The sequence below is a fragment of the Dama dama genome, chromosome 18, assembly GCF_033118175.1.
Source record: "Dama dama isolate Ldn47 chromosome 18, ASM3311817v1, whole genome shotgun sequence".
Lineage (NCBI taxonomy): Eukaryota > Metazoa > Chordata > Mammalia > Artiodactyla > Cervidae > Dama > Dama dama.
This window is the reverse complement of record NC_083698.1, coordinates 96,031,975-96,176,153: the sequence shown is the minus strand read 5'-3', so window position 1 is coordinate 96,176,153 and position 144,179 is coordinate 96,031,975. Positions and strand designations below refer to the sequence as shown.

The 144,179-nt window shown below is 40.3% G+C and overlaps 1 protein-coding gene across 2 annotated transcripts; it reads left to right on the top strand.

Moving 5' to 3' along the window:
• Window positions 1–28,622: 28,622 nt before the first annotated feature.
• On the top strand, window positions 28,623–129,131 carry PTN (pleiotrophin). Of its 2 annotated transcripts, none has more exons than XM_061165881.1 (5): window positions 28,623–28,958; window positions 102,427–102,542; window positions 103,951–104,124; window positions 106,516–106,677; window positions 128,380–129,131. In XM_061165881.1, the coding sequence occupies exons 2-5, from the start codon at window positions 102,428–102,430 to the stop codon at window positions 128,430–128,432; spliced, it is 504 nt and encodes a 167-aa protein (XP_061021864.1). In that variant the 5' UTR covers window positions 28,623–28,958; window position 102,427; the 3' UTR covers window positions 128,433–129,131. The 2 variants fall into 2 exon arrangements, with proteins under 2 accessions (XP_061021864.1, XP_061021863.1); XM_061165880.1 differs by having other exon boundaries at window positions 28,653–28,958; window positions 128,377–128,893.
• The last annotated feature ends 15,048 nt before the right edge of the window (window positions 129,132–144,179 follow it).

Genomic DNA, 144,179 nt, shown 5'->3' with positions numbered 1-144,179 from the left:
AAAAAATTACAAGCCAGTATCCCTCACAAACACAGACACAAAAATCAACAGAATACTAGCAAATCAAACCCAGTAGTATATTAAAAGGATCATACACCATGTTCAAGTAGGATTTAGCTCAGTGATGCAAGGATTTTCCAATATCCACAAATCACTGTGATATACCACACTGAATGAAGAATAAAAAACATGATCATGTTAATAGATGCAGAAAAAGGTTTTGACAAAATGCAACACCAACTTACAATAAAAAATTCTCCAGGAAGTGGGCACAGAGGGAACATGCCTCAACATAATAAAGGCCATACGTGACAAACTCATAGCACATCAGAGTCAATGGAGAAGAGCTGAAAGCATTTTTTGTAAGATCAGGAAAAAGACAAGGATGTCCATTCCTACCACTTTTATTCAACATAGTTTTGAAAGTGCTAACCACAGCAATTAGACAAGAAAGAAAAAAGGAATCCAAATAGGAAAGGAAGTAAAAAAGTCACTGTTTGAAGATGGCATGACACTATACATAGAAAATCCTAAAAACACTACCAGAAAATGACAAGAGCTTATCAGTGAATTCACTAAAGTTGCAGGATACAAATATATATAAATTTGTTTCATTTCTATTCACTAACAAAAGATAAGAAAGAGAAATTAAGAAAGCAATCCCATTTACCATCACATCAGAAAGAGTAATATATCTAGGAATAAACATACCTAAGAAAGGAAAATACCTGCAGTCTGAAAACTATAAGACACTGATGAAAGAAAGGTGACACAAATAGATGGAAAGATATACTGTGTTCTGGGATTGAAAAATCAATATTATCAAATTGTCTATACTGCCCAAAGCACTCTACCAATTCAGTGAAATCTCTATCAAATTACCAATGGCATTTTCCACAGAAATAGAACAAAAATTTTAAAAACTTGATGGAAGCACAAAAGGTCCTCAATAGCTAAAGCAATCTTGAGAAGCAACAGAGCCGGAGGAATCAGGCTCCCTGACTTCACACTATACTACAAAGCTACAATCATCAAAAGAGTATGGTACTAGCACAGAACAGGCAAAGAGATCAATGGAACAGGATAGAGAGCCTAGAAATAAACCCACGTACCTAAAGTCAATTTATCTATGACAAAGGAGGCAAGAATATACAATGGAGAAAAGACAGTCTCTTCCGTAAGTAGTGCTGGGCTGTTTACAATAGCTAGGACACAGAAGCCACCTAGATGTCCACTGACAGATGAATGGATAAGGAAATTGTAGTAGATATACACAGTGTAGTACATATACACATAAAAAGGAATGCATTTGAACCAGTTCTAATGAGGTAGACAAACCTAGAGTGACGAACCTATGATACAGAGTGAAGTAAGCCAGAAAGAGAAAGACAAATATCATATATTAACTCATCCATATGGAATCTAGAATGATAGTTTTACTGATGATCCTATGTGCAAGGCAACAAAGGAGACACAGACAGAGAACAGACTTTGGACTCAGTGGGGGAAGGAGAGGGTGGGATGATTTGAGAAAACAGCATTGAAACTTCATGCACATTATCATAAAAAATAGATAGCCAGGGGGAGTTTGCTGTGTGATGCAGGGAACCCAAAGTTGACGCTCCATAACAACTTAGAGGGGGGAGGAAAGTGGGGGAGAATACAAGAGAGAGGGGACATGTGTATACCTGTGGCTGATTCATGTTGATATATGGCAAAAACGAGTATGATATTGTAAAATAATTATCCTACAATTAAAAATAAATATAAATAAAAAATAAGCAGGGTTGGGAAAACTGGATAACTACCTGTAAAAGAATGAAATTAGAACATTTTCTATCATCATACAGAAAAATAAATTCAAAATGGATTAAAGACCTAAATGTAAGACTAGATACTATAAAACTACTAGAGGAAAACATAGAATACTCTTTGTCATAAATCACAGCAATATCTTTTTTGATTCATCTCCTAGAGTAATAGAAATACAAACAAAAATAAACAAATGGGACCTAATTAAAACATAAATCTTCCACACAGCAAAAGAAGCCATAAACAAAACGAAAAGATAACCTTCAGAAATGGAGAAAATATTTGCAAATGATACAACTGACAAAGGATTAATTTCCAAAATATACAAACAGCTCACATAGCTCAAGATCAAAAACACAAACAACCTAACCAAGAAATGGGCAGGAGAACTAGACATTTCTCTAAAGAAGCATGTGTTTGCATGCTAAGTCACTTCAGTCTTGTCCAACTTTTTGTGACCCCCTGTACTGTAGCCTGCCGGTCTCCTCTTCTACAGGATTTTCCAGGCAAGAATTCTGGAGTGGTTGTCATGCCCTCCTCCAGGGGATCTTCCTGACCCAGGGACTGAACCTGCACCTCCTACATCTCCTGCATTGGAAGACAAGTTCTTTACCACTAGTGCCGCCTGAAAAGCCCAAAGAAGACATACACATGGCCAAAAGTCACATGAAAAAATGCTCAACATCATTCATTATTAGGGAAATGCAGATCACCTCAAACTGGTCAGAATAGCCACCATCAAAAAGTCTAAAAGCAATAAATGCTTGAGAAAGTGTGGAGAAAAGAGAACTCTCCTACATTGTTGGTGGGAATGTAAGATGGTATTGTCATTATGGAGAACAGTATGGAGGTTCCTTAAAAACTGAACAGAGAGGTACCATGTGATCCTGCAACCCCACTCCTGGGCGTATATCCAGAGAAATTATAATTGGAAAAGATCCATCACCCCAATATTCATTGCTGCACTATTTACAATAGCCAAGACAGGAAAGCAACCTAAATGTCCATCAACAGATAAATGGATAAAGAAGATGTGGTATACATATACATATACATATATATATATATATATATATATATATATAAATGACAGAATATTACTCAGCCATATAAAACAATAAAATAATGCTATTTGCAGCAATATAGATGGACCTAGAGATTATCATACTAGGTGAGGTAAACAACACAGAGAAAGACAAATATCATAGGTGGAATCTAAAAATATGATACAAATAAACTTATATACAAAGTAGAAATAGATGTATAGACTTAAAAACAAATTTATGGTTACCAAATGGGAAAGGTGGGGGGGATAAATCAGGAGTTTGGAATTAACACACACACACTACTAGGGCTTCCCTGATGGCTGAGCGGGTAAAGAATCTGCCTTCAATTGCAGGAGACACGGATTCGATCCCTGGGTCCAGAAGACCCCCTGGAGAAGGAAATGGCGACCCACTCCAATATTCTTGCCTAGAAAATCCCATGGACAGAGGGGCCTGATGGGATACAGTCCATGGGGTTGCAAAGAGCCGGACATGACTGAGTGACTAAGCATATATAAAATGATAACCAACAAGGACCTCTTGTATAGCACAGGGAACTGTACTCAGTATTTTGCAATAAGCTATAAGGGAAAAGCATCTGATAAAGAACAATTATATATATATGTTGGTCTGGTGATTCAGTGTTAAAAAATCCACCTGCCAATGCAGGAGAAGCAGGTTCGATCCCTGGGTTGGGAAGATCCCCTGGAGAAGGAAATAGCAATCCACCCCAATATTCTTGCCTGGAGAAGCTCATGGACAGAGGAGCCTGGCAGGCAAAAGTCCATGGGGTCGCAAAAGAGTCAGACACGACTTTTTGACTAAACAACCACAAATAACTGAATCACTTTGCTGTTAAACTGAAACAATATCTTAAATCAACTATACTTCAGTTTTTTTAAAAAGTCACTCTAAAGCCTAAATACTAACTGACCATCTTAAACACTAAAAGCATGTCTATTTGCTATGGCATTAACCAACCAGGATTACTATACAATTTAAAAAAAAACTTGGTTACTGCTATGACATACAAAAATTTAAGATAACTACTAAAATTATGATTGATATCACTAACCAGAATATGCTAGACTTTTAGGAGTTTCATATAATTTCTAGAATGTATATATTAATAATGTTTACCCATATGATACAGCCTAAGAAGTTTTACCACCACTTATTTGACAATCAGTTCAGTTCACTTACCACTCATGTCCAACTCTTTGCAACCCCATGAACCACAGCACGCCAGGCCTCCCTGTCCATCACCAACTCCTGGAGTCCACCCAAACCCATGTCCATTGAGTCGGTGATGCCATCCAACCATCTCATCCTCTATCGTCTCCTTCTCCTTTTGCCCTCAATCTTTCCCAGCATCAGGGTCTTTTCAAATGAGTCAGCTCTTCACATCAGGTGGCCAAATATTGGAGTTTCAGTTTCAATATCATTCCTTCCAATGAACACCCAGGACTGATCTCCTTTAGGATGGACTGGATCTCCTTGCAGTCCAAGGGACTCTCGAGAGTCTTCTCCAACACCACAGTTCAAAAGCATCAATTCTTCAGTGCTCAGCTTTATTTATAATCCAACTCTCACATCCATACATGACTACTGGAAAAACCATAGCTTTGACTAGATGGACCTTTGTTGGTAAAGTAATGTCACTGCTTTTTAAGATGCTGTCTAGGTTGGTCATAGCTTTTCTTCCAAGGAGCAAGCACCTTTTAACTTCATGGCTACAGTCACCATCTGCAGTGATTTTGGAACCCAAGAAAATTAAGTCTGTCACTGTTTCCCCTGTTTCCCCATCTATTTTCCATGAAGTGATGGGACCAGATGCCATGATCTTAGTTTTCTGAATGTTGAATTTTAAGCCAGCTTTTTCACTCTCCTCTTTCACTTTCATCAAGAGGCTCCTCAGTTCCTCTTCACTTTCTGCCATAAGGGTGGTGTCATCTGCGTATCTGAGGTTATCGATATTTGACAAGGCTTCCTATGTAATTTACAATATCAAATAAGCCTAATTAGTTTAATATCCTTCTGTGAGATAAAGAGAAAACAAATAACTTGGGTGTTTCAGGGACCCTATGATGGCTTCCCTGATGGCTCAAATCTTAAAGAATCTGCCTGCAATGCAGGGAACCTGGGTTTCATCCCTGGGTGGGGAAGATGTCCTGGAGCAAGAAATGACAACCCACTCCAGTATTCTTGCCTGGAGAATCCCATCAACAGAGGAGCCTGGTGGGCTACAGTCCATGGGGTCACAAAGAGTTGGACATGACTAAGTGACTAACATTAGAGACCCTTTGAGAAAACTCAAAGTCAGCCAGAAGTCAAATGAACTTCATTTAAAATTTGATCTTTGGAAAGTCTGTCAAAAATATCAGTGATATAAAAGCAAATGGCAATACAGATTACTTAAATTCACAATCTATTACCAAAAGGAATACAATATTTTAAGAAAACTTTGTCCTCTTAGAGAGCCAAATTCAGGTTTTATACCACTTTGCCTTTAAAATTCATTTTCTTAAGTTCAATTTCATCTTAGCCAAGCCAAACCATGCATAAAACTCAGCTTTCCTCCTCCACAAACTTTTATCTTTCTGTATGCATATTAATCTGTCCCTTACTTTCTCTTACATTCAGAAATGAGTGCTAAGACAAAACCACCTTTTCCCCTCTAACAAAATGCACTTCCATTCCTCAAATTCTCTTTGCTGAAAACACACATCCTGCATCTTTGCATACTGAAATGCTTCCCTTATAATTCTTAACCTTAAAACCTTGATCTCTAATGAAAACCTAGAGGCAAGTCATTGTAAATGGTCATTCTAACATTTCCCAATTGAAAAACTTTATGCCTTAATCTTCCTCTCCTAAGAAAGCAAAGGTAGATAAACTTAGACCAGCCCAGCAACTAATGTTCTAATATTTTATCCTATTAAAATGACCCAGGTAGTCAATGGAGTCTATTTAATTAGTTAAGTTGCAAGTTATGAAAATCAAGAGAGACTATTTTAGATAGACATTCCCAAAACATAATTATACCTATAGCATTTACCTAAAACTCTTACTACATTTACCTGTATTTACTGAAAAGCTTTGTCATATTGTTATTTTTCTTGTTTAACAAACTTTATAATGGGAATAATAAGGTCTTATATGATTTCCAGTAAACTTAGGTATAGTAAAAGCATTATTCTTAATGCTAAAGACACATCTGCACTAATTAAACCAACAAGCTTAATCTAACTTTAATACTAGATATTAATATTGAATATTTCCTAGGTCATGTGAACCCCAAATTCCTTCTGATTAGCATTTTATACTTGAGTATTTATACAAGTGTTTACTTTCCTTTAAGCCAATTAAATAAAGCTCTTTTAAAAATTAATTATGGCAATGCCATACACTTATAACACATGTATAAACAATGAACAAACATAGGGATCTCAGGGTTTCCATTCCAAACCTTTAGCCATGAATCAGGTATTAAGTGTTAGTGGCTCAGTCATGTCTAACTCCTTGTGACCCCATGGACTGTAGTCAGCCAGGCTCCTCTGTTCATGGAATTCTTCAGGCAAGAATACAGGAGTGGGTAGCCATTTCCTTCTCCAGGGGATCTTCCTGACCCAGGGACTGAACCCGGGTTTCCTGCATTGCAGGCAGATTCTTTACCATCTGAGCCACTAGGGAATCATATAAGCTCATCAAGACTTGTGATCAGCTCCCAAAATCAATTGCGGCCATGCACATAATGGCACCCCAACATGCTTGGATATTGACTCAGTTAGTAGAACAGACTTTTTGATGGTTTAAAAATTATGTGGTTGAGGCACTGGAAAATATAAGTTGTTCAATAAGGTAAAATTCAGACTAAGCTACAAATTCATGCAGATACCTCTGTTTGAATATGAGACAACTTAAAAACTTTTGTTTGTAAAAAGGCCTTCATCCTCTAGCTATACTTTTCCAAAAAAAAATTGCTGAGGGAGAAGGAAAATACAAGGTTCACAGCATATCACTGTTCAGTTCAGTTTAGTCACTCAGTCGTGTCCGATTCTTTGCGACCCCATGGACTGCAGCACGCCAGGCTTCCCTGTCCATCACCAACTCCCAGAGCTTACTCAAACTCATGTCCATCAAGTCAGTGATGCCATCCAACCATCTCATCCTCTGTTGTTCCCTTCTCCTCCTGCCTTCAATCTTTCCCAGCATCAGGATCTTTTCCAATGAGTCAGTTCTTCACATCAGGTGGCCAAAGTATTGGAGTTTCAGCTTCAGCATCAGTCCTTCCAGTGAATATTCAGGACTGATTTCCTTTAGGATGGACTGGTTGGATCTCCTTGCAGTCAAAGGGACCCTCAGGAGTCTTCTCCAATACCGCAGTTCAAAAAGCATCAATTCTTTGGCGCTCAGCTTTCTTTATAGTCTAACTCTCACATCCATATATGACTACTGGAAAAACCATAGCTTTGACTAGACGAACCTTTGTTGGCAAAGTAATGTCTCTGCTTTTTAATATGCTCTCTAGGTTGGTCATAACTTTTATCCAAGGAGCAAGTGTCTTTTAATTTCATGGCTGCAGTCACCATCTTCTGTGATTTTGGAGCCCAAAAAAATAAAGTCTGTCAGTGTTTCCATTATTTCCCCATCTAGTGATGGGACTATGAAATAATGGAACCAGATGCCATATCTTAGTTTTCTGAATGTTGAGTTTTAAGCCAACTTTTTCACTCTCCTCTTTCACTTTCATCAAGAGGCTCTTTAGTTTTTCTTTGCCTTCTGCCATAAGGGTGGTGTCATCTGCATATCTGAGGTTATTGATGTTTCTCCTGGCAATCTTGATTACAGCTTGTGCTTCATCCAGCCCAGCATTTCTCATGATGTACTCTGCGTATAAGTTAAATAAGCAGGTGATGATATAGCCTTGACGTACTCATTTCCTGATTTGGAATCAGTCTGTTGCTGCAAGTCCAGTTCTAACTTTTGCTTCTTGACATGCATACAGATTTCTCAGGAGGCAGGTAGGGTGTCTGATATTCCCATCTTTTTAAGAATTTTCAACACAGTCAAAGGCTTTGGCGTAGTCAGTAAAGCAAAAGTAGATGTTCTTCTCAAACTCTCTTGCTTTTTTGATGATCCAGCGGATGTTGGCAATTTGATCTCTGGTTCTTCTACCTTTTCTAAATCCAGCTTGCACATTTGGAAGTTCTCAGTTCATGTACTGTTGAAGACTGGGTTGGTGAATTTTGAGCATTACTTTGCAGGCATGTGAGATGAGTGCAACTGTGCGGTAGTTTGAACATTATTTGGCATTTGCCTTTCTTTGGGATTGGAATGAAAACTGACATTTTCCAGTCCTGTGGCCACTGCTGAGTTTTCCAGATTTGTTGACATATGAGTGCAGCACTTTCACAGCATTATCGTTTAGGATTTGAAATAGCTCAACTGGAATTCCATCACCTCCACTAGTTTTGTTCGTAGTGATGCTTCCTAAGGCCCATTTGACTTTGCATTCCAGGATGTCTGGCTCTATGTGAGTGATCACACCATCATGGTTATCTGGGTCATGAAGATCTTTTTTGTACAGTTCTTCTGTGTATTCTTGCAACCTCTTCTTAATATCTTCTGGTTCTGTTAGGTCCATACCATTTCTGTCCATTATTGAGCCCATCTCTGCATGAAATGTTCCTTTGGAATCTCTAGAGCTCTCTAGTCTTTCCCATTCTATTGTTTTCCTCTATTTCTTTGCATGGATAGCTGAGGAAGGCTTTCTTATCTCTCCTTGCTATTCTTTGGAACTCTGCATTCAAATGGGTATATCTTTCCTTATCTCCATTGCCTTTTGCGTCTTTTCTTCTCTCAGCTATTTGTAAGGCATCCTCAGACAGCCATTTTGCCTTTTTGCATTTCTTTTTCTTGGGGATGGTCTTGATCCCTGCCTCCTGTACAATGTCATGACCTCTGCCCATAGTTCTTCGGGCATTTTATCAGATCTAATCCCTTGAATCTATTTGTCACTTCTACTATATAATCGTAAGGGATTCAATTTAGGTTATACCTGAATGGGCTAGTGGTTTTCCCTACTTTATTCAATTTAAGTGTGAATTTGGCAATAAGGAGTTCATGATCTGAGCCACAGTCATCTCCCAGTTTTGTTTTTGCTGACTGTATAGAGCTTCTCCATCTTTGGCTGCAAAGAATATAATCAATCTGATTTTGGTATCTACCATCTATGATGTCCACATCTGCAGAGTAGAATATGCGCTCATCCTCTCTTGCTAGAACTCCAAAATTACAACTCGCTGCTGAAAAACCGTCAACAGGAGAATGCTGGATCCCACCAAAAAAAGATACCCCACATCCAAGGGTAAAGGAGAAGCCCCAGCAAGACGGTAGGAGGGATGAAATCAACAGTGAGTAACAATGCAGTGTGTCTATATGCCTCCATGTATATCCTGTCATTTGTGCTGTAACTGTAAAATCTAAAGTTCTGCAGTCAAGCCTCAGAGCTGCCAGTTATTTAGGAGTTTGATTTTGGACAAGTCATTTAACTTGTCTGAGCTTTGTGTCTGTATCTACAAAATGAGGATGATTGTATCTGTTCAGGTTGCCTTACTCGCATGTGAGACTATGAAGGCAATTGATAAACTTTACTATTTTTGACAGTTGCATTTGGTTTTTGCTTTATGTTTTTTGTTTTTAAATTCTACGTTTATTGCTACCAACCCATCTCCCTCTACCTTCATGCATGCGTGCTCTGTCATGTAACTGTCTGTCTGTCATGGACTGCAGCCCACCAGGCTCCTCTGTCCATGGACTTTTCCAGGCAAGAATACTGGAGTGGGTTTCCATTTCCTTCTCCTGCTTTAGGTGTTTAAGAAAATGTTCATATGCAAAGGTAGTAAAACTAAGAGAAGAGTAAATTATGGAAAGAGATATTGAGGAACTCGAACGTTTTCAGAATTTAGAAAGTTGAATTACATTTACCTAAAGATCTTTAAAACTCATGATATTTTCAGGTGTCTTTTTATTGCGGGAAGAGTAGTGATAAAGCCAGTTTGAAGATGAATGGTAACATTTCTGTATGTGAGTGACTTATGTTCATCTTACCATTCTCTGTAAAGAAATTTTAAATATTTAACCAATTTTGCATAATTATATGGAAATCCTCTTAGATTTAAGAATAGTTGAGCCAAAACTTGATGATTGGGAAACTTTTAAAATATGAAACATGGTATGATTAACACTGTGGAGAGTAACTGAAAAATATTTCAGGAAGCATCATGTGTAAAGATAAAGGATGATTGAATATCTTTCTGAAGGCCTTATTGCTGATTATGAAGCAGAAGCCAAGGTGATCCAGTGCTAAATTGTTGAATTGATAACCTGTATCACTTGCCTTTGGCATTCCTGCTGAGGTTCTCTTGCAACTCGGTGTCTATTTAAGTAGTGAGCAAGCTGTCATGTAGAAAGAAAAGAATTCTCAATACAATGGGTCATTTGAATAAGAAAGACTGCAAGAATCTTTTGGTAGCAGTAAGGCTAAGTTTAACTGTAAATGCTGTCTGCCAGAGAGCTTCACATTCCCACTAAAAAATGAAAATTAAAAAGTTTTTAAAAAACCAAAAACTGAATCAGGTAAAACAACATAAAACCCATCAGTAAAAAAAGAGGTTGGATTCAAATTGGGCTTCTGGCAGATAAGACAGATCAACGTCACCTGTCTAGGTGGCTAACCCGTTTTTACTAGCATTTATGGAAAACACACTTCTATTTCTATTTGTAGCTTTTGTAAATTCTAGGGACCAAATGCAGCCTGTCTCTTCTTCCCTAGGAAAGTCCCACTCTTGGACTGATCCTTTCTTCCTTTTGACATCAGTAAAGGTTTAAAATATCACAAAACTGAATTGGCTGTAAACTGGAGCAACGTTACCAAACAAACTGAAACAAAAATCAAAGGACAAACAGAAAATCCTAAATAAGCCCTTAAGTTTGCTCTTGGGGTTTGACATACATGGATGCAGGAGACCATAAATGACATGCTTAACACAGGAAGGGGGAGCAGTCCATGGTACATGGGGTCCCGAGATATCCCTGCCCAAACCCCAAGCGGAGATCCTAACAGGTGCTGTGGTTACACATTGTTACAATGAAGTATCATCTACCCCTCAGCCAAAAGGCTCCCAGCTGTAATCAGATCACTTCCCTAAAATGCGGCTCAGAGGACTTTCTTTAGGAATAGTTGGAACACTACCCATTTTTAAAGAGAAATTCAAGAAAAGACAAGACACAACCTGCACACACAGATGCTAGCATCCAAAGAAACAAATGAACCAGTTCACAAACTGGGTCAAAGTCCAAAAACAGTTTCCTCTCTCCACAGGGTACCCCCAGCTCACTCAACTGCAAAACAAATCCGCTTATTTCAGAGAAAAAGCCCCAAACACAGAGGAAATACAACTCCTTCCTCTCTCCAACAGGGTACCCCACTCAAACAGAAAACAAACTGGCTTATTCCAGAGAAAAAGCCTGCAAAGGAAAGAAAATAAGGTTCCTGGCTGTGCACACCGGAGTGACATCTTATTGCTGTACCGCTGACGCTGGGACAGCCGTTGTTTTGGGGAATTTGAAACAGCAGGTCCTCGGACAAGACGAGGTCCTGAGGGCTAGCAGTCGGGTCAGCTGCTACGACCATTGCTGCAAGCCTCCTGCCTGGTTGCGCTAAAATTTGTTTACTGAGTCCAAGGTCCTGCTATTCTCCCAAGGACAGGCCAATAAATGGAGAGATGACTTGTTGGGGCAAGAAATAGCAACTTGATTCAGAAAACCAGCAGACCAAGAAGATTGGCGGACTTGACTGCTGAGGAATCATCTTGCCTGAGTCAGAATCCAGGCTCCTCTTTACTGAAAGTGGAAAGAGCAAAGCCAGACCTTTCCTATTTCCCATCAGCCTCCTGGGGAGAGGTGTTCATTTCCTCCTCCCTGCAGTCATTCACTGGTGGACCTGTGGGCTACACTAAGGTATTTCAGCGTAATGCTCATTACCTAGGAGGCAGGGTTCCCAGAGATGGAGCATTATGTATACTTTAAGCTTAACAGGCAACAACCCTTTAGTGATAAACCCTATATGAGGGAAGAATACAAGGTTCTTCCTTATAACAACACAGCAATAGATAGTTGAATCAGAACCTTGCTATAAAGAAAGCTGAGCACCGAAGAATTAATGCTTTTGAACTGTGGTGTTGGAGAAGACTCTTGAGAGTCCCTTGGATGGCAAGGAGATCCAACCAGTGAATCCTCAAGGAAATCAGTCCTGAATATTCATTGGAAGGACTGATGCTGAAGCTGAAACTTCAATACTTTGGCCACCTGATGTGAAGAACTGCCTCATTTGAAAAGACCCTGATGCTGGGAAGGCGGGAGGAGAAGGGGATGACAGAGGATGAGATGGTTGGATGGCATCACCGACTCAGTGGACATGAGTTTGAGTCAACTCTGGGAGTTAGTGATGGACAGGGAGGCCTGGCGTGCTGCAGTCCATGGGGCTGCAGAGTCAGAGAGGATTGGACGACTGAACTGAACTTGCTATCTAAAAAAGGAGACAACCCAGTTGGCTTGACCATTTGTGATCCATTCCCTTATGTGAATGGGGACACAGGAGGGATTGTTACATGATTTTTTTTTTTTTTTTTTTTTGCCCAAATCAGTAATTGAATTGGTGGTGTCAAAGTGGCCTGAAATAGTATAGAATCACAAAATTAGGGAGTTGGAGAGTCCTCACAAAGCATATTTTTTAAAGTTAAAAAAAAAAAAAAAAAATGGAGTTCAGGAAAGTTTAAGCTGGGAATAGAATCCCAGACTTCAGATTCTTTCAGTATCTGTACCATTGACTCCAGTGATCGTCAACACTTCCATGGAAGTGGACCACTATTAACATGTGGAACACAGTAAATGCTATGTTAATGTGGATTAATTTTTTTTCATTATTACACTTTTACTGCTAATGTTAATCTAAAGCCTCCAGAGCTTTATTATGTCCTTTGATAAAGTGTCATCTATATGATATATATACATATTAGAGGGCAGCAGTGAAGGGGTTATATACAGTCAGATAGCTATTGAGTGAAAGAGAAGGATTTATGTTTGTAAGTGGTTTATTGATGAGTCTCAAGAAGGACCCAGTAAATAATACACCACCATTACAGCTGAAGTTCAAAGCCAACCCAGAAAAATAAATAAAAACACAATGGGACAAAGCAAATGAGAGCCCTAAATCTTGCCTTTATTACTGATAAATCTGATATTGGATGTGTGGCTCATATTGGAAGACAAGTGGGCTTCCTATTACTGGCTTTTAGAGAGACACAGCCACAGGATGGCATCACATGTGGTTCTCTCAAAGCTCCTCACTCTTTAAGTGGAAAAGAAATACAAACTGAAACCACTGGGGTTTAGAAAATTCAACAGGAAATAAATAAATGACTAATTAGGAGGAATTAACCTTCTTTAACACATATCCCTCCTTTAATAACATTTGGACACATTATGCATTTTTTGTGTCAGTTACAGATGAAATATTTGGTTGAATAAGGAATTAGTGTGACTTATTGAAGATATATCTTATACTCTTAGTATTTTCTGATTCTAAACAATATGATAGAAATATTGTTTGAAGCAGTAATTTCTCAGTTATTAACTTGACCTTTTCCTCTTTGATCCAGAGAAACAAAATGTTAATATTGAAAATACATAGTCAATTTCAATGTACACAAATTAGTTATCGATAGAACTTGCTAAGGAATCCTGAGTTTACAAGGTGAGAACAACCAAAATCTCTTCTACAGGAAGAGGCTGAAACAGAAAATGGAAGGTAGTGACTTCCTTGGTGGTCCAGTGGTTAAGAATCCACCTTCCAATTCAGGAGACGTGTTTCGATCGATCCCTGGTCAAGGAACTAAGATCCCACATGCCACAGGGCAAGTAAGCTGCCGGAGGGCTGCAAACTACTGAGCCCACGCCTGCACACCACAACTAGAGAAAAGCTCGTGGGCCCTAATGAAGAACCCACCTGCCACAGCTAAGACCCAAAGCAGTGAAAAATAAAATAAATAAATGAATAAAAAGAAAATGAATAAAAATAAATAAAAGAAAAAGAAAAAGAAAATGAAAGGTATAAGGGAAAGGACAGAACTGTTTAAAGAATATTGGCACAGGCAGAAGTGATTTGATGGAAATTAAGTGTAATAACTATTTTTCCATTGCAACGGCTCTTTATTAATAAAGTGAGGTAGTTAAAGGAAATTAAAGAACGTTGCCAAAACTCAGTACAGATGCTGAAATTCAGCATCAAAAATCCAAAAACCAAAACCCAGGTAGGTGCAAGTCCCTATGTTTGGTATTTGAAGAGATTATGTAATTACAACACACTCATCAAATTAAAGGGGAACAATATATGCACACCAAGTCATAGTTGTTGTAGATGTATTTGCTGGCTACCCTACGACCTTCTGCCACCTCTATTTATTCCCTTTGACTGCCTCCCATATAGAGGCTGAAAAAAATCAAATCTTCAGCTTACTAGGTCTTCCTTGCATGTTGATCACTTATGACCCTGTCATGGCTAATAATGTATAAGGGGTCTTCTGGGGCCTTTGGAAGGATTTATCCTTTCCCTACAAGAAAGAGGTGCTCAAGGAGAAATCTTCTGTCCAGCACCACCCCGAGACATAGCCATCTTGTAGACACAAGTGCAGGACAGCAGTGTGGCAGAGACTCCACACTGAATCCAAGTCTTTGAGACACTGAATCAATGCCAGCAGCCACCTATTTCTAGACATCTCATTATGCAAGATACTGTTAGTCAGGTTTTCTGTTATTTGAAGCTGCAAGCATTCTGAATTAGCCCTATAGATGAAGGCCACACATTAGATAGTAATCTATCTACACATCTGAATGCCATCATGATTTTTCTCTAGCAGTTTGCAACTTCAAAACGTGAGCAATCATTATAATTCATTTCCCACAGATCAAAATGTTACAGAATGTGGCAAAAATGTAATGAAAAATTGGGGAAGATGATGATTGAAAAAGACCAGAGTCTACTCTGGGTCAGGACTAGCTCAGACCTCAACTTGACCCCATCTAATTGTGTGATCTCATCCAAAAAATAGGATAATGAGTCATTTACCTCATAGAGTTTTTGTGAGAATTACATGTGATATTTGTAAATTGCTTACCCCAATGCCTGGAAGATGAAGGGGATTATAGCCTTTTTTTACTATAACCTCCTGAATTAATTTGCAAAATAAATGTTCAATTTTATAGTCAGTTTTTTAATATTCACTTGCACTCTTCCAGCTTTTAAGGAAATCTTTATTTACTTCTCAAATATACTCGTTTTTCCTTTTTGACAGAATTCCTATTGGTGTGTAAGCTTTTCTTCAATTGTTATTCCAATTCTTTAGCTATTACTGCAGGAACCAAATATTGGACTCCTCCCACCATCTCTCTCTCTCACCTAACTAGGATGAGACCAAAATTAGTGTACTGCTAAGGAAGATGGGGGAAGGGAAGAGCATGGGAATGTCAAATTAACTGGAGACAGGTACTCAGCTCATGTGTCAAATCAGTGTCAGAGAAATTTCATCTAGCTGGGGCAAGGGAATAGCACAGACCTCAAGGTTGCACTGACGCTCTCATGCATGCACAGTTCAGTTCAGTTCAGTCACATGGAAAGCCAAAATGAAACAAAATGACCAAACAAAGAAGACTGACGCTTCCTTTGGTGACTCAGTGGTAAAGAATCTGCCTGCCAATGCAGGAGACATAGGTTCCATCCCTGGTCTGGGAAGATCCCACATGCTGCGGAGCAACTAAATCTGTGAGCCACAACTATTGAGACTGGGCTCTAGAGCTTACACTTCACAACAAGAGAAGCAACTGCAATGAGAAGGCTGCGCAAGTCAACTGGAAAGTAAAGGAAATTAAAGAACATTGCCAAAACTCAGTACAGATGCTGAAATTCAGCATCAAAAATCCAAAAACCAAAACCCAGGTAGGTGCAAGTCCCTATGTTTGGTATTTGAAGAGATTATGTAATTACAACATACTCATCAAATTTAAGACACTGAGATTATAAGCCTTGGATAACAGCAAAAATCTGCTTGCAAGTTAGAATTCATTAGAATGTTTAAATGGATAAGAGAAGGGATGAGGCTTGGGATGGGGCTTGGGATGGGGTGGGAAACAAAAGTGAGTTAAGCTACCGAGTTTGTCACTTAAGTAGTAGATAACCAGATTTTTCTTTAAAAAGCATGAGTTCCCTTTTCTCCAGCCACTTTGATGCGGGGAGCTACCAAAATATGGTTACCTTGAAGTCGGAGAGAAATCAAAGAATTAGTCACTAGCTAAGTTTCTCCTTTTCTATTCTGGACATGCAAGCATCAGAAAGATAAATTAAACACCCCTTTTAAAAGGGCAAACTCTAGCTTGAAAAGATTTTTATAATAGGGTTGAGAGCTTCTTGCACAAATTGATTTAGGGAGGCATTATAAATGAACTAATTAAAGCAAGTGGCCCGTAGTTTTGGACCATTCTTTGAAAATACATGAAAGAGGAATTTTAAATTGTCAGTTTGTACCATGGTATATACTTCTGAATTTTGCTTAAATAATGCACTCTACTGAATCTCACATAAATCACAGAACTCAACATTTCCAAAGGTGAGCTCATCTCTAGTTGTCCAATCCTGTCTCACATCTCAAAGACTGGCATCATCAACCACAGAGGCGGAATCCTAGGAGTTATTTTTGATCATTTTTCCTTTCACCATACATAGCTGATCCACTGCTGCTGCTGCTTTTTTTTTTTTTTTCTCTTTTTGTGGCTCGCATTATCTTTGATCTTTGTGGTGGCCTGCAGGATCTTTAACCATGGCATGTGAATTCTTAGTTGCAGCAAGTGGGATCCAGTTCTCTAACCAGGGTTCAAACCCAGGCCCCCTGCATTGGGAGTGTGGAGTCTTAGCCACTGGGCCACCAGGGATGTCCCCATCCACTGCTCCTTGACAGTGATTTTTTTTTCCCTCAAATCTCCTGTTCCCCCCATCAGTTCAGTTAGTTCAGTCACTCAGTTGTGTCCGACTCTTTGTGACCCCATGGACAGTAGCACGCCAGGCTTCCCCATCCATCACCAACTCCTGGAGCTTACTCAAACTCATGTTGCTGATTTACTTATTCAAGTATGTGATTACCCAGCTAGGTCATCTCAGCTGGTACCCATGCTTCATTTTCACGCTTTCTCTTCTACCAACTCAATGCAGTAAGACCTTTCAAGTGAAAATCTGATAGATGGCACTCTGCAGCTTAAAACGGATTAAGGAATGCCTATGGAGAAGGAAATTGTAACCCACTCCAGTACTCTTGCCTGGAAAACCCCATGGAGGGAGGAGCCTGGTGGGCTACAGCCCACGGGGTCGCAAAGAGTCGGACACGACTGAGTGACTTCACTTCACTTCATAACAATAAAATGGGCTTCCCTTGTGGCTAAATTGGTTAAAAAAAATCTGCCTACAATGCGGGAGACTTGGATTCAATCCCTGAGTTGGGAAGATCCCCTGGAGAAGGGAAAGCTACCCACTCCAGTATTCTGGCCTGGAGAATTCCATGGACTGTATAGTCCATGGGGTCGCAAAGAGTCAGACCCGAATGAGCGGCTTCACTTCCACTTTCATAGCAATAAAATAAATTCTAACTTCCTTAAGAATATGGGCAATGTTATCCATAAATCTGACCCATGTTCATCTCTTTATATCAATCTCCTGTATAATCCCTTTCTAAGCATACTGTATAATGAAAAAAATGACAAATCTAGAATAAGTGGTCAGTCGTATTGTTTTAGTTTTCATGACTTTTTCACAGGTACACAGAGATAGAAAGCGATATATATGTATCTGCACATTGGCTTCCTTCAACCCAAACTTTTATTTTCTTGTCTAGATTTCCACTGAAATCTCCATTAGTGTCAATCAAAAATGTCAATCCACTAAATATATACCAGTTAGCCAGCAGGATAATGAGCTCTAGGAATTTAACTTCTTACAGCAATTACCATCAATTTGCAGTTTGAAAGAATGAAAAATCTGAGAACTGTATGGCGGAATACATTATGATAAGAGACTGAAGTGACAACAGGTTGTGATTAAATGAGGTCCTCAGTTCTGTTAATTTTCAGTATACTAGGGCTTACTTTGCATACTAGATATATTTTATACCCGATTTAATTATCGGAAAGTAAGTTTGTCCCCCACCATTCTAAATAAAAATGAACAAGTTTCAAATTGTGCACGCTCTGTGTTCAAGAGAAGAAGACCTCAGGGCACACAGACTTGTGCCCAGAGGCAACCACTCAGAAAGCAACTGATTAGGGCACTCAATTCCCACTAAATTATTCAGAATCTCTAATGGAAATCAGATCCAACGTTTCCTGGTGTGGAGCAGCCCTTCTTGGTTACCCAATATTCAGCTAGCTACTCAAGAGCTTTTGAGAACAATAAAGTAAAAGGTAAAATATATTTTAATGGTGTTCACAGTCTCTTGGGTGATTTCTTGGCATGACGTTCCTCACTTCCTGACAGCTGCTGCTGTTGAGAAGAGACAGAGAAAGTGAAAGAAAGAAATCAATATTTAAATCTGAAACCGCCAGAAATTTCCACCAGGGGTGCCAGTACTAACTGGTTTGCGTATGTGTTTGGCCTTTCAAAAGCCCCCAGTCTTAAGAAGAGAGAAGACATTCTAAGTAAACAACTCATTAGGAATTACACAGCAAGTATGCATTAGCTCAGGACACTCATTTAATTTAAGGAAGAATATTCATGTGAGATTTTGTCTAGAAATCTCAATAACAGAAGGAACTGTTGCATAAAGTAATGTGCCTATTTCTCTCTCTCTCTTTCTTTCTCTCTCTCTCTTTCTCTCTCTCCCTCTCTCTCTCTCTACTGGAAGAGAATATTGATTTCCCAGTCTTGGCCACCAGCCCCACCTCTTCTCACTATAAGCATTGAGATGAATGAGTTTGTGTCTCTAAAAGCACTAAGCAATCTTCAAGAAAGTACCGCTTTATAAATTAAAAAAAAAAAAAAAAAAGCTGTATTATTATTGGGTAGAAATGTTAGAGAGAAAGTTGGAGCTCTTATCAAAGGCTGTTGGTGCCCCGACATTTGCTGTCAGCTCTGAAAAGGTGGCTGTGAAACTCATTGTATCCAACCCTGGTTGGCTTAGGGCCCAGCCTACAGTGGGATTTCTGGCCAATGGCCCCGTACAGTGGGATGGCTGGCGCCTGGCCCAGGGATTAGAGAGCTTTCATTTCTTTGTCTCATTGATATTAGTCACAGAATCTCCCTTTTCATGCACAACCCAAACCCGTGCAGGGGTGGGGGGAGACGGCAGAAGCAGAAATTGCTGCAAATTCTGAGCTCTGGTACCCCAGGAGGAAGAAGAACATTTCCAATCCCAGCTCCGTTATCCAACATCTGCATCTACTTCGTTATGCACTTATAGCAGGAAATGGACAGTTCAGTATATCTTTGAAAGAAAAATTGCTTTATAGATATAAGATACTGCCAATTCAGTTCAGTTCAGTCGTTCAGTCATGTCCAACTCTTTGCAACCCCTTGAACCGCAGTACGCCAGGCCTCCCTGTCTATCACCAACTCCCAGAGTTTACTCAAATTCATGTCTATTGAGTCGGTGATGCCATCCAACCACCTCATCCTCTGTCATCCCCTTCTCCTCCTGCCTTCAATCTTTCCCAGCATCAGGGTCTTTTCAAATGAATCAGTTCTACACATCAAGTGGCCAAAGGATTGGAGTTTCAGCTTCAGCATCAGTCCTTCCAATGAATATTCAGGACTGATATCCTTGAGGATGGACTGGTTGGATCTCCTTCCTGTCCAAGGGACTCTCAAGAGTCTTCTCCAACACCACAGTTCAAAAGCATCAGTTCTTCAGCGCTATTCTTTATATAGTCCAACTCTCACATCCATACATGACTATGAACAGTACTGCCAGTTAGCCCTGGACAAACAAGGATTTCAGATTCTCCAGGTTTCTTCTGCTTCTGCCTCTCCCTTCCTTTCTCCTTCTCTTTCTCTCTGATGAACTAATGACTATTCTGAAATTTCATCTCAAGGAGCAATTTTGGTAAACATAATTTGTGGCCACATTTTCTTTCATTTCTAGATGTGTGTGTGTGAGTGTGTGTGTGTGTGTGTACCCTTTGCCAAAAGACCACATGTGATATGTCATTTGTGGACAGGTTTCCTTTGATTCCTTCTTGGCATGTGTGTGTGATTATGTATTCGTGTGTAGGTGTGTGGTAGGTGCTCTGCAGAGCATCTGTACTAATATGTCCTGGAGTCACATTCTCCTTGAGTCTTGGAAAATGTTCCACTGAGTTCCTCAGGCTAAACTTTAGTCTCAAATAATAATAATCATGGCTTCAGTATTCATGCCCAATGGAAGCTGAAAGTCATTTCCAAAATAAGACAAGGGCTGAACCTTACTAAATAGCAACTGATCTTAAACCACAGAGCCCGACATATCAGAACAGGATGGCTCAGGCTCACATCCCTTTGCCTGACTCTCCTAAAAAAATCTTCTGATAAAAGAAAAGAAATACTAATGTCTGAAGGACAGTCTATGCTGAGTTCATGGACATAATCTTGCTCTTTTTCCATATACTGCAGAAATGCCATGAGGGAGCAATTAGTTCATCTCAAATACAAAATATGTATGTTTTCTGGAACCAGTTCAGTGGCAGAGGGAATCAGTGAGTGAGACAGTGAGAAAGAGAGGAAGGGAAGGAGGCATAGAGGGAGGAGAGAACCTTAGATAAGATAGAAATGCCTCTGAAAATTTGTCACCATCCTCATTAGAGGATTAAACTTCTGCTTCCTCATCTCTGACAGAGTAATAATGACATCTATCCTTATGTGTTCCTGATATATATCAAGTGAGAAAACATATGTGAAATACTTTGTAAAACTTATATTACTTACAGAAAGTGGTGTTGCTGTATGTAATACTTGAAGGTGACAATTTTAAGAGGGAAAAGGAAAAGAAAGGTGGATTTTGTTCAGATGAACACATATTAATTATAGACTTCCAAATCCCTAAAATTATATCAAAATGTCCAATCTCATACTCAGGAATCAGGAGTTTAGATCACTTGTTCTACTATATTTTAGAGAGAAGAAGATAAAGGTCAAACGTCATGGGTGATTTATCCAAAGTCAGAAAATGAACCAGCAGCAGGTCAAGGGGATCTGACGAGACTCGCTTTTAACCTGATATTCTTGGGTCTGCATTCCTTACAAATGACAATTCACTGTTTTGTTTTTGAAACAAAGAGTTCTGAGAGAGGTGCTGGAGGTGATGGGCCAGCTCATTGCTACTGTATCATCCTGGAAAGTCTTCATGGTGCAGGAGGAACTTGACTGGAGAACAGGGTTTGGGTAAATGCATTAGAGCAGGGAAGACCTTATGGGTCCAGAAAAATAGCAGGAACTCAGGAGGCATAAAGAAGCATGTTATGTACAGAGGCTACTGACACAGCTGCCTGACTACAATAGAAATGGATACTGGAGATGATGAGAAATGAAGCACATTATTAAGGATCAAATTTTAGATGGCGTCATTCAAAAACATCTTACCTGCACTGGAAAAATTTGGATTCTTGAACAAAGACTGACAAGATGACAAGTTCTTAAAAGATTTTCTTTCTCTCAGTCTTTCTCCATGCTTTATACATCTGTCAAATTAAGCTTCCTAAATACTGCATGCACTGTGTCAATCTTTTTCAGAAATCTCCACGTCTCTGCAGGGTCTATTAATACAATAAAGGCAGACTCAAGAGCTGCCCCAAAGTGACTCTCATACCAACTCAGGTTTGCTCCCAGACCTGGTCTCTGCTTTGGCCAAAACTGCCCACAAATCATAGCTAGCATTCTTACTGGACTTTGCGGGCTTTCTTAGCTGGAATAATCGCTGTCTCTGACTCTACTCATCACATTAAAAAAAAAAAAAATTTCTTCAAAATCCAGTATAAATCTTTCCATTTCTATTAAGTGTTCTCTCATTTTTCCTGACTTTGGCTGTGGGTGATTTTTCTTCTGAACTAAGGAAAAAACCCTTCATTATAAACCCATGCACATTTACCAGTCATGCCATATGTGTAACTTCCTTGAGGACAGGGCACGTGTCTTTCATTGTGGCTTTGTCTTTGCATGCCCCCAGCATAAGTTCTGCCCTGGTCTTGAAGCAGAATCTGAAGGTTGACTACTCAGGCACCTATACACTGCAGACATCTTTCTTGGTTGACTATCAACCAAACACCTATTAATAATAGGGGTAAGCAATCTAATTGGGAAATGAGCAAAGAAAAAAAAATGATTTCTTAAAATTAAGTGGTCTACTTTTGAAAGTCTTAGGATACAGCTTTTATTTAAGGGATATATATATATTTAAAGGACTTGTTATTTCATGACATATTTCCTTCACATGGATCTAGAGCCAATTTAATGCAGTGTCTGACCCAGATTTTAACACAGTGATTTTAAAGATTCTTTATCAATTTAGTGAATGGTGATATAGTGTTTGTTAATAACCAAGCAGTGTTCTAGACATATTAAAAGCTTAATTTTCTTTGCAAACTTGCGTGGCAGGCACTGTTATTATCCTTACTTTTCAAATGGTAAACCAAGGTGTGCGTGCATGCTCAGTGGCTAAGTCATGTATGATTCTTTGTGACTCCATGGACTGTAGCCTGCCAGGTCCTCTGTCCATGGGATTTCCAAGACAAGAATACTGAAGTGGGTTGCCATTTCCTTCTCTAGGGGATCTTCCTGACCCAGGGATCAAACCAGTCTACTGAATTGGCAGGTGGATTCTTTACCACTGAGCCACCTGGAAAGCCCAAACCAAGGCACAGAGGGCTTAAGTAAGTTACTAAGGGTCACACAGTCAATAAGTGAAAGTCCTAGGTTTGAAACCAGTTACTCTGATTACAGTCAATGTTATTAACCTCTATACCTAATGACCTTATTATTTGATTTTGTAAAGAATTTTCTTGAGATCCACTTAAGAATTTTAATTATATACAATAAAGTGTACCCATGCTAAGTGTATAGTTTGAAGATTTTTAATAAATGTGTATTTTCATGTAACCACATCAATAGATTATTTGGTGGTTCTTCTATCAACCTCTCCCACCCTGTATTGCAGTCACAGGCAACACTGATCTGCTTTTTGTCAATGCAGATTAGATTTAGTTTTTCTAGAATTTTATATAATATAATCATACCTTATGTGCTCACAACTGTCTGGCTTGTTTTGCACTGTGTAATGTTTTTGAAGTTAATCCACATTATTGTATGTATCAGCAGTTTATTCTTTTATTGCTGAGTAACATCTCATTGAATGGACCTACTACATTTTATTAACACATTCAACAACTGATGGATTTCCAATTTGGGTCTGTCGAGAATAAAAGTGCATTTATGTAAAAACTTTTGTGTGGGGTACAGATTTTTATTTAACTCGAGTAAATACCTAAGAGTGAAAAGTCCAGATCATGTTTAATTTATTAAATTTATTAACAGGTGTTGAACTGTTTTCCAAACTGGTTGTATCATTTTATATTGTCACCAATGCTTAGGATTGTCAGTCTTTTTAATTTTAGCTCTTTGGGTAGGTAGGTAGTGGTATCTCACTGAGGTTTGAGTTTGCATTTCCTTGAGGAGCAAATGCTAAGCTTATTAGCATTTACATATCTTCTTTTGTGATGTGTCTGGTGAGAGCTTTTGGCAATTTTTTATTGGGATGGCTGACTTCTGGTTATTGAGTTATGTGGAATCTTTAATATCCTGGGTCACAATCTCTGTCAGACACATATTTTGAGAAAACAGCTGGCCTCTGCTGTATCTGAGGCTGTGAAACCCAGGATACAGAAGGTCAACTGCATTATGCTGTTTTATATAAGGGACTTGAGCATGATTAGGTTTTAGTATCATGGGAGTCCTAGAACCAACCTCCCTGGCAAATACTGAGGGACGACTGTATATATATTCATTGTCAGGATTGCCTCATTATTTTTAGGATGGCTTTCAAAGAGTGAGATTTCATCTTAGATAAAGTGCAATTTGTCAATGTTTTAATAATAATTTGTGCTTTCATGTCTAACCTATGAAATCTTCACCTAACTTCAGAGTAACAACGGTTTTCTCCAACTCTTTATCTAGAAATTCTATATTATTTGCTTTTACATTTAGGTCTATGGGCCGTTTGGAGTCAACTTTTCTCTATGGTATCAAAGTTTGCTCCTTTCCATGTGGTTATTCAGTTCTTTCAGGATCATTTGTTAGAAAGACCATCTTGTCTCCACTGAAATATGTTGGAGTCCATTTGTGAATTGATGATTTTGTTCTTTATTACCCATGAGTCTCTATTAAACAATAATTTTGATTATTTTTATTTTATAGCAGGACTTGATACCAAGCAATGTGTCTTCCAAATTTTTCCTTTTCTTCTAAAAATAAAGTCTATTTGATAGACATTTGTTCCAAAGAAGATATACAGATGGCTCTGAGGCACATGAAAGAAAAAAAAAAAGCTCAATATTGCTAATCATCAGATAAATGCAAATCAAAACCACAATGAGATATCACCTCACACTTGTCAAAATGGCTATCATGAAAAAGTCTACAAATAACAAATGTTGGTGAGGATATGGAGAAAAGGGTTGGGGACCTTCTTTACTTTAAGCCACATGTGTCTGAAGCTCCTTGACCCCATACTGAAGAGACTTGGTTCACAAATTAAAGATGCAGAGTCGAAAGATGGGAAGACCTGGGTCCTTGAAGACTTTAAAATACTGACTTGATCAAACTATGTTGTTCATGAGATAAATTCTCGAACTACTTAAGCCCTTCTTAGCTGAGTTTTCTGTTTTCTTATCCAGTAAAACTGCAGTCATTTTTAAAAATTACCTTAAGTTGAAGTAAGTTTTGTAATTTAGTCACAAAGATAAAAAAATAAAAGTTTTTTTAAAAATTACCTTTGAACTATTCCAGAGAGAGGAAGGGAAATGTATTAATGAGACTTCCATCATACTGAGGGTGTGATGAATTATCCTTTTGCATTCTAGGCATATTGAAGAACTCAGGGTGGTAATCAAGAATCTAAACGTCCTGCCAAGTAGGCAATCCAGGAGACACAGTGGCCAATTTTTCAGCAGGTTGCTTCACATTTTTTAACTTCATGCTGATCACATTTCTCCTTGTATTTGTCACTGCAGAATCAGCCGCCTCATTTTCAAAACACCCTTAGGATATGTTATAATTTCTATGATTTCAAATCATCTTGCATGTAGTTATATTTTAGCCTGGTAACACCCATGCAGAGGGCTCACTAATTACACTGGAGAGGCTGGGAGCTGACATGAGCAAGTCAAGGTGACTGCTGACAGGCACTTTCGGGGGCAGAGAACGTATGAAAGAGTAAGTTTGGAGTTAGTTATTCTTCACAAGAAACAGGGACAAGCAGAAGAAGTCTGGTCAGTGAGAAACTGCTGTAGCCTCCTAACTGGAATCTCTGCTTCTACCCTTGTCTTTGTGTGGTCTTTTCAACACAGCAGAGAGACCCTGTTAAACCAGAGACTTAATTGCCTTTCACCTCATTCAGAATAAAAGTGGAATTCCTGATGGAGGACACAGACCTTGCACAATCTGGCCCACTACCTTCCTCACCTCCATCCCCACCTCCACCCATTCTGTTCCTGCCCCCGTGACCTCCCCAGTGGTCCTCTACCACATCCAGCAGCCAGGCCTCAGGGCCTTTGCATTTGCTGAACTTTGCCTGGAGGTCCTTCTCCCAGATAATTTCTTAGCTAGTTCCCTCACCTCTTTTAAGTCTTCACTCGGGAAGTCTTTCCTCCACCAAACTGATGCTTTGATCTTCCTTCATAGGCCTATATCTTTAAAAAATTTTACTAATTTGTTAATTAATTTCATTTGCTAGTTTATATCAATAGAAGTGCAACCTATATGAGAGTGGGGATTTTCATCTATTTTTGTTCATGGCTCCATTCACTCAAAAACTTAAGTGTTCAAAGAAAGTCAGCTAAATAAATGAAATGGCTTGAAATCTTAAATCAACAGACAGACCCATGTCCGTGTCACAGGAAGAAGTTTCAATGTGAAATAGCACATTTCAGAGTGTGTTAAAAAGCGTCTTCTTCAACTTTGGTGTACATGCTGGGTTGACTAATCTAAACCTTATAGGTTTCTATTTCTTAAAAAAAAGAAAAAAAAACTTTCTCATCTTCCTTTATATTTTAAAAATACAATGGCTAAAAATGGTGACTATGGTCCCATCCAGCCATTATGATCTCTCATTAAGAGCCTAGAAAGCCTGGTGGTGCTGGTCACAGGACAATGTGTGTGTATAATGTCACTGAACTGTACACTTAAAAATCACTGTGTATTTTACCACAATAAAAAAGTAAAAATAAATACAAATTTTTTTAATGAAAAAATAAAAATAAAAACAAACATTAATAATGCTTGTCGGGGTTTCTTAATCTCAGCTCTATTAACATTTCAGGCCAAATAGTTCTTTGTTGTGGGGATGCCGTGTTTCACAGCATCCCTGGCCTCTGCTCACTGGGCGCGGGAACAACTCCCTCCCCTAGGCTGTGACAACAACCGTCTCCAGTCATTGCCGAATGTTCACTTATTGGCACAATAGCTCCTGGTTGAGAACCACTGATGAAAATAATTTTCATGTGTTCCTATTTGAATAAAGGGTTATTTTTTGATATAACACATGCAACAGAATGGAAATCATGGGGATCTCATGCTTACTTTATGGATCCCTATAGAGAAGCATCATAATAACTGGTAGCAATATGTTACATTTGGAGATGTTAAGATAGTGTTTAAGAAGGCATCCCTGGTGGCTCAGCAATAAGGAATCCATCTACCATTGCAGGAGACATGGGTTCAATCCCTGGGTTGGGAAGATCCCCTGGTGAGGGAAATGGTAACCCACTCCAGTATTCTTGCCTGGGAAATCCCATGGACAGAGGAGCCTCATGGGCTACAGTCCATGGGGTCGCAAAAGTCAGACACGACTCAGCGACTAAACCACCACCACCAAAAAATGGATAACTCCTTGTTTAATGGCCTGGAAATTTCACCCCTATGAAGTGACAGTGAGTACAGAGAAATCTCTTTCAGTAAAGGGTCTGGGAAAAATAATCATAAGTGATAATATGCATTCCTCCACAATTTATACAGGTAAAATCAGATTAAAACAAATATTGCTTTACTTCATTGGATAAATGGGATCACGAAAGGGATACAGGCAACCTGAAGTTTGTATATGGAAGGAAGACAGCTCCTTATTCATTTGTTTCATTTGAAGAAGGTGTGTGTCGGGTATGTGGAGAATTCAGCTATGGGGATAGACTGGAGGTGTGTAGGTGAATTTCTGATGCTTGTGCTTTTGAAAAAAAAAAAAAAATGGATTGATTGATTCAAAGCACTGTCCTTAGCGAAGGCTGTTTGTCTCCACACAGTCCCTCCATGGTACATTTGTCCATGTAGCCATCAAAGTCTCTAAGACCCTAAGAGCTACTTCCCACAAAACAATGCTTTTTGGGGTTTAGGTTGATTCATGTAAATTTTAAGAGTTATATAAGGCACTTAAATAGCTATCTCTTAAATTGAATTAAAAGGAAGTTACTTCAGAACTATGGGAAACAGAAGGGAAGTATATTTTGCAACTACATCTGGGGTCGGCACCATCAAACAATAAGTGGAAAGGAAGTAAAAGAAGCAAGAGAAAGCAGAAAACAGCGGTTGAGTAGAGGAGAATCTCCTTTTTGACTGTGCTTGGGTACATCTGCTTTATACTTCATCATTTCATGCAACACTTTCCTCTCATCTATATCACAAATATTTATGTGTTACTCAAATAATCCTAGGTCCGTTACCTTAACTTCTGTCCTCATTCGAAGAAAATGGAAATTCCAGAAAGACGGAAGCCCAGCCTCTGAGTTGCACAAACCTCTGAGTTGGAGCCACGTGGATTAAGCCCCTAAATTCTTGAGTGTCAAAGACATGTCATTAAGTAGGTCACTAAATACACCAAGGAAGCCAGGAAAAGAAAGAGCCCCCTGAAGGAAAGTGACATTTAATTGGGAACTTTCAGACATCTGTCACTCTTTGTGACAAGCGCCAAAAAGTCCTTTGCACATGTAGTAACGCGCAAGTGGGACGGGACTGACCGCCGGAGAGATTGATGCCGTGCAGAGGTTTGGGAGGGAGGGGGAAGGGCGTTGGGGGTGGGGTGGGGACAAACGAGAGCTTGGTTCTGAAGACTGTGGTTTTTCACCCTCAATAGCAACTACAAAAATCGCCGGGGGCCCAAACTGTAACCTAAGATACCCTCAGCTGTCCATTTCAGATCTGCTACTTGGTAAACTGGGGTACGCACCCACCTGCAGAAGAGGTACTGCGCAAAGTTTGGCAAAGGGATATTGCATCGGTCCCTGCTAAAAACGAAACAAGTCTTTCATCCCCCGGCCTCTGGGTTCCAATCTGCGTGCTGGCGCCGAGGGTGGGGGCCGAGACGGCCCCCGGGAGAACCTCGCATTTAAGAAGAAGCTTCCCAATCGGCTCGCGAGGGAACGGCGCGCTCCCCCCTCCCCAGCCGCGTCCGCTCCCAGCCCGCTCCTCGCATCCCTCCCATTCTCCATTTCCCTTCCGTCCCCTCCCCGGCAGGGCGTGCGCCAGTCCGAGGCAGGATCGGGTTCCCCGCCTTCCAGTCCAAAAATCCCGCCACGGGAGCCGCAGAGCAGAGGAAAAGCCGAAGTGGAGAGAGGAGAAGAGAGAGAGCGGGGAGTCCCCGGGCTTGCGGGAGGCAGAGAGCAGCGGCCGCCGCGAGCACCAGCGACCTGGGTACCTGGCCTCAGGGCAGAAGAACCTCTCCCGGATCAACAAAGGCAGCCTGAGCGCGCACCGCTCGTTTGCGACTCCAAGTAAGTCGAAGCGAATGCGCGATTCCTCCAGAGGTGTCTCGGATCGACACCTTTCTGGGCGCCAGCGCGTGATGCTGGGAAGAGTGGGAGAGAGGCCGCTGGTGTCTCTGCTCGTGGGGCTGCTTTCAACACTGATGTGCTCCAGAGGCTTACTTTGGGGGAGTCAGGTCGGACAGTCAGGGACCCGTGGGAAGAGTGTAAGCTTTTGTAATGTTATGGGATGTGCATGTGGACTGGGTTCCCGGCTTCCAGCTGGATGGCGAACGGCGTAGTACCTGAGCAGTAGGTGTGTCTGTGGCTGGGCAGAGAAGAGAGAGAAAGTAAGGCAGCCTGAGCAAGCAGGCTCATTTTCCCGTCCTTCCTCAGCTTCCCGGATGGCCCCAGGGCTTGCCAGCTGATGCGTCTCAGCTGGCATTTCTAGGTACCAAGTGGGAGCTTGTTCCTCCCAGTGCCAGCAGCTACACTGCGCGTCCCTCACAGAGCATCTGGGCACTCCTTGTCCTGCCTGCCAGCCCAGGAATGGTTCTAGAAATGGTTCTGTACAAAGTTTAAAAGACACACCTTGCACTTCTCATTTGAATAATTTTAATAATTGCCCTGTACAGAGACACTTGAACCTTTTATTTCCCCCACATAAAGCTAGGGTGTATTTATTGCTAACTGGCTAGATTCTTAGTTTTTGAGTTGATGCATCTAATAAGTTAAAATATTTTAAAAGAGAGGAATGTATTCTACTCCTTCCCTTCCCTACTTAATACATAAAACTTCCTTTCTCTTCAACACACACACACACACACACACGCAAGCACCCTTTTTTCTTTAACACAACACTGAGTTTACTTACACTCTTGTTAACTTACCCCTACCTCTGTTAACAACTGATTTATAAGTCTGGGGGAGACACTGAAAAACTAGGAGTGGCATGTGGGGGGAGGGGTGGCAACGACTGGGGAGAATGAACAATTTGAGAAAAATTAAATTCCGGTCTTTTGGCATTTGGCATCTTTCATCTTGAGGGTTATTTAGGCAATTTGCTTTAACAGCTTGAGAAAGGTGATGTGTGTTTGTGTGTGTGTGTGTGTGTGTGTGTGTGTGTGTTGGAGGAAAGGGCCTGGGAGGAGATCCAGGAACTATCAAGAAAGCTTTTAAACTAAAAACATAATGAAGCAATTTCATGATTTCAGGCAAATGTGGAGTTGATGAAACAGTAAAGCCCATTTTAGCCTCTTGAGCATCTGGGGATAAACTGATATTTGAAATATTGGAAGGTAATGGGAGTGAGACAAAAGAGGTGTCTCTCAGCATAGAAAATAAAGCTTCTATTTTCCATCTTCTTTATGGTTTTATTTTTAAATAAATTAGGCATTCTAAAGACCAAGTCATTAAGAAAATTTATAGTCGAGTTAAATTCAAAGGCAATGAGAGTGGATATTTTCTTTTCTCCTCCCTTTGGGACATGAGTTATTTCAGAGGAGCAATATTTGTACTTTCTCATTTAAATTAGAGGATGGCTTTTAAACAATTATTTCATGAAAAAAAACAACAACCCTGTTATTTTGTGCTTTAAGAAACTTTGGTGCTTTGAATTCTCTAATTGTACTTTAAATCGGTAGAATTTGACCTTTCTTCTCCTCCTCTTCCCAGGCCTCTTTTAGGACATTTTTTTCTCATTTAGTGAAAAGCCTCTCTAAGAACACCCACCTGAAGCCATACTTAACGAGTTAGCTGCTGTGTCCCTGCTGTTTGCTTTTCAGGACAAGTGTATTGTGTTTTCAAAGCTAGAGCTGTGAGAGAAAAGACACTCAGTTAATATGTGACTTTTTATTATCTGACTTTTCAATGGGGTCTTACATAGAATGAGAACAGTAACATTTAAAAATATTTAGAGTATATTATAACACAATTCTGTGGATTTCTAGACTTCTTTTCATGATATTGGGAATAATAAATTTACTAATTTATTGAAAATTTCCACATATACCTTAGTCTTCACATATAGCAATATGTCACAGAACCCACATATTTAAATGAACATTTTTGATGTTTTTACTCTAGAAAACCTTGTGGCCTGGTTTGGATTTTCACAGAACCTGATCATTGGAAATAACTTGAGAGAAATAAGGTCCTTAAATCATTTAATTGCTTTTATCAATAAAGTCAATCTTAGAAATTAAATATTTTGAGTTGAAATATTATTTTCCTTTTGAAGATACTCTTGCTTTCAGATTTAAATGACATTCTCACGTGAATTCTGATCATATTCTTATTTGCCATGTGGTATTTTCTTACTATTCAAAACTTTCTCAGGAGATCGAGTTGGGTTGACTTGTTCAAAATGGTACATGAGTTAATAGTGGATTCAGGGCCAGTAGTCCCTATTCTGATTATGAATTCCAGTTCTCCAAATACACTTTTTAATATGATGACATAGTAAAAAGGGGAACTGTCCTTGACTCCCTCCTAAGGTAATGCCCAAACCACGACCACCCAGGGTGATCAAGGGGCAAGCTGAGTGCAGGTCAGTCCTGTGTGAAGAGATGCTCACCTTTAGGCATCTGGTGAGCCAGACATCTCCAATTGCCCTTGTTCCCTTAGTTAGATGCGGAGTGGAGCCTCTCTAAGGGTGAGTGATGTTGTCTCTTTTGGCTGCAGTTCTAATGAATAATCAGAGCGCTTTTGTTTCCTCTTGACTCAGGTCCATGTCACACATGGGGTAAAATAATATTCAGATATGGAGCTTCTCTCTATGAGCTGGGCCTGCTTTTTCCCATCAAGTCAACTGGCTTGAGTGGAATTTGGGCCACAGCCTTGTGTTGGAAAGCTGTTCTTCATTCTTGATGTTTATGTCCATTTCAAGTTTCCATCCACTGGGCCATTTTTCCATGCACTTCTTGCCAATCTTTTATGTGGCATAGTTTTCCAGGTGTCATATGATCTTTCTAGATTGTCAAACATAGCAAGCCCTTTGTTCCTCCCTACTTGAGTATTTGGTAAATGACAAGTTAAGACTTCTGTGGTTTAGAAGGCTAACTATAGTGTAATCTTATCAGAGGGCATTATAATTATGGTAACATTGCAGATTTGATTATGTAGATCACACTCACCACAAATCCCTTTTTCTTTTAAGTAGGCAGGGAATACAGTGAATGGTTCATGCTCAAGGTATTTTGAGAAATAATTAAATTTCTTCTACACTGCTTTATTTTGGAGTCATTTCTTTGTAGTAGATTTAAATAAAGTGACATTTCAAATAAAAACATCATCATAATGAGTTTCCTAACACCAGAATTCTTAAGATTCTTAAAGTTCATAGTTAGTTAAAAAAATCTATTGTTATATATTAATCTTGAATGAAGTAAGTCAATAGTAACTGACACTTGGGCTCTTAATTCTAAGAATTGTGCTGAATAAGAACTAAAAACATCATTTTAAGGCACACATAGCATTCTATAACTCTCAGCTTTTACTCCCACTTCTTCCACTTTTTATACCTAGATATGAGATGACTATCCTTCAGTGAAATTACAGACAAACATGGAGAGAAAGACAGCAAGTCCTCAAACTTCAGTGTGGAATTTGGGTGAAACTGATTCAGTCTGAAATTAAAGCCTCCAAGAGTGGGTTTTCCCAGGCAAATCCTCCCTCTAGGTGGCGCTCTAATTCTCCCTCCTCTTTCCTTCTCAGCCCCTCCATCACCCCTTCCCAAGACTTCAGTTCCTCCTTTCCCAGCAGTGTTAACATTGCAAAAGCGAATCATTTACTTCTTAGGATTACTCACTTTTACCACCAGCTCCACTCCACCCACCCCATTTACCCCTTGAAGGCAGGGACACTCTCATTCATCTCTAGAACCCTAAAATATCTAGAGTGGGAGCATTGAAATGCCTGATAAATGTCTGATGAATGAGTGAAAAAGTAGCTAATGAGTCTGAATACCATTCTCTCTGCTCTTCGTCATGCTCCAGTGACCTTGACTGTCTTCCATACTCAATCCCTATAAACATCACCTGGTACCAGTTTCCTGTTTAAATCCAAGTACCCCATTCTCAACCTTGAACCTCTAGAAGAAGCTCTCCTCTCTTCCCCTCACCTCCATTATTGCAAACGTATAGCTCTGCCAATTCTGTGGAGTGTCTTCCTGATCACACTTCACCTTGTTCATTTTAAAGCCTTTGACCTTGCATGGCTCTGACTCACTTCCATAATGGAGACAGAAACCTTACCTCTTCTTTAACAAACTGTATTATTCAAAGCCGTAAGACTGAACACTTGGAACATTATTTTCATCATAACTTCAGTGTGGCTATAGGCTTTTGCTTTTCAGAACTAGTGACATGTATTTTCTCATCATATTTTCATAACAATTCTACCTAGGTAGGCCGAGCAGGACTTTTTTTGTTAAATTGATAAGGATACAAGTTTAAAGAGGTTAAGATGATCCCATACGAGAATCTTGGAGTTCTTATAAGATCTTAAAATTCCTAGTTTGGATATTTTTTCTCCTCTATAATATAATGCCGTCTCTTCCTTTGGCTAGTTAATTTTCTCTCTCATTTGCCTCTCACATCAAACCTGAACACCAGTGTCTATGCAGTGAATGGCCAGATCACCCAGGGTAGTGATTTCCGATCCTCAGTGTTTATCAGAATGACTAGAGTCGCATCTTAGCATCCAGATGCCTGGTGCCCATCTCCAGAGATTCTGATTTGAGAGCTGGAGTCAAAAAACCTGGACATGTGACAGGCCACCTGAATGTAGGTGATGTGTTAGAAACATCAGCTGTAACGCTCCATTATTTGAGCTCTAAGATGGAAGAAATCAAGGTAAACCACAGCTACACTTCTTACTAGCTGTGTGACCATTAGCAAATATTGTGATCTTTCTTGCTTCAATTTCCTTATTCCTAAGATGAGGCAATGATACTTATCTGCTAGGACTGACATGAATATTAATCTAGAAAATGAGTGTGAAGGACTGGACCCAGCGTCTGACTGCTACAGAGTATTTGACGAGATAATGGAAATGCTGATTATGGGGGTGCAGCCCTCCCCATGAAAGCCCACCCTTGCTCTTCCCACCTCCCCCCTCCCAGCTGCTTTTATTTCTCATGTCCAGCTGGCATGAGACGCAAACAGACAAACAGAAACCTAGTCTCTGTCTCACAAAGGTGAGACTTCCTGCTTCTTGCAATGCTCCTGCCTTCTATACTCTCAAATTATTCTAAATACGGATCCAAAACCCCTTCTGAAAAGAAACATATGGGACATGTGATCATGCTGCAGGCCCCAGGGAATCTGACACGTGAGATCCCCAAATCAGGCTGTTGACCTTGGCCTTTCCTTTAGTGTCTGTGTGCCTGCTTAGTTGTGTCCAAGTCTTTGCAACCTCATGGACTGTAACCCACCAGGCTCCTCTGTCCATGGAATTTTCCAGGCAAGAATACTGGAGTGGGTTGCTATTTCCTACTCCAGGGGATCTTCCCAACCCAGGGATCAAACCCGAGTCTCTTGCATCTCCTGCATTTGTATGCTGATTCTTTACCATTGCACCACTTGAGAAGGCCCCCTAGAGTGTGCAGGAGAGCATTTTGCACACTGGATATTTCTTATCTAAGGCGCAGCCACTTCATTGCTGGCACTGTGATGCCCACAGCCATGTCCTCCCTGGCCCTGCTGCCCTCATGGAGCCTCCAGCTCGGAGGGCGTCCAGGTTTGAATCTCGAGCCTGCATTTATCTCATTGCAGTTCTGCCTGGTGCTGAGTATGTCCCGTAGGTCCTGGAACCTTAGGTTTTCTAGCTGTAAGATGGCGATGATGACGATGGTGATGATATATGCTTTGCCTTCCTCATGGGCTGGTGGTAAAGGTCAGTTGTATCTGTGCAACGTTTATAAACTGTAAACTGTTATTTGAAACATGAGCTTCTGTTAATAAAATCAATAGGGCCAGTTCTGTCTCATTCTTTCCCCAATTCTGCTGCTCATCATGATCATTTTCTCAGGACCTAGAGACTGCCTAAGACGACAGAAGGTAAGTTTGATCAGATGAAGTGAGTAGGAGGCAAGATATGTGACAGGTGTGAAGAAAAGGAAATTTGAGTCAGAGTGAAAAAAAGAGAATAGACAAGTCTAAAAAAGGTTAAACTAAAATGGCTATGAATTGTTTTACTAAATATTATGTTAAAGTGCTTCCTCAGAGTTGTACAAGATGCATACCAAAAATTCCAATCAGTTCTTCTCAGTAAATTTAGGTTTTTATGGTGGATTAGCAGCACTTTGTTGATACCATGGATGTGCTCCTCACACTTTCATATGCATATCAGTCACCTAGAGATCTAGTTAAAATGCAGATTCTGGTCCAGTAGGTCTTTGGCTGACTCTCAGAGGCTGCCTTTCCCACAAACTCCCTGGTGATAGCAGCTGCTGGCCTGGGGACCCCATGTTGAGTGACCAGTCAATAGTGTTTAGTTCCATAATCTTGGAAGACTAGGAGAGGAATCAGAACTCTCTAATCATGATGTCCATAGCTTAGTACACACAGTGAGGGTCACTGGCAATAACACGTCCTAATAGTGCAAGAGCCGATCATGCCTGTATCTTCACGTCCAAGTAATATTTATAATGTTGGATCATTTGCAGAGGAAATTGGCAGTCACCATCCGGATTGCCATTGACTTGACTGAAGCCCCTTAGGAATACAAGGCCCTTTGTCAGATGTGATCTTGGGTTTCTTATGAGTACTCTGCTGGATTTTTTCCCTGAGAGGGTGTAAGTGAGCCAAATATTGCCATTTTCATTTACCTTAGAAGCTGGCAAGAAGTGTTTAGGAAATTCCATTCTTAGTATGAGAATGATGTAATGTAATAGGCTTTCTGCATCCTACAGTATTCTCTTCTTGAAGGTTTAAACATCGTTTCTCTCTTGGAGGTCCCCTTCCATACCATAAGGGAAGTAGAGCAGGGAGCCTCCATCTGTGTGGCTTCCCAGGAGACACTGGGCTGCCCAGGGAAGGAGCCAAAGATGTTTGTCTCAGAGTCCGGATTTAATCAGTAAGGAACATGTTTCGGTCTCAATTTTAGCTAACAGAGAAACTCTTCTTCACTCAGGATAAAGTGAATGGAGACCAGATAAAACTTTAAAATAATGTTTCCGTAATGGCCTTCCTCATTTGAGAATAATATGGCGTCTTCTAACCTGGGTGAGGGATTATCGCTCTTGACAGCAGAGAATCGTCTCTAAAGTTTTAGCGTTTAGTGGCCTTCGTTTCTGAGCATTAGAACATCAGAAGGCTTCCACTGGGCATCTGCCAACCGGCCAGATGGGGTGTCCATGTTAAGCCAGGAGTTGGATCTTTGGCTTAAAAAAAATATCCTGCTGCTTTGGAGAATCTTATGCGAGGGCCAATTTAGTTCTTAAAAAATATATATATATATTTTCTGTAAAAAAATGTTGCCTTCTGTGTACAATGTATTTCTTTAAATATGAGCTATGGTCCAAGATGATCAAATGAGGAAGTCTGAAAGCTGCTACGTGAAAGAAAGCAGAGAGTTTATTAAGTTATTTTAACTGGTGGAGGTACTTACATTTTGAAACAATAATATAAAGCCTTTCTTCCCATCCTCTTTTCTTGATTACAATATATGTTTAACTATTCAATTCAAGGCCTCTGGCAAAATACAGAACCTTAAATTCAGCTCAATGCAATTCAAACTTGTAAAAATATTGATTAATTTTAACAATGTGAAAAATAATGTGTTTTTTTTATTACTGTGTTTGTTATTAGGAAAACACAAATATATACCTGAAGAAACACATTATTTTTTCTCATTCTGGAACAATGTATGCAAGCTATAGGATTTTCAAATCTTTAAAGTTATGAAGAAGGAAAAAAATGACTTATAATTCTGCTCAAAATAGGCACCACTATTAACACTCTGATACACTTTTATAGTTTTCCTGATTTAACTTTTGAAAATAGTTGTGCAAATAATTGTCCTGCTTTTTAGGTCAATATTATAATCAACATATGCTATATTTTTATAGCTTTACATACATTACCATGCACATTTGTTTCTACTAAGTGGTCCAATTAAGATGGAAATTCAATTTATTTAGCTTGACATCACTAAATTTGAATCATAAAAAGCTTAGTAAATTAATATCATGGACTCTCATTAAGAAGTTGGAAATAGAAAAATGCAGACAAACAACCATCATCCCACGAAGCAAACAAAAAAAATCTTTCCCCCAGCAAAGGATGGATATTTAGATGGGAACAAATAATCCTGTGGACTTTAATGTGTGCCAGTTAAAGGTCAAGCTGAGTAAACATTATCTTTCATTCTTAACCTTGCGGACCCTTCAGATAGTATCCAGGGGTAAATGTCTCCCCAGGGAAGCCACAGCTGCCTGATCCCACCCAGGTTCAATCTCAATCCTTTAGCAGGTCCCAGGAGCCTGAGGAACTCTGAGCTGCTCTGGGCTAAGATGAGTGGGCCCGATGCACTGCAGGTGGTAAACTTATGGGACAGCTGACCTCTCTGAAGCACGTCCCCCCAGGGCTTGGCACTCTTCAGGGAGTGTTTATTTGGTCTGTTATTATTTGGAATGACTAGTGTACAGATTGGCTCTAGTTTAAAGTGAGTCAGATCACACTTGGGTTTGTCAACCACACTCTTGTTTGAAGAGAAGGGGGCGAAAGTTAAATGCTTTTATTGTTTGTGCCAGTATTGGGATTCCCACCAACTTGAGCCTGAAATAATTTCTAGCCTTTGAAAACAGCAGTTTGGGTCTGATGGTTAAGGATCACAGAGTTTGCCCTCTGATATATGATATCTGGGGATTGGAAGGTGTACTTCAAGGCTGTCATAAATGAGTTTGGATTGGAGAAACAGATCAAAAGCAATTTAGCAGGAATAAGTAGGTAGAGGTGGATTTCTACCAACTTCTCTCTAACTCAATCCACATTTCCTAAAGGCAGGATAGCTATGGGTTTCTAATATCTTATCCAGTGATTTCTCTTGCAAGAGGTTAAAATGAGAGCATTTAAGGCAGCAGAACCAAGAATACAAAAGAAATAGAAGTGGACTTGAACTGAGACCTTAGGGAAAGCATCCAAAAATCTGATAGAAGTCTGATGCTTGGGCAGAGGAGCTTCAGATCTCACAGACAGCACTAGGAAGGGGTGAAAGTTAAATGCTTTTATTGTGTATGCCAGTGTTGGGATTCCCACCAACTCTTCCCTCCAGTCTGCATGAACTCTCTTTGGGTCCTTTGGGCTCAGTTGACTCTGGTGGGGTTCGTTAGGAGATTTCTCCCCAGTGGATTTGTCTTGTTTGCTTTCTAAATCTCCTAAGCTCTGCCTGCCTCTTGGTATAATGATGCCACAAAGTCATTCCAGGACAGGAGCAAGACTGTCCCCTCCTTGTTCCTCTCAGAGGAAGGATTTGCAGACAAAACAGTATCCGTTGTTCAAGTGAAGAGCTCCTGCCTTAAATAGGACATGAGCAATCTTGGATGCTGGACTGTGAGCTAGACAAACTGGCTGCTGGAGTCAACTTGTCCATAAGCCTTATACCCTCTACCCATTGTTTCCATTCATATCTTCCCCACTCCTGAGGGGGAATCCTGAAAGGAGATCAAGGAAAAGACCCAGAGTCTTCTTTTCACGGACACAGCAGCATCCCTCCTGTAAACCTAGTTAGCTTCTTGGATTAGTTTTCTACTCTGACTTCTACTCACCAGCTCTAATATATCATGTAAAGTATCTTTGTTGAAGTCAGGAAAAAAAAAAAAAGTTTAGACTTGGGCATTTCTATTAAAAACCACTTATTTTTATTTTGAAGAGTACATATTGTTTCCTTGTCTTCTTCACATCTCAAATTGACCACTTCCTTACCTAATTTCCAAGTCCATATCAAGGTATGGCCAGTTTTATCATCATCTATTGGAACTTGAGCAACTATTGAAAATAAGTACAGAACACAGGAAGGTGTGATCACTCTCCTTAAGGTGATTTTAATGTTTCTTTGGTGAGGAAGTTCAGCCTAAAATATTTGTATCTACTGTATATTTGTATCTACTATGACTCATAATGCTGCAGTGAGATCTCAGTTCCTGATGGGAGGCTAGGAACCTCTGAATTTTAAGAGGTGAGAAATGTAATGGTTGAGTGCAGGACAGTTAGGAAAGCCTTAAGGAGCAAGTAAAAAAATTCCCCCAGAAGGTGGAAATGGAGGAACTATGGGACTGTGGCTGATTGAACTAATTTGACTTTTACTGAAATAGGATGTGGAAATACCCAATGAGAAGCGCCATGTGCAATTGAGGAGCACTTAAGATACATACCAGAAAAGATAGGAAAATACTGACTGGTGTTTCCTGATTGTAAATCTACAGATCTTAAAGATTCCTCAAGATGGCATCTAGGTGATTTTATTTCCATTTTTAGGTCTCTATATGAAAGATGCTTCAATTATTAAATCATTTTGGATTGTCTACCCTTGGTATTTAAAGGAAGTCACTTTAAATATTTCAGTGGTCCTGCGTCTTCTTGCTGAACCTCTTTGTTCTATCCTGTACCTCTAGACAGTTGTTTCTAGTTCTTTCACTTTACCGCTACCCAAATAGCAAATGGCAAATTGAGTAGTAGGTACTCAGTTTGTGTTTATCATTGCATAGAGTTAAGACAACCTTTCACTTAGTTTCTACTCACTTTCCCCGCTCTCCTGCGCTCCCTGCACCAACCCTGGTGACATTTAATGGTAACTGGCTGCCTTGATCAAAACTTGTGACATGAGCAATCACTTTCTTTGACCTCTCTAGCTTTTCTACTCCATCTTTCATACTCAAGGATGTTTTCATAATCATTGTGCAGGCGCTCAGAGTCCCACGCCTGCCGTGGTATGAAGACAGCTGTGTATCCAGGCTTCATGCTGGCCTCGGGCATCCCGACTTTCCCTTGGTGTGCTCTGGGGACAATGGCAGTAAGTCAAGTTCAGGACCTGCCAGGGCATCTGAGGCTCTGGTCCTAGGAAATGCCAGGGCCAGGGAGGAGCCTTCATCCCCTATCACCAGCTACTTCTAGAAGCTGGAGACCTTGCTTTCTTTTCTTAGCACTTCTCCTTTTTCTGTTCTGAGCACAATTCACCAACATTACTAACTGAGTCCCTGAATGGTTAAGTAACTTGTTCAAGGTCAGAAGCTGAGACATTGAGACACTGAGAACATTGTTTGTTTGTTTGTTTGTTTTTTGACTGTATCACGGGGCATGTGAGATGTTAGTTCCTTGACAAGGGATTGAACCCACACCCTCTGCTTCCGATGCTCGGAATCTTAACCAGTGGACCATCGAGGAAGTTTAAGAAGTAGAATGGGGATTATAGATCAACTATATCTAACCTCAAAGCTCCTAAACATTACACTCTTCCACCTACACCCGCTGTCCTATGACAAGGGCTCAGTGAGTATCTGAAGATATTTTGACTCAATCCCTTCCTTCTTCCCCTTTCCTGTGTCCAGGAATATGCTCTCATGCTATGTATTTTATTTCTACCGCACTACGAACAAGAGAATACACTCTTTTTGGACGAAGAATCCTGTTGTCAGACCATCTCCTTGATTGTATATTATCTTATTTGCCACTGCTTTCTCAAGCATTGGTTTGCCTGGCCCGGTGGTTCAGTTGGCTTGTATTGAGGAAGGTCAAGGGAGGAGAGGAGACTGGAGGGTGTCTGGGTGATGCGCTGTCTGTTCCTCCAGGCTGCTATCACCTGACCAAATTGTTTGCTGGATTGCTGTGTTCCAGCCCCAGGGGAGGCCACAATGCTGTGTTTGTTTGTGTATGAGAGGCTCTGGCTTTGATTAGCAGCTAGCTTTGGTGCAGCTGAACATACAATAGGGACCAAAGGATGGGAAAAAAAACCCTGCTACAGTTTCCCATTGGAAAGCATTCGCTGTCAAGCTTGGAAATCCAACAGTGGGGCACAGATGGATAGAGGCTGGGAAAGGTTAGGTGATGGATTCTCCATGCCCTGCAGCTCGTTGTGTGTGATACAGTCACTTCTTTTCGTAAAGTACTGAGCCTCTCTCTCTAGAGATGTCTTTTATGATTAAGGTTTGAGACTTGTATTGATGTGGTTTGACGAGGGGCAAAGCCTGGAAGCTGAAAAGCGTGAAGGAGCCCCACAGTGATAAGGGCAAGGGTAAAAACGGTGAAAAGGATGCACCTATCTTAAAGGGCTAGTTACTCACTTAAAAAAAAGTATTACTTTGGCTTCATGGAAGAGATAAAAAGTAACTATAACTATACTTCTATCAATGACAGAGGAAACGAGCAAGTTTTTATGTCAGTACATAGGCAAGGTTAGTGATTTCATAACATAGACACGCTGATAACAGATAATTTACTTCTTCTCATTAAATTCAATCTTGTATCTAGGAAAAGCACCCCTATCTGCTGGTAGCTGAATAATAAGATGTCTGCCTAAAAACTCATCATACATCTTTAGAAGAGTGCTTCAGTTATCAAGAATTTTTCATCAATAGAATAGTCATCTGAAACATTGTGCAAGTTACAAAAGCCACTGTCCATTATCCAAGCTTGTAGGTACCTTATTTGGTCTTCCAAATGAGGAACAAAACAGGCTGAAAATCAGAAAACCACACAATGGTTAAATAAATGGTAGAAGAGTGGTTATCAGGTTGTCTAGAAGAAGATACTCTGATCTGGCATGGAAAAAGGAGGCTACATGAAGGAGGTAGGGTTTTGAAAGACACAGTGGTACTGCCCACAGCAGGAAGGCATGAGAAAGGCATTCCAGGTGAGGGCTGGAGAGGGAGGAGTAGCAAAGAGATGATAAAAAGTAAGATATCTGGGGACAGAGAGTAGAAGGGCTGGGTGTGTGCAGACAATGGGTGACCAAGGAGTGAAAGTTAGGATTAGGAAAAAAGTTTTGGATAACAATAGCAAGACCCTTGAGGTGCAAGCTGATCTGCTTGAACTTTATCCCCCTTAAATAGTAAGGCATCTTTGAAGGTTCTGCACAAGCAAGGAAAAACTTTGCTAGAGTATAGGAAAGATTAGAGAGTAACAGATTAGAGGTGGGGAGAATCCATTAGGTTTTTAAAAAGTAATCCTCTGTGTACCACCCCTCCTCCCAAGCCCTTGATCTTTTCAAATTCTGGAAATCCTGTTCACACTTTAGTGTTTTGCTTAAATATCATATCTTCCATGAAAATTGTCTTCATTCCTCTAGTTAAAGTTAATATTCATTCCTTTTTCTGTTTCACAACTTTCTATACTTTTTCTTTTATAGTTTTTATCCATTCATTCATTCAAAAATATGCAATGAACACGATCTACTGGGCTCTATGTTAATTACTTCCTAGTACAGAGATGAATCCGACAGTGTCCTTAAAGCTCACAGTCTAGTTGGAGAGCAGGCATGTCAATGGCTAATGGGTGCGGTGTCAGTACAGTGATCTAGATAAGCACTCTTGAAAGCCCATAAGAGAGATACCTGATTCATTTGGGAGTGGATTCATGGCAGGCTTCCAGGAGGAAGTGTCTCTTGACTTGCGTTTAAAGACTGCAAATGTGGGAGTTCCTGGTAGGAACAATAGTGTGAAACCTGACTTCATTTTTATATGGCAGTTATTTTAAATAGCTATTTCTTCGCTACTTAACTACAGAGCTCTTAGCCCAATGCTTTGCATGATGCCAAATGTCTTTAAGAATGAATAAACGAATGGATTTCTGATGCCTTCACATTAGTGGGTACTTAGGAATTCTTTCTGGAGACACTATGAAGGAAAATAGAAGCTATCTGATATTAGGATGGAAGTCTAGATGTTAAGATGGGTGTGAAGGGGGAGTAAAAAATGAGATGCTGATCAGTTTGAACGCATTCCAGTCCCACTGATGGAAGAAACCTAAAGAAAGAGCTGGTATAGGAGAGGAGGTGGAGTGTCTTGGACTTGAAGGAATTGTGGAAAGATGGATTATCCTCAGAATGGGGATGAACTGGATCCAGGCTTCTCGGTCTCTGACCTTCATGGGCATCTGCACCATCTCGGGGGCCATTTCACGAGAAGGAGCCTCAGGCTTCCAGCACTTGGCAGTGGAGACCAGGTTCCCAGCTGAACTCAAATTCCCAGGCTCAGTACTGTACCTTCCTCCCCAGGGGATTTTGCAACATGCTTCTGCCAGAATGAGGCAAGATCATGTTAACAGTTTTATTTGCTGGGGAATACATGTTATTACTTCGTTCCATCTCATAAGGTTTCCTGGGATGCATTGGCTTTCAGGAGAACTCTGTAATCAGGTCTAGGCATTCCACATGCACATGGAATGGTCTGAAGCCACATCTTCCAAAAGAGATCAGTTGGCCTGTGAGTTGACTTCTGTAATTTGAGTTTACGTTTTAGATGTTCACTGATCACCACACTGAGATGCCCACATTTTCCTTGAAACTGCTGATTTTGCTTTGCTCGAAGGAATGATCTTCTGCCAGCCATGTACAGAGTCATTTCTTCTGCACCCAGTGGAAAAAGTAGTTATTCATGAAACACAACACCAGAGTGACCGTGGATGCCAAATTGTTATGGCTCAGTGAATATTGATTAAAATATGTGGAGAAACCCAAGTGCTGAGCCCTCAAAAGGAGAATGTGTCTTATGTTCAACGCTCTGCAGGGAAGGAAGACTCCCCTCCATCTCTAGTATTTTCTTTCTCCACCTCTGAGATCTTCCTTTAGAGTGAGGGCAGAGTCAAGGTAAATGGATCATTTTAATTTTGTTTCCTTAAAAATTATTCTTCCAGCGTTGCCAAAAGCAAAGCAAGCTCAGGAAGTCAAAATTGTCTGGTTTCCAATCCCTAATTCATGTGAGAGTCAGAAGAGGCAGGAAATGTCCTGGGGACAGAGATTAGCCAGTTTTCTAAGAAAACCATTGTGCCTAGGATATATTATATGTGTTTATTGTTACAGATCAGGACTTAGTCTCCAGCTTCTGTTCACGGTAATTGGGAACCCGTGAGAGTGAAATCTTATGACTTTTATGGAGGTTTTACCTCTTCTGGTTCCTTTGACAAATAAGTAAGCTTCTGCCAGGGGGAGCCTACTGTAATACAATTAAGAATCTTTTATGTGCAGATTCTCCATTTGATATTAAACAAAATCATATCCAATTTAGGCTTCTCTATAATGAAGCTAGCAACTAACTTCCATGTAATATTTTTCCATTCACGAATTGCTTTCATATATTTTTTCTCATTCTGTCCTCAGAGCAATCATATGAGATCAGTTTTAATAACTTCACTCCTTATACAGATGAGGAAAAGGAAACTTGGAGAGTGGAGTCTTGACCAAGGGTTCTCCAAGGAGGTGCCTCATTCACCTCATAGGATAGTTTGAGGAGTTTTTTCATAGTCTGTAAAAGTTATTTTGTGAAAAAAAAAATGCAAAGAAAAGTCAGCATTCTATTCTTTCCTGTGTATAGATTGTGCTTTAAAACATTGGCTTGCAATATTCTAGAGCAGTTTCTTAAAGAACAGTTCACCTGCATTTGGATCTCCTGGGGTTGCATCCTCCCCCTCTGAAATCAGTTAGGTGAGGGCTTGGAAATATTAATTTTTAACCAGGCCATTTCATATGAAGCAAAGTTTGAGAAACTCTGTGTGTGTGTGTGTGTGTGTGTGTGTGTGTGTGCGCGCGCGCTTGTAATAATTTCACCTTACAGTTGTTGAGAATAGGGTCTATTATGGTGCTAGCTGTCTTCCAGAAATTATTGGAAATAGACTCTAGGTTTTAGACCAGTCTCTAAGACTGGTTAACTTTGTTTCTGAGTTAAGTAATTTGAATCTTGCAGGCTTCCACTTCCTTAATTGTAAAACAAGAAGCCTAAAATAAAAAGATCTCCGAGATGCCTGAAGCACTTTGAGTCAGCGGCTGTCTTCTTGCCAAATTTTGGTCTCCTGATTCTTTTCTCTCTCCTCACGAAACACCCTTCTGAATGTGCTTCAGTCAGTGGTTCTTAATATGTGGTTCCTGATCTGCAGCATCCGTTTTACTTGGAAACTCGTGAGAGAAGCAAATTCTCAGGTACCACCCCAACCTGTTAAATTAGAAATGCTCAGACGGGGGTCAGCAATCTGTGTTTTAATCATCCCTTTGGTGATTCTAACACATGATGAGGTTTGAAAACCACTGACTTAACGCATTTTTGATCCTGGCTAATAAATGTGAATATGTAAAATGTTCAGTTACATCTCATTTTCTTTGACCTGTGCAGCTGCCAAAAGTCTACAGTTCTCTATTGCTCAAAGAAAGGCAATAAGGAAGATATGATCTCTGTGTTTTTAACTGATGACTTCTGAGAGTAAAGAATCTGATTTTGCGTGGTTCTAAAGTAGCTTCTCTTATACATAGAGATAGTTAGAGGTTATATGAAAGTTTGGCAGAGAATTAGTATTTTCAATTACGGGCAGTTTTTGCCTTGCATGGTTCCAATGTGCATGAAGTTTGGTTACTACAGTTTAATTAGCACCAGTTCCCGACAACATGGTTCAAATTTTAGTATATAACTATAAGTAATTGCATAAAGTACAAATTAAACTGCTAACTTCTCAGTCCACAGAGAAAACGAAAGAAAAAGAAAGTGAAGTCACTCAGCCATGTCTGACTCTTTGAGACCCCATGGACTGTAGCCTGCCAGGCTCCTGTGTCCATGGGATTTTCCAGGCGAGAATACTGGAATGGGTTGCCATTTCCTTCTCCAGGTGATCTTCCTGACCCAGGGATCAAACCTGGGTCTCCCACACTGAGGCAGACTCTACCGTCTGAGCCACCAGGAAATCCCTCAGTCTGCAAATCACTCCATAAATAATAGATTTGCTTTATAATCAGTGAGCAGTCACATCATTTTTTCCATCCCTTGCCCGTCAGTGGTCCCTCTGCATTGGTAATTCATTTTATGCACAGACAGTGAAGTCTGGACTATTGTTGCCTCCTTGTCTCCCAGGATAAAACCAATGACATTTTTCAGAAACAGACAATTTAAAGAAGAAATTGGCCAACAGAGATGAATGTGCAGGCAAGAAGTGAGAAGTGATTTAACACTGGAAGTGAAATTCAAATGAAACATCAATGGAGTTAGAGAAGAAATATCTATCCGTAGGTGGGTACGTTGACATTGCTGCCAGCTGAGAAGCTCTGCATTCGCAGCCAAAGACACTTAGTGGAGACAAGCTTGTCGATATAAATGAGGAAGACAGACAAAACAAAGAGGATGAAGATGTCCCGGAGGAACTGATGCTGGCAAGAAACTCACTTTAATGGAATTCTCAAGTATATTTTAAGATTTTGAAAGCATGAAGAGCAAAACGTTGGAGGCCAATCCAAACCTAGAGAGCCATGACAATTGGCCAAGGCATTGAAAAGTTGCTCACAATGTATTGTAATTTACACAGTGAGAAGACAGCAAGCTGTTCAAAGTAGTCATGATAAATATTTTTCCGAAAAAAGAAACACTTTAAATCTCAATATTTCTAATGTTGTAAGTTACCATATACTAAGTAAGTATGAGCTTCCCTATAATTTTAAGTTTTCCTATGCATTTACAGGAGCTTTCCAGGTGGTGCTGTGGTAAAGAATCTGCCTGCCAATGCAGAAAATGCAGAAGACATGGGTTCAATCCCTGGGTTGGGAAGATTCCCTGCAGTAGGAGATGGCAACCCACTCCAGTATTCTTGCCTGGAGAATCCCATGGACAGAGGAGCCTGATGGACTTCAGTCCATGGGCTCACAAAGAGTTGGACACGACTGAGCAAGGATGCATGATGCACAATACGTTTACATCTGATACTAAGAGTTTTTAATGATTTTGCAAAAACTTTTGAAGTTCAGGGAGCAATCATGCTGCTGCTGCTGCTGCTAAGTCGCTTCAGTCGTGTCTGACTCTGTGCGACCCCATAGATGGCAGCCCACCAGGCTTCCCCGTCCCTTGGAGTCTTCAGGCAAGAACATTGGAGTAGGTTGCCATTTCCTCCTCAATGCATGAAAGTGAAAAGTAAAAGTGAAGTCACTCATTCATGTCCGACTCGTAGCAACCCCATGGACTGCAGCCCACCAGGCTCCTCTGTCCATGGGATTTTCCAGGCAAGAGTTCTGGAGTGGGGTGCCATTGCCTTCTCCAAGGAGCAATCATAATTGTTCCTAATTATTATTAAGGTTGCTTTCCATGGTTTCACTTTACATGATCATTTTTATTGTTTCACATTTCTGTGTAAAGCAGTGACTGTATATATCTGTCTATATATAACTATATGAGATTACATATTTTGTATTTTTAAAAGAGTATAGATGAAAACAGCCACCCATTTATTCACTCATCAGATATTTATAGGATGCCCATAAACTGTACTGTACAGTGACACAAGGGTGAAAAGGTAAAAGGTACCTACTTATATTCTTGATAAATGAAGAACCAAATAAATAGACACGATTTCAGTTAGTGGTAAGTTCTAAGGAAAATAATAAAGAGCAATTAGATGGAGAATGATTGTGTTTATAGAAAGAAGGGGGGATGGTTTAGGGAGGAGGTTATCAGGAAAGACCTATTGGTTTCTACTAAATTCTTTCCTGAACAGTAATAAAAACACCTGCCAAATCTTATCTCCTACAATTTCAGTTACTCTTGGCGACTCTTGGTGACCCCATGGGCTGCAGCCCACCAGGCTCCTCTGTCCATAAATTTTCCAGGCAAGAATACTGGAGTGAGTTGCCATTTCCTTCTCCAGGGAATCTTCTCAACCCAGGGATCAAACCTGTGTCTTCTGCATTGGCAGGTGGATTTTTTTACCACTGAGCCACCTGGGGAACCTGGTATGAAACATAATGTTTTACTAATCCTAGTCGTGTATGACCTGTTTTAAATAAAGCAAAACCTGTAATAATAAATTTATGAATAGAACCTTAACTCAAGACTGAAGCACTAAACAATATCTTATTTTTATTGATTGTATGTATTTAAATCTGGAACCATATGTGTGAATCCCAAGGGCTGTGGGTATATTTCAACTGAGAAATGAATATTAAATAGGTTTTGGACAAGGAGAGGAAAACATATGCTGACATTCATTAAAAATGTTGCTCAAACTTTAGTAAATAGCTTGCAAAAATAATATTGTTATAGAGAAATTATAAATCCACATGTAAAATACTTTTATTCTCTGTCATTTAAGAAATTGACATCAATGATAAGCACTATTAATGACAAGAGAAATACTGTCATTATTACATATGACTTTTGTCTTTTAACACATGGATATAAACAAAGACATTAGCTTATCTTTTTAGGTGGTGAAATATGAAACTGTGCCTATATATACATATATATATGGTCATTTCATTCCTATTCATTTATTCATAATATATGAATAGGAATAAAATATATGTGTATGTATACATATATACATACATAGATGTATATAGAGAAAATTGTTTAAAAATTGTTAAAGCCAAGCAGAAATTCTAATCATATTTGGTTTAAAGGATTGTCTTCTTGCAAAGCAAGCATTTCTTTGATTCCTGGTCAACGGTGAGCGGGTCGAAGGCTGCCCGAGGCAGTTTGCTAAGTGGTGTTAACCCGAGGGGCAGAGGGTGGTGGAAGCGGGTTGCTTTGCTCCTTTTGCCGCAGATGTGTTGTTATTCAGCACCGCTTGGAGCGTGCACACAGTATTGGCAACAGCAGGGGAGGCCTAGTAGCTGTCGGGTCACTTCCTCAACTGTCCATTAGCCTGGATGCTCAGAATGGGACCCAATGCACAGTTTTCATTACTCCTTACAGAGTCACAGCACATATAGTTCAGCTCAGAGCTGACTTGAAGTCTGGGGAAAATCAGGCCAGAAGGTCTAACACAGAGGGCTCCCCCAAGCCCAGCTTGCTCTGCGAGATGAGTAACCGTCACACCCGTACCTCTGAAGACGAACAACAGGGTCTCCTGTGGGGCAGGTGACAGTGAGCTGCAGGACCAGAGGCCAGAGTGCTGGTTTATGGAAGCCGACTGCTGTCAGGAACGAAATTCAATTGCAAGCTAACATCAGAAAGTCAAGAGAAAACGGATGATGCAAACTTGGGGGGAAACCCACAATGTTACTTCCTTTTCTCTGTTTCATGTCCAGCATCATATCTTTTTCTACAGTATTTCTGATTCCTGTCGTAATTCTCTTTGAACACCTTCCAGAAGACGTTTTCCCCTTTCTTTATCTCTCCCAGCCACAGCTTTAGGTTGTAAATGGAGTAAAAGTACTCATAATCTTATAAGTATTTATCAATTAACGCCAGGGCCAGGTATTAAACTCTAAGAGGAAAACAACAGAATAGGATAGTTAGAAAAGATAGTTCACATTTTAAACTTGACACTAAAACGGTCTGCTTTAAAGAAAGATTTCAGACCCCACATATGGGTTTTATTTTTTCTATCAGGTGAGTAAGGAGCCAGTGTGAGCCTGGGGGAGGGGCTGTGTGTGAGTGTGTGGGTGAATTGTGATGAAAGAGGAATAGGAAAAGAAATAATCAGACTATTTTATTCTTCCATGGCATAAAATAATAAGAGTTAATAATAAAAATAAATTTGAGGATGCTCAGTGGTTGTCATTTAGGTATGAATGTATGTTTGTGTTTTCCAAGCATATGCTAAGCATACATATAGTATGCAAGGGAATTTTAGAGCTAGAGAGAAGGAGGGATTTGTTTTCTGCCTCTTAGAATGTTGGAGGAACTCATCTGTGTAGATTCTTAGTAGAGTATGTTTCCAGGGGGTGTATCAAGGAGGGCATTGCTATTGAGTATGGACTGAAACAGTGACCCAGGCCCTCCTAACATTCCTTCTGACCCTTTGATGTCACTTAAACTCTACCTTCAATGTAGAAAAATACAGTGTTAGTGAGTCCTGGCAAAGCTGTGTGATGCTGGAGACTGGGCAGCAGACACTGCCCACAAGATAACCCAGGTCAGCAAGATAACGCAGACCTTACACCCAGCCTCCAGGCCCTGAAGTCTTGGCAGTTTGTCCTTCTCCTCATCTGGGCAGGTTTGAATACTCTTTGTGGATGCCCAGAAACAGTCTGAGATCTTGGTCAGATTCTGATAAAATGGAAGACAAAACCCTACAGGGGAGAAATCCTGAGTTTTCCAATTCATTGACTACAGAGGAAGCTGAACAGCCAAAAAAAGAACTGTGAGCTGTGTGAGGAGAGCGGCTGTCTCAGTAAAATGACAAAGAGACGCTTTCAGTCGCTGGGAGTGCCTTGCTTCAATGTCAAGTTTTAAGGAAATACTGAAAAGCAGAATCTCAGGTTATGGGTATTCAGGTCATGCCCACTATGGAGACTTAAGCTTCTGGAGAGGAAATGCAAGGGGGAAAAAGCTAACCTTTGTAATTGTTTGTTTTACTCAGCAAGTCGTGTGTGACTCTTTTGTGACCCTGTGGACTGTAGCCTGCCAGGCTCCTTTGTCCATGGGATTTTCCAGGCAAGAATACTGGAGTGGGTTGCCTTCTCCAAGGGATCTTCCCGATCCAGGGTTTGAACCTATGTGTCCTGCAGTGCAGGTAAATTCTTTACTACTGACCCACCTGGGAAGCCCAATCTTTGCAATAGCTAATGATTTTTGAGCTGGGAACTCTGATAAATCCTTTATTTAAATGACATTTAATCCTTACAGTAATTCTCTAAGGAATGGAAACTAATGAATCCCATTTTACAGATGAGAACACTGAGGCTGAGACTTAAGTAAATTGCACAAGGTCTTTGGGTTAGCAGGGCTTCCCATGTGGCTCAGTGGTAAAGAATTCGCCTGGTAAAGAATTCTTAGTTAGTAGAGTATGTAGTTATTCATAGTATGTAGTACTACGAATACTATGTAGTATGTAGTTAATTTGCCAGGTAAAGAATCCTGCCAATGCAGAAGACACAGTTTTGATCCCTGGGTTGGGAAGTTCCCCTGGAGAAGGAAATGGCAACCCACTCCAGTATTCCTGCCTGGGAAATCCCATGGACAAAGGAGCCTGGCAGGCTACAGTCCATGGGGTTGCAAAGAGTCAGACATTACTGAGCAACCAAGCAGGCATGAGCACTTTGGGTTAGTAGGTGAGATCTGAAAGCAAGTGTGTGTGTTACTCCAGAACTCAAGTTGTCAGCAGTTATGCAATATCACATAATTTAAATATTAGTGGGGACCGATAGATAGGTTAAGTAAATAGCTGTAAATAGGTAGGTGGATTAGAAGCTTCTCACTTTAGTAAGGTAAAAAGGGAGAGACAATGACATTAGTCTCTAAAATGCCAGAGAACAAAGAATCTTGGGTGCTGATGGAAGGAAAGTTAATTCTATACATTGAGTGCTATGCTTACTGCTTTCAAATACCTTATTCCACTTAAAGGGTTATTATCCTATTTTGCAAATAAGGAAAACATGGTCTTAGAAAGGATGAGTAGATATCTGAAAGTCATCAGCCAGTGATTAGCAAGGCTAGATTTGAACTCTGTTATCTGACTCCAAAATCCACGCTGTTTATGACTTCACAGAGAATGAACAAATGCCCTAAAAGATAAAAGAGGAGCGACACTCTGCTCAGAGATGCCTGTGGCCGCTGTTCTCTCATGTATTCATTCATTTGTAGCACACAGATTTGTGAGTCAGAGCTCTGAAATGGGACACAAATCTAAATGAAACTTAAGAGACTACCACTTGCTATCTTAAAATTATGTATGATGAGCCCACAATATATAAAATAAAAAATGTATAGAATATACAAAAGGTAATATTTAATGTGGAACCATGTGTGATAAAACACTGTATAAAAGGATTTGTTTCTTTTCTTTGAAGTCTCTGGAATGGCTGGGATTACTACCAAGGTCAGCATGAGAATGACGAGATGCTGACGTGCTTGGGCCATTGCAAACCTTCATCTCCAGTGGGCTCTCTGCCACTAGATTGCTTCTTGTGAAGAGAGGTTTCAAGACTATTTAATCCAGGAATTCTTATTTAAACCTTCTATCCAAGCTCACCGTCTGCTTCTTGAGCGCCAAGTGTACTTACTCAGGTCAGACCTTATTCACAGATCTTATGTTCCTCAGTGTCTGTTGATGCATTTTCTTCCTGCAAAGACAGGAGGGGGCTCTGCCTAGATTTTTTTTAAAAAATATAACACAATACCCTGCAAGCCATCACTGCTTATGTATCAATTGTTCTACATATAATTATTTTACTATATTTAATTAAGGTGTTCTCTCAGTAAGGTCCTATAAAATCCAGTGACAGAAAGAAAAGAAGCCCGTGATTATCTATTATTGCAATTGGTGATGTGAGACTGGAACATTTTGAAGTTTCTGGGATGGTGGGAAGGAAGTCAGTGAAGTTTCAAGGCCTAGAGGATTTCCCAAAGTTGAGACTCCTGCGTATGTGGTCAGGAGTTCTGGGTCCCAGGGGTGGCCCCACTGGGGACCTCTGAGATTCCTTTCATATCTTTACCCACATTCTCATGCCCACTGCTCAGTTAGAAAGTTTAAAGAAGAAATTATGATGCCAGAGGTGCTTGTATGTTTATCAAATTCTTGATCTTCAAACTTACATGATATTCTCCATAACCACATGGGAAGAAATCTAAAAATCACATTCTGATCCCTGAGCTGAACACACCCGAGGCTGGGATGACAAATCATGTCAGATCCAGAGATCAGGACCAGGAGGAAGAGGCCCGGAGCCTGCGTCCGCCTTCCCAGCCCTCTGGTCTCTCCCCACTCACCCAGGGCCTCTTTTCATCAAGCCTGCCATCCTAAGTGATGGATTCGCTAACACAGTCTCAGAAAGGCTCTTAGGTAACTGATGTGATTTCTGATTAAGATTGCTATGCATGCGTGGAAATAAGAGAGACGCGGAGACAGAGAGAGAGAGAGAGACCACCGACCTGAGAGGAACCCCATGTCCAACAGAGAGGCGGGCTTGGGGACAGACAAAGCAGTTAATTGTGAGCAGTTCCACCAAGGGGCCTGGGAAACTCGCGCCCAGAGGGGCGGCTGTGACCCATTTGGCACAGGCAGTGCTGGCCTTGCATATTTCAACATCCTCCTTGGTCAAACACCTGGGTTACCTCCTGAGTGCAAGCCCTGTTCTTAGAGATTTATGATGTTTACCAAATCTGGCAGCTGGCTCATTTGTAGGAAAGGTGATGCTTTGGGAAGCCACTCTGAGACCCCACACCCTCCCTGGGGGGCCTTTAGTACCTCTGCTTATTGTTCTTGCTGAATTGCCAGCCAGTTTCTACAGCAAGGAAAGTGCTTCCCACTCTGTTTTGGGCCTCTCGATCCTTTGGTGTCTGCCATTGGTCACTTTTGAAATCAGCCCCCTCCTGTTTGAAAGACAGGAGGCCTCTCTTATTAATGTGAGGCGACCTTGGCCTGTTGTTATAAAGTTTTCTGCCGTTGGGTCACTTGGCGTGTAATTATGGAAAATGCTTCACTCCGTATTTCTCAGGAATGTGACTTGTTTGTTGTTCCAAGGATTTTCTTATGTTATTTGAGTTCCCTTACTACGAAGGAGGCCCTCAAGATGGAAATTCCAGGGGTGGGCGGGAGAGCAGAGGGTTAGCACTTTGCCTCCGGGGTGCACAGTGAGTGAGGCCCGGGCAGCCTTGACATGTGTTATTTCTGCTGAGTCTCCGGTGATGTGATGCTGCTGGTTGGAGGACTGTGCTTTCAGAACAAGGTACTTTAGACATGAAGAGAGAACGTCAGAATTGGTTTCCTTTAGAGCAAGAAGGATCTTGAGAGATGATCCTTTTGAGAGCTTTACTTGACTGCATTCAGTAGAGCCTTAGAGCCCTGAAGAGGTAGCTCAGGGTGGATGCTCAGGGTGGGTAAGAGGAGGTCCCCCAGCTGGGTACAAGATATAATAAGAGCAACTTATTTTTATATGTTTTATGTAATTGAGTTTTATACATGGCCTTATTTGATAAGAGGTTTTTGTTACTCAAAACAAAAGTGGAACTAAGCTACCATTCTAGTCCCCCATTTTCTTTTTAATACACAAATATAGAAACAAAGCCAGAGACTTAAGATCATAGAACAGCGTAACTGAGTCTTGCTGGTACATCATCTGCCTCTCACCTCTCACACTGCACGGTTTAGCTGCCCATTTGGGCGGGATTCTTGTCGCAGCTCCTAACCCACTCTTCCACACACTGCCCAGTGGTGCTGGAGTCGGGACCCTGCCGACACAGTTCTGTTTTGCTAGTTGGCTCCGGGTGAGGCTGTCAGGCTTCTCAGGTGGTGCTAGTGGTAAAGAACCTGCCTGCCAGTGCAGGAGATGTAAGAAACGCGGGTTTGATCCCTGGGTCGGGAAGATTGACTGGAGGAGGGCATGGCAACCCACTCCAGTATTCTTGTCTGGAAAATCCCATGGACAGAGGAGTCTGGTGGGCTACAGCTCATAGGGTCACACAGAGTCGGACACGACTGAAGTGACTTAGCACACACACATGCACACAATGGTTACTAAAGGGAAATTTAGAGTAACTCAGGGGTTTAAGTACCTGGGTTTTATCTGAGTCCAACTAGATCTCTCCTTTTCAAATTTCAGGAACTCTACCTCCCAATGCCCTGACTTGCACACTAGAGACCTGGTAAAGTTGTGACTTCAACATAGTTTGTCATTCTGTAACGCACACCATTAAATGTTGCATTTGATTTTCAGTAATGTCAGCTCAGGACTTATAAGAGATAAGAGATTCTCTTGTCTCTTAAGTTAAGGGTTGCCACTTAACTTCTCTTCTGTGATTTGTGATAAGAATTTAGACTTGAGCTTGTCCCTTCTTTCTCTAATCACTGCAGAGTAATCAGAAGAATCCAGCCCACACCATAGTTACCCTAGCTGTTGCAGTGGTCAGGGACATCAGCCATCTGGGCTCTCAAGGCATGTTCTTCAGTAGGCACTTTATCACAGTCAGCCACAGGTGTTCATTTGATTAATTGGGATGCCGTTGCATTGCATAATTACTAGCATCCTATTTTCCATTGGCATGGAGCCCATCACTGTGTTCAGACCTAAGGACACAACCAAACCAGTTCCTAAATGCCATCTATGAGGTTCTGGTTCCTGATCTCACACCTGCTGTTGATTTCTGGATCAATCAGGACTAGCCACAAGATAAACCAACACACCAATTATTTTAACAGAGAGAATGCATATTAGTTCAGTTCAGTTGCTCAGTTGTGTCTGACTCTTTGCGACCCCATGAATCGCAGCACACCAGGCCTCCCTGTCCATCACCAATTCCCGGAGTATATGTATTGGTTAACTATGTATAAAGTTATTAACTAGGTAACTGAATGAAACACTGAGGAATCATGAAGTATCCCAAAGCAGCATATGGGTTTGGACCAAAGAGAACATAAAAATAGGCAGAATGTAGACACACTTCAAGAATATATAATTTTCCTTGCCTTCTAAGCCTATCAAATCTTCTGAGACAGAGTCTGTATTCTTACAGCACTTTCTACAATGCCAGCTTTGCATTGTGCTATTAATATCTCTACGTGTGTGTCTTCTGTTCACAGTGGGTTCCTCAGTGGTGACTCTCATCTCTGCTGTATGCCCTAAAACATGGAACAAAGTAGGTCAGTAAAAACAGAAAAGAATAATGAGTCATGATACTGCTGAACCTGCTTTAATTAACAGAGGACCCAGTGCAAACCCTATCCTAGAGTGTGGGCTTGTCTTGGGATACTATCTTTAGGGTATCATGTGGCCTTCTGAAAATTCTGGCTTTGTGGCATAGCTTAATGCTCTCCTTAAATGACTCCAAAACAGATACTTTCTTCTGCCTTCCCAATGTGATTTCTCAGTAGCTAAATTAAAGAGGCTAAATAATAAACCTATATCTCCACCAGTCCAGTAAGACTGTGCATGTTGAACATCCAGTGCTGAAACGAGGTTATGCTCCAAGAGGATATGAGTTCTTGTTGGGTTCCTAAGTGGATTAAATAAAGCTTCCCAATCCAACAAATAGGATAGCTATAATATACTATATTTCAATCTTTTTAGAGATAGATAGATAGATGGATAGATAGAGGTAAGATTTACACTGGTCTAATGAATTTTCAGAGTAGTTACTCATGTATGAATTGAAATACAAAATCTTAGTAAGAATTTATTTCATCCCTTGTCAGTTATGGAAGGATGGGCTGAGAGCAGAATTTGACAAGGGAAAGCGTGAGTGTAAATCAAGTATTTTTTTAGTTGCAAACAACAAAATCCCCTGTGTAGTTTAAGCAGTGATGTTGATTAAGGGACAGAGGTACTTACCGGAGTTATTGAGAAAGCTGAAGAAATGGATTCTAGGTTGAACATCTGGGAGTGACTCTTCAAAACACACCCCAGAGCTGGGTCACTATAGGAGTTGCTGCCTTTGCCACAAAATAGCTCTAAGATGGGCTGGGAAATGTAATTTTCTTTAAAAAATTATTCAGTTTTGTTACTCTTTCTGCTTTTTGCTTTTCACTTGTTGCAACTTTGGAAGAGGATTGGGGTGGGTGTTGAACAAGACAATATGTGATAGAAACTAGGAGGTAGACAGGTCAAATAACTCTGAAGAAGTCTCTTTGGAGACCTAGGTGGGAGTGAGCATAACTGGGCAGACTCTTAGCTTCCACAGGATGGGTGAGAGATGGACAACCAAAAGGGAGAAAGAGAGAGTTATTAAAATACCTAAAAGCATTTGGTAACAATATCCTAGTATAAATAACATAGTTCAGTTCAGTCGCTCAGTCATGTCCGACTCTTTGCGACCCCATGAATCGCAGCACGCCAGGCCTCCCTGTCCATCACCAACTCCCGGAGTCCACCCAAACCCATGTCCATTGAGTCGGTGATGCCATCCAACCATCTCATCCTCTGCCGTCCCCTTCGCCTCCTGCCCTCAATCTTTCCCAGCATCAGGGTCTTTTCCAATGAGTCAGTTCTTTGCATCAGGTGGCTAAAGTATTGGAGTTTCAGCTTCAACATCAGTCCTTCAATGAACACCCAGGACTGATCTCCTTTAGGATGGACTGGTTGGATCTCCTTGCAGTCCGAGGGACTCTCAGGAGTCTTCTCCAACACCACAGTTCAAAAGCATCAATTCTTCAGCGCTCAGCTTTCTTTATAGCCCAACTCTCACATCCATATATGACCACTGGAAAAACCATAGCCTGGACTAGACAGACCTTTGTTGACCATAGCACAAAATTATTTTAGCATTTTTATTATGTTCAATCTTTGATTTTTCATTTGATCCTCAGAACAATCTTGTGAGGTAGGTAAAAATTACGTAAGTTAGTTTTAGTGTTAACTAATTCCTTTACTCCATAATTTATGTTTTACACATTTGTTTTATAGTAAAAGTATGACTCTATTTAAAATTCAATATTTTAACATTTTTATTAAAAAGACAAATAGAATTTTCTAGCTCTCCACCTTTTTTCTCTGCCCTTGGACCAGAGGTTAACAATCTCCCCTGTGTTAACAGCCCCATATTTTTCATTAAATATGGGGGAGGGATAGGGGAGTAGTTTAAAATATAAATAACAACAATCTTTCAAAGGGTAGGTATGTAAACTGAATTTGAAAGTTGAGACACAGAATGTGGCTCAGAAACTGTAGAGATCGCAGCTAAGCATCAGGCAAAGAAAGAGAACAAACCACCCAGACAAGATGTCAAGCCAGGCAAAGTTTATCTTCAAGAATCTTCCATTTCTCATTTTAGTAGACCTCCCACCCTCTGGTTCCCTGTCTCATTTACCCTGACCTCTCTCATTGGTAGAAAAGCAAAAAAAAAAAAAGAAAAAGAAAAAGAAAAGCAAGTAAAACTGTCCTAAGTAATGTGTGCTGCAGAGACTCCTCAAAGAGAAATAGATGGACTCATGTGGCTGCCTCGTTGTTGCACACCCTACTTTATATTCATTTTCCACTGGAGAATGATTACCACTGTATAATTTTAAAATTGGCTTTGAAATCTACTGGCACCAAAAATAGACAATAATTAATATCCTGTCCTTCAAACTGGAAAACATCACACTTCCCCCATGTTGGCAGTGTCTGGTAGTTTTAATGGATTACTTAGAGCTTCAGAATTGCCACCTATATTTTAAAATCAGATCTTTCTACCTATGTATGAAGTGGCTAATGGATTATACAAAGCCATTTCCTCAGGCATCCCAACCACCCAGTTTCACAGAGAAACTCTATCCAGCTCTCTCTCTATACTCTGCTTTAGGAGTCATTTCAATGTCTATTTTGGATCCCATCCTCTTCTTATTTTATCTTTCAGGCCCAATTTCATCGGGTCATCTGAATTGATAGGATAGACCATCCTCTCAGGTCTAGAGGTAACATTTTCTGTTTGAGCCTCTTAGGTGGCAAGATATCAATCTCAGACAATTCAGGGTGATTCAGTAAATTTAGAGTTAGTTGATTCAAACCTCATTCTTCCCTAATATTCACAATTCCTAGAATAGTGTCTAAGTTCCATGGAACTTGGGGAGTATCCTCAAGAGAGATGGCAAGATGGAGTTTGGGTCAGGGGCATCTTATCCACGGTCATTCTGTTTTCTGCAAAGATTTTAATCCTCTCCTATGTTAGGATATGGGCTTTTGTGACGCTAGTGGTAAAGAACCTGCCTGCCAATGCAGGAGATGTAAGAGGCATGGGTTCAATATCTGGGTGGGAAAGATCCCCTGGAGGATGGCATGGCAACCCACTCCAGTATTCTTGCCTGGAGAATCTCATGGACAGAGGAATTAAACAGGCTACAGACTATGGGGTAGTCTGTATGCAAACAGTCAGACATGACTGAGTGACTTAGCACGCACGTTTTAGAATACAGACTGTGATGATGATTAGATCACTCCAGTGAAGTCCCTATTGTGATATCTTCAACAAAAATTTGCCTTACCAAGCTCTGAACTCCAAACTCACCAGCAGTTTGGCATAACTGACCATGGAAAGGAAAGAAGGCAGATAGCTAAGCTTTCTAGGGGTTTTAATAGGTTTTAGTTAGTTGATTTGAGAATCTAATCACCACGGTAGGATGTAGGACTGTGTAAAGGTATGCATATATTTTTATGAAATAATGATGTGAAATGGAAGAATTAGTTCTGTGTTGTTCTTTTCCCCACCTGGTGAATCCAGTTCCCCTATATCCCTTCTTCCTTTAAGTAGCTGCTGCTGCTGCTAAGTCACATCAGTCATGTCTGATTCTGTGCGACCCCATAGACGGCAGCCCACATGGCTCCTCCGTCCCTGGGACTTTCCAGGAAAGAACACTGGAGTTGGTTGCCATTGCCTTCTCCAATTCCTTTAAGTAGCTATACAAAACCATAATACAGCCCTCAAGAGAGAATGCCCAGAGCAGATCATAGGAAAAAGAGCACAAAATTTATGACTTTTGAGTAGTGATCGGTTTGGGGGCCTCCAAAGCCAAGGGGGACTCAGGGCATAAAATTATAACAAACGATGAATTGGTTCAGTAGGAGATGGTTCTTCCTTCTCCCCAGACTGAAGATTTTACAGTCAGTAAGAAAAGCAAGTTAGAGTGAGTAGGATTGCTAAGATCTATATATGTCTCTCAGTAGGGATCTTGTAATGCTTCTCTTTGGGGACAAGAGGGCAGAAAATTTAATCCAAGATAGTTTAGAGGTTCCATGAACAGCTGAAGCTGTTTCTCACTTATGAAGAACACAGCAGATCTTACATATATACATATATTAAGTATATATACATTTTATATTGTGTGTATGTATTCAAATAAGAGAAACTTAATCAGGATGGGACATGATAGAAAGACCATTGGCTTAGGTTTCCTAAAATATGGATTCTGGCTTCAGTTCCAGTGTGGTCATGTTTTGATTGTATGACTTTGAACAAGACATTTCATTTCATTTATCTTAGCCTCTTACCTCTGAAAACTAAAAGGAGGAGGACCAGATGGCCTCAGAAATATGTTCCATCTCTGGATAACTATGATTTTGACAACTTATGCCTGTATGTTTAGTCTGAGTTCTTAAACAGGCAAGAATGAATTTTAATGTTGGTCTGGTCAGAAAGAAAAATTAGAAAAAATGGATTGTTTGGAAAGAAAAATCAGTATGAATAAGTCAGCTCTGCATCCAGTTAGAAGCATTCTTTAAAAACATTTAAGTGGCCTACCCATCCATACCATCTTCCCTGGTGGCTCAGATGGTAAAGAATTCGCCTGCAATGCAGGAGACTTGGGTTTGATCCCTGGGTCAGGAAGATCCCCTGGAGAAGGGAATGGCTACCTACACCAGTATTCTTGCCTGTAGCCCGCCAGGTTCCTCTGTCCATGGGGTCACAAAGAGTCAGACACAACTGAGAGACTAACGCTTTCACTTCTCTTCACTTCAAACATTCATACACTTATGTAATGATTTATTCTAATAGACATGTATTGAATGATTTCCAGGTACCAGGTTTGAGAATTTCCAGGTACCTTTCTTGTCCTGCCCTTAAAAGGAACTTACATAGTCAGGAATTAAATTGCTCTCAGATGCTGCCTTCAGTGGATCCAGCAGGAGGCAGTATCAGTGACTTGGGACAAGAATAAGAGAGAACTTTCATGAGTTGGGCTTTCCTGATAGCTCAGTTGGTAAAAAAAAATCCACCTGCAATGCAGGAGACCCTGGTTCAATCCACTGAAGAAGGGCTAGGCTACCCACTCCAGTATTCTTGGGCTTCCCCGGTGGCTCAGCTGGTAAAAAAAATCCACCCTTAATGCAGGAGACCTGGGTTCGATCCCTGGGTTGGGAAGATCCTCTGGAGAAGGGAAAGGCTACCCATTCCAGTATTCTGGCCTGCAGAATTCCATGGACTGTATAGTCCAGGGGGTTGCAAAGAGTCAGACACCACTGAGCAACTTTCACTTCATGAAAACATCCACCAAATGCCCAAACTTTAACACTCAGATTCTAAGTAAGTGGCATGTCCGCCATTGACAGCTGGTGAATTTTAGTTGTTCCTCTGAGTGTTGACTATTTGTGGCATGTATGGAAAATTAGTGTCATAGACCAAATGGTGCAAGTGTACATCAATCCAGTTATTTTCATATGCCTCTGAAGCCTTGAAAACTGAAGTGATTGTGCAAGATTGCATGTTCACAAGTGGCAAAGCCAGAACAAAAGGTGTAGATCCCTGTTACTTTAACGATGTGATTTTTCTTTCCTTATTTAGCTCTGCTGCTTGAGCAATGGCTTTTTATCATGGTATCCTAACACATATCTGATCTTCCTAAAACAAAAGTCAGCTTTTATTTTGAAGATGAATTTAGACATCTGAACATCTTGGGAGTTGTCATATTTAGTGATGCAAAGTAAAGACAAGTAGATCCTAGCAAGGAGGTAAATAAATTCAGAGAACATTTCCAAATCTGCTAGAAGATGAAAACTCAGCTATTTTTGTTATCCTTGGTCCAGATTTTTCTGTTTCTATAAAAAAATTGTGAGTTAAGCTGTATAACCATTGGTTTTGGCATTTTTTCAAAGGGTTTCTTTCATTTTGCAGAAGACCTCATTTATTCCAAGCTTCCCAGCTCCCAGGAGGTTGGAAACCCAGCCAGGGCATCTGATTTATATAATTAGCCTTTCGTGAGTATGGATGGCCTCTCACTCCAGCATGAAGTGAGGTGAATTTGAGGAAAAACACTCTTCCTTTATCCTCCTGCTCACCCTCCCTCACTCTAGTTCTCATTTGTAACCCGATTTACCAGGGAAAGCAATGATTCTACAATCCAGGGTGATCTCAGCCTGTCAGAGCTTTCAGCCAGAAAGACTTAGAGGCCATCAATTTCATAATAATGGGTGTATAATGACGGTCCCTTTGGTATTGCTCTCACCCAAATCCCCATTTAGAGACGGCGGCTGGAAGGACAAAGGCTAGTGTTTCAGGAAGGGCAGATTTAGGGTAGATCAGCCATGGAAATCAGCATTGGCTCACATGTCCAGGACCTAATGAGAACCTGGCAGAGGCCCAAAAAGGAGCTGAATCCACTCTGCCTCTGCATTCTAGTCCCCATTTCAGGGCTTTTCATGAGAATCTGTAGGATTGTAAGGGAGGAGGTGAGGGAGCCACGTAGAGAGGCAGGCATGACAGAAGCATTAGCTGCAGGTTAGTCTGTGTCCTGCCTTTCACAGAACTCTGACAGTAGAATCCCGATGGTTTCTTCCACGAGAGATTCTTCCACACTCATCCCCAGTCCCATTTTGTGAGACGCTCAAGGGCTCTGCCCTTGTTGGTGGTAATGTACACTTCACTAGATTTCCACTTAATGACTTGAGCTCATGTGAATTTGCCAATATTCCTGTTGGCCTCGTCTTTATTTTTGTCCAATCGTAACACATATCCTCCTGCAAGCATATTCCTATGCTCAAAACCTAAGTGCTAGGAAATGTTGACAGTCAGAAGAGTATCACTGACAGATGAAAAAACTAGGAAACATGCAACAATTATTTAGGACTAATGCCAAACTTTCTGGCACAATTGTTTTAGACTTTATCTGAAAGTTAACTGAACTATGTCAGCAAGTAGGTGACTCCATTGCTGTGAATGCAGTTCTTATCAAGCTACAGAGGTGCAGGTGATATCCCACTGGTGGAAGAGGAATGGAACACAGAAACACATTCTTGGTCTTTTTTTTTTTTTAAATCCAAATGCATGTGTTGTTGCCTTGGATTCACATAAAATGAAAACTTTTTACTTTGCAGTGTTAATCTCAGAGATGGCATGCATATGGAAAAAAACCAAACAAGTTTTCAGATGGATGATTAATAAATTACTAAATGTTTACAGCTTGTGAGGGGGAGGAGGAAATATGGTGAATGCTGCAGAATTATTGAACTCTATCTAGTCTTGAGATTGATCTGAATTTAGTGTGGATATTTCTTCACACCTAATATTCTTAGGCTGAGAGGAACTATTCTCTGTTTTCTGGCCTCTATGCTGTGACCAGGTTGATTGACTGAGAGGCCATTGGCCAGCCTGAATCGGGCCACTTTCTTAGATTGCAGATGTCGGATTGCTGAGCCAAGACCGTTGAAATAAAGATCAACTCTATGTGTAACAGATAGTATATCTGCTGTCACTTGCTGACACATAAAAGCATTTCCTCTGGATGAGAGTAGATTTTAAGTTCTCAGTTCTTAACTCTGTGAGCAGATGTCTCAGTTACTGTGTGTCCTTGCTCCCAGAGGTTCCATCAAGATGTTTAAAGAAATAAAAGTCCCAGAGGCTCGGGCCTTCTCCCTTTTGTTCTTTTTTTAGCTGCGTTCTTCTTTAAGAAGGTGTGGCACAAGTGATAGGCATTCGTTTTTGAGACAGCTGGCCCCTTATAGATTACTCGATCTGGGAAACATGCAGTATGGCTCCTCAGCCCCTGAGTTTTCATTTTCATGAACTCACAGCTTGCCCCCACACCAGCCCCTTACTTCTCTCCATTTCTTTCCTGGCACTTCTCTTTCACCCTCTCTGCTTGCTTTTCAGCCAATAGGGCTTTCTTCTTCACCTCCTGCTTATTGATGAATGAGTTTCATTCATCTTTCTCTCCTTTTTGGGGGGTAGGACAGCAAAGGGGAGTGGGCTGGTCTATGAATAGCTATAGACTTTGCCTGCTCCCATTTTTCCACTTGACTATTCAGATCCATGGAGACAGAAAATGGAGGGGAGCAGCAGGGTGGGAGGCACCGGGGTCAGAGGTCAAGAGTGGCCACCTTTTGAATGAAAGCTCCTGATTTCCACTGGGGATAACATATTGTCACCCAAAGTAACTGTGCAAGTACTTGGCTGTCAGAAGCCTCAAAGCAAAGGGGGAGAGGTGAAAAAAGGGGGGTAAAGAACAGAGAGAAGGGGAGGAATGCAAACCCTGGGGTCAGTTAACATGATTTGCAATGTTTTTGAAGAACGTGTTTGGTGACTCCATGTGGGAGTCATTATGCTTTGTATCTGTCTCTATCTTCTTAAGGGGTGGACCTGGAATATATTGTGCCTCCTGTACACAGATTACAGCCTTCTTACCTTGTAGACAACTTTATTTAAAACCATTTAATTAGGTGGCAAACTATTGTGCAACATCAAAGCTTTTGGTGGGTGAGGGGTGATACTACATATTAAATTTTAGAAACTTTGTAAGACTAGCATTCAAAAGGTCTTTTATGGCCCTGCTGGGCATTTCATATGCACTTAAGTTGATCTGTTTTAGGGTCTTAGTGATTCTCACTTGGATAAACTATAAGAAATTCTATACGGGTAGTTCAGTTGGTTTTTCACTCATATATGTTATTTTAACACCCTCCCAATAAAAATGTGATGAGGAACACATTAAGAGCAGGATGAAAGTGTAATTTTCCCACTGAATTTTTAAGAGCTGGAACTCCATTCTGTTCATCTTTAGGCCCATTGCACTAACCTCAGCATTATTTAGTAATTGTGTATGGAAATAATGAATGTTAAACAAAGGGAATTTAAGAACTTTCTGTCATCTTAAGTACTTTCTACATGAACAGATATTACTTAAGTGTAAACTGCTGTGTAACATCAAAGCTTTTTTGGGATGAGGGGTAATGCTGCATGTTAAATTTATTGTCACGTGAGTAATATTGTAACACTTAAGTAATATATGATCATGTAAAAAGATGATGTAAAGATCATGTAAAGATGACAAAAAATTCTTAAATTCTCTTTGGTAACTTTCATTATTCCCATACACAATTACTTGGTTTATATCAAATGATCCTACTACAAATTGAGAGTCATCCTAAGAGAAGTTTTCATGTGATTGGGCTTCGGTTTTGCCTGGGAAAAGGTTTTCATTCCAATAATACAATAATAATCGGATGGAATTCTCAAAATATAACCATTCAACCTAAGTCTACAATAAAATAAAAAGATGTTCCATTAAACAGCCATTTAAAAATCTGGCAGCTCATCAGAATCACTTGGGAAACTTAAAAACTCTTCCTGGGCTTCATAACTGATGACTCTGATCTACGACTTGTTTTGTAAACTACTGTCATAGCACAGGGAAAGTAAAGAAGAAGTCTTGCAATCAAACTCTTCAAGTCTGAAGCACTTAGTAGAATTCAGAGCCATATACAACAAAATGCCATTATAACAACAACCAAAAAATACAAAGAGAGTGTTATGAAACAAAGTTATTTCCATGTCTCATGCAGCTGGCCCATAGAAACAGTGCCTTATTGACATGATTACAATAAATACTATACAATGAATAAACATGAACATCAAGTGCTTTCTCTTTGAGGCCATATAAGTAATAGCTGTTGTTTTATGAAGAAACTAAATTGCATACAGTTTACATTGAAAGCAGGGAGAGCAGACCAGAACTGATACACTTTTTGAGTTATTTTGAGATATTTATGCAACTGTGTCCTACCATTAAATAGTGCATGCTATATATTCCAACCACCTACCAAGGAAATAAAATGAATAATTCCATGGAAATGGCTTAAAATTATAAAAGCACCAAGTTAAGTGTGTAAGTTGGAGTACACTGTTTCATTCTTCCTAACAAAATTTCATATTAATGACAGTGACCACAATATTGAATACCTTGTGAAGTTCCTTATCTGGAGATCATACCCAGAAGTGATGTGAGGGGGAGGGTGCTAACGAGCCAGTAAAACTTCCTGTGATATTCGGCATTGTTGGTGCTAAATAAAACTTGTTTGCATCCATTTTTGATTTCCATTCTTCTTTCTGGCTCAGATGGTAAAGAATCTGCCTGCAGTGCAGTAGACACAAGAGACACGGGTTCAGTCCCTAGGTCGGGAAGATCCCCTGGAGAAGGGAATGGCTACCCACTCCAGTATTCTTGCCTGGAGAATCCCATGGACAGAGGAGCCTGGCGGGCTGCAGTCCCTGGGGTCGCAGAGTCAAACACGACTGAGTGACTAACAGTTTCATACTTTCACGTTGCTTTATCTAGTCTACTCTGAATTTTTTTCACTGAATTTCATCTGATGGCTAAAATTTTTGTTTTCCTCTTAGAAGCAATAAAATTCTTCCTATTTGTTAAATATTATGACTACACAACAACATTCCAGCCATTTGGTAACTAAGGGTCAGGAGACCTGTTACATTGCCTCTGCTTGGTTTCTTACTATCTGTGTTAACTCCTTTTTTAAAAATCTATTTATGTTTAATTGGACGATAATTGCTTTACAAGATTGTGTTGGTTTCTGCCACACATCAACGCGAATCAGCCATAGGCATACATATGTTCCCTCCCTCTTGAACCTCTCTTCTGTTTCCCACCTCATCCCACCCCTCTAGGTTGTCTCAGCGCACCAGGTTTGAGCTCCCTGCATCACACAGCAAACTCCCTCTGGCTATCTGTTTTACCTATGGGAATGTATATGTTTCAATGCTAACTCTCTCAATTCATCCCCCCCTCCTTCCCCCACTGTGTCCATAAGTCTGTCCTCTATGTGTCTTCATTGCTACCTTGCCAATAGGTTCATCAGTACCATCTTTCTAGATTCCATATAAATACGTTAATATACAATATTTGTTTTTCTCTTTCTGACTTACTTCACTCTGTATAATAGGCTCTATGTTCATCCGCCTTATTAGAACTGGATCAAATGTGTTCCTTTTTTTAACAGCTGAGTCGTATTCCATTGTGTATATGTACCACAACTTCTTTATCCATGTGTCAGCTTCTTCACGACATTTAGCTTCTCTGAGGACTAGGCTTCACTTCTGGAGGATGGGGATAATACAGATTGCCCCCCTTGCTTCACAAAATTATTGGGATCAAATATGAAATATGTACAATATTCTTTGTAAATCATAAATTACTGAATACATGTAGGGACTGTTTAGGCTTTACTTTCTTTCTTTACTATGCTGACCTCTATTAAAAATTTTTTTTAAAAATTTTTTAATGCAGGATCTTAGTTCCCCAACCAAGGATTGAACTGCACTCCCTGCAGTGGAGGCATGGCATCTTAATTGCTGGACCAACAGGGAAGTCCCGATATTGACTTCTCTTAAAATCTCTGTATAATTTTTATTTTGCACAGAAATGACTTTAATAATTTTATTTCTAAAAGAGTGCCTTTTAAGATGTGTTAAGTGAAAACCCAGGAAATTAAAAAAAAAAAAAATAAGGAACCTATATTAACATTGTGATTCTTATCCTGGATTTTTGACTATCAAGAGTAAAGTGTTTTGGGTTACCTCTGCTTTGTTAGGTCTTGATCTTCAAATGCTAAGATATATTTCTAAATGATGATATTAACTAAAAAAAACCTTCTGAGTTCAAAGAAAAAGAAAATAGCTTTCATGTTTGCCTGGTTTAATCTGAATTCCTGGAATTCTGCTTATTCTGCACCTGTCAAGGGAGATCATTGGTCCTTTTCAATGAGAATCTGACATTTAAACTCCTATTGACATGGTGTTCTGCACGGAGTAGGTGTGTTGTACATTTCTGCTGATTTTATCTACATAATTCTCAGCTTCTCTTGGCATCCTTCAGAGAAATTCAGGACCCTTCTATTCAGATAGAATTGACCAATATGTTCACACTTTCTCTCCCTTTTTAAACATCCAGTCCAGGTGTTATGTGAGGATAGCATGATGATTATCTTTCTGTTTTCTTTCCCATGTCTGTCTTTAACTACACCAGTGCTTTACTTTCACATGTCAACTCTTATTTCCCAAACTGCCTTGGTTCATTTCTTTCTCTGACACATTTTGTACATCTTTAGGATATTGTTTAGGAAACTCTAGTTGTATAAGGATGTTGATTGCAGAAACAACATTTTTAGCATATCCATTACAACACCTTTTATATTTTCTCTCTCTAGAACCTCAGCCTGCTGCCTCCTTTGCAATTATCCAAAATACCCTTCAAGTGGCTGTTTACACAACATTAAAATGGGGAGCAAGTGAGAATTCACTTTAAGGTACAGGTGGAAGGATTAAATTATGAAAGGACTGATACCTGTGAACATGGCAGGAATAGGTTAGACAAATTTTGTACTATATTCAGAATATAAGTTGGGAAGTGGAACCTTTAGCTGGGCAAGGTACTGCTCAGGAATCGGAGTTATGATCCCATGGGGTTGAACTGATGAATTCAGGGAAAAATGAAAGCCCTGTGAAGATAATCTGAGACACAGAGAAGACTTGCCTTCATGCTCTTGATGCAACGCGCTTCTCCAAACCCCCATGTGCTATGGTCTGCTGGGCTTAGTCCCTCAGTCGTGTCCGACTCTTTGTGACCCCCTTGGAGTGTAGCCCACCAGGCTCCTCTGTCCATGGGGATCCTCTGGGCAAGAATCCTGGAGTGGGTTGCCATGCCTCCTCCCAAACCCCCCTATTCCTTCCTTATCGGTCAGGAGGCCTACTGTACTGAGCAGGCCTGCCAGCCCCTGGTGCCCGCTTGTTTGTGCCATCAGAGCGTCTAATGCTCACGCCTGCTTATCCCTTCCAGGACTCACCAGGCTGTACTGTCTCTGAAACAACTTCCCCAGCTCACCCTGACTCCCAGTAACAGTGAGATCCTTATTCATTTGCTTCCATATTCCTTCGCTATCCTCTCTGTCATAGACGGCTTGTTTGTGAGTTTCCTCTACTAGATTGTGGTCTCCTTGAGGGCAGGTACCATGCCGTGTTCTGCCCTCTGTCTCTGATCTCTAGCACCGTAGCTGACACCTGTGAAACACTTAATAAATAATAATAATAACAAATAGATAATAATAAATAAATAATGAATAGAAATGAAAATAAATGCATGAGGAAATAAGGGAAAATTGTCAAGCACTTTTAAAATAGCTGGTGTGTTTTTATACTTCTCAAATTATCCTGCTGGGACCAACTAAACTTGTGCCTTAGGCCCTGTGGCCACCTTGATGGTCACACATTCTGAGTCAAATGGGATAAAAGATATAAAAGTGCTTAAATTGTGTATTTCATTTTTAAAATTTATTTATTTATTAATATTTATGTATTTATTTGGCTGCACTAGGTCTTCATTGTGACATGCAGGATCTTTTTAGTTTCAGCATGTTCTTAGCTGCAGCATGTGGGAACTAGTAGTTCCCAGACCAGGGATTAAGCCTGGGTTCCCTATATTGACAGCAGGGAGTCTTAGCCACTGGATCACCAGAGAAGCCCCTAAGTAGTGAATTTTAATGCAATACTAATGTCCTCTCTATCTGTCATCTAGCAACAAAGAAAAAGGACTCATTTTGAACAGAGAAGAGGTGACATGCCACCTGGAGGGGCAGTCACCTCACCTAAGGCCCTTGGTCCCCACAGTGCTCCCACCACAAGATTTAGGGTAAAAGGGAATGGGCGCCCCATGAAAGGATTTAGCCCTGATGAAGGGGATTTTTGAGGGTTTGATGCCTATGGTACCATTTAGGTCTTCTGTGGCCTTTTAAGTAAAGCATACCTTTTACCTGAGGGCCCCTGTGATTCTGGAGTCAGGACAGTGTCTCTGGCAAGAGTCAGAAGTTGAGTTTTTTTAGGGCTGATTCTCAGGCAGAAGTTAAGCATAGGAGAGTAGTGTTTCTTGATGTCTGTCCCTCTCACAAGGGCAGAAACAGGGATGAGAGGTTGGGGCCGATTCCCTGTCCAAGGTCAGAGGTTGTAATTTGGAGTGTGTCTTATATGCCAGAGCATGGTTTTTAGTTATGTTAACAATGTCTGCCTCCTCTTTGGAGATGACTGCCCATCACGTTTGGTGGTCTTACCAGGACACTCCTTTTGGGCCTGCAGGGTGCTGTCCTGTGTCCCTCAGAGGCCCTCCGAGGTGCAGGCCCAGGGGCACTCTGCGCCTCCTAGTTGGGGCCCTAGCTCCCTTCCTAGGACCTGACCTTTTTAAAACTCAGCATTCTCATTTGTACAGTGGGGTTAACAGTGATGGCTAGTGAGGTTATGCATGCATGCTCAATCGCTCAGTTGTGTCCAACTTTTTGCGACCCCATGGACTGTAGGCTTCCAGTTTCCTCTGTCCATGGGATTTTCCAGACAAGAATACTGGAGTGGGTTGAGTAATTGACATAAGAGCATATAGAGCATTTAGTATTGTGCCCAGAACCAAAAGCAAACAATAAATAACAGTTAGTGTTAACCATTATAAGTAGTAGCTGTCCACTCTGGCCACTGGACACTGGGATGCCTGTGACCTTGGGGTCTATCAAAGGTCAGATGTGGGCCATCTTGTCCATGAACAGTGTTCTGGCTGGGTATGCCCCAGTAAGTAGCATGGACCCAGAGAGGAGGCTCGATGCAGTTTTATATTAAATCCCAAGGGGCAGTGAACATTCTCTTTGCTCTTAATACTTCATAAGACACTCTAGAGTTCTCCAGTTGTTTCCTGTTAGTCAAAGGCTCACCAGGTCTCACCTGGAACTGATCCCATGATGAATCTGGAAAAGAGCAAGGGCTCTATCTTGCCAGTGGCTCGGGGCTATTAACCAGGCCTGATGCGGTGCCATTTCTCTAAATCCCTGGATATATTACAGATCTTGCTTCATTTCTTTGCTCACGAGTGAAGTTCTGGATAAGAAACCAAAACAGAGTTAGCTCTTTTGAAATTCCTGGCAGTGAACCCTAACCCCTGCAGAGAGGTGGTGCCCATGAGCAAAGTAGGCTGAAAGAGTTGGATGCTTCCTGCTATTTTGGGCAGGAAGGCAGGAAATAGTCCTGATTTACAATAATTATGGGCAACAGGGCCAGGAATAAAGCAGGGCTTCTATGAAAACAAGCTGTTCTCAATACGGTATGCTGAGCCACTAACAATGTGCACAGAATTTTGACTGGGTCTCTCTTTGTCTCCATGGCCAGCCATCCAGTGGCCATGTATTTATTAATGTGAATTATAATAAGAGGTTGATAACTCTTTAATTACCAATATTTTTATGTTAAAAGCTATTAACATAAAACAAAAGGAGAAGAAAATCTGAAAAAAAATCACATTAAAGAATCTACCATATTAAATGACTGGGACACTTTTCTCTGTCTGATGTCTACTCAAGAGCCTCAGAAGACTTTTGGACAGTTCAGATCAATATCTAGCTAAGTCAGAAATAAGAAAATCTAAAGCATATTTACTCAGCTAGTGAATACAGTGTTTGGGATTAGTTCAATCAAAATTTAATCAAAATTTGAATTAACACAAATCTCAGGATTTTAAAAAACCCAAGATTAGAAATAATAATGTTTTATATCAAAGAATTATTGTTCTGTACTCTTCAAGCGGCCCAGGGACCTATTTTTTGTTCATTCTTGCTCCTTAACCCTTGATTTAGGGATTTCATGTTGAAACTCTATAGAATAGTTGTTTGTAACCGTTCTTTGCCGACTGCCATGTGAGATACCTGTGTCAGTGGATAATAGGAAACAGACCCAGGCAAGCTTGTGATGGGATAAGAATGAACAGGAAACATAAACTTTTCCCCATCCCAGCCCACCAGAGGAAAGCTTCCTGCCTCACGGCATCCTCCTGACCTAACATATCCGTTCTGTTCCCTGGGATCTGTTCTATTCAACCCTTCGATTTCCCTCTCCAGTGTTTGCTATTCTGCTCCAAATACCAGGAGGCTGACCTTTATAGGAAATATCAACAGATTCTTTGCCATCTGGCTTTTGGTTGGCTTTGGTCAGTGGAGGCACAGGCAGGAGGTCACAGAGGAGTGACCTAGGCTGTTCTCTGAGTGTGCGGAGGTTGGTCCTCTGGGGCTGTGGTCTCCTACACTTTGAGCTCTCCTGAGGTTCTGACAATGATTCCTTCCAGTTTCCACCTCAGCCAGAAAGCTGGTGGCACCTTGTTGCTCGCTTCAGGACGTTTCAACACCTTCTCTTGGTTTCACTTTGTGGCCCCATGACTGTAGTCCACCAGGCTTCTCTGCCCATGGAATTTTCCAGGCCTGCTGGAGTGGGGTGCCATTTCCTACTGCAGAGGATATTCCTGACCCAGGGATCGAACTCGCATCTCTTGCATCTTCTGCATTGGCAGGCATGTTCTTTACCACTAGCGCCACCTGGGAAGCCCCCTAACTACTCTCACATTATTGTAAATAATGCATCCGTTAACCTCTCCTCAGTGAATCCCCATGAATGTGCCATCTGCTTCATATGAGACCCCTTTCTGCACTGCTACGTGAAACATCCCTTCCACAGGGACCAGTTTACTCACTGTGTCCTAAATATCCTCTACGACTTTTCCACTTCTATGTAAATTTCCAAGTCCCTCCATAATACAGAACCAAACCTAAGCCAAACTTAACCATGCTTGCCTGACCAGCCACTGCAGAGGAAAGTGGTGGTACAGATTCTTTGGGAAAAAATGATCATATGTTATTTTATAACATGTTTTATTAAAAAATATTATTTAACATTATTTACTTGGCCATGATTTATGGAAGGTTCTTTGGGCCAAGTCCATTTCCTTCAATTCTATACATTTCCCCATGATGTCAACCTCTTTGTCATGCACAATGGAAGAGATATTTCCTGATTACAATCAGTAATTGGGATACTTTGTAAATTGTTGGTGCAGTCAAGTAAGCGTGAAATAGTTCCATAGTCACACGGTGACAAACTTCTCAGGCTGCAACAAACACAACCAACCTAGGACTTCTGAGGCTATCAGTCTGCCCCAATCTTCAGGGTCTGATGGAGACCAGGAATGTTGGGAGCAGCTCACATACCTAGAAAAATAATCACGTCTCTGTGTCTCACTGGTGTGCAATTATGAGCTAAGTGGTGTGGTGCCTGGTGTTGCTAAGCCAGAACTTGTACAAAGTGCCCTCTGTTTCAGCAAGCTTCAACTTAGCCGCTGTGAAATCAGAAACCCCCCCGCCCACCTTTTTGCTACTGCAGCAATATTCAAATGATTGGCTACAATACATAGGGTGAGTTTGCTGTTGCAAATCAGTAGCATGTGTAAGAATATGTTCATTGGAGAGACAAGTAATGTCAAAGTGATCTCTTGGCATCGGGCAATGGATAGAGATGTGAGCTCCAAAACCAAACTGTCCCCATTCTTCTACATCCCTCCACTATGGGTCTCTGTTCCTTCAATGCATCTCTTCCTGTGCCAATTTTACTATTGAAACATTTGTGTTGTAATATTTGAATTTTTGCTGTTTTTCGCATTTCCCCAGAATTAGGGTATTTCAATATTTTACATCTCAAAAGTTTTCTTGATTGCTTATGAAAGTATTTTATTATGATCCTTATTCAAAGTGATGATAATGACAATATGGCTTACAGTTTATCAGGTGGCTTCACATGCATATATTTATCTCATGTAGTACAGTTCTATCTAAAATTGAGAGAGAGAACAGATTGTTTTTATATTTAATACCTAAAGAGATTTTTCTATTTATACCTCAAGATCTCATGATTTGCTCTTGATTTTTCAGTAAGTGAATGAGAACTCTGAGATCAGCAGAAACAAGGTTTTCTGATTAACAGCTATTGCCTTTCTGTTGCATCATACTGCCTACACATTTGAATCGCGTGCACTAATCACTCAAGGTACAAGTGATCCTCAAACGGAAAAGAAAAGAGGGAGAGGCTGAGCCAGCTTATTAGTACCCTAGTTTGGTTCAAGTTCCTCCACTAGCTGTTCCGCAGGTTTCTGGAGAGCATCTGGTGTGGCTATTTGCCCTGGAGGAGTGGAAAGCATCATTACAGAGAAGGCTGGCCAATACAAATAATATGGGAGCCAGCATGTAATCTTAATTTTTCTTGTAACCACATTAAAAAGTTAACAAGAAATGGGTATGATTAATTTTAATAATACATTTATTTAATCCACTATATACAAAATATCATTTCACCATATGTGCAATATAAAATGAGTGAGATAATTTTTATTCTTTTTTTTATACCGTTTTTGAAATTCAGTGTGTATTTTACACTTACAGCCCATCATAATTTATGCTAGTCACATTTCAAACATTCCTCTGGGATGCATGGCAGTTTTATTGAACAGTGAGGCTCTAAGGCAATGGGAAATGGCACCTTTGTCAGTGGCGTTGAGGTGTACACATAGCACACAGCCCTGTCCTTGGCACGGCAGTAGGAGTACAGTGATGTCTGTTTTGAGAATGTCAGAAGTATAGTCAGAGTATTTGTGCCAAAGGCCAACCAATAAAGGAAGACAGTTTTGAATAACAGCTACTAGACTTTAAGCTCAATCTTGTAGATTGAGCCTTAATCGTTGCTCCATTTTTAATGACTAGTCCACTGCCCAACTTGTCAATAAATGAATCCTTGATGGAAAGAATCAGATAACTCTATTTGAGATACTTTTTACATTCCTTTTTGTTCATATTAAGTCTTCAGAGTCTGGCACATATTATACATTTACTGCGTATCTCAGTTCAGACCACCCACAGTTCATTCGCTCAGTGGCTACTGTATTAGACAGGAGAGGTTTGGACTGTTGGGATATTTCACTGACTCAGTCACCAACTGATGACCCAGAGAAAGTTAATTTTTTTCTGTTTTTGGTTTGCCAGACTCTCTGGAAGCACAAGTTCCTATTTAAAATTATAAATTACCTTATAATAGAGGAAACAGTAGCCGAGATACATGACATTCACATCCAATCCTCCACCTACTTGATGAAAACAATTACTATTGCCTTCATTACCAATCAAAGCAGTTTGGCTAATGGAAATATGTTTTCATTTGCCTCCTCACCTTCCCCAAGATGTACAAATATGCAGGGCCACAGGGATGCATAATTAAAAGCACTGAGGAGACGTTAAAGACACAATAGATAATGGGCTTTGCAGTAACTGCTGCTTGGTCTGTTTTCTGGTGACTGGGGCAGAAGGCAGGGAAACTTCCTAACTGGCCAAACTCTTTTGGTGGGGTAAGAGATGTTCTGGTTGGGAGCAAGTGAGCCTCATTTGGCTTCTGACCAGACACTTAGATTGCCAAGCAAAGCAGCCAGAGACCAAACTTTTTAAAAAAGGAACACAAATGTTTAGGACCAGGACTGTTGCACATCGTGCAACACAGTGCAGACTCTGCTCTGCTGAGGACTTGAATTCAGCTGTAGGGAGAAAAGCATTGTGAAAATTTGTACCAGGACACTTTATGGGCCCTCAGCAGCCCACTTTAGGACTTAAGCAGCCATGTTCAGAACTCAAACTATGGCTGAAAGGAAGAACTCCATCTGGCTAAGCTATGAAAAAGTAACGACAACAAGGACAATTAAAAAAAGAATCAGTGATGGTGCTAGTCAGTCATGTCTGACTCTTCGCAACCCCATGGACTGTGTAGCCCACCAGGCTCCTCTGTCCATGGGTTTCTCCAGGAAAGAATACTGGAGTGGGTTGCCATTTTCTTCTCCAGGGGATCTTCCCAACCCAGGGATCGAACCCAGGTTTCCTGCATTGCAAGTGTATTCTTTGCCATCTGAGCCACAAGGAAGCTAAATCCTAAAATGTGGAAGTCCTTACATACCTGAAATTGGTCTAAATATGAGTACTATTTCTTACTAGGAAATAAAAGGAAACAAAAAAGTAACCAAATTGTGAGTACATATTAAGAACAGACTTGAGATATACTTACTATGCTCTGTGAACTTTTTTTCCTTGGGTGGTATGCCAAAACTTTTCTTTTTCTTAAGTATTTTAAAACACATCCTAGATATTTTATTGTTTCATCTGAAAATGCCAAGATGAAAACTCTTGAAAAATTGTAGCCACAATATCATTATCATATCTGTTGAAAATAGCATTTAAGATTCACTATTCTACCCTTTCTTAACATGATATCTATTTCCATAATAAATTGTTCAGTTGAAAAAGTCAGATCAATTGCCACCTTCATGATGCTGTGCATTGTAGAATCATGCAATGCTCCACTTCCCAAAATAGCATATTTCTATTTTCTCTCAGAAGAAAATGAAGAAGAACTAAATAGCCTCTTCATGAAAGTGAAAGAAGACAGTGAAGAAGTTGGCTTAAAACTGAACATTCAAAAAACTTAAGATCAGGACTTCCAGTCCTATCACTTCATGGCAAATAGATGGGGAAACAATGGAACCAGTGACAAACTTTATTTTCTTGGGCTCCAAAATCACTGCAGATGGTGACTGCAGCCATGAAATTAAAAGACACTTGCTCCTTGGAAGAAAAGCATATTAGACAGCATACTAAAAAGCAGAGACATTACTTTGCTGACAAAGGTCCGTCTAGTCAAAGCTATGGTTTTTCCAGTGGTCATGTATGGATGTGAGAGTTGGACAGTAAAGAAAGCTGAGAGCCAAAGAATTGATGCTTTTGAACAATGGTATTGGAGAAGACTCTTGAGAGTCCCTTGGACTGCAAGGAGATCCAACCAGTCAATCCTAAAGGAAATCAGTCCTGAGTATTCATGGAATAGTCATTGTTGCTGAAGCTGAAACTCCAATGCTTTGGCCACCTGATGCAAAGAACCAACTCATTGGAAAAGACACTGATGCTAGGAAAGATTGAAGGTGGGAGGAGAAGGGGATGACAGGATGAGATAGTTGGATGGCATCACCTACTTGATGGACATGAGTTTGAGCAGGCTCGGGGAGTTGGTGATGAACAGGGTAGCCTGGTGTGCTGCAGTCCATGGGGTCTTAAAGAGTCAGACACAACTGAGCGACTGAACTGATTGTCCCTGAGCACCCCAGCACCCCGCACAACTAATTCCACCCTTGATTACTAGTAATGGCTTGCAAAGGTATTTAGGTGTGCTTGCATTTTGCTTTTTCCCCGGTAAGTAGTTATACTGCCTGGGAGGTGAAAAATACCTGCCTCATATCAACACACACCAGTTTCAATGATTATTTCTAGTACCATGAGTCAGAAAGTAGGAGCTGGTTCTTCATCATCTATTTATAGATTCTCCTTTTTCTCTCTTATCTCTTGACTAAGGTTTGAAGCAATTTTAGGTCTAAACAAACTCCATTGTTGAGCTTCTCATGAGACCCTGGTTATGTTCAGTCAGTTCAGTCACTCAGTCATGTCCAACTCTTTGTGACCCCATGAATCGCAGCATGCCAGGCCTCCCTGTCCATCACAAACTACTGTAGTTTACTCAAACTCATGTCCATCGAGTCGGTGATGCCATCCAACCATCTCATCCTCTGTTGTCCCCTTCTCCTCCTGCCCCCAATCCTTCCCAGCATCAGGGGCTTTTCCAGTGAGTCAACTCTTCGCATGAGGTGGCCAAGTTATGGTAGCTCACTTATAGAACCAGGAATAGCTCCGGAAAAGGAACACTTCCCTGAGAGTCAAGAGTGGGGGAGCCAGTCTGAGGCCTGTGGGCTGCAGGATGGGCTGTGCTACTTGAATTTCCCAGATACAAAGACACACGGGGAGTGAATGACATTAGGTCTCTAGAAGAGGATGCCAAACGACATAATCCCAGTAAGAATGGGCAATTGAAACCCTGGCCAAGTTACACCTACATTCCAAGTGTGTCAAAAGAACTCATGGTCATTTTTACCTACTGCCTTTGGCTGGAAATTTGTAGGTTTCAGCAAATCTGATTGGAAACACCATTGAAAAAGAGCCTGATATTTTGACTGCCAGTAAAAGAGAAAATAAAGGAAGGAAATTCCTTTCAACTCACTTCAGTTGGAGCCTTGAGAAAGTGTCAGTCTCTTCCTTTGCTCAGAGTGCCTGGCCAGGTTAAGGATGTTCTTGGGAGAGTTAATTGACACTTGTGACTCGAGGCAAAACTGGGGGTCTGAAATAGTCAGGGATTTGTAGGCAGTGGTCACGGAGTGTAGATGCTGAGTCTGTGAAGTCAGGTGCCCCCGGCTACATTAACGGGAATGAGGAGTGATCTGTTAAAGATGAGAGCCTCAGTTCATATTTAATTATCAAGCTTCATTTGGCTCTTTGGCTATTTAATAATAACTACGTTACTTTAATGTGACTAGGCTAAGAGTTTGGATCAATTTATTTTGTAAAATGGAAATGACTTTAGTGTATGTTTTGAGTGGCAAAAATACACTAAATAAAATACAATACTTATAAGGATTACAGAAAATTTAGAAAGCATTAAAAGAACATTAAAATGACTTATATCGCTTCCCTAGTAGCTCAGACGGTAAAGCATTCGCTTGCAATGTGGGAGACCCAGGTTTGATTCCTGGGTCAGGAAAATCCCCTGGAGAAGGAAATGGCAACTCACTCCAGTATTCTTGCCTGGGAAATCCCATGGACAGATATGCCTGGTGGCCTGCTTCATGGGATCACAAGAGAGTTGGACACGACTTAGAGACTACATAACAATATATCCCACAGGACCCTAAAAATGTGGTATATTGTATGTGTGTGTGCATATGTAGTTTTTTTAATTAAATGGGGTTGTAGTGTATAATTGGAGTCAGCAACTTCTCATGTAAATAAATATCACAACTTTTCATGTGGATAATGATAGATCACATGTAATGGCCACATAGAATTCCATTTTATAGCTATATTTAATGGATCCATATTGGTGCTGCTGGTTTAGTCGCTAAGTGGTGTCCGACTCTGCAACCCCATGGACTGTAGCCCACCAGACTCCTCTGTCCATGGGATTTCCAGGCAAAAATACTGGAGTGGGTTGTCATTTCCTTCTCCTGAGGATCTTCCCGACTCAGGGATCAAACCCAGGTCTCCTGTATTGCAGGCAGATTCTTTACTGACTGAGTTACCAGGAAAGCCTAGTAGATTTAAATTCTAGAAAGCTAGGAGATCCCACTGCTGAGGTTCTAATTTCACAATGACAGTCATGTTAACCTCCTCTTAGCAGTCTTAAGAGGACAGCCATAGAAACCAGATATACAAAATTCGTGTTTCTACCAAGAGCTATATGAATTGGGCAAGCTGCTTAGCCTCTTTGATTCTATTTTTGCTACCTATAAAATGGTAATGATGCTCCCTGTTTTTCAGGGTTGTCATGACTATCAAATAAGATATGTGTACAAAGCTTTAGTATAGCACCTGCATTTAAGTGCAAAATAAATAGTAATCTCAACTTGTTTCAGTGAGGAGAAAAGCAAAAGGAAGTGCAGATTTATATTATTTTCTTTCAAATTAAATCCACCATCCAGCAGAAGGGCTGACTGTGCTGTTTTTCTGCTGTTAACTAAAAATGGTATCCTATAATAACATCAGTATTAATGAATATATTACATTAATTTTTAGTTTTCTTGAGAGATGGTAGGTCTAAATTTTTCAAATTGCAAATGGAAATTTTGTTTTCCTCAAATAAATGTGTTTTCCATCTCTATGCTAATATTTATTCTTGATTTTTAGGTCACAGCACTAAATTGAAAGTACCAATTTTCATTGGAGACCCCTAGAATGAAGTGAAATATTCTCTAATGTATAAACAATAATTACAAATCATACTTAACATATAAATGAACTGGGAGGTGAGAGGCAACCCTGAGAGTGAAGCCAGGCAGAGCCTCTAAGTTACTCCCATTTTTCTAGGAAATATTTGGCCAGAAAGATAGTGCTATAAGGGGATTCCCTGGTGGCTCAGATGGTAAAGTCTGCCTACAATGTAGGAGACCCACGTTTGATCCCTGGGTTGGGATGATCCGCTGGAGAAGGAAATGGCAACCCACTCCAGTATTCTTGCCTGGAGAATCCCATGGATGAAGGAGCCTGGCAGGCTACTGCCCATGGGGTCGCAAAGAGTCGGATACGACTGAGCGACTTCTCTTTGTTTTCTTTCTTCTTTAGTGCTATAAAACAAAGTCATAACTTTGCTGCTTCATAAAATTCCTGAACATATCCAAAAACATAGCTTACTTTTCTTGGCAAATTGTTCCCCAGTAAGAGCAATAGATTGCTTACCTGCATAAAGAGTTTGCTTATTAAACAGCAGTTCACTTATCAAGACACTTGATGACCTTTGTTTCACTAAACCTTTATATCATGAACTTTGCTCAATCCTAGTAAATTCCTTGGGCTTCTCAGGAAGCGTTAGTGGTAAAGAATCCACCTGCCAAAGCAGGAGATATAAGAGACATGGGTTCGATCCCTGGGTCCTGTGGTCAAAGTTACATCTTCCTTACTGTAGTAGGTTTAGTACAATTAGCTTTGCTTAGTTAGCAGATTTTTCTGTTTGGTCTTTTGTGAGTAGAGTCTACAGTTAATAATAGTTATGATATGTACCACTTATAATTTAGAAAAATGTATTAAAGAAAAGAAATCATATAGTAAATAGGTCTCCCTGGCTTCACAGTGGACCACATGGTAAGCATTTTGAGAAACACATACATTTTACAACTTTTAATTCCATGGGACAATTTGTCATATTGAGCAAAGGAGCTGCATTTACATTTTCATGAAAACTTTCAAGTTTTAATTTAATATTGTTATGGATAAGGGTCATACATTTATATATATATATATTTCTATGTCTGCAGAGTCTTATACATTACAACACTAAATAAATTCTGGATTAGGAGCTGAAGGATCAATTTAAAGTCACTCCTCTTTAAAATTCTCTGAGAAACAAAATACACATTTTGTTTGTACTTAGATCACATCCCAAGCAGAAAAGAACTCCATGTCAACCCCAAAATAGCTGATAAGCTTTACCTTTGGTAATTCATAAATCCCTCTTTATAAGTCCTCTGGAAACAGTAGTTATTTAAAAGAAGCACTGTAAGTAGAAGTTAACAGTGAAATTGTTCACAAATTATGATTGTGGAATGTCAAGAGAGGATAGAGAAAAAACTTTACTGGCAAATCAGCAACTATTATACCATATAGGGAACAAGTCTTGTTTATTCAGCATGCTCCTTTGTCAACATACCACTAGAATGAGATTTCAAGCTATGCGATGGGATTGCTGATGATTTCCTGTCTTGAAACATAGTTGAGACATATTATATAATAATTAATTAAGATTAAGATCAAGCTAACTTCTTATCTGGCTTCACTACTAACTAGCTATGTGGTTTGGGGTAAGTTATGCAATCGATTAAATCTTCAATTTCATAGTCTATTAACTGCAGATTAACAGTGCCTGCCACAGTTTATCCCACAGTGATTTAGCAGAATTGAACAAGATAGAATCATACCATCTTGGGGTTGAAAAGTAGTTAATGTTTTTTTTTAGTCTAATTAGTGCTTTAAAATGAAATGTGCTTTAAAGGAAAAAATTTAATACCATATATATTAAATTTTAAACATATCTTTGAATTTTTAACTCATTCTGAAAATACTCCACCAAAGTTTTTTATGTGTCTGTTTTCTGAAGAGAATTGCCTTATCTCAACATTTACAGGATCTTCCCAGGTAGCATGGTGGTAAAGAATCCGCCTGCCAATGCAGGAGACACAAGAGATACAGGTTGGATTCCTAGGTCAGGATGATCTCCTGGAGTAGGAAATGACAATTCACCCCAGTATTCTTGCCTGGAAAATTCCATGGACAGAGGAGCCTGGCGGTCCATGGAGGTCACAAAGAGTCAGACACAACTGAGCACACACACACACAGTAATACACATACACACCACCAATTTGTTCAGTCTAAGTGAAGGGTTAAGTGGAAAATAATATCTTTACCTTTGAGGGGCAGACTGGTCCTGGTTTCTCCTGATTCACTTTCTGTTTTGTTAAACTCTTTGCAACCCCATGAATTGCAACACCCCAGGCTCCTCTGTCCTGCACTGTCTCCTGGACATTTGTTGGCAACGTGATGTCTCTGCTTTTTAATATGCTTTCTAGCTATTACAGATCTACACAGCATATTAAAAAGCAGAGACATCACGTTGCCAACAAAGGTTCGTATAATCAAAGCTATGGTTTTTCCAGTAGTCACGTTCAGATGTGAGAGTTGGACCATAAAGAAGGCTGAGCCCAGAAGAACTGATGGTTTCCAATTGTGGTGCTGGAGAACACTCTTGAGAGTCCCTTGGACTGTAAGATCAAACCAGTCAATTCCAAAGGAAATCAGTCCTGAATATTCATTGGTAAGACTGAAGCTGAAGCTCCAATACTTTGGCTACCTGATGCGAATAGCTGACTCATTGGAAAAGACCCTGATGCTGGGAAAGATTGAAGGCAGGAGAAGAGGACGACAGAGGATGAGATGATTGGATGGCATCACTGACTCAGAGGACAGGAGTTTGAGCAGACTCCAGGAGATAGTGGAGGACAGAGGAACCTGGGTGCTGCAGTCCATGGGGTCACAAAGAGTCAGACACAACTTAGTGACTGAACAATAACAACAACTAGGTTAGTCATAGCTTTCCTTCCAGGCAGCAGGCTTCCCTCATGGATCAGCTGGCAAAGAATCCTCCTGCAATGCAGGAGACCCTGGTTCCATCCCTCAGTCGGGAAGATCTGCTGGAGAAGGGATAGGCTACCCATTCCAGTGTTCTTGGGCTTCCCTTTTGATTCAGCTGGTAAAGAATCCGCCTGCAAAGTGGGAGACCTGGGTTCAATCCCTGGGTTGGGAAGATCCCCTGGAGAAGGGAAAGGCTACTCACTCCAGTATTCTGGCTTGGAGAATTCCATGGACCATATAGTCCAGTCGGTTACAACTGAGTGACTTGGACTTCACTTCACTTCCAAGGAGCAAATGTCTTTTAATTTCATGACTACAGTCACTGACTGCAGTGATTTTGGAGCCCAAGAAAACAAAATCTGTCACTGCTTCTACTTTTTCCCCTTTTATTTGCCATGAAGTGATGGAACCAGATGCCATGATCTTAGTTTTCTAAATGCTGAATTTTAAGCCAGCTTTTTCACTCTCCTCTTTCACCCTAATCAAGAGGCACTTTAGTTCTTTTCACTTTCTGCTATCAGAGTGGTATCATCTGCATATCTGAGGTTGTTGATATTTCTTCCAGCTTGGAATTCATCCAGTCTGGCATTTGGCGTGATGTACGCTCCATATAAGTTAAATAAGCAGGTGACAATTTACAGCTTTGATGTACTCCTTTCCCAATTTTGAACCAATCAGTCATTCCACGTCTGGTTCTAAATATTGCGTCTTGTCCCTCATTCAGATTTCTTAGAATATGAGTAAGGTGTTCTGGTATTCCCATCTCTTTAAGAATTTTCCACAGTTTGTTGTGATCCACACAGCCAAAGGCTTTACAGTAGTCAGTGAAGCAGTTGTTTTCCTGGATCTCCCTTGCTTTCTCCATGACCCAATGAATGTTGTCAATTTGATCTCTGGCTCTGGAAATTCTCCATTCATGTACTATTGAAGCCTAGCTTGAAGGACTTTGAGCATAACTTTACTAACATGGGGACTGAGTACAATTGTATGGTAATTTGAATATTCTTTGGCATTGCCCTTTTTTGGGATTGGATGAAAACTGACCTTTTCCAGTCCTGTGGCCACTGCTGAGTTTTCCAAATTTGCTGACATATTCAGTGCAGCACTTTAACAGCATCAACAGTATTTTAAATAGCTCAATTGGAATTCCATCACCTCCACTAGCTTCGTTTGTAGTAATGCTTCCTAAGGCCCACTTGACTTCACACTCCAGGATATCTGTCTCTAGGTGAATGACCACAGCATCATGGTTATCCGGGTCATTAAGACCTTTTTTGTATAGTTCATCATTTTCTTGCCACCTCTTCTTAATATCTTCTGCTTCTGTTAGGTCCTTAACTGTTTCTGTTTTTTATCGTGCCCATCCTTGCATGTGTTCCCTTGGTATCTCCAATTTTCTTGAAGAGATCTCTAGTCTTTCCCATTCTATTGTTTTCCTGTTTCTTACTTTGTTCACTTAAAAAGGCCTTCTTATCTCTCCTTGCAATTCTCTGGAACTCTGCATTCAGTTGGGTATATCTTTCCCTTTCTCCTTTGCCTTTCACTCCTCTTCTTTCATCAACTATTGTAAAGCCTCCTCAGACAACCACTTCAACTTCTTGCATTTCTTTTTCTTCGAGATGGTTTTGGTGACTGCCTCCTACACAATGTACGAATCTCTGTCCGTAGTTCCTCAGGCACTCTGTTTGCAAGATCTAATCCCTTGAATCTTCTATTCATCACCTCCACTGTATAGTCTTAAAGTGAAAGTCACTCAGTCACTGATGATCTTAGCTATCTAGTAGATGTTAGTACTGTGACATCTGGGGGCTCCAATCGGGGAAAACTGGGTTGTTGGGGGTCCATTTGACTCAATCCAAATGACTCCTGTGTGCGTTTGAGTTTTTAAAAATAATTTCCCCATGTTTTCCTATATCTTTATGCTGATAATGATATACTTAGAGGCAGTATTTATCTTTCTTCTAATTTACTACAGACTTGAAAAACAGATAGCCAAATCTGCAGAATTATATATAAAATTCAAAAGATAATGATGGGTCTCCTAAGGGTATCAACCCTGTGATACTGTTTCATTGGGTTTGGCTGGTCAGTCTTTTAAATTTTATTCATTCCTTCAGTAAATGTGTGCCAAGTACCTACGTAATTACTAAGCATAGAGATCAAAAGATATACAGAACACAGGTTTTAGATACACACAATTGCTGGGTTTATTTGCCAATAAAGCAAGATGTTATTGTATGGCTTAAATAATATGACCTAGGTTACAGCTCAGTTGCTTCAGTCACGTTCAACTCTTTGCAACCCTTACAGACTGTAGCCCACCAGGCTCCTCTGTGCACAGGATTTTCCAGGCAAGAATACTGGAGTGGAGGGTTGCCATGCCCTCCTCCAGGGGACCTTCCCAACCCAGGGATCAAACCCACATCTCCTGTGTCTCCAGCATTATAGGGAGATTTTCCACCGGGAAGCTCATGACCTAGGTTAACAACTACTTTAAATTCAGTTAAAATTTGCAACTGCAAGGTAATAATCTATTTGTGTTGTTCTCTGCTGTCATCATCATGTTAGACATAATTATAATCAGTGCTAACTTTGTCTCTTATTGTCTATGTAAGCGTTGTCAAGAAATCACCTCATTTACCTCTGAGAAAAATTAAATGAAATTTACAGTGGATAGACTCCAGCTCATATAAGGAAGAACTTTCTATTTGAGCCTCATAAAAATAGAAATGTACTTGTTACTTTCCTACCTGTATTTAATTTGGATTGAACTTTTTTCTTGCTTTTTGAGACAGAGATTAAATTGCTGATTTTAGATTTTTTTTTTTTTTTTTTACCTTTCAGTATAAGTATTCTGTGGTAGAACCTGTTATCTCACATTGTATCCACCTCACATTCTTATTGTCTGACTGGTCTTCATTGTCTTACTCAAGAGGTATGTTTTCCAAGTATGTGTCAAAATTTCCTGAAACCAAGATACTTTATGGCCATCAGATCACTATTATTTGCCACTTTCTCACACAACTAAATAAGGTTTATTTGGTGTGAAGGAACCATGTTGATCTCGTTACTCTTTTTATAAATTCCAATGGTAGTTTTAGCCCTCAGGCTAATTATTTCTAGAAAGGAGGGAGTTCAGTAAATGGGGCATTTGATGCTTCCGAAAAAAGGGGGAAAGAAAAATCAACAACTTCCTTCTTTGACGTGGAAACCACGCAGAAGGACTTCAGAGGATTTCTGAAGGGACAAGAAGCAACTGATTCTCACGCACCATCCTAAGGTCTCATACGCAGGTCTGCATTCCTTTACCAGCAGTGATTTCAGGGAATCATTAGATGGAGGAAGGCTGAGCGGAAGGCACTATATGTGCGGGAAAGGAGGACGTTGGAATGAGGTGAAAATAACCATGCAAGCAGACCCAGAAAGTGGGCTGGCGAGTGAGCAGAATCACAATCTTTGATTTTAATGTTCCTAGTTTCCAATGTTACATCTCTTTCAGCATATTTTTTAGTAGCGAACTTTTCACCATTGATAAAATATGATGGAGAATGCAAAGAATGAGGCAGACAGAGTGAATGGGGATGAGGTATCCCAACCAAGCTGCAAGGTCTCTTGCTGTTTTAAACTAACCTGATGTAATGTTCTCGTTTTGGAAGATGTCACTAGATCCCTAATGAAGTGAGTTTGCCAGGCTTCTAATAAGATTTTCCTCTTTCCCAAAGCAGCACTCTGCATAATCAATTAAGCCTTTCCTTGATTTCTTGTTTTTTTTTTCCCCCCATTCTTTTTTATTTTTTTAGTCAATGAGCTCAGCTCTAAATGAAAGCTGGAGTTGTATGAACTGAATTGGCTGGAAATAGTAGCTGAAAGGCGTGCAAATCAAAGCTGGCAAGTTTCAGCTCTTCCGTTCTTGAGGGAGAGACTAACTTCAATCCAGATGGCTTCCTGGGCAATTGTTTGATTATTCCAGCTCTTTGTTCCTGGTATGGAACCAGGCATTAATAACCCAGTCTTTGCAAGCTAAACCAAGAAAACACACATCATATCTTTACCTTTAAGTGGCTTAGTACCCATTTGGACACTTCCAGCAGTGTGGGAACTGTGTAGGAAGGGATTTTACATCACTCATGGGCTGGGGGAGGGTACGTAGAGAAGATAACCGTCTTTGATCTTCCTGTTCTATCCTAACCTAGCATAGAGCCTAAACTACAGAGAGAGGAGAAAACTAGGAGCTCTGAAGTCAGACAGCTCCATCTGCTTTGGTACCTACACCAAAGACAAAGTTTTCTAGTGTCTTTGTGAAAGATGTGTGTCTATATTTGTGTCTCTGTACAGAGATCTTTCTATCGATCTATCTATCAGTTGATCTATCTCCATACACACATTTGGGGGAGTGAACTTATTAATATTTGTAATTTTGCTTTTGGAACTTATTTGCCTTCAAGTCATTCATTTTTAGAATGTTACTGAGTATATTCAAGAACTCCTGCAAAGTGAGAAAATGTAATTTAGAGGTTTTACATAATTCACATTTTTACAAGGATCTATTGCTCCTCTAGGGGATTGCCAGGTGGCTCAGTGAGCAAAGAATCCACCTGCAATGCAAGAGATGTGGTTTCAGTCCTGGGGTAGGGAAGATCCCCTGGAGGAAGGCATGGCCACCGACTCCAATATTCCTGCCAGGAGAATCCCATGGACAGAAGAGCCTGGTGGGCCATAGGGTTGCAAAGAGTCGGACATGACAAGTGTCTGAGCATGCACATAACTCCTCTAAAAAGTGGTGATAGCTCTCCTGTACTGTACAAATAGCATTCTGGTGGGCAGAGAATTAAATATGGATGTGGTTCTTGTATTTTCTTTCTACATCAGTTTCTAGAAAGTGTAAAGCCATGTATCAATAAATTTTTAGTAAGTATATAAGAGTTGGACCATAAAGAAGGCTGAGCACTGAAGAATTGATGCTTTTGAACTGTGGTGTTGGGGAAGACTTTTGAGAGTCCCTTGGACAGCAAGGAGATCCAACCAGTCAATCTTTAAAAAAAAAAAAAAATCAATCCTGAATATTCATTGGAAGGAATGATGCTGAAACTGAAGCTCCTATACTTTGGTCACTTGATGCAAAGAAGTGACTCATTAGAAAAGACTCTGATGCTGGGAAAGATTGAAGGCAGGAGGAGAAGGGGACGACAGAGGATGAGATGGTTGGATGGCATCACTGACTCAATGGACATGAGTTTGAATGAGCTTTGGGAGATGGTGAAGGACAGGAAAGCCTGGCATGCTGCAGTCCATGGGGTCACAAAGTTAGACATGACTGAGTTGGATACACATTTTTTATTCTAACCTCTCTATTCAACTTTGTGGTTAAAAACAGATTTAATTTGGTTTTGGCTGGTCTAGGTTCAAATGTTATTTTTAAAAAAAACCTTAGTTGACTTAAAAACTCTACCTCTAACACTCTGTGATCTTGGGCAAGTTATCTAGATTCTCTAACTTCTGTATTACTCACCTGCAAAACTGGAGTAATATTGACTTGTTTCTAATGTTGTTGGGATGATAAAAGATAAAGCTTTTAGCACAGAACAAAGCCTTTAATCCATGATGGCTACGGTATTTCCCTACTCTTTATTTTTCCTTTGCCTTTTGCTTTACTTTTCTTTTGTAAATCCTTCGAGATTGTATATTTTTTAAAAGGTACCTTAAAATTATTGGAAGAAATTGGGCCATAAATAATTTAAATAAGTAATCAAATAATTAGCAAATATTTAAAATTTGATTCCTAAAGAAATTATGGTTTAGAAGTGTTTATGAAATTTTCAATATCACCTAGGGATCTTGACCTTGTTAGAATGAATTTTCTAGTTCAGCAGGTCTGAGGTGGGAGCTAGTCTGGATCTCTCAGAAGCTCCCAGGTGATGCTGGTGCTGCTGGTCTTAGGGTACTGCTTTGGGTAGTAAGGAGTTCAGAAGAGAGGCTTAGAGCTTTATAAAAACACAAAGTATTGAGTGCCTAGCACATTTTAAATCACAACCAAAAGCAGTGAGATAATGTCTTATTCTTTCACGAGTAAAAGATTTCTTTCTGTAATCCAGATTACCTGAAGGAGTCCCATGGGATTCTCTTTCTGACAGGAGTCATTGTCTTTCTGGTCCTCGTGAGTCACGGTGTTCCCTGAGCAGGCGCTTGGTCCTTTGACTCTTGGACAGCCTTTTCCATTACACTGTGGCACTTCTCAGAGCCTTTCATTATGTCAGACTGAATATTTATTAGGCTCTTGTAACATAATGCTGAGCTAAATCACACAGATATTCACTGGCCAAGAAATGGTCTCTAAAGCAATGTTAATTTAATGATTGGTTCAGAAACAGCTATTTGGGTTTTTTTTTTAGCTTCACAGTTTCACTAAAACATACCATGTTAAGGTTACCAGTGATTCCTTATTGCTAATTCCTATAGACACCTTTCCCTGGAATTTGACCCTGTTCATCATTTCTTACTTCTCAGAACTTCCTATTTGCTTGGTTTCCATGATTCAGCTTCCTTTGCTTGCCTCTTATTCCTCTGTTGCTACTCGCAATTCACTTAAAAAAAAAAATTGGCCATACCACCAGGCTTGTGGGATCTTAGTTCCCTGACGAGGGATCAAACCCATGCCCCCTGCAGTGGAAGCACCAAGTCTTAACCACTTGACCACTAGGGAAGTCCCTCCTCCCACTTATGTAAGAATCAGAATTCTCACATCTTATGCACATCCTCAGTTCTTACTCTATGTCTTCTCACTCCATGGTCTCTCTGGGAAATCCCAAGTCTGCCTGCTTATTCAGATAGCATATGTTGACTTCACTTTAATTTCCATCTCTAGATCAGAATTCTTCTTCCAGATTGATAATTTCTGTCTCTTTCAACTCAAATGTCCTCAGAGGTCCTCTGGTACCTTAAACTCAACATGTCTAAATAAATCTTTACTATCTTTCCTTAACCTTAGTCATTAAGTGTCTTTAAGCATTTTTTTTAAAAAAATGATCTGAAAAGTAAGGATATTAGAAGAACCTAAACAATCAGATGTCTGAGTATTAATATATTAATAGATATTTCATAAACTATATTGTATATAAATATTTGTATATATATTCTGACATTTAATACATGTCAGTTGCTGAGAATACTGTCCTTAGGATAGATCATCATGTGTATTACTTGGGAAACTGTTGAAAACCATATTCTCTATGTTGGCACCTATTTCTGGATTAAAGATTAGAAACTGAGAAATGTCCTAGATTTCTCCTTCTTTCTCCTTACATAAGTTGTATGTTCAATCAATGTGATAAGTCCAACACATTTTACCCCTTAAATAACTTTTTCTCTTTCCTCTTTTTACTTTTTTTAGTAAAGCTGAAAAATTGGCTAGTAGAAAAATTAAAAATTGGACTATCATATTATATTTATCCAGAAGAATTAAACTTCAGATCTCAATGAACTATCATGGTCATCACAACATTATTCACAATAGCCAATTTAGAAGAATTTTTCTAGTAAAGTAGAAACTTTTCTAGTAAAGTAGAAAATAGCCACTTTACTTTTTTCTTTTGTCAATTCCCTTTCCAGTGCCACAGTAAGTCTTCTCTGTCTCACCTGGATTATGTGAACTGGCCTTCTCTAAGCCTTCCTGAGTGCAGGTTCACCATCCCCCATTCACTCTGCTAACCTATTGCTGAGCAATGTCTCAGATTCACAGCTGGCCATGGTCCTCCTTCACTCAAAATTCTTCATACCTCCATATTTTCTAAAGTAAAATATCATTGCATTTCTCATGTAACCCTTACATATGACAATCAAGAACAAGATTAGTCTCTTCCATCTCTTACTTCCTTTTCTATTTCTCAAATTTTCTCACTGATGCTTGAGCAATTTTTAATTAATCATTGATTCCTAGAATATATCACACTTATTCAAACCTGTAGGCCCTTGCCTGGATGTTCTTTCTGTAACCTAAAATGTTATTTGAGACTAAACTCAAAATTAGTCTCCTCTGATAGCTTTCCTTAAAGTCTTGGAACATAACCAGGTAAATTTGTTATGTCCATTAAAAAGAAGAAGAACAAAGCTATTATAGCAATTTTTAATTATAGTGCATCATTATTTTATCAGGAAATAGTATTGGATATGATTCAGGCTTTTTATGGCATCTGTTGAGCCAATCCCATGATTTTTCTCCATTATTCTTGTAATTCTCCAATGCAGTGAATATGTTGGCTGTTAAAACAGCCTTAAATCCTGGAATAAACACCACTAGTTATGATTAACTAGCTTTTGTTTTATATTTACTGGATTTTATTTACTAATATTTTAGAAATGTTTTTATGTTTATGTTCATTAGGAGTGTTGGTCTGTAGTCTCTTGTAATGTCCTTGTTAGGTTTTATTATCAAGTCAAGTTCATTCATACTGAATTTTTTTCTACTTATACCAATTATCCTTCACTATCTCCTGGAGTTTGCTCAAATTCATGTTCATTGAGTCGGAGGGTGGCAGAGGATGAGATGGTTAGATAGCATCACTGACTCAATGGACATGAATTTGAGCCAACTCCAGGAGATATTGAAGGGTAGGGATACCTGGCATGCTGCAGTCCATGGGGCTGCAAAGAGTCAGGCACAAAGTAAGAACAGAACAACAACAAAAAGCTTAGACTGATTCTGGATTGGTCTGTTTCTTTTTTTTAGTTCTGAGTAATTCATGTCTTTTGAGATTTTATTATATGTAAACCCTCTTGGTATTATGTCTTCTAGATTAATAGATACTTTTCTAATCATGAAATGTCTCTGTTTTGTTAATTCTTCCTGTCTTGACATCTACATTGACTAACACTACTATAGCCACACTAGAATTTGTTTTATGATTGGTTTGCTTTCAACTTAAAAAAAAAAAATATATGTATATATATATATACTTAAAATATATCTTTTATAGATAGCATGCAGTTCAATATTGCTTGTTTCTTTACTTGACATTGGGGCTTCCCTTGTGGCTCAGCTGGTAAAGAATCAGCCTGCAATGTGGGAGACCTGGGTTCAATCCCTGGGTTGGGAAGATCCCCTAGAGAAGGGAAAGGCTACCCACTCCAGTATCCTGGCCTAGAGAATTCCATGGATTATATAGTCCATGGGGTCACAAAGAGTCGGACATGACTGAGTGACTTTCACTTTCACTTACTTGACATTGTCTTTTTAAATACATTTTGTCTGTTTATGTTTCATGCAATTATTCATGTGTTGATTTGCATCTACTTTGTTGCTATTTCTTTTTATCCCATTTGTTCTTTGTTCCTTTGTCCCTCCTCTCCTGATTATTTCAGGTTAATCAAACCTTATTTTACATTGCCTAGTATAATTTTTCTACCCTTTTAAATTATAACTCTTTAAATTATTTCTTTTAGAGGTTGCACTAGGAATTGACATATGTATCTCTGACATATAACTTCCTATTTAAAATGAATATTATACCATTTTATGTAAGTAAAAAATCCTTAAAACAATATAATTGAATTTCCCCCACGTGCCTGTAAAGACGATTTTCAAAGTGGTTCCAGCCAACAGGTTATGAGAGTTAAAGTTCCTGTACATCTTTGCTAACATTTGGTATGTTTATTCTTTAACTTTCAGTCAGTTGAGTGGCTGTGTAGTGGTATCACATGGAGGTTTCCTGATAATATTGGACATCTTCTGATGTGCTCATTTGCCATTTGTGTATCTTCTTTGAAAGTGTGCACTTCTTTTGCTCATATTTTTATGGGTTTTCTTGTTACTGATTTGTAAATGTTCTCTATGTATTCTAGATGGAAATCCTTTGACAGATAAATGGATCTGGTATCCTGTAACATTACAGAATTCATTTATTGTTCTGGTAGCTTTTGGGGGTAATTCCATTGAATTGTAAATAGAAACCTATTTCTGGAGGGTTCTTTGGTAATTCCAGGTATCAAATTAAGAGACCTGGTATAGTCTCTCAGATACATTCAAGATTTACTGGTTGAGATTTTCTGTGATTTCTTTGTGGTCAAAAAGTAATACTCAGTTCCTTTTCTGGTCCAAGTTTAGTCTGCAACAGACCAATCAAAAAATTTAGATCCCTTTTCAAAATTCTCAAAAAAAAGAAAAAATAAATTCTCACTTGCTGGGTGTGATGCTTTCATTACTTGTCTGACCTTTGTGGCAGATGTAGAACTTCTTCTCTGAGTTGATCCTGATTGCTCTTCTACTAAGTCTCTGCCTCACACAGCCATAAAATATTTATTCTTTAGTGCCCCCCACAATACAAAATGATGTGAAATACTCTCCTAATGCTTAGCAGAATGTTCAGTTCAGTTCAGTCACTCAGTCATGTCCGACTCTTTGTGACCCCATGGACTACAGCACACCAGGCCTCCCCGTCCAACTTCTGGAGCTTGCTCAAACTCATGTCCTTTGAGCAGTATGTTAGTGAACATGAAAATTTGCATGCTGTTTTGTTAATTATATTTTTGATTGGGTCACTTCATCTCAACAAATAAAGCTACTAGTTATTAATAAGATGCCATTTGAACTCAGTAGTTGATAAAACTGTATCCAGTTGTTTACAAGAGTATGAGAATGTGGTAATCTTGAAGGAAATATGTTTTCATTTGATGTTAAGAACCACATATTTTTTAAAAAGTGATTTCTTACTGAGCTAGGCTGAAGGAGTATGGACTGTCTTCAGTCAACATGGGGCATTTATCTGTGATTTGTTAACACTATTGACTCTTGCTTTGAGAAACTAATTAAGTTTGCCAGTACCCACAGCTTTCTTTTGATTTTTATGGCTTAAAATTGATACTCTTTAAACTTTGCAGAAGAAATCTTAGCAAGAATATTAGACATTTCTTTCATCAAAAATACATTTGTTTTAGTTGCAGCATTTTTATATCTTCCACCAAAAAATATGGCATATACTCTTAGTGTGTCTTTGGCTCCATAAAGCATTTGTCATTTGGAGAGTTTGTGAGATCAAATATAATTCATATCTGTGTCTCCCTTATAACCTAGCCTATTATTTTTCACATAGTATGTGGTCACTAAATATTCACTGATAATAATTATGATTTCAATGATCTGCCTGCTATGGCTCCAACTTTTCAATATCACACTTTTTTCTTCTACCATCAAACCAAACTATTTACTTCAAATTAGTCTTGTGATTTCTCACCTTAAAATTTCTTCCATTTTTCCATTGTTGTTTAGTTGCTCAGTTGTGTCCAACTCTTTGTGACTCCATGGACTGTAGCCCTCCAGTCTCCTCATCCATGGGATTTCCCAGGCAAGAATACTGGAGTGGGTTGCCGTTTCCTTCTCCAGGGGATCTTCCCGACCTAGGGATCAGGCCCTCGTCTCCTGAATTACAGGCCAATTCTTTACTGCTGAGTCATCAGGGATTATGTTTCTTCCATTGGAAATGCTTTTCATTCCAGATTTACTTATCAAAATTCAAACTACTTTGAAAGGAGGTATTGCCACCTTCTTTAATGAACCTATATCTGGGGGCTTCCACCCCCCACTTTCTTTCTCTAAGAGCTACAGGGGTCACTACTGATGGAGCACCTAACGTGTGCCTGTCAAGGTGCCAGGTATTTTATATCTGGTATCTCATTGTAGTCTTTAAAAAAACTATGAGCCTGCATGATAAAACTTTAAATTTCTTTACCACAGAGGTTACTAAGAATAAAAGGGAGTGACTGCTTTTTTCACACCACAGATATAATAAGTGACAAAGCTTATATGGAAGAAATCTGGCTGGCTCCAAATCCTCTTCTTTTTTCCATATATTAAAAAAATTAGTTTTTAATGCTTTATGATTTACTGTCTCATTTTCCTCACAATTGTAGTCATACTTATTATACTGTGTGTTTGATCCTTGATAAGAAGACAATCATGTCAAACATTAAAGTATGGGATAGTTAAAATATACACTTGTTTTTGCTACCAAAAACAAAGCATTTTTCCTACTCAAATATATTTCATATTAACTACTTGAGACATTTTCGTATTTCTACTTTTGAAAAAAATATTGTTTTGTAACATCATATCCCCTACTGACCTTAAGACTGGCCAGACCAGTGACTCTTAAATATAGTTTTTCTGGATTTCCCTGGTGGTCCACTGGTTGAGAAGCTACCTACCAATGCAGGGGACATGAGTTTGATCACTGGTCCAGGAAGATTCCACATGCTGCAGGGCAACTAAACCCATGCACAACAATGACTGAAGCCCCCACACCCTAGAGCCCATGCTCTGCAACGAGAGAAGCCACTGCAATGAGACGCCTGCATACTGCAACGAGAGAAAGGCTGTGTGAAGCCAAAAATAAATAAATAAATAAATAAAATTACTTAAAAAAAGAACAAATAGTAGTATCAGGTTTTAAAAAATAAATACGTTTTTCTTTCTTGACAAATGAAATCTTACAAGGAAAGTCCTGAAAGAGGAGCGTCTCCAGGTGAAGCTGAGATAAGGGTGGGAGATACGGTGTGACCGTCAATACTATCTCAGGTTTCTTTCACTCCTGGCAGCAGTCCTTGACCTCTCTCTGGAAACACCAGTTCTCTAAAAATCATTGTTTAGCCTAACTTTATTTTTCTAATGAAAATCAGAAGAGATTTTTTTAATGTATGTGTGTGTGAAGTTTTTGAGTCTTGGAGCTTGTTCCTGACTCCCAAGTACTATAAGTATTATAAGTACTTTGGTAATAAATACCTCGAAATGAACCAAAGTACACAGAATATCCACAACATGGGTAAACAAAAATAATAAGAAAGCCAAAAGAGAAACAAGCATACTACATAAAGGATGTCGAGATGAACGGTTGAGTATGGTGATTGCCCCTTTGTGGTAACTTAGTGTTTTAGTCATGTTTATACAGCATACGAAGGAAATGGCAACCCACTCCAGTACTCTTGCCTGGAAAATCCCATGGATGGAGGAGCCTTGTAGGCTGCAGGCCATGGGGTCGCTATGAGTCAGACACGACTGAGCGACTTCACTTCACTATACAGCATGCGGGCTTCCCAGATGGCGCTAGTGATAAAGAACTAACCTGCCAGTGCAGGAGACATAAGAGACGAGGGTTTCATCGCTGAGTTGAGAAGATCCCTTGGAGAAGGGCATGGCAAACCACTCCAGTATTCTTGCTTGGAGAATCCCATGGACAGAGGAAGTGGGCTACAGTCCATGGGGTCACAAAGACTTGGACACGACTGAAGTGATTTAGCACAGCATACAACATTCCTCTCTCCCTGACTTCCCCTTGCTTCTCTTTTCCTGAGCAGTTAATAACTCTGTCTGTCTTTCTCCCTCACAATTTTCACGATTAACTCATTTCCTCTTCCTCCTTTTGAGGTCCACCCACTGTTACTTGGTACTGTACACTCTATTCTAATCACATTCTGTCACTGAATATATTATATACATCATCTCCACACATTCATTTATTTGATCCCGTTTGCCTGAAGTTCCCTTCCTTCCCTCATTTCTTTATTTAGAAGACTTCAACTATTTTTTTTTTAATCTGATAAAATATACCACAACCCTCTACCTCACTCACCCTTGCTGAGCAAAATTATCACTTGAGCCTAGGTGCTCAAATAGAACTGTGTGTATAAGTGCTTCATGATATTTACCATAGTGAATCATCTCACTCATTTCTCACATTTTTTTCCCCAGTTACACAGAATTCCTTCGGGGGAGGGCTGAATCATATTCTTTTATCATGTTCTTATGCCTAAGTAGACATCCAGCCCTCAGTAGGTACCCCCAAAATTGGTGAATAAATATCTAAAGAAAATGCCCTAAAATATCACATTTCTCTAGCAGGTGCCATTATGCTGTGAAAATATTTCAGCCTGGAAGCTACCCATTTTTATTGTGTTATACAAAATTAAACAATGTCATACTATCAATCTAATTGATATGTACTTAGTTAAAATCAAAGATCGAACACTGTTGAATTCATTTATGGGCTGTGAGTAGAGTGTATCTGAGGTCATGAACACACGTGCTTGGGACACATTCTTTTCAAGGCTTAGTGTTTAAATAAGGCAGCTTAACAAGGTCAAAATGAAAGGCTGGTTTAGCAAAAGATTCCACTGTAAACCTAACAGTTATTTATATGGGACTTTAGGAATCTAAGGCAATGATCAACCATTTGAAAATAAATCAATTCGAGGATTATGACTTGAAGAAGGGTTAGTGAAAATAAAAGTGGCCTATAAAAAGGAAAAAAAATTACTATTTCACAGAGCTTTAGAAAGATAGATCGCAAAATATCTAGAAAGGTTTGATGATGTGTAATATTTGATGTATTACAAATCTTTCATAGACTGCTCTTGTATGTATGAAACTGCTTTAGATTCTGGTTGCTTCTAGCTCAGGTTTTTCAGTGAATCTTATATCCATGGCATAGACAAAGAGCTGAGGCATCATTTTAGCATGAATACTAATTCTTCTATTTGATGCCATGTTTTAGCTATATTTTTTTTGCTAGCAAAAATTTACTGAGTGGCAACTTTGTGCTGGGGCCCTATCTCAGGTATTTGAAATAAAAGGAGGGCAGTAGAATAGTTTCACCACACAAGAGACATAATATGCAGTTGCAAAGTTATATTTTTTTTCATTTCATACATGTTAAATTGCATATCAGTTTCATTAGTTCTCAACATGAAGCCTCTATACTTTAGTGAACTCCAAAGAAATACTGGGGGTAAAGGTCCTTGAGTTTATTTTAACCTTTTAAGAAGTCAAAAGCCTGAACAAATTTGTATCCGAATAAAGCTGAACAAGTCTTTAGTTGGATTAATTAAATCATATCTCTCTGTTTTTTTTTAATTTTTATCCTTTGATTTTAGATAAGATTAGACAGCTAAAAGTGTCATGCTCGTTATTTCTTAATAAAAAGAAGTACTTCCTTTTAATAAGTAATATGAGTATAGGGGTGAACTAACTTTATTCAGCAACTAATAATATGTTTCTTAATAATCTGGGTTAGCTCTATGTCTACATCTTATGTTTCCACAACAAATATTTCTCGATATTCTGTGTTAGCTCTGAGTTTGCATCCTGCATTTCCACAACAAACCTCTCAAGTTATTATAATCACACCCACTTTGTAGATGTCAAAACAGCAGTTTAAATGATTGTGATTTGCCCAAGAACATTCCAAAAATTATATGGTAGAGCTGAAGTTTAAGCCAAAGCTTCTGCCTCTAAATCCTATATTAGTCATTCCAAACAAATCACTAAGAGACAGATTCCAGCATCCTTGTATTATGTTTATACCAGATGTTAATCATCTTTAAAATTTTAGATCCTATTAAAATACTAATACTTTTCCTTCTCATCAGTGATTTTTCTACAGAAGTAACCGGGATTTAATCTATTAACACTTACCCCCCTAGCTGGTTTCTTTAACTGATTTCGTTTCACCCTTGAGCTTCATTCATACTTATTAGCAGTTGAGATAACGCAACAGTAATTTCCAGACACCAGGCATCTAGGGTAGTCTTCCTGTTAAGTGGTAAGCCCCATGAAATTAAATCTGTCAGAGTAAGGACAGCAAAAGTTGGCAGCAGGAGGAGTTAAAATAAGTAAATTATTCAAAAGAACTGAGCTGACTTAGCAGGACTTATTCTGCCATTGTTTTAATTCCCTCCGTTTGAAAAGTAAGTCCCGACCCTGACCACTTCCTTAAGTCTGTGTTCTTGCCTCTGTGCTCATCTAGCATGTGTTGGAGAGCGGCAGGGATACACCATATGGAGATACTTCTGCCTTTGTCTGATGCTAAGGACAAATAAACAGCCAACAAATACTACAAGCAAGGGAAACTCTTATCTACACACGTTCAGTTACTCAAGTTCTTAACACCACAAGGCACCAGTATGCTACTTGCTTTTTTTTTTATAATTTGACTCATCTCTTTCCTAAACTCCTTTACTCTCTTTTTAAAAATAATTGTTTCCTTTGCTCTACCCAGAAGAATCTAAAGCTACCAAAACAGAGGCTTAAGCAGAATGGCAGGCAAAACAGGAGGTAGGGGAAAAGATAAGTTGAAAACTCAAACCTATTGCTGATCACAAATTTTACACATTTTCCCTGTGCATATGGAATTGTGTGCATTTTCTTTAGAACATCTAAAAGCTGAAATTAACCATTTACCCACTAATTAAGATTCCAAGTTTTTCTGAATTTATAGGGGAAACAATATAAACAGAGTTTACTCTATTCTATTAACTCTAACGCTCATCCCAGTTCCTCTCTCATTTCTTCCTCTCCGCTACCACTACAGTTAAGATCCCTGTTTAATAGATGATTCTATGATTTCAGAAACATTGTTCAGGAAATTCGGGCCCCTGTGGGATGTTTCTTTTGAAATTAAGTGACTTTAACTTGACTGAGAGAAAGCTTTTTGAAAATGATTATAAAAGTAAGGTTAGCAATATCAGACTAGAAATGCTGAGGTTAAAATAGCCAGCAAGAGTATTTTTCTATTAATGACTCTCTGTGTGTGTTATTTTTGGAAGAGTTCTATTTCTGCTAAGTGGCCGTATTTTCTCAGTGACCCCTCTTTTCACTGTGTATAATACATGGCTCTTCAAGCATCACTCTTTTGCTTGGTCAGAAAATTCTCTCAATAGTTGTGCTCTCACGATGGAAATTTCTGAATTCTCACTTTCCTGCCGTTAGAGAGGTTATCATCTGCATATCTGAGGTTGTTGATATTTCTCCCAGCAACCTTGATTCCACTCTAACTAAAGAACCTCTTGATGATGGTGAAAGAGGAGAGTGAAAAGTCTGGCTTAAAATTCAACATTCAAAAAAGCCAAGATCATGGCATCTGGTCCCATCACTTCATAGCAAATAGATGGGAAAAAGTGGAAGCAGGTGAACAATTTTATTTTGGGGGGCTCCAAAATTACTGCAGATGGTGACTGCACCCATGAAATTAAATGACACTTGCTCCTTGGAAGAAAAGCTATGACAAACCTGGGCAGCACATTAAAAAGCAGAGACATCACTTTGCCAACAAAGGTCCATCTAGTCAAAACTATGGTTTTTCCAGTATCATGTATGGATGTGAAAGTTCAACCATAAAGAAGGCTGAGTGCCGAAGAATTGATGTTTTTGAATTGGGGTGCTGGAGAAGACTCTTGAGAGTCCCTTGGACTGCAAGGAGATCAAACCAGTCAATTCTAAAGGAAATCGACCCTGAATATTCATTGGAAGGGACTGATGCTGAAGCTGAATCTCCAATACTTTGGCCACCTGATGCAAAGAACCAACTCGTTGGAAAAGACCTTGATGCTGGGAAAGAATGAAGGCAGGAGGAGAAGGGGGTGGCAGAGGGTGAGATGGTTGGATGGCATCACTGACTCAAAGGACATGCGTTTGAGCAAGCTCCAGGAGATAAGGAAGGACAGCAAAGCCTGGTACACTGCAGACCACGGGGTCACAAAGAGTAGGATACAACTTAGAGACTGAACAACAACAACAACAATACAATAATCTAATTCACAATCTAATTTCAAGTATTCATAGGTAATTGTAAAACAAAAGGTGTATTACAACACAGAAAGAAATGCATTAAAATTTAAAAGTTAACTTACCCTCTAAGAAGACTCAAATGAGAAGTTTCCGCCTCCAAAGTGGTTAGTCACTGAGAGTATGTTCTTGGACTGCCTTTGGAGAAGACACCAGAAGACCTTCACTTAGGTTCATGTTACATCTCATAATCATAGTTGCTATGTGGATATGTATTAAATGTATTGTGTAGAGGCACCAGGGTACTCAGCCCTGAGAGGACTTGCAAACCAATATGTCTAGACTCACTTCTCAGACAATTCACGTCCAATGAAAGTCATAGGACAAGTATCATAATCAGTAACAACTTTTCTGTTTGATCATCAGTGAAGTATAATTATAAACATTTACATTCAACTCAGTTCAGTTCAGTCACTCAGTCGTATCCAACTCTTTGCGAACCCATGAACTGCAGCACGCCAGGCCTCACTGTCCATAAACTCCCGGAGTTTACTCAAATTCATGTCCATTGAGTTGGCGATGCCATCCAATCATCTCATCCTCTGTCGTCCCCTTCTCCTCCTGCCTTCAGGGTCTTTCAAATGAGTCAGCTCTTCGCATCAGGTGGCCAAAGTATTGGAGTTTCAGCTTCAACATCAGTCCTTCCAATAAATATTCAGGACTGACTTCCTCTAGGATGGACTGGTTGCAGTAAAAGGGACTCTTCTCCAACACCACAGTTCAAAAGCATCAGTTCTTTGGCACTCAGCTTTGTTTATATTCCAACTCTTACATCCATACATAACTACTGGAAAAACCATAGCTTTGACTAGACAGACCTTTGTTGGCAAAGTAATATCTCTGCTTTTTAATATGCTCTCTAGGTTGGTCATAACTTTTCTTCCAAGAAGTAAGCACCTTTTAATTTCATGGCTGTAGTCACCATCTGCAGTGATTTTGGAGCCCCCCAAAATAAAGTCTGCCACTATTTCCACTGTTTCCCCATCTATTTTCCATGAAGTGGTGGGACCGGATGCCATGATCTTAGTTTTCTAATGTTGAGCTTTAAGCCAACTTTTTCACTCTCCTCTTTCACTCTCATCAAGAGGCTCTTTAGTTCTTCTTCACTTTCTTAAAAAAAAAAAAAAAAAGATACATTTAGAGAAAGAAAAAAGCATGTAATTTTAGATTTTAGAAAGTGATGGAGATGCTGAGTTGCTAATTAGGACTTATGATTCAGGGAAAGGACCAAATGACCAAAATATTAACTTTAACTGATGAAATATGCTTCATTCATACAATGGAATCCAAAGTCATCAATTAGAAAACAATAAAATGGGCATTTCCAGTGTCACAGAAAGGGAGAAAAATTCACTGACAAGGATATCATTTTATAGATAGGCTTGAATGAGGAAAGCAAATTACAGAGCAGAGTGATCTCAGTCCCTTATACATGTAAGGTTTTATTGTTTACATTCATGAGAATGTAAAAATCACGTAAACAATCTATACTTCTGGAAGAAAAATTCTGAGTTAATGAGCGTATGTCATTACTATCTTTTTTATATGAAGCATAAAATATCATGAACATACTAGATGGAGATCAATGACTACCAGGTGAGTTGCTGCAGCCAATGACTTGGTCTAGCTTCAAGAGGTGGGCTGTCCTGGCGCCTTCCCCAGTATGCTTGGCAAGGCGATCATGTTGACACTATGCTGTCACAAGTGACTTCAAGTTCTAGGGGAGTCTTGCTAATGTTATCCTGGGATTTTTTATTGATATATAATGTGGAGATTTCAAATTATGAGTAAATGTAAACCCTTTACTCCATTCTCGAATTTGGAAGATTTTCAGTACATGTGAGCTTAGAAGTGTTTTTGCTGTCTATTGAAGGTGTGCTAGCTCTCCTTCTGTTTTGGGCTTCACTTTTCAGTGGACCAGTGAATAGCAGAACTATGGTGATAAGGTAAGCGTGATCATAGAAATGATAAAATGAGAGATGTTGATCATTACTGATGCATCTGAAGATAACAGCAAACATATACTTGCACAGATAATCTATTCATGTGTCCACTCACATTATACGCATGGACGAAAACATCATGGTTGTTTTTAGGAATCATCAGGAGTTATAAGGATAGCTATAGCCATTGCCATTACCAAGTGTCACTATCAGTAGGACTTACTGTAGGAGTATGTTCCAATGCATGCCATCAAAATTCTTTTGCTTCCATTGTTCTTGGGTCATACTTAGCAAATGGTTGTGTGTGAAGTCTTATGTGAAGGACTGTTGTATTTTATCAACGAATACATGACTGATTGCAGAAGAGCACTTACTGCAATGGCTATTGGAGAAAAGATTGAACTCTGCTCCATATAATTGATATAAATCTTCCTAAAATCTGATATTTCAGAAATGGAAACTGGAGTCCTTCATCAAGGAGTTCAGCGAGCTTTCTTTGACTTAGGTTGACACCAGCTTCTCCATTTCTCTGTTTATTCTTAGAATGCAGACTCCACAGTACCTGCAGCAACGTCGAAAATTTGCAGCTGCCTTCTTGGCATTTATTTTCATCTTGGCAGTTGTGGACACCGCTGAAGCAGGAAAGAAAGAGAAACCAGGTGAGTGATATGGTTGTGAACAAAAGTCTTCATTGACTAATGTCTATATAATCCAGCTACTTGCTTTTTGTCTTCTCTCCTTTCTTCCCTCTCTTTTTTCCTTCTTTCCCTTTCTTCCCACTTTCCTTTCTTCCAAGTATTTAGAGGAACACCTAAGTGACATCTCCTCTTATTCCATCCCTCCCACTCTTAAGTCCTGAAATATAGATGGTGACCATTGACTATTAATTGAAGTAATAATTATTAACAGCTACAGCATACAGATGGAGAAGGCAATGGCACCCCACTCCAGTACTCTTGCCTGGAAAATCCCATGGATGGAGGAGCCTGGTGGGCTGCAGTCCATGGGGTCGCTAAGAGTCAGACATGACTGATCGACTTCCCTTTCACTTTTCACTTTCATGCATTGGAGAAGGAAATGGCAACCCACTTCAGTGTTCTTGCCTGGAGAATCCCAGGGATGGGGGAGCCTGGTGGGCTGCCGTCTATGGGAGCCCGTCACAGAGAGTCGGACATGACTGAAGTGACTTAGCAGCAGCAGCAACACAGTATAAATTGATCGGCAATCAAGTGTTTTACTTATGTTGATACTCTTCTTCGAAAAGAGTCCTGGAAGCAAATTTTGTTTTATCTCATTAACAAAGGAGGAAACTGAATCTTAGTAAGAATAAAGAACTTTTCTATGTCACTTGCAATGTCATAAGTTGGCTGTGGAGCTGAGAGTCTGTTACATCTGTGGTCCACCACATTTAGTTTGTGTTACTCCATCTTTGGGCTTCCCTCGTAGCTCAGTTGGTAAAGAATCTTCCTGTAATGCAGGAGACCTGGTTCTGATCCCTGGGTCAGGAAGATCCCCTGGAGAAGGAAATGGCAACCCACTCCAGTATTCCTGCCTGGAGAATCCCATAGACAGAGGAGCCTGGCAGGCTAAAGCCCTGGGAGCGCAAGAGTCGGACACAACTTAGTGACTAAACCAGGGCCACCACTCCATCTATAAGACAGAGAAAGGAGCATTGACATACACTGGAATGACTAATCTGACAACTGTTAATTTTCATAGACTATTTTCCTATTTTTTAGATTTAACTTGCCTTTGATCATCTTTTCTTTTTCAGAAACATTTGCTTCCAAAAGGAGGTGTCAGTAAATCACTTAGCGCAGTCCCTGGCACAGAGTAAGAATTAAATAAATATTAGTGCTAGCTCCCTAGTTTTCTTTCTCCTCTCTCTTGGTCACTGGTTGATTCAACCATTCAGCTAACACTTGGCGAGTTCCTCCTCTTTCCTAGACACTGAAGGGAGAGGTAAAATCACAGACCATGCAGTTCAGGAGCTCAGGAATGAACTCGGTTTTATCCAGGAGTTGAAGCGCTTTCTGGACGTTGATCATTTTCCTTCCTCCCCTCCAGAGAAGAAGGTGAAGAAGTCTGACTGTGGAGAGTGGCAGTGGAGTGTGTGTGTGCCCACCAGCGGGGACTGTGGGCTGGGCACCCGCGAGGGCACCCGCACGGGAGCCGAGTGTAAACAGACCATGAAGACCCAGAGGTGTAAGATCCCCTGCAACTGGAAGAAGCAGTTTGGAGGTGAGTCCCACCCTTCCACCCTGAGACCATTCTTGCACTCTTCCATCAGGTATGTTTTTGAGGTTGACTCTATTTTAAAATCAAGATAACCTGGCATCTTGCCCAACCTCGGGTCCCTCATTTTCCGCACTGCTAGAATCTGGAACCAGGTAGTTTTTTTTTGTCCTGGAGGGAGGGCTGCTCTGTGCATCGTCGGATATTTAGCTGCATTTCTGAGTTTTACCCACTAGTTTCTGGTAGCACTCCCCACCTCACCGACTATGACAGCTGCGACTATGACTGCGTCTCTAGATGCACGTTTCCTTTCGGGGCGGCGGCGGAGGGTCAGATCCTCCCTGCCTGAGACCACTGCCTTAGCAACAGGGTCAGAAAACAGGCCGTCCGTCCCTCTTAACAGTGTGCTCTTTCCTTCTATTTCTAGATCCTTTTATCTTCCCTTCCTCTTGTCTTATTTAGTCTTCTCCTTCTCCAGATCTCTCTCTCTGTTACTTCTGGGCCTTCTCTCTCTCTCTTTTGCTCCCTCCCCACTCTCCCCACTGGTTTATAGCTTTACTCACCAAACCCAGTTAGACTGCTCTGAGCCACTGTTCATAGATTTTAGCTCAGTAACTATTGCCAGTTTCATGTTGACCTTGTATCCCAATCTGAGAAGGAATCTTTCAACACTTTTGACCCGAAACCCACCATTGAACACCAAAATTGCCTGTTTTTTTTTTTTTTTTCCCACGTTCTAGACTTGTCTTTCTTATCATAGTGAGACACAGTGCCCCAAGTATTCTCACTGGCTTACAGAAATGTGTTTTGGCCTACTGGACAGTGGAGAAGGGTAATGAATACATACAGTACATCTTTTTCATTCTCTATAACCTTTGGGGTTATAACTTTATATAAGTGGAGGTAAATTCTATAAAGGCATGGCGAAATTCACATATGTTTGATCTTAAATTGTGTATAACTACTCTAAAGATCTGTACATAAAATGTCTTAAAAATGTGTTTTAAAGGTTTTATATATATAAATGTCTAGAATATATAAAGAGCTCTCAAAACTAGCAATCCAATTAGAAATTGGGCAAAAGACATAAACAATCATTTTACCAGAGAGGATACCTAGGTAGCAAACAAACACGTGACAAGACGTTCAGCATCTTTTCTCTGTGATGAAAATAAAAATGAAAACCAATGAGGCATCACTGTATACCACACACCTATAAGAATGGCTAAAATCAGAAATAACATCGAATGCTAGCAAGGATACAGGAGAAACTAGATTGCTCACACATTGGTGATGGGAATACAGACTAGAGAGCCACACTGGAAAAGAACATGGCAGTTTTTCACAAAATGAAACTTGTGTTTACTACACAATGCAGTGATTTCACTCTTAGGCATTTATCCTAGAGAAATGGAAACTTATGTTCCTATAAAAATCTATACATGAATTTGTATAGCAGATTTAGTTGTTATAGACAAAAGCTGGAAACCACCCAGATATCCTTCAGCTGGTGAATGGTTAAACAAACTGGGCTACATGCATACCACGGAGTACTCCTCGGCAATGAAAGGAACAGACTATTGATTCATACAGCTTGGATGGACCTCCCGGAAATTTTTCTGAATGAAAAAGCCAATCTCAAAACATTACATACTGTATGATTCCGTTTATATAGCGTTCTTAAAATGACACGGTTATAGAGGCAGAGAACAGATTAGTAATTGCTAAGGGTTCAGGAAGTAGGAAGGGCTTCCCTGGTAGCTCAACTGGTAAAGAATCCACCTGCAATGCAGCAGACCCCGGTTCGATTCCTGGGTCGGGAAGATCCCCTGGCCAAGGGATAGGCTACCCACCCCAGTATTCTCACCTGGAGAATGCCCATGGACAGAGGAGCCTAGCAGGCTGCAATCCATGGGGTCGCAAAAAGTCAGACATGACTGAGTGACTAAGAACAGCACAGCACAGCAAGAAGGTAGGAAAGGAAGAAGGATGCTAAGCTGTGACTATAAAAGGATAACCTGAGGGACCTTTGTGTTAGAAGTTGTTTGAATGTTATTGATGGGGGTGTTCGCTCTTATCTATACCTGTGATAAAGTCACACGGAAGTCAGTGTCCACATACCATATAAACAAGTGAGAGCATGTGAAACTGGGGAAACCTAAATAAATTCTCTGGACTCTGTCCATGTCAAGTTCCTGGTGGCGCTACAGCTATGCAGGATATCACCACTGAGGGAAACTGGGTGTAGGGTATACGGGATCTCACTGTATTATTTTTCACAACTGCGTGTGAACCAACAATTAACCTCACTACAGAAAATTGAAACCAAAAGTGTCTGTTTTCATGGTACTTCAAGAGGAACTCAGAGATTTCTGTTTGGTCCTACCCTGCCTCCAGCCGAGTGCAAATACCAGTTCCAGGCCTGGGGAGAATGTGATCTGAACACGGCTCTGAAGACCAGAACTGGGAGCCTGAAGCGAGCCCTCCACAACGCCGACTGCCAGAAGACAGTCACCATCTCCAAGCCCTGTGGCAAGCTGACTAAGTCCAAACCTCAAGGTAGGTTCCTGTCTTTGAACCATAATTTTAATCTAAATGGACTGAGGGCCTCAGGCAGGATATTCAGATGTGCAAATTTTCCACAAGGAACTCTTGGGTGAGTCATCTTAAGAAAGGGATTGGAAAAAGTCCATATATTGAGCACCACACAAGTACTTTTCAGCAGTAGGCAATTGATGAGTTCAGACTGAAGTCCTCTGCACTGATGAGGGTATAGGAATAGTCTCCTTGCAGAAACAAACAATTTATCAAAACAGGGATTAAGACAGTTACATGGTGACTTACATGGCTTCCCTGGTGGCTCAGTGATATAGAATCTGCCTGCTAATGCAGGAGATGCAGGTTCGATCCCTCGGTCGGGAAGATCCCCTGGAGAGGGAGATGGCTACCCACTCCAGTATTCTTGCCTGGGAAATCCTTTAGACAGAGGAGCCTGGCAGGCTATAGTCCACAACTTTGCAAAAGAGTCAGATAAGACTTGGTGATTAAAACAGCAATGACAACAACAGTGGTGACTTACAGTCTAAGCCCTAAATCAGGACTACATCCTGACGAGTATGAACAAACTTAGAAAGATCAAGAGGCTGAAAATTCAAAATCAAGTCTCTCCTAGATTATCAATGTATATAGTTTTCATGAAATCAGTTACATTATTTTATATTTTTCCTTTTTCTACCACCTAACTTGGTAAATTCTATATTTCTAATATTTTTTTTCAGAGCCTTTATATATTTTTAGTTAGATTAGCTTATCATGGAATTCCAAAATTATGTAGAGCTTTCTTTCTATTCATTCCCAGAAAGTCTGCTTTCATGCTAGAGCAAGTAAAGCAAACTAAATATCATGGCCATGGTTTCATACGATAGAATCCCAGTTGAGGGGATACAAGAAGGTATTAAAATCTTCTATTTCATGGTTGTATGGTTGAGTTATATCCCCCCAAATTCATGGTTGTATGGGTGAGTTATATACCCCCAGATTCAAATATTGAAGTCTTAACCCTCAGTCCCTCCAAATGTGACTGTGTCTGGAGATGGGGTCTTTAAAGAAGTAATTAAAGTTAAATGAAGTCATAAGGATGGGTCCTAATCCAATATGACTAGTATATAAGGAGATTAGAACACAGACAGACACACAAGGAAGACGCGGTGAAGACATAGGGAGAAGACAGCCATCTACAAGCCGATGGGTGAGACCTCAGAAGTCAGCTTTGCCGACACCATGATCTTGCATTTCTGGCCTCTAGAACTGTGAGAAAGTGAACTCCTGTTGTTAAGCCATGCCCTCTGTGGTCTGGTGGACGGTAGCCCTAGCGAGCGAATATAGTGAGCCTCAGTGAACTCTACCTTAAAATATCTCCTTGGCCTTTGCTCATTTTTGACTCTAAAATGAATATGAAAATTCATATTGGCTAGATTAGTTTTAAGGGAAAATTCAGGAAAATGAACATTAAAAGTCCATAATAAGTGAAAATGAGAAAAAATATCCCCAGGAACTGAGGAGGATTGACTGACTTGCTGCTGATGGGCAGGAAGGACCCCTTTCATAGGCCTCGCTCTTTAGTCTGATGGAGTGGTCCATAGAAATGGTTACCTCCAATCTCAGGATGGTCAGATGCAGGCTAGACCTGCAGGTGCATATCTGGGATTCAAGCTGCTCTCTTCAGGCCATGGAAACCTCTGCTGGCTATAGTGTGTATTTGGAAGGTATGACGTGGGGCTAGGGTCAGGGTACTGAGTTTGTCTGCCAACCGTACAAATGTCACTCTTCTGGAAACAATGACACAGAAATCTAATGAAAATCCCACATCTCATCTATTCAGTGAGAGAGTTCCCAGACTGGAAGAACTAAGAGATGCAGTTTTTAAATTAGCTGATTTTTAATCCAGTCAGAGAACCAAAATCTTCAGCAAAAATATAGAGTGGAAAAGAAAAGGGATTGAAGATGTCTCCATGTTCCAGTCTACTGGTTCTCAACCTGGGTTGCACACCAAATTTTCTGTGGGAACTTATAAAGATCCCAGTGCCCAGGTATAACCCTGACCAACTAAATCAGCATCAGTAGTTTTGAAAAATTAAAATGGTTTTTAGGAGATTTCAGTGTCAGCCAAAATTGAGAGTAAAATTCACAGGGACCATGGATAGGAAGGCACACACACACACACACAAGCTTCCATGCCATCCTTGTTCTCTCCTGTGGTGAGAGAAACTGCAGTTTGATGGGTAAGGAGAAGAAAAAATGGGATTGTGATTAGACAGGTGGTGGATGGTGGTGGGGCTGGGTGAACATGGAAAATGTCGAAAAGTTTGGAATGAGTTGGACAAAGTAGGAACATGATTAAGAAAGACTTCTCAGGATATTTGATAAATATATTAAGTGAGGCTCCATTTTAATTGGACTGGTGAATAGTTCCCTTTTTTACATTTCCCATTTAGGGATACATAATGAAGGTTAGAAGTTTGGTTCAGGCTTAAAAAATAGAGGTAACAATATTTCAAGTGGGTAGGCAGTCTTGTTTTATGTCAAAATTTTTTTACTTAATTTTTTATGTCAAAAATTAAAGTACATAATTAATTGAAAATGGACTTACCTGAAGTGAGTTCTGTATTTCACAACACTACCAGTTATGCATCTCATAGGTCATTAAGATGTAATCTTTTTGTACATAACATATCTTTGCTAAAACTAATCTTTTCCCTCTCAACAATGGAGGGTTCTATGAATGCAGTTTGCACACCAGGTTCTCAACTTGGTCTGCACACACAAATTTCTACGGGAACTTATAAAGATCCCAGTGCCCAGGAATAACCCAGACCAACTAAATCAGCATCAGTAGTTTTGAAAATCTTATCATATGAGTTGAGCTAGGGAGACTGTCATATAGAAGATTTTCTTAATGGGATTCACACACACTTTCCATGACATATTTTTCATGGTTTAAGTAAAAATGTAACAGGTGGCATGTGGGGGTTGTGTATATTTTTATGCCATTTTTTTCAAATAACCATAAATGGATGTTACAGCTTTCTCTGTGTCAACTTCTACCCTTAAGATAGCTCATTTATTTCTGCTCAATGGAGAAACAAGTCATAATGAGATAGAATCTCTATTATGATTAGTATTGTTCTGTTTCTACTCTCACACCTTGCTCTAGGTGTTTTACATATATTATCTCATAAAATTCCATATATCCTTGCAAGTAGATTTTGATATGAAGGATACTAAAAAACACTGGTTACTTTATTTGCCAAGGGCTACATCTCTAATAAATGACAAGAGTCCACACTTGGTTGACTCTGAGTTCATATTCTCTTTCATACCTTGTAGATTTCTTACTTAATCTCATATGGGTATTAGGTAACCTCCATGAGTTTAATTTCCTTTGAAATAAGAGAAGAAGAGATTTGTAAAGGTGACTCAGCGGTAAAGAATCTGCCTGCAGTGCAGGAGCCACAGAAAACACAGGTTTGATCCCCGGGTCAGGAAGATCCCCTGCAGGAGGGCATGGCAACCCACTCCAATATTCTTGCCTGGAGAATCTCCATAGGCAGAGGTGCCTGGCGAGCTATAGTCCATAGGGTCACAAAGAGTTGGACACAACTGAAGTGACTTAGCACTCACGCACGAGCTTTGTAAAGTCCAACAGTGATGTGGAGGATGATGCCCAGATGGAAGAAGATAGTTTTTAGAACATTATTTCCAAAACTGTTCTGAAAGACATTTCCCAGAATGTAAGTTTCAGGAGGACAGGGACTTAGTCTATTTTATTCTCCACTATATCACTTTTGCTTAGAACATGGAGCAGCACACCGTACGTGATGAATAAATATTTATAAAATAAATGCTATTAATAAAAGGAAAAAATGTTTTGTAAACCAGATTCACCAAAGAGTAGTAGAAACTGTAGTAAAGAAGTGATTTAAGGAAATTTTTCTCAAAACTATACAATTATAAATTAGTTTCTTCTTTTATTCAGGAAAGAGTAAGTCATCAATGCTCTCTTGTGTTTTAGCTCGGTACATAAAAAAGACAGAGGGAGGTAGGGGACCCACTAATTTTGATTCAAGCATTGTCATGGTACTCCTTATCATTTAATTCAAGCATCAAACAACACTTTGCAGTGCATTTTGTTTATCCTACTTTTATATGAGAAAACACGGGCTCAGAGAGTTTAAGCAACTTGCCTGAGGTTTCACAGCTTGTAAGTGTTGAAACCAGGGTTCAAATGTAAAGTCAGACTGACTCAGAAGACTCACTGCCTTTTCAATTGTACTGTGTTGCCCCTAGGTCCTGGAGAAGGGAATGGCAACCCACTCCAGTATTCTTGCCTGGAAAATCCCATGGACAGAGGAGCCTGGCAGGCTACAGTCTGTGGAATCGCAGTCAGACATGACTGAGCACACATGCACACACACACATGTCCCTAGGTATTATAAACTCATGAAACTCTGGCAGTATTAGATAAATCCCGATTCCTAGATTCATTACATGGTAGAGCTTCTAGGGACCTTGCCTGTGATTGATGGGGCCCTCATGTAACAAATGAGGACAAAAGAAATCAGTGATTCATCCAAGTCCCCCTATTGTTTAGTAGCAGAATCATTTCCAGGCTTTGTTCTCTTTTGACATCATTTGTCTGTCTTTTTAACCCAGTCACTGACCTCATAGCCAGAATGTACTTTCTTTCCCCCATCATGATCCTTCTCATGAAACAGCATCAAGTTCTGGGCTTTTTTTTTTTTTTTTTGTCTGCCTATTTTGTAAAAGTCTTGCTTGGTTACTGACCTCTTGTTTTGAGAAATGGTAGTGGATTAATATGCAAACTGCATGATCCTCAGTGTGAAAAAAAATGCTCTTTAAATTTTAGAATGGAATATTAAGATGATTGTAAGGTTGTGATGACCTAGCATTAAACTGAGGAAAGATGGGAGAACATCCTCCTTGTGGGATAATCTTTGTGATTTGATTATTAATGAGGTTTAAAGACTGAAAGACTTGCCTAGGCAGAGGAGGCGCTTAATATCTAGAATTGCCATCTAAATTTTTGGAAATTACTAAATATCCCACTTGATTTGGTTAAAAATTGTCTTAAAATTCATAGTGCTGCATTCTCACAGCATTAGCTTTTGAGGTAAGGAAGTGGTTCTTCTTACCGCTGTGGCAATATTATACAAACTCTACCCTCTAGCCTTGGTTCGCAGTTTCAGTGAAACCTTTAGATCCTTATCTAAAGGTTCTCTTGTGTTAGAATCCCACTTAATCTGAAGAGAGCTTTTAGTCATTCACTTCTGAATTATATACCCAGAAGAAGAGAGAATATTGATATACTGTACAGACATAAGAATTGAAAGATGTAGAATTGAAATGTAGCTTTCCTGGGGTAAGGACAGATTGCTCTGGGGAGGGTCATTGACTGACTAAGAGATTATAACTGGAATTTGCTCAATTGCTGCCAGAATCTGGCAAGGAGAAATTGGTGAGTCATTGTGTTGGACACTTCAGATTTTAATTTCTTAGGAAAAGAGATTGAGAGTATTAATTAAAAATTGTAATTAAGAAAATCCTGTGTCTGTTGAAGAGATTTTAGCTGCAGCAAGATCTATTCTAGCTAGTGAAGCAGAAAGGGGTTGATTGAAGAGTTTTATATAGCTCACAGACTCTCCAGAAGGGCCAGAGGATTTGACTTGGATTCAGCAATATTGCAGAGAAGACATCAGATCAAGGAGAAATGTCTAATCACACCATACGTGACTGATAGAACAGAGACCCTCTTGTAGAAAGTACCCACCGCTTGACACATATAATACTAAGAGCTGGCCACTGGAAGCTTCACCCTCCCTGTACCCCCAAAGCCAAACACTTCTACCTCTCTTCTTGCCAAAATGTCCAGTCTCCCCAAATTTGGCCTTATTTTCTGCTTGTTCTAAGACTCATTTAGAGTGCCTACATGGTGAAAACTAGGTCACATATAAAATTCTGCTGCAAGAGGGTCTCGGAAATGTCTAAAATTTTCTAAACTTTGCCTATAAATGCAAAGGAGGGGGGATCGGGATGGGGAATACGTGTAAATCTATGGCTGATTCATATCAATGTATGACAAAACCCACTGAAATGTTGTGAAGTAATTAGCCTCCAACTAATAAAAAAAAAAAAAAAAAGTACTATTGCCAGGAAAAAAAAAAAAGTGAAAAAAAAAATGCAAAGGAGAAGCTGAAAAGGATTTGGATTGGTATTCAGTGAGTGAGCCTCCAGAGAGTATGTATTGGAGTGTATCATTAGACCTACCTCTCTCTCCTATTGGGCTGGAAGAGGCACCGATGACATTTCTTAGAGAAAAATCATTCTGGACCAGTTGAGTACCCAACTATAGAGAGAAAGGAAGAAAGTGAAAGTCCCTCAGTCATGTCTGACTCTTTGTGACCCCATGAACTATACAGTCTGTGGAATTCTCCAGGCCAGAATACTGGAGTGGGTAGCCTTTCCCTTTTCCAGGGGAGCTTCCCAACCCAGGGATTGAACCCGGGTCTCCCACATTGCAGGCAGATTCTTGACCAGCTGAGCCACAAGGGAAGCCCAAGAATACTGGAATGGGTAACCTATCCCTCCTCCAGTGGAACTTCCCGACTCAGGAATCAAACCCGGGTCTCCTGCATTGCAGGCGGATTCTTTACCAAATGAGCTATCAGGGAAGCAGTATAGAGAGAGGTCTTTCCTTATTGGAACCACCAGTCATTCTTTGTTGAGTCATTTTGGTCTTTTCAGTTTGAAAATAATGTACAGAAATATTTGAGCTGTTGAACAAGGGCAGAAAGTTGGAAATGTGGCCAGTAAGGGTTGACAGTGCTATATCAAAGATCAGAGCAGAGAACCCTTCAGAGGGCAGCAAGTGTTTCTCCATGGTCTCCTTGGAGGATGGACTCACTGTAGACTTAGAAGATGGCCCAGCTGAGTGAGGCTGGCAGGACAGCCTATCTGTGGGGGGAGCCGGGATCCTCCGGGCTGGCCTGTCTGTGGGCGCGGATGCAGCTCAGAGGAGCAGGCTGCTGGTAGCTATCACCTGAGTGCACAGTCAGAGATGAGGCCAAGGAGGGGACTTGTGTGGGAGGCACCTAGATGAGCTGAGATCCTCCCAGGCACCACAAATGATATAGCACGATGATCATGTTGGATCATTCTAGAATCTTGAGTTATCCTTGACATGGAAATCATTCATTGCTTCATGAACAAGATACATAAATACTGGGAAGTATTGCAAAACTCCTTTTGATTCTGACAGGTCAGCTTGGCATGTGTCTGCTTCCGAGTTTGTGTGACAGAGGGCATTGACAAATAGTTTCCCGGAGAGGCAGAATGAGGAGCACACGGACGGATGTCTGTGTCACAGGTGGTCCAGGCAGCAGTGCCAGTCCCTTCTGCCATCCTGTCCACCAGTGTACCCTCTGCTGGTACCAAGTCCTTGTCTAGTTTCCCTGCTCTCGATAACCCTGATTCCTTTTATTTCTTCCCGGCTATTTCTAAAAGCTTTGCTACGTTGCTGCTCTCTCTTTTTTGGATGATTTCCTAGGCTTCTCAAGCTTTGACGATTCATCTTTAAAGATCAAAAGCACGGCAGCCATTTAAGTGCGAGACTCGGTGGGTGCAGGGCACAGCATTTGGCAGTTAATCATTAAATGGGAAAGGGGGTCAGTGAAGTGATATTCCCCGCATTCTCAATTCTCTCCCACTAAATAGATTCTTTGGTTAGTTCTTTTAAAGATAAAAGACACTCCCCAACGTTTCTTTCTATTTTCTGGGCTCTGACATCCCTTGGGAATGAGCATGGTGATACTCTGTGGATGAGCTTTGCTAGGCCCAGAGACTTTGAACGTGTTCAGAGAGGTGAGTGCACAGAATCCCACTGCTGGCCAGTCTGGGAGGGGCTTCCTCCTTTCTGAGACCCCTGGGGGGTTGATGGCTGCTGCCCTTACATGTGACCAGAAAGAGAACGCCTGGGAATTTGTTCTTTTTGATCAGGGAGGAACAGTCTTCCTCAGTTTGGCCTCAAGGTTTTCATTTCCTTTTCATTCTGCTTGTGGCAATCTTTGAATGTCTGTTTTATTTCCTATCCGTGATACTGTTCTTGAAGTGAGAAAATCTAAATCTGTCCTCCTTTTTATTAGAATATCTGTTTTGTCTTCTGGAAACTAAAATCTACAATGAATATCTCATAGCATGTTGCATAGGTGAAGTGATTTATGTAAAAATCTTTGATAAATGTGCAGTATTTCGTAGACTGTTTCCTTCCTTCCAAATGGATTTCTTGAGGTGGGTGTTTCCCTCAGCACTTTTTCAGGCAAAAGAATTATGGTGATTTACACCAATAGTGACTAGAGTTAATATTTTGTGAGAGCCTGGTGTGTGTGTGCTAAGTCGCTTCAGTCATGTCTGACTCTGTGTGACCCTATGGACTATAGCCCGCCAGGCTCCTCTGTCCATGGGATTCTCTAGGTAAGAATACTGGAGTGGATTGTTTCTCACTTCTCCAGGGGATCTTCCCAACCCAGAAACTGAACCAGGCCTCCTGCATCACAGGCAGGTTCTTTACCAGCTGAGCTACCAGGGAAGCCTGAGAGCCTGATAGGTTTTTACTATAGTTGGGTAAATGCTCATACTGTAAATTCATATTGTCATTGAATATTCACAAAATCTCAGTGAAATAGTTACTATGATCCTCCCCAATTTTATATATATGGTAACTATGGCTTAGAGAACTTAGATGCCTAGTATAAGGTGATACAGATAATAGGCAGAGGAGCCAGGACTTAAACATAAGGCAGCCTGACTCTAGATTTCCTGCATTACATATGCCTCCTACCCTGTATCTATTCCATATAGGCCTCTCAACTTCTTATCTAAGAAAAGTAATGAATTTCAGACCCACTTATTCTTCCTAAAACCCCTCTTTGAGGGATTCTACAGCACAGAATCAGATCCTGGCTCCTTAGCAGGACTTGCTGCTCATGCATCATCCAGGTTGGCTCTTCCTGGATCCTTGCTCCAGGCATTGCTCATAGACTCTGCCCCAGTCACACCAAACTCCCCCGGATGGATCCATGGACCATGATTTGTTATATGTCCATTTCTCTATACCTGTTTTTCTAGAAACTTTTGACCTGTTTCCCTTCTCCTATGCTTTATACATTTCTTTCTGTAAAACACAGCTTGTTTATTCAGCAAACATTTACGGAGTAGGTGCTATAGGTTAGATCAGCACCAGGGATACAATGACCTCTATGGACCAGTAGTGCAGTAGGAGAAGGAGGATAAACCCCAATGTACTGCAGAGAGTTCCCAGTGCTCTGAGAGAAGCATGCTGTCCTTTGGCACAGTTTCCAATGTATTTGTTTATTTATAAAATCTATTAAGAGCTTGTAGATTGTAGATTAGGTGCTACTGATATTAAATGTTTCCTGCCCTCTTATTTCTGTGTTCTAGTGGTGATAGTGGGTAGAAAATAGTGACCAAAATAAACAACTAATAATTAAAATGAGAACTACGTTTTGAAGAAAGTGGTCTTAATATCTAAAGAGACAAGTGTTAGAGTGACCAAGAGGGAAGGGGGCTAAGACAGTGTAACTGGGGAGAGCACCTTTGAGAGGTCACTTTTGAACTTGGACTTGAAGACAAAGAGCAGCTAGCCACAGTGTTTTGTTGTTCAGTTGCTCAGTCGTGTCCAACTCTTAGCGACCTTATGGACTGCAGCATGCCAGGTTTCCCTGTCCTTCTCCATCTCCCAGAGCTTGCGCAAACTCATGTCCATCGAGTTGTGATGCCATCCAACCATCTCATCCTCTGTCATCCCCTTCTCCTCCTGCCCCCAATCTTTCCCAGCATCATGGTCTTTTCCAGTGAGTCAGTTCTTTGCATCAGGTGGCCAAAGTATTAGAGTTTCAGCTTCAGCATTAGTCTTTCCAATGAATATTCAGGATTTATTTCCTATAGGATTGACTGGTTCGATCTCCTTGCTGTCCAAGGGACTCTCAAGAGTCTTCTCCAACACCACAATTCAAAAGCACCAATTCTGCAGTGCTCAGCCTTCTTTATGGTCCAACCCTCACATTCATACATTACTGGAAAAACCATAGCTTTGACTATATGAACCTTTGTCTGAAAAGTAATATCTCTGCTTTTTAATACACTGTCTAGGTTTGTCATAGCTTTTCTTCCAAGGAGAAAGCATCTTAATTTCATGGCTGCAGTCACCATCTGCAGTGATTTTTGAGCCCAAGAAAACAAAGCCATACTACTGTTCTAAATAAAACAAGGGGAAGTTCAGAGTCCTGAGGCCAAAAAGAGCTCATTTTTGTTCAAGGATTAGAAAGGAGATGCCTATGAGAACTTGCCAGACTTCCCTGCCCAAGCCTGCAGTGACTGCCTTATCTCTAAGGGCTGGCTCCTGTGATAAGACATTCATCACTGCCTCGGCAGTGAGTGCATGTCTGCCTTGCCCCACATTGAAGCTCTTGAGGTCAGGAGCCACAACCCATTCACCTATGCTAGTTACTAAACTCAGGTCTTTAGTCCCTGAGAGGAGCTCAACAAATAGTACTGACTTGATGAATGAATAGTGGTGGTGGTTTAGTTGCTAAGTCATGTCTGACTCTTGCGTCCCCACTGTCCAAGGTGGGACATCTTGTCCATGTCCAGGGATTTTCCAGGCAAGAATACCGGAGTGGGTTGACATTTCCTTCTCCAGGGGATCTTCCCGACCCAGGGATCAAACCTGGGTCTCCTGCACTGCAGGCAGATTCTTTACTGACTGAGCTACCAGAGAATTCCCTGAATGATGTGTCCAACTAAATAAACTATCCTGGTCTGGCTCACTAGAGCACACCATTCATTCATTGGCTGAAACAAAAATGCACAGAGAAATCAAAGGTAAAGCATAGGGCACTCACTTGGAAGAAGAGTCACCTGGGTATTTTACTCCCATCCTTATTAAAGAATTTTTGCTTCTAATTGTCAGGACAGCTGTGAGGACTAGCAGCTATAAATATTTGTAGGGTTTACTTCATGCTGTGTATCTGCTTTCATCTCCCTTGGTAAATTCCGTGTTCAGAGGCTCATTAGCTGTGTACACACAAAACAGCTATATAATAATTAGTATCAAGGAAGGCTGCATACTAGAACAATGTTTGCACTAATTAGATACTGGGTTGAGGGACCTTCTTTTTATTTCCCCCTGAAGCTTCTGCATTTTTCCTTTCTAACTTCTGGATTGAGAATTTCTGCTTTGTGTTTAGGTTGCAGCTATCATCATCAGCATTTCTTGAGCATAACAAGAGTGGTTGCTGTTTACTGAGTACAATGTGAAAGGCATGATGTGGGTGTGTGCTCAGTCACTTCAGCCGTGTCCGACTCTTTGTGAACCTAATGGCCTATAGCCCGCCAGGCTCCTCTGTCCATGGGATTCTCCAGGCACGAATACTGGAGTGGGTTGCCATGTCCTCCTCCAGGGGATCTTCCCAACCCAGGGATCGAACCTGCATCTCTTATGTCTCCTGCTTTGCAGGCAGATTTTTTTACCCACTGAGCCACCTGGGAAACCCGGAAAGGCATTATACTGAGCCCTTAGCACACACTGTGTCACTTGGTCCCCACAGCAGCCCCAAGGAGTCTGATTTGCATTTTACAAATCAGGACACTAAGGTTGCAACTTGTACAAGGTCAAGTGAGGGGCCAGGCTTGAAGTCAAGAGAGTCTGTGTCCAGAGTTCTTCTCTATTATACCAATTCTTCCTAAATTGTTTCCTATGGGATCTCTTTAGGTATTCTAAAATAACTGAGTAGCTTAGGTTTTTGTCCACTCTTATGGCAGAAAGTGAAAAAGAACTAAAGAGCCTCTTGATGAAAGTGAAAGAGGAAAGTGAAAAAGTTGGCTTAAAACTCAGCATTCAGAAAACTAAGATCATGGCATCTGGTCCCATCACTTTATGGCAAATAAATGGGGAAACAGTGACAGACTTTATTTTGGGGGGCTCCAAAATCACTGCAGATGGTGACTGAAGCCATGAAATTAAAAGACGCTTGCTCCTTGTAAGAAAAATTATGACCAACCTAGACAGCATATTAAAAAGCAGAGACATAAAATAAATAAATGAATAAAAAGCAGAGACATTACATTGCCAACAAAGGTCCGTCTAGTCAAAGTTATGGTTTTTCCAGTAGTTATGTGTGGATGTGAGAGTTGGACTATAAATAAAGCTGAGCACTGAAGAATTGATGCTTTTGAACTGTGGTGTTGGAGAAGACTCTTGAGTCCCTTGGACTGCAAGGAGATCCAACCAGTCCATCCTAAAGTAAATCAGTCCCGAATATTCGTTGGAAGGACTGATGCTGAAGCTGAAATTCCAATACTTTGGTCACCTGATGGGAAGAACTGACTCATTTGAAAAGACTCTGATGCTGGGAAAGATTGAAGGCTGGAGGAGAAGGGGACAACAGAGGATGAGATGGTTGAATGCATCACCGCATCAATGAACGTGAGTTTGAGTAAACTCCAGGAGCTAGTGACGGACAGGGAGGCCTGGCGTGCTGCAGTCCAAGGGGTCGCAAAGAGTCGGACATGACTGAGTGATGAACTGAACTGAACTCTAAAACATTAGTATGTTTGGGGTCATTTACGACTGAGTTGCATCAGATACTTTTGACTCAAGCTTTTCTTTGTGTAATAACCGCATGGGAGCACATGATAACTTTTAGTGCCACTTTACTCAATCAGGGGTCCTGTAAAGGGCCTGACTTCCTCCAGAGTAAGACACAGCAGTGCCAGGTGCCCCATTACACTCTGTGGCCTCCTAGACTCCACCCAGGGCTGGATTTGGGGCTACCTTCTCTCCACTCTGAGATGCTCCTGCTTCCCCAGGATCCAAGGCACCGATGCCCTGGTAACAAGTGCTGGCGTAGAGACACTCTGCATCTTCCCGGTGACTCCAGCCAGCTCTGTCACATTGCACAGGCTTCAGCAACCTACAGGGAAATCAAAGCAGGCTGGCTGTTGCTCAGCTCAAAGAAGCAGGGGGAAAGAAAGACTTTTTCTAGAGGAAAACACAGTATTTATAGAAGAGCTCATCAGAAATCCAAAGAGCAAGAAGCAGGTAAACATTTTCCCGGTGTCCTGCTGCTGGGGCACACAGAGGGCGAGGCCCAGAGCTGTTTACCGCAGGCTCACACATTCTCTGGAGAAGTCAACGGCGACCCACTCCAGTACCCTTGCCTGGAAAATCCTGTGGACGGAGGAGCCTGGTAGGCTGCAGTCCATGGGGTTGCTGAGAGTCGGACACGACTGAGCGACTTCACCTTCACTTTTCACTTTCATGCATTGGAGAAGGAAATGGCAACCCACTCCAGTGTTCTTGCCTGGAGAATCCCAGGGACGGGGGAGCCTGGTGGGCTGCTGTCTATGGGGTCTCACAGAGTTGGATACGACTGAAGTGACTTAGTAGCAGCAGCAGCAGCACATATTCTTGGTGCTGGCTCTTGCAAGGTGAAAATAATTCCAGGGATTATTTTCATTCTACAGAAAACAGAAAAGCTTTCTTTTCAGACCTTTGCTGACATGCACCAGAGTAATAAATTAAGCTGCTGTGAAGACTGCTTTTTACAAACATGTAGAGAAGTTGAGGGGAGTCTCTTCAGACCTACTTGCTGCTGCTCTAGACAGAGCGCTGGGTGCATGGAGGCAGGGTGGAATTGAGTGTTGTTGAAACACAGCTCACCTGCTCTACATCTGGAGGACAGGCGTGGAGACCGGGGATGGATTAATGCCTGGAGCAGCTGTGAAACCACAGATGACCACACAGTCCCACAGTGGACAGTACCAAAGTCACATATTTAAATGATGTTAATTAAAATCTGGGGGATATTTAAAAAACTAACAATAAACTTAGGTATATTTTGCACCTCTGCAACTAATGAGGGTAACTGAAGGACATACATAAAGGACAGCTCGTGTAATCTAGTTCATGGATGCATTAGTTTAGTCTCGCTGCTGTGACAAAGTACCACAGGCTGGGTGGCTCAAACAGCAGAAATTAATTTTTTTGCAAGGTTTTAGCAGGATTGATTCCTTCTGAATGCTGGGAGGGAAGGATTTGTTCCAGGCCTCTTTCCTCAGCTCATAGATCACTCTCCTTTCCCTGGGGTTGTCTGTGTCCAAATTTCCCCTTACTACAAGGCCACCACCCATACTGGGTTAGGGCCTGCTCTAATGACCTCATTTTAACCTAATTACCTCTGTAACAACTTTGTCTCCAAGTCTTCACACTCTGAGGGGTTAGGAATTCAGTAGGAATTTTTGAGGGGGACATAATTCAGCCCGTCACAACTGATTCTGATTCTAATACATACATACATACATTTTATATATGTGTGTGTACAAAATGTGTGTATATATATTTATAATGTGTGTGTGTATATATATATAAGATGTATACATATACATATATATATAGGGACAAAAAAATATGGGTGAATTTAAATGATTCATGGAGCTGTACTTACTGAGTTTTTAAATATTCTAGAGTTCAAACTTTTCCCCTTTTCCATAAATCATAATTTGAGTTTCCAATAGCACCAGTCATTTAATATTAAACATTAGATATGATAATAGAAAAATATTGATGTACTCAGTGGGAACTACTTATTGTTTATAATAATACATTTCATTTCTGACTTAGGCTACCATATAATTTATAATATTTTATAATGTAAATTTTCTACCTTGCCCTCATTATAGAAGTAAGGTTTTAAACATTTAAATATCATATTAGAAAGAAGTATTCTTTCTGCTTTTGATGTAGAAGAGGTCAGTTACTCTGTGTGGGGAGGTCACTGTCAAGAAGTGTAAGGTGTTGAGAAGGGCCTGTGGACTGAGGAAGGAGCAGATGCTTTGCTGAACAGAGGAAGTCTAGACATTCATTCCACCATCTGTGTGTGTCTGTGTGTTAGAGAGACAGAGACACGTGGATTTAAGTATATCCTCTATTCTAGCTGACTTATGGAGTTCTTCAAGGTAGCTAGGAGATGTGGGAATGGAGATAGGGCCGGCAGGATCGCCAAGAATGACAGCATGTAGTGACTGCCAAACCAAACAAACATACACACACATGCACACACCAAGTCTGTAACACAGGTATCAGAATTGGGTGCTATTGAGCCCACAAATATATGGGCATAATTATGCCAACATTCTCAAAGCTACCTACATAAAATTACATATTCTTTGCGAAGTTTCATTTCCTTTAGCTATATTTGCCTCTCTTGAATTTTCTTCAGTACTTAAACACTTTTTTTGGCCAAAGGTGAATAAAACAATGTAGCAGCCAAATATAAATTGCAAACATACACACACACAGCTTTTTGTTTTCCTTCTGTAACTGTACACAAGTGAGAAAACCCTGGATTAAAGGACACACAGATGAAGTATCTCTTGATTCCTTTCTTCACGGTTCTTCTCTCTCATGACTCTCAGAGGAAAAGTCCACAGACATTTTCAGTGTTTTTTTTACATTTCCAGACACATGAATAGGTGTGACTGATACATAAGGACAATATGGATGAGCTGAGTTAAGAGAGGGGTTTGACTTGGTAACTCTATTCCTGGTACACACATGTGCACAGGTCAGATCTCGGAGTGACCCCAGCACTCTCGCGTCTACCCTACAAAGAAAGCACATCCTAGAGAGGATTCCTTTCTTGATGGGTTGGAGAAGCCAGTAGTGGTCTCAGCTTTTTCCTTCAAAAAGGAGGAAACAGAGAGATAAGAGGGAAAGGGGGCTGAAAAGAGGAGTCTCTGGGTGAAGGGAGAAGGGCTTCATCTACTGCTCCACGGGGAGTTGCTTTGGAAAATAGCTGACCTGCTTAGGGACATCTACTAAACTTGCTCTGGGTAGTCGATGAAATAATTTCCTCATCTCCACTAAACCCTCTGTTAAGTCCACATTACTCACCATGCTTTCATAGCTGAACTTGCTATTTTGAGGCAACATGGTTAAGTGTTGAGTCACCCCTAAGTGAATGAGGGCAAACGGAGTTTGCTCAAAGGGTCCAGACATGTTTAGTCTGCATTCTGACACAGAAGCATTCTATTTTTAATGTACTTGATGTCAAAAGTAAACTTGTGTAGAAGGGCAGGTAGTAGAGAGGAGAGTGGTAGGTATTGTTATGAAATAGACTTGATGAGCAAAAAGGAAGGTGGGCAGTGAGGGAAAGGGCAGACATTAGCATGAGGAGCAGCCCTGTAAAGGTGGATCTGTCTGTATAAGTGAATAAGTAAGTAAAGCTGCTCAGTCGTGTCCGACTCTTTGCGACCCCATGGACGGTAGCCTACCAGGCTCCTCTGTCCATGGAATTTTCCAGGCAAGACTACTGGAGTGGGTTGCCATTTCCTTCTCCACTATGTATGTATACTGGGATGTATATTTTCCATATGGGCTTCCCAGGTGGTGCTGGTGGTAAAGAACCTGCCCGTCTGCCAATGCAGGAGTAGTCAAGAGATGCAGGTTCAGTTCCTGGTTTGGGAAGATCCCCTGGAGGAGGGCATGACAATCCAACTCCTGTAGTCTTGCCTGGAGAATCTCATGAACAGAGTAGACATTAGGCTCTCAAAGAGTTGGACACAACTGAAGCTACTTAGCACGCATGCATGCATATATTCCATACATAATTCTAGAAGTATTATAAATGCATCGAGTCCATCGAAGAAGAAATGGAGTGACATTACAAAATAAGAAATTAAAGAGGAAACAAATTATTACACAGATGTTGGACTGAACCATATCAGAATAATCAGAATAAAAAACTAAGAGGTGATACTTTTGATTATTAAATATACATAAATTTCTTCCTGTATTGTGCCACTTGATAGACACTACCCATTTAACCTGAAATATTGGGGAATTCAGTGAATGGTGCCATGGCGGGAAGCCGAGCCAGCTAGTACCTAGATCCCTGGTGGATCACCAAGCTGTACATTTACAATTCAACAAGCCTTGTTATCAGTTCAGAAACACAGCTGGGAAGGAATTAGAGATTTCCAGGTGACTAGGCAGCTGATTCTTAAGCACAGGTGAGTTCCTTCAAATAGGTTCATGAAGCATTACAAACGTGTTGGTTGTATCCAGACTTTTAGGCTTATTTACATGCCGATATTATTGTTTGACAGTAACTTGATCCTTTTCCTTCCCTCAGTTTTCACAATTTATTGAATGAGTCTCCAGAGGTTATATTTAGGACTCTCTGTGACATACCGCCCGCTGTCCCTGTCCACGGGCACTCTTGACCTCTAAAGCTTTGGTGTCCATTTCTGAGGGTTGTCCATTTCTGAGGGTTCATAGCTTCCTCTTATAGGAATTCTACCTCTTTAGAAGGTAAACATATTTTCCTATTCTAATTAACAGTTCCTCCCATCAGCATAATGACCCGAAGCCATTTTATTTGAAATAGTAGCAAAGAGATGTTGACCCAGTTAAAATCTAAGCCCCTCTCAAATCATTTCATCTCTAAATTTTCTTTCATTTTCTATATATGCCATAGGTCATCTGAAAAAAAGAAATCAAACCAAGACATTTTGCTAAGAAAATGAGATTACTTTATTCCAGAATTTTCAACTCTTCTGCTTGTTAGAATGACATCTCCTCTCAAAGTCTTCAGAAAAAATCTTTGATGTCTTTCTTTCAATTCCCACTTACAATCTTATTTCTTCCAGGTGTCCCTAATAATGGAAATGGGAGTGGGTGTTTACTTGTACCAACCACATGGCAATCCTATTCCTAAAAGGACCTGTGGATGGGTGAAAAAGAGATGATGCATCTTGTTTGATGATTTGCCTTTTGAGAAGGAGTTTGCTATGATTGATTCTTTTTTAAAATTTGTATTTATTTATTTGTTTGTTGCTATGCCTGGTCTTCACTGCTCTGAGGAGGCTTTCTCTATTTGCAGCGAGTAGGGGCTACTCTTCGTTGCAGTGTACGGCTTCTCATTGCGGAGGCTTGTTGCAGAGCATGGGCTCTAGGCACGCAGGTTCAGTAGTTGTGGAGAAGGAGCTTAGCTGCCCAATGGCATGTGGAATCTTCACTAACCAGGGATCGAACCTGTGTTCCCTGTGTTGGCAGACGGATTCGCAATAACTGGAGCACTAGAGAATCCCTGTGATAGCCTTGTATAAGCTGTTGATAAAAATTTAAATTTGTACTTCCTTTAAAGAAAGAAATACGCTAGTACATACCTAGAGTTTAAAAAAGACTCTGTTCTTCCATCCAGTAAATCCTCTGTTAATAACGTACACTAGGGCAAAGTTTAAACACACAGTGATTTGTCTGCAAAACACACATTGCCTCATTCTTTATAATAACAAAAAATGGGGACATGTGGGAACACGCCGACTGACCAACGAAAGAAGAAAAATAGGCAGAGATGTCATAAAAGAATGCTACTTGGTCATGTTTCAAAGTATATGCAGTGGCATGGAAACTAATATAACAGAACTTTTAGTATAATATATTCTATCAACTATCATTATGTTCTTAAAGTATATTACATATATTTGTAGAAAGGAAACATAAATAGAACTGGTTGCTAAAAGTGCTATCTCTATATTGTGAAACCATGGATAATTTTTTTTACCACGTGTTTCTTTATTTTTATGTAAATAGGTATTACTTTTAAAACTGGAAAACTAATACTTTTTAAAAAGAATGAAATAACTCAGAGAGGAGACATTCTCTCCCCACTCAGGCTAAATCTACCACAGACATACTTTTTCTCCATACTGATGTTCTGTCTTTTACGTCACACGCATCTGTGATGGTACCAAGAGGAATGGGGGCTGGAGCCATAAAAAGAGCTGCCACACACCCATGATCTTTGGGGCTTACCAGGTGCCTCTAGTGGCAGAGCACCCGTCTGCCAACGCAGGAAACTTAAGAGGCGTGGGTTTGATCGCTGGGTTGGGAAGATCTCCTGGAGGAGGGAATGGTGACCCACTCTAGTATTCCTGCCTGAGAATCCCATGGGCAGAGAAGCCTGGTGGGCTGCAGTCCGTAGGTTTGCAAAGAGTCAGACAAGAATGAAATGACTCAGCACAGCACAGCAGGGTAAAGCTTGAGAGGATGCTCATCAGTTTTTGAGACCATAGAGATAAGTAGTGACAAAGCTCACTACATATACATAAAGGTCACAGTGTGAGAAATCATGTTGACTATAGACAAATACAAACTCTTCTTTCCACTAGCTTTTGCTGAAGACTCCTCATTTTATCTATCTAGATTGAACCCAGAGTGGACTTGAGGTGTGTAGTGTGTCAAAGGAGTGCCACGGTGACTTATTTGTCAGTTGCATTAAAAATATTGATTGATATCATGCAGATTATATGGGCAGTTGGTTCATTTCTTGGTTTTTAATTGTTGTTAAATACCAATTTAATGGTATTACAATTTAATGGTATTAACAACCAGTATTGTTAATTGATGAATATAAAGTAAATGTCAGGCTCAGGTAACAGAGAGAGGTGCTCTTGCCTTTACCAAGGACAACTGAGGAGAAATTCCAGTTCCCAAAGTGTTGCCTACGTTACTTAGATGAAATAGTTTCCAATATTCAGAATAACTGTAAGCTTTATGAAATAAAATTTTGCCAACACCTGATCAGTGTGGGATTCATTTACTTACATATTGAAATAGGGATATGATAGCCAAAACATGCGAACTATTGCCCCAAACATCCTCTCCTGGAGGCTAGAGGATTATAAATTACTGAGGCTTCCCCAGTAAGGGATTTGGAGAAAATGAGATGAGGGAAATCAGAGTTATATTTCAGCTGTCATCCTAGATTATTCCCTGAGGATACCATCTTAATATACAGCTGTTACTTCAAATGCCAACCAAAGACTGGGGATTATTAAATGTTCAGATATTATTTGTTCAGAAACTGAACAGAAAACCTTATTTGACCTTAGATCTTTAAACTTGCAAGTTCTGGTCATCTCACCTATAATAGGTCAAAAAGGAGGCATTTATAATGACAAGTAGAAACAGAGAGAGTAAAAAAGTGTCACTTCAGTATGGAGAGGGGGAAATCTGAGGATATTTGTGAACAAAGTGAATACTCTTGAGCAGAGCTCAGCAACATTTTCGCAATTCCTGACCTAATTGTGTATGTTGCACCCTTGAAGCCTGAATAAAGGAAGTTTAGGACAATTACTTTGTACAGAAATACTACTATGCCTAATACATAATGCACTTCAGAACTAATCTGAAGACATGGTAAGGATAAGAATGGAAAAAAATTCAAGCTCTGCTCAAGTATAAGCTGAGTTTTGTACATCATCATTTATGGTTGGTGTCATGTCCCCTCTCATCATAAACCTCTGACCCCCTGGGGCACATGCCCTGTGATCCCATGAACGAATCCCTACCGGCCACTGTTTTTGTCCTGATATTCCTCTGTTGCTCAGCCATTCCATGACCTGCTCAGTGCAAATGTCTTAGTGATGACAAAGAATATTAGTTGTATAGAGAAATCACCCCCTTGTTCTTAGTCTATTATCACACTAAGAGTAACTGCTAAACTTTATTGCCATGTTATTGTCCCATGCTCTGTTCTCAGTGGATCTGATACAGCTCATCAAATTTGGATACAAACCCAACAAAGTGGTACTAGTCAGATGCCCATTCACAAGTGAAGAATCTGATTCACAGATACACAAATTAACTTTCTCAGAGTCTCACAGTAACTTGGTGATAGAATCAGAATTTAGACTCCAGCAGTCTGGCTCCAGCCCCTAACCCTTATACATTTCTGCCACTATGTGGACCAAAAGGGGACATAGTTAATATCTGAGAAACACTTAGCAATATCCTTTCACTCGCTAGCCTGGTGATGCTGACCATTCTCATCTTTGGAGCCAAAGCTGACAGACCCTATTCTATACTGCTTTCACCTAGGCTTAGGAAAAGGGAAATGACAGATGACTGAATAGAAAAGGATGAAGTCTTTTGGTTTAAATCCTAATAGTTTTACTTACCTGGTTTAGCCCAGGTTGGTACATCTTACTTGCTTCACCAAGGCTAGGAGTTTCTGTAGACTCCTACCAAAGCTCCATGTTTGGTAGATTCAGAGGTGGTCCTTCATATGTGACTAGCTGGCCAAATGTATAAACAGAAGACACATCAGGAGAGGATAACTCAGGAGTAGTAGAACTTTGAAAATGATGACAGGGCAAAAAAAAAAAAAAAAAAGCTTATCACCTGTCCCATGGAAAGGGAATGTGGGAAGTGAGGGTCTGGGAGAGCGTTGGTAGATCTCCATTGACCAGTGACCTGGCTATTCTCTCAGAGATGCCGGCTGTGTTTTAATTTTATAAGTGACACCCCCAGACAGTATGTTGTTTATCAAAGGGGGGCAACCAGTATGAAACCAGGCATCTATAGGTGCTCACACAGGAAGCTGTGTTACTCCTGCCTATTCTCATAGGCACTCTCTGGCAAAAGCATGTGCACATGCAGACACACACACACACACACACACACACACACACACACACAAGTACCTTGTCTACGCATTTAAGCATTTCATTCCTGGCCATTTATAAGAGAAGTGGCTCCCTCTCTCATAGCTTACTAATATGATACTTTTTCCTCTCTTTCTTTTATTTTAATCACAGCAGAATCTAAGAAGAAGAAAAAGGAAGGCAAGAAACAGGAGAAGATGCTGGACTAAAAGCCGCCACTTTCCGTGGACCACGAAAAGGACATCAGCAGACAGGATCAGTTAACTATTGCATTTATATCTACCGTAGGCTTTTTATTCAAAAATTATCTATAGCTTAAGTACACAATAGGCAGAAACAAAATGAAAAGAAAAATTTTGTAGTAGCATTTTTTTAAATGTATCAATATACCATAGTACCATTAGGGACTTATACTAGAGGACTGTAATCCTATTTAGAATGTTGACTTATAGTACATGTTAAGTGATAGAAAACTGAGGTAAGTTTTTTGAAGTTATGTGATATTTTACATTAAATTTTTTTTTTTACATTTTTTTCTTTTGGCAGCAATTTAAATGTTATGACTATGTAAACTACTTCTCTTGTTAGGTAATTTTTTTCACCTAGACTTTTTTTCCCAATTGAGAAAAATATCTACTAAACAAAGCAGCAATAAAATATGATCATCCTATTTGAGGAAAATATCTTTTTTTCTGCCAGTGGATTTTTAAAAAGTTATAGTCAGCAAAATGAGGGGAGGGTGGTCACAGCACGTCCTAGTTCATTGTTGACTTTTTTTAAAAAGAGAAAGCATTATAACATGAAATTATTTCACTTTGGCAGAAATATTTGTTTTTTGATGAAATTATTTTTCCATTGGAGGAAAAAAAAAAGATGAGGAAAATAAATCAAGGTGATGCTGAAAAAAAGATGCTTTTGTGTGCAATAATTTGATATTGTAAGCCTACTCTCTTTGTCACCTACGTTGCCCCAGCTCATCTGTTAGCAGTAAGAAATGATCATACACACTAATTAAATCACTCTTGGGCACAAATGTTATAGAGGGTTTACACAGCTGTAGATGTAGGTCTATAACTATATTTTAAACTTTCTATCAGTATATAATAGGTTGGACTGGTGCTACCGAATTAAAGTTCCAAACTGTCTAGGGTTTGATGGAACAGAAAAATACTCTTCTTCTATTAAGTAAGTTTGGACCTTGTTGTTGTTGGTCAGTCACTAAGTCATGTCTGATTCTTTGTGACCCCATGGACAGTAGCACACCGGGCTCCTCTGTCCACTATCTCCCAGAGTTTGCTCAGACTCATGTCTGTCAAGTCGGTGATGCTATCTAACCATCTCATCCTCTGCCACCCCCTTCTCCTTTCCCAGCATCTTTCCCAGCATCAGGGTCTTTTCCAGTGAGTGGTCTCTTCACATCAGGTGGCCAAAGTATTGGAGCTTCAGCTTCAGCAACCCTCCTTCCAGTGAATAATAAGGCTGGGTTTGCATATTAATATCAGGCATAATGGTTGCTTGTTATTGGTTTCTATAAACCAATAATTCTTACTCTGTTATCTACTATATGAGTACCACAGACTATATATACAAGTAACTCCCTTATCTGCTGGGCTCTAAACACAGTTTTTAAGTAAATACAACTATGCTTCTATTATTCAGAGAAATAACACCTGAGAAGTCAGCTGGGGTTAGCCTCAAAGTATTTCTCTAGAAAAATCCACCTTTACTTTTAAAGGGATAAGACTCAATAAATAACACTTACCTATCAAGATAACTCTAAGTCCACTTTCAGAAATGATGGTTTCAATACCTTTCAATAAACTAATTACAAACCGGTCTAATGATGCCGCCAAGGTGCCTTCAAAGTTGAAATATTTTTGCCATCTGGTCAAAGACTCCACTTGAGCTAGGAATGTTGGCGGGGTCCATATCTTCCCACTAAATCAAAGCCAACTGCCAGTGGGCAGTAGAAAAAGGAATGAACCTCTAGGCACATATGTGGAACAATTTATAGACTGGTGCTTAATAAGAGCAGAGTACCTTGTAAAGTGCAAATGCAGAACATGAATAGTGAATGCAGTTCTTTTACAGGTGAACCTTAATAGACGAAAAGTACTCATGGGGATGGATGGAGGAGATGAAAGGGAGGCATTATCCAGACTGGGTTTTGTTGACAGCAAAGACTCTGCAAGGAGAAGGATGGTGGAAAAGCCTGAAGAATGTTTTGTTAACCTTTCACCTAATATTGCTCCTCCATCATCATTTAGCCAAAATAGCAGCCCATGAATCAGTAATGAGCTGAGGTAAACTAGAACACAATCTCCCACAGGAAAAGCAGTCCTGTAAATAATCGTGGCATTCCCTCTTTTTTTACCCCAGGACATGGCAGGAAGCCAAGGGCTCTCTGCTGTATGAAGGGTGATTCTTAACACATCATACGCTAACTCCCTGATTTTCTGTGAAGGCAAGGGTGCGAATGCTAATCTCCACTGCATAGAGTATGAAATTAAACTTAAATTCTCAAGAATTATTCCATCCCAGCCTCAGCTTTAAACACCTTGCTAAATCTCACTGAAGTATTGAAAACATAAATACAAAAGGACAGGCTCTGAAAATCACTGACTTGACAAATAGAAAAAGGAAGACCATTTTCAGTATTTCATGGAGTGCCCCAGTAAGCTCTCTCTTCCAATCATTCTGAGTTTTATGAACTTATTTATCCTAGTGTTCTTTAAGCCTGGAGGAAGGAAAGAGAAATGGAAAGAAATCAGCTATGTTTCCTTAAGGGACCTTAGACTGAAGACAAGTTTTCTTCCAATTATCAAAAACAATCTTCCAGTTACCAAACGTGTCCTTATTCAATATGGTGACCATATCCTTCACACTTGAATTTTGACAGGCTTTCTTATTTATCCTGATTGTATGAATCCTATCACACTTATATTCCTAGAATGACATCATTATGTCTTGTTAACTCTGTAAGAATAGAACTCCAAATAGAATTTAATGCTCTAAATAGTTATCAAGTTCTACTAAATTGTGGGGGTATTGAAAAAAAAGAACTATATAATTCCATTTATGGGTCTTTGACCATAAGAAGCCTTATTTAAGAAAAGAAACATCACAGTCCTTTACCCACTGAGAAGACAGATTTCTTTAGGAATAAGAGATACGCATATTTTCCTATAATATGTAACTCTTGGTTCCATATATCTGAAAGTCTGAAATTGTTTCATAACTTCTTTGGTTTAAGTGAAAAACAAACGTAAATACGCTTTAGGAAACACTGAATGAGGCAATATAAAATACGATCTTTCACCAATTGAGTTATTTTAAAATAATTTCCAAACATAAAAATTCAAATTTTATCAACCTTCAGTTGTGGGATTCTCTAATGGAGTGAAACAAAGGGCTTTATTCCCATTAACCTTCTCCAGAAAATAATGCAACAGATCAGCATCCTTAGATGTGCAATATCAAAGCATTTGATCTCTCTCTCTCTCTTTTTCTGGCTTGCTTTTAATTTAATTAGTTTTAAGCCTTAAGCTTTTAAAAGTGGAATCAGAAGGCAAGAGTGTAGAGAATCATGTTCCAGCACTTCTCACGTAAATTCAAATTTTAGATTCTTTGGAGTAAAACAGGCTCCTCACTGTCTACAAGCTTATTTCTGAGTTACAAAAATCTCCATGTTTTTCCCTATCTTATCGTGTTTTCCTTCTGCATTCTTCTACTCAGTCTGGGCTGCCAGAGGACACTTTTTTCTTGCATTTGGAAATTTAAGCAGCAGACAGCTTATTTAAGCAGACAGTAATGTCTCCAGGTCTGTCAAATAGATGTATTTTCAATCTTCCAGTACTTTCAAAGAAGACATAGAATCTTGGAATATATTTCCATAAAGGGTAAGGAGCATAATTTTATTCAGAGCATTTAGCCAGTAATACCTACCTCATACTTATGTGGACTTTAATTCACCTAGAAATAAAATATATGGAACATTTTAATCAGAGAAAAACATGTCATGATCTTAGCAATCCATCCCCCCGACCAATGTGTCTCTCCTTCCCAGTCTTTCAATTTTCCAAACAAGGCACCAGAAGTAAAGTAAATGTTCAGTCCCATTAAGGTCACAAGTAAAATCATGTCATTCAAGAATATTTCAACACAAAGGAATGCAAACTGACATGTTTTCCATTTTTTTTTTAATTTAAAAAGAAAAATAAAGATCAATTAGCTCTCAATATCTAATTTCTGTAATATAATTTTTAAAGGACAAAACCTTGACCAGCAGAACATTGATATAGCTATTATGTGTATATATATCCACTACAACTATTATATTAAGTTGTTAGTGGGATTGGCTAAGGAGGTTATATGCTCTTGCTCAGCCACTCAGTCATGTCTGACTCTTTGTGACCCCATGGACTGTAGCCCATCAGCTCCTCTGTCCATGGGATTTTTCAGGCAAGAATACTACAGTGGGTTGCCATTTCCTCCTCCAGGAAATCTTCTTGACCCAGGGATCAAACCCACGTCTCCTGTACTGCAGGCGGATTCTTTACTACTGAGCCCCTGGGGAAGCTTAAAGGGTTATATATCTAGGTTATTGCAATGTATTTTCTTTTGTTCTTTGGAAATGTGCATGGAAGCCATACAATCTATGCTAGAGAATGACAACATGGAAAATCCTGACATCATGTAGTTAAGCTGGGAATGGAGGGATACCTTACAGAGTATACAGAGTGTACACATGTAGTAACTGAATCCATATATGCAACTTGCTCTTAGTGGAGATACAAAATATTACATAAAATACATTAATTGCAACGAGTCATTTTTCTCCTGTCTTTTGGTTGTTAGATCCATCAAATATAGGAGAAAGAAATCTTCAAGTATCTTAGTTTATGAGATTCTTGGAGAATTACATGAATATCTCAGTTGCTATAAATGACCAACAGATTGAGATGCTTACAATAAATGATATAAATTTTATAGACTTCTAAGTCCAAAGTTGCATGCTTTTAAGGTGTTCATAGCTAATAATTCAACTTCTCATCAGTTTCATTAGAGATATGCCAATCTGCTATCTTGCAGCAAGGAGAAAGAGGTCTATTCTGGGGTCTATTCTGGGATGTGGTCAGGAGGAAAATGGGCAAGTTGTGTATAACTGTTCCAGTAAAGAACTCCTGAAGTCTCTGAATTCCTTCCCTCTGTATTAAGCTAAAAAATATCTGGCCATTTAAGGTCATTTTCTATTGGCACCATTTGGTTTATGAGTTAAATTCGGCAACTTAACCAATACTGGAAATTGAATTCAGACTCTGGTGAAGGCATCCTGATCAAGCAGCTTGATCATATCGAAAATGGGATTCCACGCTCCTAGGAAGTGCATTTCTAAAGCCCATTTGAACAAATTTTATCCTATGATAATTATATTGATTAATAGAGATTAATTCCTAAAAATCTTGTTGACTATATTTCCCCTTCCAAATTCTGATTATACATTTTATCCCATAGTGTCTGTTTAGTTTAGATTAATTAATTTATGCTTTCCTGCATACCAATTGTTTATTAAGTGCTCAGCACAGTTATTGGTAGCAGGGCTGCAGCAAAGAACAAAATGAGCCCCCCTCCACCTCAAACTCCTGTTTTCATGGAATTTACACTCTTGCTGGCAACACAGACAATGAACACAGTGAAAAATGTTTTGGTTACATACCACTGCATAAAAGACCACCTGGTGGCTTAAAGCAACAATGATTTTATCATCTCCTGCCTCTCCTGGTCGGCTGACTGGACTCATTTGGAAGGTGCTTATGTTCCGTGTGATGTTAGCTTGAAGGGCTGGGACGTCCAGTGTCCAACGCGGCTTCCTCACGTGCCTGACCTCTTAGTGGAAACAGCTGGAGAACCGGATTCAAGTGGGACACTGGAGGGCTGGGCCTCTCTGTTTCTCCACGTAGTTCATGGGCTCACTCTTTCCACAGGGTGTTGTCTGTCTCTACAGAGTCTACCCAGCAGAGTAACCAGCCTTTTCACGGGGTAGCGCAGAGCCCTCCCAAGCACAAAGTTGGAAGTCGGCATGCCTTCCAAGGTTTAAGCCTGGAACTGGCTCAGCATCCTTTCTGCCAGATTCTCAAGGTTCAGATGAGTCTCAGAGTGCCCAGATTCTCCAGAAGGGGGACTATCCGAGGGAGTGAATCCCGGAAGGCAGGGTTCATTGGGGGGCTATGTCTGGGAACAAAGGACACGAAAAAGTGAAATATATAGTAGATGGTGGTTAAGTGCAACAGAGAAAAATAAAACCCCGAAGGGCAACATAATATTGGGCTAGTGTTGCAATTTCGAATATAACATCCAGAGGAAATCTCCAGGAGGAGTGACATTCAAGCCCCCAAAAGTTGGAAGGAGGTGAGGGGACAAGTCAGGCAGGCATGGGAACTTCCCTGGTGGTCCAGTCATTACGAATCCGCCCCCCAGTGTGGGGGACGCAGGTTTGATCCCTGGTCGGGGAACTGGGTTCCCACACGCTGTGGAGCAACTGGGCTCACTCACTGCAACAACTGGTCCACGTGCTGTCCTCACTGGTAGGACAGCCGACAGTAGGGACGGCAGCAAGGGCGAAGGGTGCAAAGCCCTGCAAAGCGAGCTCCCAGCACCCGAGCAAGAGCAGGGAGCCTGTGAGTGAAGTAAGCAAAGGGGAGAGGGGTAAGAGATCAGGAGGGTCAAGGGAGATGAGGTCAGCACCAGGCAGCTTTGGCGCCAGAGGATCTGCTTTATTTCTCCTGTGGGGGACTCTGCTTCCTCTGTCAAGGAGGGGGAGGGCAGACCAGGAATGTTGGCAAGAGCGCCGGTGGCTCAGGTTTCTTCAGGCTTAAATGTTTACTGATATATCTGCTGCACCGCTCATATCCCATTATTTCCCTCGAGATCTATGCAAGATACGTGGCAATATTCTCAATTGCCTTGATGTAACAAGCTGTACGGTCCATCTCTGAGTTTGCTTTTCATCAGTCTCAGCCCTGTGACAACTAGTAAAAAGAGATGCAAGGGCCATGGTGACAGGAAGACCCTGGATTTTAGCCCGGGCCTCCCAGTGAAAATGGTAATATATGAGGTCACAGTTCCCTCAGTTTCATTTATCCAGAAACTGGATAAACAATCACAAAAGCCAACAGTTCCTAGAAGTTTCACCCACAGTGTTCCAGGCAGCCCCATCCATGACCTTATTTCCCAGCTCTCCTTTATGTATCAGGGACTTGAAATTTCCCATATCATAATTTTAATGTCAGTGCCATTGCTTTTTATGATATTTTAGCTTTGATTATTATTATGATGATGATATTTAGCTTTGATATTCTAGAATTGATTCCACATACACCAGTCATCTCGGGGTGGGGGAAGGTCTGTGCCCTATTCTATACCTAACAGCCTCCCCTATGCTTTCGAGCTCATTTCTGCATCCTTCAGTGTTCTTTGGTTACAAGCAACAGAAACTGCTATTCTTGAACTGAAGTGTGTGTGTGTGCACACGCACAAAGCAGTTCCTTGAAAGGATATTGAGTAGCTCAAAGAATTGAGTGGAAGAGCCTAAGGAAGGATAGAGGATCAGAGGAACATTGCGATAAAGACACAGACACCTAAGAATTCCTCACATGCCTCTGTTCCAATCACTTTTGGTCCCTCTCTGCCCCTGCATTCTTGGGATGTGCCTCCTGGGGAGGAAACTAGGGGTGGCCTCACAAAGGCCACGTGGATCTTCTCTTGTCAAAAGTCCATAGTCTTCTGATTGGCAGCCCACCAAAATCACATGGAGATGAAGTCGAGAAAGTCTTCAAAGAAGGACACACTTGTCAGAAATAAAGAGAAAATATTAAAAAAAAGAAGCATTCAAAGAATAAGTATTCTAGTTATTTATTTTAATGTCTTTTAAATTAATAATAAAGCATACTAGGAAATGAGCATTGACATCAGCTGGAACCATATTGCACAGAAATTTGAATGAAAAGAAAAGGAGCTTGTTAGGTGACAAAGAGTTGTTGGCATTTTTTAGTAGAAGACTGAAGTGAGAAACAGTGTTTACACTTGAAGAATTTTAGTCTGTCGCCTGGAAGTGGTTTATAAGATGAATTTGAGTAGTGAAGCACTTAAAATGTGAAGACAATTTAGGAAGTTGTTGGACTTTTCCAACTGAGAAATAATGAAGGCCATCTGGATCTGTCATCCATTTTTGCCTCTGGCAACCCAGTCATTTTTCCCCTCTGGGCTGTTTCTTTTTCTCTTCTTCTATCACTGTAGCCTGATTATTTTTGTTGTGATCCAAGGAGATCTGACTTAATAACACATTCTGCTTCATGCTTTGGGAGCCTAATGCCACATAGAATAGACACCTCAGAGAGGAAAGCCGATTTGGAGAGCTGACCAGTTGTCATAAATGTCCTGCTTCTCTGCCTTCAAAGCCCTCTATTTCCATTCGAATAATTAGGTTCACCTTGACTGACAGACTTAATCCCAATACAGACTTTGTGAACCATCCTCTCTTTTGTTATTTAAGATGATCTGATTCAATAAGAAGAAATTCGTCATTACTCTCATGCTCAATTTGCAGCCAAGTGTAAGAAATCTCCATTTTATTACCCTTTTCTACTATGTCCTTAATTAACTTCCTTGTAGTCAGCCCGGTATCCTTATCTTATAAATCTGGGCTCTGTTTTCCTCTCTCAAATCCTTGCCCCAGTCACACCCCCACTGTCCTCTGTATAGTCCTGCTCTGAATCTCTCCCACATCTAGACCGACTCGTCCGATGCAAATCAAATTTCCAGGCTAGGAAATTATCCCTATTTTGATTGAGCTTAGCGTACTTGCTGCCATGTTCCCTGGGCTATATTTCAGTAAATATTTCACTCTTTTCTGGACTTCCCTCATGCTAGCCTCTGGCCAACCTGTGGCCTATGTCTGCACTTTCCAGAGGCTGAGGGCTGTCTTTTATCTGCTGGACTGGACTTTCCCCCTACCACTGGCAACTCTGTCTCCTCCACCATCATCTTCTTTTCCTTTCCTTTCTTTCAGCAGCTCCTATCCATATGTGGAGAACTCTGCTTTTATGCTTAAGCCCTCCTGAATCTCCCTGCCTGCTTGAAGTTATCCCCCTCGTCTCCAGATAAATGCTGAAGTGTGCGTGCATGCTCAGTTGCAAAGTTGCGTTCCACTCTTTTGTGACCCCGTGGGCTGTAGCTGGCCAGGCTTCTCTGTCCATAGGATTTCCCAGGCCAGAATCCTGGGGAATGGGTTGCCATTTCCTTCTCCAGGGTATCTTCCCGACCCAGGGATCAAACCTGCATCTCCTGCTTGGCAAGTGGATTCTTTACCACTGTGCCACCTGAGAAGCCTGTGCTAAGATAGGGAATTCATTTAAAGTGAAGAGAAAGGGACAAAGGAGAGAGTAAAGAAAACAACACAAAAGAGTGATGTAAAAGTTCATTTTTCTTATCCACATATACACTAATAGGGACTCTCCTAGATATCAATTTCATAAAAATTCTACAGAGAGCTAATAGATGGAGTTGTTTACCTGAAAACTGTTGGCGAACTAATTTGATAGAGAAAAGGGTAAGGAATGCTAAAACCAAAATACTAATTCTAAGGCAGGGATTCTTAATGTTTTTTTTGTTTCACGAGCTCCTTTAGCAGTCTGGAGGAGGCTGTGGATCCCTTGAAAGAATAGTGTAAATGCTTAATATAAGCAATATTGGAATATAAATAATTCCAATTATAATGCAGTTTCTATACTTAGAAAAATTTTTGATGCAGAAGTATTTTTGCTTCACTATTAACTCACTAAATTAGATCTAGAGTTAAGTATAATAACTATTGAAGATAGTGGTAATATATATGATATTGTAGCTATCTGTGACAACTGTAATGCAATGAGACTGTGATTTTCTTCATGACAAAGTCAGAAATCCTGCTTATACTCTTTTGGTTTGTTGCCTACATTTGCAAGGGAAGAGAATGTTAAATTTCCGTTCAGTTAGAGATGAGTGGAAATAAACATAATTTGTTTTCCTATTTAAGTCCTGGATTCCCACACTTACTTCAGGCACTGGTTGGTTCAGAACCGTATTCCAATCGAAGTTACGGTCATAAGCAAGACGGTAGCGTTGTACTGCCATCTTTAGTGGCCTCGTTCAGTATTTTATCAGACTGGGGACTGCCTTTCCTCCCACACACTTCCTGAAATGTGAAAGTCTTAGTCACTCAGTTGTGTCCAACTCTCTGTGACCCCGTGGACTGTAGCCCACCAGGCTCCTCTCTCCAGAATCTGCCTGCAGTGTGAGAGACCTGGGTTCGATCCCTGGGTTCGATCCCTGGGTAGGGAAGATCCCCTGAAGAAGGGAATGGCAACCCACTCCAGTATTCTTGCCTGGAGAATTACATGAATAGAGGAGCCTGGTGAGCTACAGTCCATGGGATTGCAAAGAGTTGGACAGGACTGAGCCACTAACACTTTCACTTTGTTTACTGTCTAAGACTCCAGGGAAGCCCCAGGCTCCCCTTCCTGCTAACCTCCAAACACACCTTTCTTTTCTTCCTTGTTCCCATTATTTCCTCCTTTTGGGATACTAGCTTTCCTTGTACCAGTGTCACCACATTCTCCTCCATTTCTTACCGAGCTTCCTTTTCATTCATTATTCTTGAACTCACACACTGGTTTATTCTTTAATTCAACGAACAGTTTTTAACTGCAGCAGAAAAGGAATGTTACATCTCTGCCCAGATCAGACTTTTATGTGATGAATAAGTTTCTGAAACCTTATTCTATTCTATTCTGAAAAAGGATAGTGATATTTCTTCCGGAAATCTTGATTCCATCTTGCGCTTCTTCCAGCCCAGCGTTTCTCATGATGTACTCTGCATATAAGTTAAATAAGCAGGGTGACAATATACAGCCTAGACGTACTCTTCTTCCTATTTGGAGCCAGTCTGTTGTTCCATGTCCAGTTCTAACTGTTGCTTCTTGACCTGCATACAGGTTTCTCAAGAGACAGGTCAGATGGTCTGGTATTCCCATCTCTTTCAGAATTTTCCACAGTTTATTGTGATCCACCCAGTCGAAGGCTTTGGCATAGTCCATAAAGCAGAAAGAGATGTTTTTCTGGAACTCTCTTGCTTTTTCAATGATCCAGCGGATGTTGGCAATTTGGTCTCTGGTTCCTCTGCCTTTTCTAAAACCAGCTTGAACATCTGGAAGTTCACAGTTCACATATTGCTGAAGCCTGGCTTGGAGAATTTTGAGCATTACTTTACTAGCGTGTGAGATGAGTGCAATTGTGCGGTAGTTTGAGCATTCTTTGGCATTGCCTTTCTTTGGGATTGGAGTGAAAACTGACCTTTTCCAGTCCTGTGGCCACTGCTGAGTTTTCCAAATTTGCTGGCATATTGAGTGCAGCACTTTCACAGCATCATCTTTCAGGATTTGAAATAGCTCAACTGGAATTCCATCACTTCCACTAGCTTTGTTCGTAGTGAGGCTTTCTAAGGTCCACTTGACTTCACATTCCAGGATATCTGGCTCTAGGTGAGTGATCACACGATCATGATTATCTGGGTCATGAAGATCTTTTTTGTACAGTTCTTCTGTGTATTCTTGCCACCTCTTCTTAATATCTTCTGCTTCTGTTAGGGCCATACCATTTCTGTCCTTTATCGAGCATATCTTTATAGCTAGCATATCTGAGAAATGCTGGGCTGGAAGAAGCACAAGCTGGAATCAAGTTTGCCGGGAGAATATCAATAACCTCAGATATGCAGATGACACAACCCTTATGGCAGAAAGTGAGGAGGAACTAAAAAGCCTCTTGATGAAAGTGAAGGAGGAAAGTGAAAAAGTTGGCTTAAAGCTCAACATCCAGAAAACTAAGATCATGACATCTGGTCCCATCACTTCATGGGAAATAGATGGGGAAAAGTGTCAGACTTTATTTTGTTGGGCTCCAAAATCACTGCAGATGGTGATTGCAGCCATGAAATTAAAAGATGCTTACTCCTTGAAAGGAAAGTTGTGACAAACCTGGATAGCATATTTAAAAGCAGAGACATTACTTTGCCAACAAAGGTCCGTCTAGTCAAGGCTATGGTTTTTCCAGTAGTCATATATGGATGTGAGAGTTGGATGGTGAAGAAAGCTGAGCACCGAAGAATTGATGCTTTTGAACTGTGGTGTTGGAGAAGACTCTTGAGTGTCCCTTGGACTGCAAGGAGATACAACCAGTCCTTTAGGAGGTTAGTCCTGGGTATTCATTGGAAGAACTGATGTTGAAGCTGAAACTCCAATACTTTGGCCACCTCATGCGAAGAGTTGACTCATTGGAAAAGACCCTAATGCTGGGAAGGATTGGGGGCAGGGGGAGAAGGGGACGACAGAGGATGAGATGGCTGGATGGCATCACTGACTCGATGGACATGGGTTCAGGTAGACTCTGGGAGTTGGTGATGGACAGGGAGGCCTGGCATGCTGCGATTCATGGGGTTGCAAAGAGTCAGACACGACTGAGCAACTGAACTGAACTGATTCTGAAAAAATAGATATTAATCTTTACATAAGAGAGAAAATTAATTTCACTTCAAAGTGATTATTACAGTCTGGTATGTCATTATTTTTCTCATTATAAATTAACACTAGGATGGGAAAATTGTTTATAATATGGGTCTTTCATTCTTTATACTATCTCTTGTTTAGTGTTTGTAATAAATGTATGGTTCTCAAAAGGGAATCATGTTATTTCTGAGAGTCATAAAGATGTTTTTTCTGACATCTGCCTAAGCTCAGCTTCTTCAGTGGCTAACTACCATCAACTCTGCTTCATAATTCCTAATTATGTTTCTCTTTTCAGAGTGGTTTTTAATTTACCATACTTCAATTTCTAAAATTATGTAAATTTATTTTTTATTTTTTTGCTGATTTTCAGTAGTTGGGAATCTACATAGAGGAAGTCTCCCAGAACTTGAAAATACAGTTTAAAAAGAAATGGATTAATCTAAAAAAATCAGTGATTACTAGGTCAGATGCAAGGAAAACTTAAAACCAAGGGCTGTTTGATCAGGAAATTGAGTGGTGCAAGACTGATGTCACAGAATTATCAAAAAAGGATGTGTCAATAAGAACTAGGAGTCTGGAGGTGGTGTGGAGAGGTGAGAAAAGATGAGCAGCATAGGTAAAGATTTTTATATTTCAGTTCTACATAGTTCAGTTGGCAAAGAATTCACCTGCAATGCAGGAGACCCCGGTTTGATTCCTGGGTCAGGAAGATCCACTGGAGAAGGGATAGGCTACCTACTCCAGTATACCTGGGCTTCCCTTGTGGCTCAGCTGGTAAAGAATCTGCCTGCAATGCAGGAGACCTGGGATCAATTCCTGGGCTGGGAGGATCCCCTGGAGAAGGGATAGGCTACCCACCCCAGTGTTCTGGTCTGGAGAATTCCATGGACTGTATAGACCGTGGGGTCACAGAGAGTCGGACATGACTGAGCGACTTTCACTTTCTGTAGCGTGGTTAGTGGGAGTCCCCTCTGCCTGTCGTGTCCCGTGTTAGCATGCTGTTAATTCAACCTTGGAGTGAGTTGGGGTTAGTCCTTGAGCCATGAAATGCTATTCAATGTAATGCAGTCCTGTGGTGGAATTTCTAGTGTGCAGTTTGCCTTTTCCAAGTGATACTTCTGTTTCACGTAACTGTTTTTGAAATTTTTACTGTTGAGATAAGTCATTAAAATTGCCAGAGTAGAAAGTGCTCTGTATTAAAATATTTAAAATGATTCAACTTCAGAGTAATACAATACATATTCACAGTAATATGTACTTCTTTACTCCGATATCTATCGGGATGAATAGAATTAAACCCAAGTTAAGAAACCCATCAAAATTAAATTACCAAGAAATTGTGTTCCCAACTAGTGGACTGCAAAACAAACTTTAATAACCCTCTGAAAGAAGTATCTTCTCACATTTTATGAGAGTGGAGAAAAGAGAGACTTCAGGATGATGTATATAGAGAGGAGAGTTCTTATATATCAAGAAAAATCTTCAAGATTGGAATGACACTTCTTACAGTATTTACATGAGCTGCATAAAGGCTCATAGAAAATGTGTGTGTAGACTGTCATTATGTATGTGTCTGGTCATGTTCTGGCTAGCTAAAAAGCCAATTTGAAAGGAAAAATTTAATAGGGCAGAGATAAATAACATACAGCAACAGGAGATTTATTTTCTTTCTGTCATCCTGTCACATGATGAGCTCATTTTTAATGATACTCCAATGTATACTAAGCACAGCAAGTATTATTAAAGAATAAAATATTCTGGCAATGTGGAAAATATATGAGAGGTGTGGTCTTTCTATCACTATCTTGATTAATTGGATAGAATCCACAAAAATATGTATTTGCTCTCTGGGTTTTCCAGCAAAATCCCTCCCATAGTTTTCCTATCCAGGAACTGTGATTGAACTGTCCTAAGTGTATTTATTTAAGTTATTACTTTTTAAACAAATACTTTAACGTATTGCCAAATGCTGTGCGTGTGCATACACCGCCCCCTTGCCTAACACACCCTGCCTTTGGCTGCCTCAAAGAAGAAAGCAGGACTGATGTAGCTGTTGTTAGTCAGCTTGGGCCACTATGACAAAGACTGGGTGACTTAGACAACAAACATTCACAGTTCTGTAGGCTGGGATGAAAAAGATCAAGGTGCCAGCAGCTTTAGTGTCTGGTGAGGGCCCCTTTTGTGGTTTGCAGATGGCCATCTTCTTGCTATATCCTCATATGACAGGGAAACAGACAGAGAGTCTCTTCTTACTAAGGGCACTGATCCCATCAACATGGGGGTTCCACCCTCATGAACTTATCTGCACCTAATTATCTCCCAAAGGCCTAATTACCCCCTAATTCCATTGGGAGTTAGGGTTCCAACATACATTTTGGGGGACACCAACAGCCAGTCTGTAACAGCTGCTCTGGGTTAATCTCTGCCTAATGGTACGTACATACTTGATCGCTTTTGTATTACATCAAAGCAACACATAGCAGTCCTGATCAGAAATCAGATTCTTCGTACATTCTCAATACTGAGAAAAATCCCCAAAGACATGTCTGATGAGTTTGAAATCAATACTCATGGAGTTTTATTAAAGAAGTTATAGAAATCATGGAATTATTCTACTAAGAGCTTTAGTTAGATATGAGAAGAAACCCCAATGATTTATCAAGACATGAGGAAATCTTGGTAGATTTGGATCTGACCAAGACAAACCTGCAAAATATTCCTTTACTAGCAGTTTTGAAAACCTCAAAAGCAGCAGGTCATGGAACTCTGCTGCTTCATGATGAATGTGAAGTCAGATGTAGTCTGATTGTCTCTTCCATTTAACCTGATATCTCCCATGTTACTCACTATTCTATTTATGTTGTTCACAATCACATCAGCAGAACCTCCAAAAGGTCTATGGTACCGAGGGATTACTGAGCTCACAGGCTCAGCATGCAATGCCAAATCATAACCTGGAAACACGAGTTGTCCACCAATTAAAGAGCTTTTCCACGAGGGTGAGGTTTTGCTATATCACTGATATCTCTCTGCAGCAATTGCTTTTCAATTTTAATGGCATATTATCTTGAACTCCATGATATCATTACTAGGAGAAGTACATCTAACCCGAGGTAGCCAGCAAGGTGCCCACACAGTGCTGGCTCAGTTAAACCCTCTGTTCTGTCTGGTCAGTTGGTTCAGTCGCTCAGTCATGTCCAACTCTTTGTGACCCCATGGACTGCAGCATGCCAGGCCTCTCTGTCCATCACCAACTCCCGTAGTTTACTCAAACTCATGTCCATTGCATCAGTGATGCCATCCAACCATCTCATCCTCTGTCGTCCCCTTCTCCTCCTGCCTTCAATTACAGTGATTTCA

Coding starts and splice junctions, on each gene's coding strand:
- PTN (XM_061165880.1), top strand. CDS start 102,428: ATGCAGACTCCACAGTACCTGCAGCAACGTCGAAAATTTGCAGCTGCC. Junction 102,543..103,950: donor AGGAAAGAAAGAGAAACCAG/GTGAGTGATATG, acceptor CCTCCCCTCCAG/AGAAGAAGGTGAAGAAGTCT. Junction 106,678..128,376: donor GACTAAGTCCAAACCTCAAG/GTAGGTTCCTGT, acceptor TTTTAATCACAG/CAGAATCTAAGAAGAAGAAA.